At 39.5% G+C, this 144,179-nt stretch overlaps 6 protein-coding genes and 1 long non-coding RNA gene across 9 annotated transcripts in view; 4 read left to right on the forward strand and 3 right to left on the reverse strand.

The window, feature by feature from the left end:
• Positions 1 to 5,488, forward strand: part of LOC124255195 (CDC42 small effector protein 2-like) — a 30,382-nt gene extending 24,894 nt beyond the window's left edge. Inside the window, exons 4-5 of the mRNA XM_046689034.1 lie at positions 3,267 to 3,378; positions 4,192 to 5,488. Of these exons, the coding sequence (XP_046544990.1) occupies positions 3,267 to 3,377 (111 nt within the window). The 3' untranslated portion in view covers position 3,378; positions 4,192 to 5,488. The remainder of the gene's footprint in view (positions 1 to 3,266; positions 3,379 to 4,191) is intronic.
• Positions 5,489 to 14,676: 9,188 nt separating this feature from the next.
• On the forward strand, positions 14,677 to 20,030 carry LOC124255196. The gene is made up of 3 exons (XR_006892638.1): positions 14,677 to 15,616; positions 15,773 to 17,188; positions 17,416 to 20,030. It is a non-coding gene; the product is annotated as an uncharacterized LOC124255196 (long non-coding RNA).
• A 7,767-nt stretch (positions 20,031 to 27,797) lies between these two features.
• Positions 27,798 to 38,376, reverse strand: LOC124255199 (solute carrier family 25 member 44-like). 2 transcript variants are annotated; one of them, XM_046689037.1, is made up of 5 exons: positions 38,179 to 38,376; positions 37,359 to 37,408; positions 34,164 to 34,984; positions 30,234 to 30,361; positions 27,798 to 28,532 (listed from the first exon to the last, which is right to left on the reverse strand). In XM_046689037.1, exons 3-5 carry the CDS (start codon positions 34,834 to 34,836, stop codon positions 28,344 to 28,346), a joined length of 990 nt encoding a protein of 329 aa, XP_046544993.1. In that variant the 5' UTR covers positions 34,837 to 34,984; positions 37,359 to 37,408; positions 38,179 to 38,376; the 3' UTR covers positions 27,798 to 28,343. The 2 variants fall into 2 exon arrangements, with proteins under 2 accessions (XP_046544993.1, XP_046544994.1); XM_046689038.1 differs by lacking the exon at positions 38,179 to 38,376 and adding an exon at positions 38,039 to 38,172.
• Positions 38,377 to 41,126: 2,750 nt separating this feature from the next.
• Positions 41,127 to 97,057, forward strand: LOC124255180 (sodium-dependent dopamine transporter-like). Its single transcript, XM_046689022.1, has 15 exons — positions 41,127 to 41,620; positions 76,654 to 76,725; positions 81,423 to 81,536; positions 82,264 to 82,395; positions 83,727 to 84,018; positions 84,924 to 85,056; positions 85,629 to 85,763; positions 86,745 to 86,848; positions 87,112 to 87,236; positions 87,828 to 87,940; positions 88,605 to 88,733; positions 89,204 to 89,303; positions 89,726 to 89,826; positions 91,164 to 91,334; positions 94,817 to 97,057. The coding sequence occupies exons 2-15, from the start codon at positions 76,686 to 76,688 to the stop codon at positions 94,919 to 94,921; spliced, it is 1,794 nt and encodes a 597-aa protein (XP_046544978.1). The 5' UTR covers positions 41,127 to 41,620; positions 76,654 to 76,685; the 3' UTR covers positions 94,922 to 97,057.
• A 14,931-nt stretch (positions 97,058 to 111,988) lies between these two features.
• Positions 111,989 to 124,809, forward strand: LOC124255177 (keratin-associated protein 4-11-like). Of its 2 annotated transcripts, XM_046689018.1 has the most exons (6): positions 111,989 to 112,074; positions 112,869 to 112,970; positions 113,689 to 113,796; positions 118,798 to 118,872; positions 121,613 to 121,687; positions 124,643 to 124,809. In XM_046689018.1, the coding sequence occupies exons 1-6, from the start codon at positions 112,002 to 112,004 to the stop codon at positions 124,654 to 124,656; spliced, it is 447 nt and encodes a 148-aa protein (XP_046544974.1). In that variant the 5' UTR covers positions 111,989 to 112,001; the 3' UTR covers positions 124,657 to 124,809. The 2 variants fall into 2 exon arrangements, with proteins under 2 accessions (XP_046544974.1, XP_046544975.1); XM_046689019.1 differs by lacking the exon at positions 112,869 to 112,970.
• A 2,370-nt stretch (positions 124,810 to 127,179) lies between these two features.
• On the reverse strand, positions 127,180 to 130,359 carry LOC124255181 (sodium- and chloride-dependent glycine transporter 1-like). The gene is made up of 4 exons (XM_046689023.1): positions 130,245 to 130,359; positions 129,123 to 129,223; positions 127,788 to 127,958; positions 127,180 to 127,275 (listed from the first exon to the last, which is right to left on the reverse strand). The coding sequence occupies exons 1-4, from the start codon at positions 130,357 to 130,359 to the stop codon at positions 127,180 to 127,182; spliced, it is 483 nt and encodes a 160-aa protein (XP_046544979.1).
• Positions 130,360 to 132,916: 2,557 nt separating this feature from the next.
• On the reverse strand, positions 132,917 to 135,888 carry LOC124255183 (sodium- and chloride-dependent betaine transporter-like). Its single transcript, XM_046689024.1, has 4 exons — positions 135,767 to 135,888; positions 134,954 to 135,086; positions 133,765 to 133,899; positions 132,917 to 133,024 (listed from the first exon to the last, which is right to left on the reverse strand). Exons 1-4 carry the CDS (start codon positions 135,886 to 135,888, stop codon positions 132,917 to 132,919), a joined length of 498 nt encoding a protein of 165 aa, XP_046544980.1.
• Positions 135,889 to 144,179: the final 8,291 nt, after the last annotated feature.

Below are 144,179 nucleotides of genomic sequence, written 5' to 3' on the forward strand. Positions count from 1 at the left end.
ATGACATTCTATAGATGATCAACACAAAGCTCATGTTAATAGTGTCTCTATTTGTTCAAGGAGGAATAGGATTCTTTTAATGGTTAACAGTGCTTAGGTAAATAAGATCATTGGTCCAAAGTGGATTACTTGATCATTTTAGCATCTATTTATATACCCAATAGTATAATTTGCCTTAGTTAGCTGTACAGAGTTATGTCTCTTAGCTGTACCAGGATCAGCTGAAGAGAAATGGGTTCCAATCCCTTATTCACATTGTGATTGTTGGCTGGCTGGCTGGCTGGCTGGCTGGTTGGTTGGTTGGTTGGTTGGCTGGTTGGTTGGTTTAACGCCGCACTCAGCAATTTTCCAGCTATATGGCGTTGGTCTGTAAATAATTGAGTCTGGACTAGACAATCCAGTGATCAACATCATGAGTGAAAGTGAGTGAGTTTAGTTTTACGCCGCACTCAGCAATATTCCAGCTATATGGCGTTGGTCTGTAAATAATTGAGTCCGGACCAGACAATCCAGTGATCAACAGCTGTGATTCTTACTTTGTCAGCAAATGCCCATAGTTCTTGCATTAATTTCGTCTGTGGTCGAGTGGATAGAGTGTTGGTCTACACGGAGGAGGATTGGGTATCATGAAGCGTATGCAGGGTTTTACCTCGACTCACAAACATGGCGGTCCCCTAGGACCACTGTTTACAGTGTTATCAATTTTAAGGGTCCTTGCGAATAATACAAGCGTCCTGTGAAGTAGCGATGTAGAGAACTGTACGTTTTGATAATTTCTGTAGAGCCTGGAATGAATCATTGATCATCTGGACTGAGTTGTTGGCGATCAATAGCCCATTTTTATATTGTATTGTCCAATATAATTTCTACTTTTAAAGATATATGCTAACTAGTTTTACCTAAATTGTGATAACCTAGTAATTTTACTGTCCTTAGTTGACAAGGTTTCATATATTATATGTGTGCATTATGAATTTAGAATTAGTTTTAGTCACGATATGGCTGAAATATTGCCGATGTGACTTTAAATTTTAACTCACTCACTCACTCATCTGGACTGATGGATGAACTGATGCTCTGAAAGTGAGTGAGTGAGTTTAGTTTTACGCTGCACTCAGCAATATTTCAGCTATATGGCAGCGGCCTGTAAATAATGGAGTCTGGACCAGACAATCAAGTGATAAACAGCATGAGCATCGATGACATGTGTGAACCAAGTCAGCGAGCCTGACCACCCGATCCCGTTAGTTGTCTCTTACAACAAGCATAGGTTACTAGAGATCAATTCACAGGTTGCTCTGAAAGAAACAACCAAACACTTAACAATGTCAAAGATATGTCGTGGGTATAATGAGTGATATTGTGCATCAATCTGGATGTTTTCTGCGTCCATTCTCTACATTTGTGCGTACTGCATACAACCAAGGGATGATAAGTAACAGTGTTTGCCCTAGAGGGGCGGTTGGGTAGCCTAGTGGTTAAAGCGTTGGCTCGTCACGTCGAAGACCGGGTTCGAATCCCCACATGGGTACAATGTGTGAAGCCCATTTCTGGTGTCCCCCACCGTGCTGTTGCTGGAATATTGCTAAAAGCGGCGTAAAACCAAACTCAGTCAGTCAGTGTTTGCCCTCGGCATAAACATTTAGGAGTCATCATGACTCCCTGGTGTCATGAGAGGGAGTCATGGACATTTCGGGGGAGTCAACTTCAGTTTGGAACTTTCATCAACACACCAGCTGTGATTGTTTAATAACGACAGAAAAGAAGGTAAGGCAGGTCAGGTATTTAATCAGCACTGAGCAGTTAACTGGCAAACATTGAACTAAGTAGTTTTAACAACAAATTACAAGTTTAGATAATCTGAACTAAGGGCCCAGTAGCATTGCGTTAACAATGACGAAAGCTTCTAAATTCACTGCATATTTTAGATAGTTTGTGCGTCAAATACGTAGGTTTTCTGCATCAGGGCAAACACTGAAGTATAGATTTACATACTATGTTGTGAAACACAGCATATTAAAATTAACAACAGCATGTAATGTGATAACAAATGGCACATAATTGGATGAGACCAGTTGGGGACTAAGAATAACAAATAGGCGATGAAGCCAAGGGGGATTAAGCAGTAAAAACAATTCAGGGCTTGATTTAAGAGACATTAACCTACTTGCACCAGGTGCAACGTGAGATAAAAATCTAGTTGCACCTGCCAAATTCCAATTGCACTGCTTTTATTGCAATATGTAATGAAAGAAATATGCTATTGAATTATTCAAAGTTTAGAAGAAAAATGAGCTGACATTATTATGCCTGTAATGTGAGATTTATTGTTGATATATTTCTCAAAATTGACTTCCTGGTGCAAATAAGTTAGACAAATAACTAGGTTGAACTTTGTAATATTGGGTTGCACCAGTGCAAGTAACAAAGCACTAAATCGAGCCCTGCAAGCTGATAGGGTGCTAGTGATAGAATCTATCGTTTGAATAATTCTTCGTAGGCTGATCATGTGTAGTAAGTGGTTAGCTTCATTGTTGACTAAACAACTTCTATAGAATGTTGATCAAACAATTAGAGTATTGGTTTCAATAATAATAATAATAATAATAATGGGTACCCATTTTCCTGCTGGGTGAACAGAGACAATTTTGAACAAACTCACTTGCCTAAGGTGAGACCACATGTGTCACATGTGCTTTGTTGTGGGGCAGGACTGAAGTCCTAGAAACTCTCAGGAGTCAAGCTGCCAAGCACGGTCACCCATCCAAGGACTCTCCGAGCTCGACGCTGCTTAACTGCACCGATTTGTGACCTGAGCTTTGAGCACAGGACCACGCGCCGCCAATCCCCCACCTTGTCATACCAGAAGATAAGATCATGTTAGATGGCACTTTTTGTTACCCAGCCTGGCGTGGAGTCAGTATACTGAGGGGGCTATCTATGTGGGGTATAAAAGATCAACCTGTGTCCTGTGTTATCTGATATGGCTGACTCTGTATTACCTTAGTTCTGTATTAGTACCATCAGCCATGCAAGCATATTCTCCCATTTAGTGCAATAACCTGAATTTGAAATTAGACATGAAGGTCAAGAGGTCAGGGTCATAATCTTGTCTTAAGATTAAAGGGGCTGCTGGATGATTCTAAATTCAGATGCCATTGAAGACTATCCATTTTCATTTTAACTCCTTATGTGAATGAATAACCTAAATCTGTCCCCAAGACAAATTTAAACATATTTTCTACGACACATTTATTCATTTTCAGATTGATTCCATTCAAAACCAGATGTCATCAAAGGGAGGCGACTACGATGCTCTGTCTCCTGGCGAGCTGAAGCTGTCTGTTGTCGACCTACCTCCGCAGAACCCCACATAATGTACGTCCTGGTTATAGAGGCCATGTGTTAATTAAGGCTGTTACGATTCACTCGCATATTCGGTTAATCGAACCTTAGCCCTTCATGAATTCAATTCGTTATTCGTGGTCAGCAGAACCGAATATTAACGAATATTAACGAATATTTACGATTTTTTTAAGGAACCGTTATGGCCTTTTTCGTGAGATTTACTTGAATGGAATATGTACTAACCTTTATGGCCTTAGTTTCAAAGCCACAGGTACTGTACTATAAATGGAACCTACAGAATGTACTAGCCATATTGTTTAGCAGCGCCACCCTAACCCTAACCCTAACCCTAGTAAACTTGCTTTCAAAGAGGCGGAAGGTATGGTATTCTGTACTGTAACTATTACATACTAAATTTGAGTGTCAGGAGATCACTGGTTATTGCTGTGACAAATTAACACTGTCAACATGGAGCATCCATATTGTGCATCACTTAACTACAATATTGTATTCGTGAATAATTATTAATTATTACCCAATATTCGTGATACGTATCATAATTGCCACATAGTGTATTCGTTGCAGCCCTAGTGTTAATTATAATTAAATAAAATTAATTATAATCAAATCAAACTCAGAAGAATGTTAATTAAACCCTGGTCACATTCAGAATGAAAGTCTCCAATAGTCTGAATATTAAATAGTATCCGTCCTATAATTTTTATCTAAATTTCACCCTTGAATAATTTTCAATTAAAGTTCAGTCCCAAGATTTGTAGGACAAGGCCAAGCCATGGTCCACTTGTCATTTGATGTATATTTATTTTCAAATTTTTATTTCAGGGGAGGTAACTGGGAAGATTTGAGGATCTGCTGTCTATAGATATACCTTCACCTTGACCTGTGTCTGGGTTCAAGGTCATGTAAATAGTTCTAGGGTCAACTGCAATGTAAGGATGATGTCACAGCTGTATCGGTGCTACGTGTGCAGGCTCATTGTATCTTCGCCTGACGAGGTAACGCTTCACAGGCTGTCACAGAGGAGACAGGAGTGCTTGGATCCACATCTGATTATGTCGCCATGACAATTAGGAAGAAAAATTGGTTCCTTTCTTTGGAACCTTAAATTATTTTGGTATGAACCAGGAGTTGAACAAGATCCAAGAATTTCAATCAGTGCCATTTTTCTTATTATGGATGTGGTAGATGATGTTGGCATTTGGCACTGGCAACAATTGTTTGCTTTTAGAAGAAACGGTACCAGGATTTCATAAATTGTTCTGTATTTAAACAAACATTTTGTAAATAACAGAAATCGGAAACAGAAATGTTTCTCAGTTTGAGGTTCTTTTATTGAAGCAGTTTTAGGTGCTGGATCACCATTTTATTCCAAGACGTGACGTCACCAAAACCAGGAATGTATTGCCAGGAAACAATTGCAAGATCAGGACATCAACAAATGTGTGATTTCATTCTTGAAGAAGGAGTACCAAATTCAGTGGATCTGTGGTGGAAATTCTTCGTCTTGAACCAGTCAGCCATCTTTGTTGAACATCGTCGGTGATGGAAATACTGGCTGTTTTTCTACCATTGCTTGAAAATGTTTTTGATTATTTTAACATAAGTAGTAGGATGAATGAGGTTGCCAGGAATTAAAGGTTCAATGTCTCACCTTACTGTTAAACCCTCCGAGTCTGGACTCCATTTATCTGGGCACTATATGTCCAGACCCTTTTAATCCAGAAACCTGCTTTAATGATCATTATGGAAGTGGTCATCATTTTATCTCAATATTTTTATATTCAAAGGGACAATGGGCGCGGTTAGTTAATCCAGAAATAATATATTCAGGGTGCAGCCATACAGAAGAAGGGGGTTCCTTTGTGGACTCTTTCATTTAGCTTACCATACAGGGAGTGACCATTTGATAATAATGTGGAGTGGGCATTTTTCTGCAGAAAAGTATCCATGCCAACAAATGGATGTCTATTTTTCACTAGCATTTAATTGTGGACAAGGGTGTAGGTCTTCAGCAACCTTCGTTTGTCAGGAGCTGGGACTTAATGGATTGATTGAGTGAGCGACTGAGTTTAGCTTGATGCCGCTTTTAGCAATATTCCAGCAATATCGACACCAGAAATGGGCTTCACACAATGTGCCCATGGAGAGTCGAACCCGGTCTTCGCGTGATTTAGCCGAACGCCTTAACCACTAGGCTATCCCACGCCCCAATGGATTGAGAGAGCAGTGGGGTAGCCTTGTGGTTAAAGCGTTTGCTCGTCACATTGATGACCCGGTTCGATTCCCCACATGGGTACAATATGTGAAGCCCATTTCTGGTGTCCCCTGCTGTGATATATTGCTGGAATATTGCTAACAACTAAAACCATACTCACTCAAGCTCACAAGCGAAAAGAAATTCTGTGTATAGTGATGAAAGTAGTGGGAATGGGAATATCTCTTCAGAAACAAAGGTTGAAGGTGAAATGCTTCAGGGGATATATACTACTCACACTTTGCTAAGGATCACAAAATTCACAACTTTACTTAAACGTAGATTTAAAATTTGAAATTGTATCCATTTAAAACTGGATAAATAATGATATGGTAACACATCTTTAGGAAAACAGACACTTTAGGCTAACCGTATGCACTTGATACATGAGTAACCATAAAAATGGTTTTCATGGCACCAATCAACCATTTTGCAAATCATGGAACGGGTCGTTGATATGTACACAACACCTGTCAATAGCAGGTAGGGGATCCAAAAGATGAAATGACATACTGAAAACTTGGATCCATGCTTACAATAAGCTTAGATATTTAAGCCAAATTTAACCCCAAATCATAGTTTTCGGTTGAATCAATTATTTGATCCTTAGTTAAGTGTGAATAGTATATCAACAGAATAGAGATAAGAAATCCTGGATAATCAATTCTATGAGAAATTGCCCAAAAATGTCTTTGGCTGCACTTTTAATAACTTTTGATGTTAATACAGACAAACGCTGTTGTGTCAAAGTTGAAGGAACCTACATTAATACTTCGACTTATTCAGGGTTCAGCACATTGAATAATAATGAATGAAGAAAGCGTACAAAAGGACCAAGCTTTTACTTCAAAGTATCTGTACGCTTGACACATCATAGTTTGACACAACAGTGTTTGACTATATTTTGGCATTTATGGTTGGTTGGTTGGTTGGGTTTATGCCACACAATATTCCAGTCTGTAAATAATCGAGCCTGGGCAGGACAAACCAGTGATCAACAGCATGAGCATCAATCAGTGCATTTGGGATACGATGACATGTGTTGACCAAGTCCACGGGCCTGTCCACCAGATCCCATTAGTCGCCTTTTACGACAAGCATGGGTTGCTGAAAATCAATTCTAACCCGGATCTTCACAGGTTTTTGGCAATTATGAGCTGAGCTTATCAGACAGAAGGAAACTCAGCCGTAAACTAATGGCTATTCACGTGACTGATCTGTTTTTAAGGTTTCATTGTTTTTTCATGTCCTCGTTGACAAAGCTTTTTATGGCTAGATCATTATTTAGTGGAAGTATTCCTGCTTTTGAGTATAGCAGTCATTTGGCACAATAATTTTAAATCAAATGTTTGATACCTTTTTAAAAAATGTATCAATGTACAAGCATTATGTTACTGTCTTTTTTCAAAAAAAAATTCCCCCTCATAAGATTTGATGACAGCCGTTATTATGGGAATAACATTGTGGCTGTACCTTTGATCTGTAGGCATGTATGACAGCATTGAATTTACAGTTTGTACACTGTGATTTAAAAACAACTTTAAAAAATGTGTTCAGAACAGGAATGATTGCAGAGATGAAATGCACGCAATATTTGTATGTGCACAGAAATTCAGCATTCTTATATACCATATTATGTTGTCTTTACTCTGACAGGTTTAGTTGTTTTGTTTTAGTATGTATTATATAAAAGTTTATTTGTATTTCTTTTCATTTTGGCACAGATTTACTTCACTGCTTTATGCACAGTTATGTCCCTTGATTCATAGTTATCTTTCTTGATTTAGAGTTATCTCCCTTATGTGAACTCTGTTTGGCTGGATATAATGACTTAATATCACAGTTATGTCCCTTTGATTCATAGTTACCTTTCTTGATTTAGAGTTATCTCCCTTATGTGAACTCTGTTTGGCTGGATATAATGACTTAATATCACAGTTATGTCCCTTGATTCATAGTTACCTTTCTTGATTTAGAGTTATCTCCCTTATGTGAACTCTGTTTGGATATAATGACTTAATATCACAGTTATGTCCCTTGATTCATAGTTATCTTTCTTGATTTAGAGTTATCTCCCTTATGTGAACTCTGTTTGGCTGGATATAATGACTAGTTTGTCCTGAGAAAGGCTTTATCTTGTTTGTACTGCTGATTAAGATCCCGATATACTTGTGTGATTTAGAGGCCAGAGATTGAATCTCTTTTTATTTCTCAAGCTGCCATTACTTTTGTAAATAAAAATCATAATGTGCTAATTTCATATAAATATGTAAAAGCTATGTTTCATGTTTGCATTAAAAGCAGGCTGCAGGAGAATCAGACAAGTTTACAAATAGTGAAGTATGTATAAAAATCTTTTTGAACATCTCTCATAATGTCCTAAAAATCGAAACAAAATGAACTTCGGTGGTTGTTATTCGCCATGTGTTTGCGCAAATGTCAGTAAAAATTCCAAACTGGTAATCCTTATTTTCCCCGGAGTTTATGTTACCATAGTTACCGGTGTAACAATGTGATGGCTTGTGCATAACTAGTTGAGGAAGAGGCTTTCATGCTTAGTTACTCATTATGCCATCGGAGGGATTGTTAAGATACAATGTTAAACTTGTTTTCAATTACAGGGAAATAACTTTGAAAATATCTGAACAAAATATTTATAAGATCACAATTTATCTGCCAAAGGTACTTATTTTTTAAAGTCTTTTTGTTGACAGTCAGAACTTTTCTAGCCATAATGAGAACATATTTATCATCCAAGATCAGATGTCTGCAAGATTTCGTGATGTATTGACCAGACGGTAATTCTTAAAAAGGGATGTTTATTGAATGGAATAGAGCTGTGACGATATATCGTAGTATCGATAATTGTGATACTTTATCTGACGATAAATATATCGATACGTTTTTTCGTATCATGATATGTATCATTGACCTTAAAATTGTTAATTTTCATTAGATATTGACGGTTATGTCAAAATTTCTTGCTATTAAAATATGATTTTTTTAAAGAAAATAACTAAAGAAAGCATATCGTGATATGCATCGAATCGTATCGTTCCAAGATATCGCGATAAGTATCGTATCGTGAAATTTCTGTATCATCACACCTCTAGAATGGAACATAGCAAAGGGGTTCACTACGTGTTGATTACATTAAAAATGCTTTCATTATGATTATCTGTTTGGTGTTTTACATGTTTCAGAACCATGTCTTGCCACAAGTTTGTTCTTCCTGCGTTAAGTCAACTTCAACTTGACTTGTTTGACATTTCGTTGAGCACGTTGTGTCTCTTTCATTGAAACTGTTTTAGCACAAAAATATTGTTTATTTTATTGCATGTGATTTGTTATTTGGAATTTAGATACAAGGCAGTTATTATATGGAACCAAGATTCAAAATATGCCTTATCTAATTTTACTGTTAAGATGTTCAGTCTTGTGAATGCTTCGGGTTGCTGAACATATGTTAAATCAGTGTTACTGGGTTTGTTCAAACATTGGCTTAAGACGTATCCATAGAGAAACAGGTGCTTTATCAGTGTATGAAATAAGCCCAAAACCCAGCCAGACCAGGCAATCCAAAGAAGTAGATTTTAAGATATGGTGAATTTACTTTGATGTATGTAACATGTTATCTAAAACATTTACCAGACCATTGGGCTGGCCAGCTGTAAATTTAGACCAGAAATCTATCCCGTCTTGGGTGGTGTAGCAGGTCTTATTTCATACACTGGCTTTATCCTGTGTTTTCATGATTTCCTTAGTTCTGTACCATCCTCTATGATGCAGGGAATGTCATCGCAAGTAAAATACATTCTTCACATTTTACAAAACATTCTTACAATTTATCACAGATAATTTAAGATTTAAAAAAAATTGACTTGACAGCAGAGCTTCCATTTTTATGGTGTATCCATAGTGATTTTAAATGTATTTCTGTCAGGAGGGTTGAAAAGGAATTTTGAAAACTCTACATTTGGGACCGTTCATAATTTATGGCTAGGGGGGTGGATGATGACTTTTATGGAGAAGCATGTACAATGTGAATGGATGGAACCCCAATGGATAGTTTAACAGGCAAAAAGAAAATTGTTTAATCATTTGTGATCAAAATGAAAAAATCATTTCATTCCCCTACTCCTAATATCACATGGTTTGGTCCCTGAGAGTCTTTGTAATGAATTTCGGGGGGAGGTGGGGTAGCCTTGTGGTTAAAGTGTTCGCCCATCACGCCGAAGACCCGGGTTCGATTCCCCACATGGGTACAATGTGTTTAGCCCATTTCTGGTGTCCCCTGACGTGATATAGCTGGAATATTGCTAAAAGCAGCGTAAAACTAAAAACTCACTCACTCACGTAATGAATTTCTGGAGATATTTTTGTTTATTGTTTGTTTCATGACAAGATGGCTGTCAGATTGATACTGTGCCTTCATGTACCTTGTTATGTAAGATTTAAATTTCTAATTTCAATAAATTTTCTATATTTTTGGAAATGAGAACCTTTAAGCATGGCGCTTGTTCTTCCGGTCTTCTAATGTGAAGGTGCTGCTGAATCGGGTTTTAAATCTAATTTCTCATAAATGGTTGTACAATTCACATGGTTGATTTAAAAATATGTTTGCTTCTTGTGTCAGAATACCTGCAGGAGTTAATTGTGTTAATACCAGAGATCACTTATCTAAGTCTGGCATGATTTTGAAAAATGAAACTCAGAATTTTTCAAATTCTGCTTTTATTTTGGCCATGATAACTGCAACAGCATTTGTTACTCCTCATGGTTCTTTCAAATGTCCATTTTCACACATTCATAGGGCTGAGCATCCTCGATAATCTGCAGGATATACATTACAATCACTCTCCACTATACCCTGGATGCATCCACGGCTTGGCCCGATAATTATGTTACCTCCCTTTGCTGGCTCCGCATCCTCACAGTAGCCAATCAGCTAAGCCGCCGTTACATCTGAGCCTGCCAGTGTCAACAAAGATAGCGGTCGCAGTTGCGAAGGTTTGTTCGCAGTGCCACTCGATTTTTGGGGAAATCATACAGACAAATTGACAGATCTGAAACTTTAAATAAAATATATGAAAGAATTCCTTCTACGTCTTCAGAGTACCTCTGCATCAATTGTGTTGCCAAGTTTAACGGTTAGATAATTTAAGAAGCGAAAGTGAGTTGTGATTGGTTCGCTCAACTTCCCAGCGTAAACACCTGATTGGATAAAAGCCCGCAAAGGGAGGTAATAAAATCATCGCCCCAAGCCGTGGATGCATCCAGGGTATAGTGGAGAGTGATCGTAACGTATACCCTGGAGATTATCGAGGATGAGGGCTGAGGTTCTATGCAAAAACTTTACTCTATGCAAATCACTTGTTAACTTAACAGTAAAAACAGCTTGTACGTTCCTATTCTATTTTTTGTAACTAACTCCAGTATTTGACAGTGTTTCACTTTTTCACAAACATATTTTTATAAACCTAGATTGAATAAACAGATAAACCTGAACTGTTGAAATTTGAGGAAATCTCCACGCCGAAGACCCAGGTTCGATTCCCCACATGGGTACAATGTCTAGAGCCCATTTCTGGTGTCCCCTGCTGCGATATTGCTGGAAAAATTAAAAAAGTGGCGTAGAACTGAATTCACTCACTCACTTGGAAGAAATCTAACCTTTCATAGATGGAGTAGAACCAGTATTTGAAAACAGTCTTCCTCTGTGCGTACGATATTAATCAACCCAGTGATATAAAAATTGTGGAAATATATATTAATATATCAGAAATTTACAACTTGCTTCCTGTATTTCCCCTTGGAGTAGAGGTGTTCTGATTAATTGAAATAATCGAAGATTGGTCGCAGTGACCAAATGACCACGCAATCGATCACATTTTCTCATAATCGAACATAAACGATTTTGGAACTACTGTTTTAGTCTTTGAAATACTTGACAATGGAACATATCTTAGAAGTTGTCAGGGCCTGAAAACGTGTTTATTCTTAGAAAACTCACTTCACTAATTGAAAAGTCATGACTGAATAATTCTGTAAGACTCCAGGAGTTTATGTTCATGATATATTAGTCATTACTTTAAAGTAGCAAGTTGCATTATCTTATACCTATATGCAGTAACAACCTGGATAGAACAATCTGAAAAAATCAGTTCACCTGATGAATGGACCTGGAATGGTCTCAAATCGTGAGGGAAATTATAAAGAAGTTTAATCCATAAAAATATCTTCGAAATCTGAAAAATGACACTAACCAGTTTTTTTCGATGATTGTTCGTTGGTAATGAAGCAATCATCAGTTGTGAGATTTCAACCAATTCCCAACACTACCTTGGAGCCTTAAATGTAGTCCTGAAACTAAAAGATTAAGAGAGAAGGTCGACTGAACTGATGTTGATTTGATGGAAGGTACAGGTCAGGGGGTAATGGTGTTAAGTGAACAGGGTCTTCAGGAGAAATGAGTCGAATCTGTGACATTATAATTTTACCCATCATTGAAGGAATTGTGAAACTGTGCTCAGGTTGCGCGCACAAGGAATCTCTTAGTAACTTTTTACGTGTATATACAGCTTGTGCCATAAATTGTATTGCTATTGATAATTTTACCTCTCGAATTTTCAAGAAGATCCAAATTAAGATTACCATGACTAAAATGGAATTGATGACATGTCTAAACAAATTCATCATGGCAGTTTGAAGTTCAATAGAAATGATTCTTTTGTGACATATTTGGTGGAAAACTGTAACTTCTATGTTTCTGCTGAGGTTGACAAAATTTCAAATTGTGTAATGATTATATTGTATTTTTCACTCAAAACATGACACAGTGAAAATGGTTGTATTACTTTAGGAATGTATGACCTATAACAGGAACTATTGCCTTGATGTTTTTTTTTTTTTCGTTGACTCCAATGTATTGATAATGTGTTGATAATGTGTTGATAATGTGTTGATAATGTGTTGATAATGTGTTGATAATGTGTGTTGATCATTGCCAACATGCTGAAGTTCAATGAACTGTGCTGATCCATCGTCCCAGGGATGATCCTTGGATTGCCTCTAATTACACCCCTGGGTGGGGAGGATGAGTCTAAAAGTGTACATTATTATTTATCACTATGTATTCAGACTGGTGCCTTCTAGCTTTCCATAGAATATTTTTCTTTTCTGTCTTGTCTATTGAATTTTAAGATATTTACATATAGTTCATAGGATCTAGTTGATCTAGGTTTCCTAAAATGTATAGTTTTTGTACAGTATCAAAGTGCTTTTTCTAGAACTTTTTAACACAAATATCAAAAGTTGACTTGTATACTAGTATCTTTGTCTATTACAGGATTATGTTAAAGGGAGACAATATTTCACAGTCTGTTACCCATGTCGTTCTTGGTCTAGATATTGTAGAGTTTTATTCAGATTTTCGCAAATAAAATACCTCTGTTCATGAAGAACGGGGTATTCCTTCAGAAGAGGTGCCATCAAGTGATATATGCAGTCTAAGTAAACTTAGGCTCAGTATTATTCGTTACACTGCTATACTGAGTCTCGCGTTTGATTGGACTGTCATAGGTCACTCAAAGGTTAGCTGATGCGACCGTGTATGAGGTTTTGTAAAGCAGTGTAACGAATAATACTGAGCCTAGGTTTACTTAGACTGCATATATCACTTGATGGCACGGGGCATTCCTTCATAAGATGTGGCATCAAGTGATATATGTAATCAGCCAGTCAGAGTTACGACATTTAAATTCCCTTCACAGCTGAATCATTCAGACAAGAATGTCTCATAACCATGGCAACAACAGCATAACCTTCATAAAACTTTCATATTTTAGATATTATATTCTCTTTTATATTCAAGATACAAACATTGTATGTACACCATTCACTAAACATGATGCTTCTGCAATTTTCCTGTAACCATGGTAACAGGTCACCCAATATTATTTTATCCCCAGTTTATGTTCAAATATTCTGCCATGTCAGTACTTTACAGTGATTATTGATGATGAAATTATTACCATCCAGCATCCTTGGGTGCCGTCTGTGCCCTTTTGGTCTGTGGTAGGAGATGGCTTCATTCTGTGTACAGACAGCCATTGTGTGTCTGTGCACAGTAAGGGGAGATAACTCTAGCCACATTCAGATGGTGGGGAGATAACTCTAGCCACATTCATATGGTGGGGAGATAACTCTAGCCACATTCAGATGGTGGGGAGATAACTCTAGCCACATTCAGATGGTGGGGCAGCCTTATGGTTTAAAGTATTTTCTTGTCACCAAAGACATGGTTTCAATTCCACTTATGGCTACAACGTGTTGAGCCTGCTGAAGTGTGCCTGTCATGATGGTTTGGGAATATTGCTGAGACATATGTGAAAACATATTCTCTCTTGCCATTTCTTGACATGTCTTTTTTTAAATATTATTTTTCCACTAAACTGAATTTTTGGTAAAAATGTGAAAAAAACACAAACAAGAAAAAGCCTTTCAGAGATATTACTTGTGCTGTTAGTCGTTAAGGAAGTATTTTTAATGCAAATTAGCTAGTGCCTTTAAGATGCTTCTTGAGAGATATGAATCTATAAATACATCTGTTAAATAAATGTTCATTACATGATGCCAGTACTCACAGGTACGATTTATCCCCAGTGTTTATCATTCAGCATTTCTGTTACTTTATCCGTTGATAAATGGCAGTGTGTACAGGTGATTCCAGTTACTTCAGGGTCATATTTACTGAATAGATCGGACTGACATAGCCAGGACTCTGTCCCACAAAGTGATCTTAGCACTATGCAAGTCTCTGTTTAGGTTTGGGAGTTACGATCATCTTAATGTTAATTAAGGTATGAGACTTAGTTACTAGTATGTGACTGTCTTAAGTCTGTGTTAAAGTATGGGAGTTACGATCATCTTTAAGTGATACTTGTTAAGGTATGGGAGTTAAGATCATCTTTAAGTGATACTTGTTAAGGTATGGGAGTTACAATCATCTTTACGTGATACGTGTTAAGGTATGGGAGTTACAATCATCTTTAAGTGATACTTGTTAAGGTATGGGAGTTAAGATCATCTTTAAGTGATACTTGTTATGGTATGGGAGTTAAGATCATCTTTAAGTGATACGTGTTAAGGTATGGGAGTTACAATCATCTTTACGTGATACTTGTTAAGGTGTGGGAGATACGATCATCTCTAAGTGATACTTGTTAAGGTATGGGAGTTACGGTCATCTTTAAGTGATACTTGTTAAAGTATGGGAGTTAAGATCATCTTTAAGTGATACTTGTTAAGGTATGGGAGTTACGATCATCTTTAAGTGATACTTGTTAAGGTATGGGAGTTACGATCATATTTAAGCGATACTTGTTAAGGTATGGGAGTTACGATCATCTTTTAGTGATACTTGCTATGGTGTGGGTGTTAAATCTTCTTAGTCATACAACATTTTTTGAAGTTTTGGAGTTACGATCATGTCAGTGATACAACTCGTGTTATGGTATGGGTGTTATGACCATCTTAGTGATATGACATTCGTATGTCTGTGTTAAGGTATGGGAGTTATAATCATGTTAGTGATACAACTTTTGTTAAGGTAGGGGAGATATGTTCATCTTCGTGATATGACTCTTGTAGAGGTATAGGAGTGACTATCATCTTAGTGTTACTACTCTTGTATGTCTGTGTAAGGTATGGAAGTTACGATCATCTAAGTGATACTACTCTTGTTCAATTATGGGAGTTATGACCATCTTAGTGCTATTATTCTTGTGTGTCTGCGTTAAGGTGTGGGAGTTACGCTAATATTAGTAGTACTACTCTTGTTAAGGTATGGGAGTTACGACCATATTAGTGTTACTACTCTTGTGTGTATGTGTTAAAGTATGGGAGTTCTGGTCATCTTAGTGATACGACTCTTGTTAAGTCTGTGTGAAGGTGTGGGAGTTACGCTCATCTTAGTAGTACTACCTTGTTAAGGTATGGGAGCGGTGGGGACCCTAGTGGTTAGCCTTGTGTCTGTGATTAAAGTGTGGAGTCCCACATGATCACCGTAGTGTTACTGGTGTACTCTTGTGATATTGTGGAATGTGTTAAAAGTGTGGGAAAACCAAACTCAGTAGTCAGTCAGTTAAGGTATGGGAGTTCTGACCATTTTAGTGTTACTACTCTTGTGTGCATGTGTTAAGGTATGGGAGTTACTGTCACCTTAGTGATACAACTCTTGTTAAATCTGTGTTAAGGTATGGGAGTTACGATCATCTTACTGATGTGACCCTTTTAAGATATGGGAGTTAATATCATCTTAGCACTGTGACAGTCTTAAGTCTGTGTTAAGAATGGGAGTTATGATCATCTCTGGTAAATCACTCTTAGTCAGGTACAGGAGTTAATATCATCTTAGCACTGTGACTGTCTGAAGTTCATATTAAGTCCTGGAAGTTATAAATGTAGTAGTCCTACAACTATCCTAAATCTCTTAGTGTCTTAGCGCTAAGATCACTTAGTGGGAGAGCTCCAATTTTATTACAACCTGCATGTATCATGATGAATGTGTGATTTTATCACCTGCACATAAACTGGCAAAAGAAACCGAGATCATTCTCATTTATTCGTAAATATAAATTATTATAATTATACCATGTTAACTGTAGCCATGCAGAATGATCACTGTTCTGTGTACACAAGATACTTAGGAATTGGCAATGTAATATTTGGATTGTTATGAAAAGATTTACAAGTGTTTAGTTTTTGGTGAAGCTATTTCTTTTTGAAAACACATTTTTTAGGACATTCAACAAGTGCAGAAAACAATTTGTCAAATATTTTAGTAAATATATTATAAACAAACGGTTTTGTTTCACATTAATGTAAGTACACAAAAATAGCTTGGCAGAATGTGTAGTTAAATTTAGAAAATATTCAAATTTATTAATTTAATTCAATTTAATTTGAGTTTAGATGACGGTCAATATCTTATTATTAATTACATCTTGCCCTGCTGAAAAATGTATGATCACCGTTCAGGATTCTAGACTTTGTGTTATGAGGTCTAGAATCACACTACGATAAATAGCATGATCTTGGATCCTTTTGCTTCTGAATCTTCATTGTGTTGGTGGGGTGGCCTAGTGGTTAAAGCGTTCGCTCGTCACGCCGAAGACCCGGGTTCGATTCCCCACATGGGTACAATGTGTGAAGCCCATTTCTGGTGTCCCCCGCTGTGATATTGCTGGTATTACTAAAAGCGGCGTAAAACCAAACTCACTCACTCACTCATTGTGTTGGTGAAACTGAAGGGGTGACGATGATGACCAATATTCTGTAACACCGAGTATGTACATTCATACTCTCACAGCATTTCCACTCGTTCCATGATTTATTATACAAGTGTTATTTATTGTGACCCCAGTGCATTGTGTAGTACCTGTCTCGCTTGGGATGGGGGCGGGTTTTGGGGGCAAGGGTTCCATGTCATCTAATGCTCTACAGTTCTTCAGAGTTGTGTCCCTTTGATGTGACAGAATCCTATGATGTTTGGTTTGAGTTAAGGTCTGGCTGGGGGTGGGGCGGGTTTTGAGGGCAAGGGTTCCATGTCATCTAATGAGGGCAGAGTTGTGTCCCTTTGATGTCATCTAATGATGTTTGGTTTGAGTTAAGGTCTGGCTGGGGGTGGGGCGGGTTTTGAGGGCAAGGGTTCCATGTCATCTAATGCTCCACAGTCCTGAAGAGTTATCACTTTTGCGTGCCAGAATCCCATGATGTTTGGTTGAGTTGAGGTCTGGCCTGGTTTGTCTGCAGTGTAGCCATGGGTTTAAAAATAGTGGTAAATGTCAAAGATCTGCATCACCTTGGGGCTTCCTTCCAGATAAAACTTGACATGATATAAATGACGTAATATGTACAGCAGCCATTATGGTTCTGGGACAGTGGGGTAGCCTGGTGGTTAAAGCGTTTGTTTGTCATGCCAAGGAACTGGGTTTGATTGTTGTCATGGTTACAATGTGTGAAGGCCTTGTCTGGTGTCCCCTGCTGTGATATTGCAGAAATATTGCTGAAATGGGCGTAAACTAAACTCACTAAATAGGATCTGGCCAGTCATTGATAATATTCAGGACATACAGGTAACCCATGAACACATCGCCATAGAAACGCTGTTTAATATTGAGTTTCCCATTGAGAAGAGATTTACTCTGCGGATATTTTTCAATATTTTCATAAGGTATACATAGTTGACCCATGGATTTAAACTGTCAACTTCCTTCAATAAGCTATATCTAGGTAGAAAGCGTCGGTACCAACATTCACGGGTGGTGGAGTAGTTAAGTGGTCAAAGTGTTCACCTGTCACGCCAACAACCTGGGTTCACTTCTCCACATGGGTACAATGTAAAGCCGATTTGTGACTGTGGTATTGCTGGAATAGTGCTGAATGCACAGTGAAACCATATTCACTCGCCCAACAAAACTTTACAAAATTATAAAATAATGAAGTTTAAATTAACGGGTTAACTCTGTCTTCCTGGATAATACAGCTTCTATATGATATTAAAAAAAATATTTTTCTACTTGTTTACAATCAAGTAACTGTATAGACACTGTGTCCGGTTCATTCCAACTGGAGCCACCATGTGGCTGGGATGGATGGAAGAGTCCATTGTCTGCCTTACCCATGACTTTTATATGATCTATATTTTGTCTTGTCTGTTCATCAGCTTGAAGAGTCCATTGTTTGCCTGGCCCAAGAATTTTAAGATGCTATATTTTGTCTTGGCTGTTCATCAGACGGAAGAGTCCATTGTCTGCCTGGCCCATGACTTTTTAAGATGCCATATTTTGTCGTGTGTGCTGTTACCCATCTGTTGAGCGAGTTGTTGTATATTGATGTTGGGAGAGAGGTTTCTGAGTGCTTCACACAGTTTTATCATTGTCAGAATACAATCACTGCTTTTTTAATCTCTGGTCTATCAAGAGTTTTGGGAACCTGCTCCACAAAATAATCACTACATTCTGACTTCAGTTACCATGGTGACATGAAGTAACATCAACTGAAAACATGGCAGCAAGAGGTAAGACCTTGGCTGACCATGGTAACACTAAGTTAAGTCCTCTGTAACCATGGTAACACATGTTCATGCCAGCCATCAGCTGTATCGTTAAGAGTTGTGTTACCATGGTGACATTTAAGTTTCATTGTTAATCGTCATGTAAATGCAAATTTATGTGCCATGGTACAAGGTAAACTTGGTGTAACCTCGATAACATTAAGTTAGGTTGTCTGTAACCATGGTAACGGAAATTTACACTATAACACAAGGTTTTAAAAGTCGCTTTGTGGAGTAGATTCTTGAAATGCTCCTTTCTATGCAAGTTCTTGTTAACGTTTTTACATCATGGCATGCAATTCTGCGAAGAATTCAATTATTACTGAGTGTCATGTATCACCTGTACAAGATCGTCACTATATGGCTGAAATATTGCCGATGTGACGTTAAATATTAACTCACTCACTCACCTGTACAAGAACTGATAACTGATTTTTACTTGTCGTTTTACTCACAGGATCATTTGTTAAATGAAGTTAGGGGAATTGGTAATTCCTGGAAGGATTTCAAGACTTTTGGTTATCCTTTGCATTTCATGCTTTTACTCAGCGGCAGTTTAAATCGGAAGTATTTCGATTAGATGTTCATGAGGGCCTGACAGCTATGACCAGGAAATGTTCAACAAAGCGATTTTAGTACTAAGGCGATCGGGAGTTAAGATGGACTTAGTGCTGAGGTTGCTTTGTGGATAGATTGATTGTCTTTGCAGTGTTAGCATGAAGTTACCCTGAAGGTCAAGAGGTCATTTCCCTTTTGTTAAAGAGTAGGGTATTTAGGTGCTCCCGTATTCAAATCCTATTGCAGCAAACTGCGAACATGATCCCACTGAGTTTGCTTAAAATAAATTATATCGATATTTTCTTTTTATCAAATATTGTAATCAATGCTCATAACGTCGACCACTGATTTGTTTGTTGGTCCCGTAACCATTATAGTGCTGGGTGTATTTGTACTATTGTTGACTCGATCAACACATTCAGCGGTGCAGTGTTTGCTTGCAGCACAAGTGGTCTGAGTTTGAATCTCAAGGCGGGCTGATGGGGAAGCTGCTCATGGTTTTGCTCTGCCAATTTGTTCACTCACTGATTAACTAAACTCTTTTCATATGTGACAGATGTTGGTTTTTAATGGAGTATTTGCCTGTTGTGTTGCACTTGAGACGAGTGTTAGGCAATGTTTGTATCATAGTGTGTACAGGGTTTTCTCAACTGTTGCTTTGTTTCCATGGAAACCACAATTTTCATGTTCCTGTGATCTGAATCTGCCTTGACAATAAATGTGATCTTTTCACCTGAGTCTTAGTCTTGTTTCTGGTTCCCATTGTCTTGAAATGTTATATAAGATGGGGATACATTGAGGATAAGTTGATCAAAATGGCTCCAATATGCATGCTACCATGGTGACAAGGGCAGACAACTCCTGCGACCCTGCTGAACCTGGGGTGCTAACTTTCAGCCACTTACAATCACACCAATTGCTGACTGAAGTCAATTCGATCTCAAACCAACATGGTGGCTTAGGGAAATTTGATTTCGACAGCTGAACAAGAAAGTTTTCATCAGCTGGGAAACCGGGCAAACACAGCTGTCATCCCAGCATCCACAGTTTGTTCCACATCTTCAATGTATAGTCATCAGCGAGACTGTTCCGTTACATTCTTCATTTATACAAGACGAGCAAATGGTTATTGCTCTGCCATTTTTGATGAGTGGACAAGCACTTCAAGCAGTTGCAAGCCTGGGATAATCAAATTATTTGCTTACTCTAAGCGATTCACGGCATGCTATGCACCCGTTAAATTACGCATGACCCAATACTCTCACCATTGATCTCTGCTTGTTCTCGATCTACAAGGTTTAATCCACGAAGACTTCCTCCTGTGAATTTCCCGGATACATTGTTGGGCTCCAGCGTGGTCGTATATTCATCAGTTTGCCTGTCCAGCTTACACAAACACAGAACATTTAATAGGAGAAATAATTTATTCTGACAATCAATCACAGCCATACACACCAGACAGTCAGAAAAATCCGGTTATATATAATCATTCTCTATTTACACTGTGAAACAGTAGCAAAGTCAAACACTCAACATTGTGTCTAATGGCAACAAGTCGAAACTGAAATCTATATCACACATACAAGAATACCATTCCAGTTGTCTCAGGCATTTCAAGTTACAAGTTAGAGTGACAAGTTGACATATCGATTTTAATTTCTTTTTCTTTCGGTGCCATGTTACAGTTCAGATGCTAGTTCTTTGTTCAGGCGTACAAGCAACTATACAAAAACATCTTTTACTTGATGAGTGAGTGAGAGTATGGTTTTACGCCGCTTTTAGCAATATCACAGCAGGGGTACCAGAAATGGTTTTCAACATTGTACCCATGTGGGGAATTGAACCCGAGACTTCAGCGCGCCGAGCGGATGCTTTAACAATTAGGCTACCCACCACCCCTTTACTTGATGGAACGAGTCATTGACAAGTACACGACACCTGTCAGTAGCAGGTATGGGACCCACAAGATGAAATGACATACTGACACCCTAGGATCCATGCTTACAATAAGCTTACATATTTAAACCAAATTAGACCCCATATCATAGTGTTCTGCTGAATCAATGATTTGATCCTTAGCAAAGTGTGAATAGTATATTTGACTGTAATATGATTGCAGGTCATTGTTGAGAGAAACATTGTCAGCATGGTCACAACATGTCACAGCTGATTTGTTTTCGCACCAAAACATAATTTAATTGGTAATAGTACCCACTGAACCTGCTTTCCTTAAAACAAATCACATTGACAAAAACAAACAAACTTTCTGTCCAGATGTCAAGTTTGTCCTTAATAGTACATCTACTATAATTTTCACCTGAAGATATCAAAGGTTTCATCTACAGGTATGGAACATTGTAAAAAATCAAAAACTAAAAAAATACCAGAATTGTTATTGTTATTGTTAGACTGAATATAATGAAAACTACATCCACTGATGACTTGTTACCGTATCGCCGCTGAGTGAATTTGTCGCAGTCGTAACACTCAACTGTCTCTATTAAATGCTGTGTAAATTGTCAGAAACACTACCACTTAGACTTTTCTAATACTCTGAATACATTTTATACTCAGAGTTCATGTATGACTGCCTCCATATTTGATTGGATAAGTTCAGAGCTCCCTTGCATGAGGCTGCCATTTTTAGAATCCATGCTAAATGCCTAAAGAGAGGCATTTTGATTGGTTGTTGATTTGAAGCTCATGAGTGAGAGAAATTTTGTGCTGAGCTGATGATACATCTGAGACGGAGATGTCGCTTCCAAAACATCACTGTGGTGGGGAACAAGTCAGGGTCTATACTACTCAAAGGAAAATAAGCAACAGGTGAACGATGAAGGAGTAAGCTTATATATCACACTATGGTTATAACAGTGAGTGAGTGAGTTTAGTTTTATGCTGCTTTTAGCAATATTCTAGCAATATCACGGCGGCAGACACCAGAAATGGGCTTCACACATTTAACCACATGGGGTCACTGTATATTACCGTCTATAAGCCGACCCCATAGATAAGCCGACCCCCAAACTTGACCCTTAAAATCAGTGTCAAAATGGTATGTTTCATGCATAACAGACCCCTCGTGATGGGGTCCTAATCGCGGCAAACACAGACCACAGACAACTGGCGGTTACCAATAATTATAACTTTGGTCCACATTATTAAAAACATTTACAGTCATATTCTGTCTACTCACGCATCGAAATGAAGTGTAGTTGACAGAAAATGGATAATATATTTTGTTTCGCTAAATATCATACATATTGAAGTTAGACGATAACATGTCAACAAACTGGTAAGTCTTAACTTCAAAATGAGACCCAATAACACAACATTTGCTTCTTCTTCAATGTGACTTTCAATATTCCAGAGTTACGACCGGTCATATTATAAATGCTTTGGTGTACAATATAGATACTTAGGAATAATTTCCTTGATCTATTTACAACCGGTACATGACATACCATCACTTAATAACCTTAACTGAACAGTCAACCTCAGCTATATATTCCAGCCGTATGGTGGCGGCCTTTGAATCACCAAGCCTCGACCAGACAATCCCGTGATCAAAGAGCAAATATCCACACCTTCGAGGGTGATCACTTTATCCATTAAGTCGCCTCATACTAAATAACAATGGCTATTTATAAAATGCCTGTTTTCACACATAAGGTGCTAACACATTATTACCCCGGATAACCCAAGCTGCCTGTGAAGTGCTAGAAGGTTAACAGTCAATTGACCTATCCTACCGGGTACCCATTAACTGCTGGGGGAACAGAGGCAATTTATGAACAAACTCACTTGTCTTGGGTGAGGACACATGTATCACGGGCGCTTCATTAGTATTACTTTCTTTGATCAGGATTCATCACTGGTGATCTATTCCCCCAAGAGGACATTGAACAATAAGTCTGGACCAGATAATCGAGTGATTGATCAGCAAAGTTCATGTTCAAAACCAACTAGCCGATCACCTGATTCATTACATGTTGCCTCCAGTTGTTACTGCTAATAATCAGTGTACATCCCTGGTGATCTATACCAATATTCTAACCATTAAATCCTCCCTCCCCCCTCTCCCTACCAACACACACACACACCTCTCTTTCATGACATCAATTTTCGTGTTCAATGAAGTCTGGATGGTACCAAATCTGTTGTTCTAATCAGGGTTCAGATTTAAGTCACCACATCTTGACCAAAAAAGGATGTAACAATCCTCCATCACTGTGAAAGGAATGATAATCAATCCAGGGGTGGAATCATTTACTGGAACATATTAAAATATTACTCGACCCGTGAAGATCCAGGTCAGACCACAGCTATGACTTAGCATAACATCACTGCCACAGGCTAATTTGCATATCACGTGACCAGACTTTTCTCTTGTTTGTAAACAAACGCGATATTCATAATAAGAAGAGACGACTCAAGAAAGTTTTTCGGCGCTCTCTTCATAATGTTTTACATTGTTACATATATATTCTTCCACAACTGCGACAGTAAGGTCTATGACAGTACATATTAAGATATCAAACTGGCTGCATCGTTTGCTCTCCATCAGCTTCGATGACAGCACATGGAGCCGTACAACCTATGTAAACAGAGGATCGCTACGCAAATCGAAATAGTGTTACATGTTTTAGGATATTTTCTCAGTGAAACTAAGCCATTCTTTTAAAGATGTTTAGTTAGATGTGTAGACTTGTCAAAAATAAAAGAGTAAAAGAAATCTGTACATTATATTGAATGGACATTGCAAGATGTGACGAATCGTCACATTTTTCTGGCCTGTGGCAGAGGTACTATGCTGGCTTGCCGCATGGAACTCTGGGTAGGAGAGTGAGGTTAGACTAGAACTTCCGCAACCTAACAGGATCTGTTGGTCAGACTCGCTGACTTGGTTAACACGTCATCGGATCTCAGTTGCATAGATGCATACTCATGCTGTTGATCACTGGATTGTCTGGTCCAGACTCGATTATTTACAGACTGCCTCCATATAGCTGGAATATTGCTGAGTGCAGCATTTAGTAACAAACAAAACAAACATATAGTACTAGCACCACTGGGGCAATGGAAGTCAGGGAAGGTGGTAGTACGACTGGTAAGGCCTAAAAAAAATTTCGTGGTTCCGATTTCCTGACTGACCCTTGAATTCTGGTGCCGACCCTATTTTTTTTTTATCGGACTGAATAAAATAAGCTTTCAGATACCATTGTTTTTTCCCAGTACCGACAGATATCAGTCATTCTGATAGAGAAAGTTGACATGATGGCCGCAAACTTGATGAATAAACACTTACACATTGATACATGTGTTATTAGTTTGTACTTTCCTTCTAAAAAAATATGTAAAAAAGAAATTCCTACCCTAAATTTTAAAGAGGTGTAATCGGAACCACAACATATTTTTTATTTGTGCGTGATACAATATTTATCGGGCAACTGTGGAGAATTGTACATCATGCAAGTGACACCTTAAACTGGTCTTCACATATTTAACATTCATGGGGAATTAAAATCAGGTATTCAAGGGGATGAGTGAATATATTATATAATTAATAATACTTTTGTGCAAATCCTTCAACAAGATTTCCCTTAGTATCCTTAATGGAAAGTGAGGTTAAGAACCGTGACAAAATGTGCATACTAAACACCCTTGTCTCACTGGGACAGTCAAATCAAATATTTAATTTAACCTTTCGCCCAGAGCAAGAAAATATACTTATTCATGCTTTTCAGCTGATGTTGGTTAAAAAAAAAAATCAAAAAAAAAAAAATCATTTCATCATCAAACATCAAAACAGTTTTTCAACTATTCTCTAACATATCAGCTGTTGTCAATCATTCACCTGTAAAATGTAACAACTGTGTCAAAAAATGCACACAAACAATCCCCTTTTTTTACTTGGACAGTTACATAATAAAAAAATTTAACCTTCGTCAATCTTCGCTGACAAAAATCTCATCACAACTCGTCCTTTGAAAAACAATTGTTTAGTCTGTGAAACTGCAATGTGCAATGATACACCATATGATGGTGAAATACAAAAATCTGTGATTCCTGAGTTACCTCCCTTGGCTATGGTAACCGCCATCTCAAACTCACTTGGCGTTATATTGAACTGAAGCTGATGCAAATTTCTTGGCTACAAGATTTCTGAATTTCACATTCTGATGGAAAACCGCAAACCCAAATCAAAATCTGACTACTATTGAAAATAATTTGATTGTGTAACCGGGAGGAAACCAGTGTAAAAACAAACACGAAAGTCAAGGGGTCCTATCACAGACTGACCAATCCTTATGTTCAATTAGCATAGGACATAACCTCCGTAATTCCAACACTGGTAAACACATCCTCTATATCTCCAGTCTCCGGTTTCTCTAAACAAACTTAGGTCTGAATCCATACTTCAGTTTGTTTCGAGAAACCTGAGTCAGGGCTCGCATTTCGGTAAACCAGCACTAACCCCTGGATCTATTTCGGTGGACTTTGCTATCGCAAATTACCTGCCTTTGATTTTCATTGCCATTTTACGGACCAATCAAACGTCGACATCAGGGAAAGGGAAGAGTAATGGAGGAAAGTCATATTACACAGAAATCAGGCCACCGCAAGTATTAATGGTCAAGAAAATAATCTTTTCATCAAAAAGATTCTTAGGGCTTTCTTTTAGTATTCTTCAGCAGGGGTTTACCTCAACTCACAACAAGGGGCCACAAGGACCCTTAATTATTCATTTTAAGGGTCCTCTCAGACACTATAAGTGAGTGAATGGGTGAGAGTGAATTAGCTTTATACTGCTTTTAGCAATATTCCTGCAATATCACGGCAGGGGACACCAGAAAAGGGCTTCACACATTGTACCCATGTGGGGCATCGAACCCGGGTCATCGGCGTGACGAGCGAACACCATAACCACTAGGCTACCCCACCGCCCCGCGGGCAATATGAGAATCCTGTGAAGTAACAGTGTAGAGAACTGTATGTTTTGATAATTTCTTTAGAGCCGAGAATGAATCATTGATCATGTGGACTGATGGATGAAATGATGCACGTACATGCTGTGACAGAAACAACCAAACACTTAGACTGACTGACTGTTTGGTTTGACGCCGGTTTTAGCAATATTCCAGCAACATCACGGGGGGACACCAGAAAAATTGTACCCATGTGGGGAGATGTGTTGATCGAGGCTTTGACCACTAGGCTACCCCACCGCCCCAAACACTTAGAAAAGTCATAGATGTGTTGTGGGTACAATTAATAATACTGTGCGTCCCTGTGGACACAGTGAATGACTTTTTGTGTCTATTCTCTAATAGGCGCACATTTGCCCTGGGCATAAAACCTTGAATCAGTTTTTAAACATTGAGTTTATCGCACAGTCAATCGGTAAGACTGGCCACCATGTTCCTCATAGCCAGCCTAACGTGCTGGTTGGGATGTTTTTTCGAGTAACATAGAAAATCAATTTGGCGAATGAAAATATAGGGCGGTTAACAATGGTTATTCACATATTGTGAGAACCATGGATATTCAGCCTGGGGTTAGAGTTTACCAATCTGCAAGCCATGGAGATATATGATTATTAATCTATTTATTATGAAAATAATAACGATTATGATTCAACATACTGCCTCCTGTAAGACCATGATTCTTCAATGGCCGATGGTTTGTTGCAGATGTAGGGAAGTGAAAACATAGAAGCATCTGTTGTCTGTCCATGACAGACACACTCCTGCTACAATGGCATATTCAAATATACAATCAAGAAAACAACCGCATTGGTCAAACCATATAAATAGTTACTGAATATTCAACTGCTGTAATAAAACAAACCTTAAACGAAAACCGGTAGACTAAAAATAACCTTCAATCAAAATTTTAACAGAAATAAACAATTCCAGAGACCGTATTGAAAGTTGACCTGTAAAATGGAAGACAGATAATATAACTGGGACTGGCAGTTATGTGATGAAAGTGTGTGAGAAAGAATTGTGGCATGAGGTGAAAAATTAATGATTAAGGAGTTCCCAAGAACATCAAGAACCCCATCCTACCCCCTCCCAGCCATTTCCAACACTGTCCAAACTACCGTAACATAATGAACTACGTATATCATTATATATGTCAGGGATAGAAATACTGTTTTTTCTAAGTGTGCCTTAGGGTACCAGACAAATATTTTAGATGTGCCTTTCAGAAATTGAGTATGCCCACATGTTTTTAGAATAAATGACAATGATGATGATCATTTGAAATTTATTGTTAAATAAAGAAATGGGTTAATGAGCATTCAAATATGTATGGTGTTATTCAATTTGGAGAAAAATAATTGTTTTGGGGATTAAATGACTAAATGTGAGTTATGTCTCTGAAAAATCAGGCGTGTCAAAAGGGCACCGAGAACATTTTTTAGCCGTGCCATTTCAATATTTAACGTGCCATGGCACACTAATATATGGGGTATTTCGAACCCTGTATGTGTATGTATGAGTAAACCAGGAATTTACTGGATGCCAATTATCATGTTCAAAAAGCGAAAATACAACTGTTTGGTTTGTTGAAACTTGTAACACATGTTATATTCTTGTGCTGATATACTGTACAAACAGTGCAAAAGAAAAGAGATGGAAGAAATCCCTCAGAGTAATATTTAGAGGTGGATTTTTAACTGAGACTCCCTACCTGAGAATCTAACTCTATCCCTTCATGAATTCAATTTGTTATCTGCTATGTCTAGAATCAAATATTAATAAGCCAGGTTACACTCACTGCAGGTACTGAAAAAAACCCCTGAAATCACACTGATTAACGACCCAATATTCGTGATATGTATCATATTTGCCTCATACTGGATTTGTTGGAGCACTACATAGTATCATGTCAACACAGGCAGAACTTTCAACACAGTCTCAAAAACAACTCACATACAAACTGTTCCGTTATCACACATATCAACCAGTGATCTTCATAAAAAATATCCATTTTACAAATTTTCTAAAAGAGGTATTTGCCTACAGGAAGCTGTTGTCACCAGCGGACCTGCTGCTTGTATTCGTCCAGAAGGCTCCAGCGTTTGATGGTCTCGTAACCGAGAATGATGAAGAAGGAGAACATCACAGACTGCACCAGACGAGCCGTCAAACCCTTCGTGACGATCCAGAAACGTTCCTCTTGCCACAATATTTTCACAGTGTCCGAGAAACTGGTCCCATCAACCTGCGTGGATGATTGAAAAGCATGGATTGAGTTTGTTTGTTTGTTTGCCACACCAGGGGTTAAAAAATCCCATTGCCTGATGCCCGGGACAAGTCAGTTTTCATTTCGGGCAATCAAATAATGGTATCTTACTTGTCCGTGGGCTACCAGATCATTTCTGCTTACGGTTTCAAACTGCAAATAAACTTGGATATATCTGCTCAAAATGCTATTAAAATTTGACACGATACGAGAACGAAAAGAAGTAACTTTCGCAATGATAATAAACTAGAGTTATCTTTCTTTACCATTTATATCACTCCTCGATAACTAGTCCAGTAAACAATAACATCAAATACCATTTTGATTCATAATTAGATCATCATGATTATGTCATAAAAATCAGGGCAAGTGGAAAATTAGTCAGGACAAGTTACTTTCATAAAAGTGTCTTTTTCAGGGCTCCAGATAATTTTTCATGATCAGGAGTACGTACTACTTATTTTTCAATATAGGAGTACTGGAAAACAATAAGAGTACTGAATGGAATTTAATGGAGTATCAGTAATCTTGTGTTTCGTTTCATATATGCACCACAACATTGCTACTCTTGTGTAAACAGGTCAGTACGTAATAAAACAATACCTTTTTCAGATAAATCGTCTGTAACGATTCTAAGACCTGCACACCATTGCTGTGATCTAGAGTTATTTTCTAAATTATTTCCTACCGTAACTCGGCTTATTTTATATCCGTACATACCGCCAATTTGCCCTTATCTGGAGCCCTGCTTTTAACACATTTTTGAACCCCTGACACTGACAAATATTTCAGCTATTTGACAGTTGTAATCGAGTCTGTCTGTCACAATCCAGTGACTGACACAGTGAACAGATAATATAATTCTGTCTGGGAGCTATGTGATCAAAACAGCTTTGAGTTTGTTGCAGCACTTGGCAATATTCCAGCTATAAGGCAGCGATCTGTTAACAATCGAGTCTGGACCAGACACTCCAGTGATAAACAACATGAGCATCGATCTACGTACTTTGGATGCGATGACATGTGTCAACCAAGTCAGCGAGCCTGACCCCCCGATCCCGTTAGTTGCCTCTTACGACAAGCATGGGTTACTGAAGACCAATTCTAACCCAGATCTTCACAAACTGCATCAAAGAACACTTCTGTAAACCTTGAAAGAAATCAGCATCAATGACAACTCTTGTTGATCCTGCTTTTGTTTGAATGAGGATGAAGAAATGCTGACCTCTTTCTTAGGAGTCATTTTGGGGGTTGTTGATTTCAAGGTCATCCATGAAAATAATTCTGTGGTAAAAGTTGTGACAATCAATTTGAAGATTGGGAAATTGTTAGAAAAACAATGCAATGTGGGTTCACAGTGAATTTGTGCAATGTATTTATCAAACAGATGTAACACACCAGATGATCAAGATGCGGTCTTACCTGCACCTGTGTAGATCCGGGTTAGAATGAATCTTCAGTAACCCATGCTTGTCGTCACGAGGGTAACTAACGGATCGGGTGGTAAGGCTCGCTGGCTTGGTTGACACATGTCGTCGGTTCCCAATTGCGAAGATCAATGCTCATGCTGTTGATCACTGGATAGTCTGGTCCAGACTCAATTATTTACAGACAGCCACCATATAGCTGGAATTTGCTGAGAGTGTGGCGTAAACTAAACTTACTCACTCACGGTCTTACCTGCATCCGTGCTCTGATGAGGTCGAGGGGGTTGGTGATGACAGCGGCGGAGATGCCACTGAGAGGCCCGGACACCACCTGTAGCACCAACCTCGGGACAAAGGCAGGGGCAATACTGGCAAGCATATCTGAAGCATAACATCAGAGAATGTTGAACAGTAATAATAATAGTAATAATATAATAATAACAACACACTTCTAATGACCCTGCTTTCCAACTTCCAGCTAAACAAATCTAGGGTAGATAGACTCCAGAGAAAAGGAAGGTTGTTAAGTGAGTTCAAAAGGATGAGCAGTGAGTGAGTGAAGTTTTACGCCGCACCCTGCAATATTCCAGCTATATGGCGGCGGTCTGTAAATAATCGAATCTGGACCAGACAATCCACTGATCAACAACATGAGCATCGATCTAAATTATTTCCTACCGTATTGTGCATATTTTATATCCGTACATACGCCGATACGGCCCTTATCTGGAGCCCTGCTGAAGATCAATTCTAACCCGGATCTTCGGGTTTGAGGGGAATTGAGTTTTCATATGGAAAAATTATTAACAATATGAAAACTGCCGCTGTTATGGAAAATATTGAACAAAAATGTTTGTGCTAAAATAAAGATATAATTTACTCACACAATACACATAGTTCGGACTTTATTCATGGGTTGCTTTTATGTGTTAGAGACCCATGCATAAACATGTCATCACTCCATGGTGTGAAATATATTCATTTTAAAAATAAATAATGCATTTCTCTCAATAATACTAACTATAAGCCCTCTGGGAAGCTACCATATAATTTATTCCCAAAAAGAATTACACATTTAGATTACAACATTGAATTAAAAAGTTCGAATGAATAAATGCAATGTTGCATTAAATCAACTCTCGCACCCTCTCCCGACTGATGATGATTTCAAGTGAACCCCACAGAGTTATGTCTCTTGGAGCTCTCTTTACGAATATAATACTCACAACTTGTGATTGAAACCAGTTCGGAAAAACACTGACAATGTTTTCGATGTATGGAGCAATCATTTACTTTCCATATATGGCAAGTGTTCCCTGTTTGGAAGCTGTTGCTCCTCGATGTTTCAATTATAGATTTGAGGCAAGTCATCAACAGGAAGCTAAAGTGAGTGCATATGCGTTGATTTCGTTTATTGCTCACTTATCATCAATTTGCATTGGACTGTGGATCCGATTCAAATAGATGAGGTGAGGTGCTCAGTGCAACCTTACATATAAACCTGAAGGGTGCTTCTCACTATATATTGCTCATATGGCTTCGTTTTCGGAATAATAACATGCTTGAGGTTTTTGCTTGCTCTCAGGTTTCCTTTTTTTCAATAAGACCTATTTGCTGGTTTTACTTTTGTAAGTAAGACCTCTTTCCAGGTTTTACTTTTTCCTAATTCTATATTAACATCAACATTCAAATTCACACGATATGTTAGTGTTTTGAAATCAATTGAAAAATAGCATCAAAGATCAACTTTAATGTGCAAATACGTTTTTCCTAGCAGGATTGGAACCATTATATTTCAGATTCCTGGCGGACGCACTACACCTCACAGCCACCTGGCCCACAAAGAGCGAGTGTTGAATTATCTATTTATAGTTAGGCCTACTGTCATTCAATTGATTTTACTAAGCTTCAGTTACTGTTATGTAGCTTCATTACATTGTCATCTAATTATCCATCATTGACGGTTTATATGTATAATAAAGCACTCCCTCCTCGGTTATGGTTGGGAACGACCATCGGTGGAGAGAAGTAAGACCTCGAGCCTCTCAAATAGCTCGGTCTTACTTCTCCACACCCTCCGTCTCGGTCTTACTTTCCCAACCATAACCCTAGTGGAATCGTGCTTTATCCTACTTACATAATAACCTTGTTGAACCAGACAAACACACTTTGCGTATGCTGCTTGATATAAAATTATATAAAATGGCAGAGTTTCGGAACTGATTATTTCGATCATCATTGTGATAAAACTGGTCTGTGTGTATTAAGATCATTTCATGTTAGTTCATAAAATTTGATGACATCAGGGATCAACCTGGTCCTCGATTTGGGTGCCATGGCACAGTAAACATGGTAAATATAGAAATGGCACGGCTGAAATATCTTCCCAGTGCCCTGGCATCACACCTAAACTTGTACTAACAAATAATTTTCACCATGATTCATATAACGGAAAATGCAATAAATCGGATCAATTCAAATTATTGAAGACCAGTTTTTGCACCCCATGAACGTTGATGAAACTCTTGATTGATAGTATGATACACTCAATCTCACATCCTTATATGGGGGCAGTGGGGTAGCCTAGTGGTTAAAGCGTTGGCTCGTCACACCGAAGACCCGGGTTCGATTCCCCACATGGGCACGATGTGTGAAGCCCATTTCTGGTGTCCTCCACCGTAATATTGCTGGAATATTGCTAAAAGCGGCGTAAAACTTAACTCAGTCAGTCAGTCAGTCCTAATATGGGCATGGTCATTTTGAATTCCAGTGCCCATGACAGAAAATCCTGTTTTGGGTGATAACATGGATCAGTTTATGGGTCCAGGGCAAATGAAGCCATGACAGTGTTCAGGAAATCATGCTCTGAAGGTTATAGGTTTACATGATGCATACTGATTTACTAAAGAATAAATTGAAATAAAATAATTGTTGTAACAGTTCAAGCCTGGATCATCAGAAAGATGGGCACCCTAATTTTCACAAAGGCACACTTAAATTATCTGCCTTGTGCCCTATGGCACCCTTACTCCTAGTCCTATCCCAGGCAGGGGTGCAAATAACCCATTGCCCCACGTCAGAGTCAAGTGTTTTTTCTGTCGGGCAAGCAAATTTGTATTTCACACTGTACCGGTGTCCAGTTGACTTTCCAATGTTAATTAAGTTGTTTGTTTAAAAAATCAGCAAGAAAATGGCCGGTATAGTGGAAAAATTATCAGGGTAAGTGACTTTAGGGACCGTTCATAATTTATGGCTAGAGGGGGTGATGATGATGTTTATGGAGGAGCATGTACAATGTGGATGACCCCCCCTAAAATTTATGTACAAAATAAGTGATCCCCCCCCGCATTATGTACAAAATCAATGACACCCCCTCCCCTTCCCATAATTTCTAAGCATAATTTTAAACATATTTTTATGTAAAAAATTGCTGACCCCCTTGTATGCGTGTATACAAAATTGCTAAAGCCCCCTAGCTCTCGAGAACAAAATGGGTGACCCCCTTAGAATCATCATCACCCCCTAGCCATAAATTATGAACGATCCCTTACATGTGCCATTGTACCGGAGTACACTGGCAATTTTAAAGTTATTTCCACCCCTGCCTGGACATAAATAGTAATCGTCATTCAATCCTACCCCAAGCCAGTTCTTCATACATAATACGGTGAAATGAATGCAATCCTTGCGCACATTCTTCCATGATGTTGACCCCAAGAATTATTAGCAACACTCGCTTCCTGCTTAAGTTTTTAAAGAATAAAATTTGTGGTATGATTATTTCTGGAAAAATTAACAGAGCTGATATCATGAAAATATTAACAAGAACATGCACTGGGTGAGTGAGTGAGTGGGTGGGTGGGTGAGTGAGTTAGTGAGCTTTTTGACTCTGCGTGAGTGAGTGAGTTGAGTTTAACATGTTTTTTAGCAATATTCCAGCAATATCACACCAGAAATGGGCTTCATACATCATACCCATGTGGGGAATCGAACTCGGGGGTCTTTTGTGTGACGAGCGAATGCTTTAACCACTAGGCTACCCCACCGCCCCCAGGTACAATATAAGGGTGGATTAGGTAGTTTCAGGTTGCACCAGTGCAACTTCTAAATGTTTAACCTTGATGACGGAATGTCGAGGATACAAACCCATGAGGTAATGTCGCATATCGACTCAGTCTCCTACCTGAATAACTGTCATAGAAGAACCACCAGAGGGCGCTGTTTGGTGCAAACACAGTCAGTGACACAAAATAACCCTTGTAAAATCCAAGCAGCCCATTTCGCTTGTACACTTCTCGTATAACTGCACTTACTGCACCAAACCGTCTCTTCTTGACCTCGTCAGATATTTCTAATTTTTGTAAACTTGATAACTTCTTTTGGACTTTTTCACTGGAAATGTCGGAAGACCCTGTTTTTCGCCGTCCCATCAACATAAGGTGCTGGGTTATTATATCAAGAGGCACTGACAATGTCTGTCCTACAATGGAGGCACCTCCTCCAGCTATGAAAGACCTTGTTTTGCTATTTGTTACAGATGTGTTTTCCATGAGGTAGTGGCGAGTGCCCTCGTACGTTGAGATGTATGCCATCGACGGAAACAGCTGCAAACAGCTTACCCAGAAGCCTCGGTACAACCCGGACACGCCCTCATTTCGCGCTATTTTCACAAAGGCGTCAAAAGTCCCCTTGTAAATCGTATGACCCTTTTGAATCTGAAGCCTTGTTTTCACCAGCGTCACTGGGTATAAAAGCGTGCGTATCGTCATTCCACTTGCAAACGTCAAAGGATAATACTTCCTCTTATCCATCATATTTAATTCAATGACCTGAAGGTCATCAACCTCGAAATTCATCTTGCTGCCTTGTATGGTGAACTTTTATCCCATATATTGAAGTTTTTAAATCAAGTGTGGGTTGCTGATATTTCCATCCAGGGTGTCGGGGGTGACCATGGGTTCATTCTGTGTATTTTGGACCCGTTTCCTCTGCTGATGCCTTCAACTATAGAAATAAACATCCACATTAGCATATTAAAAAACCTAAACTCTCAAGAAAGAGAAGCAGGCCTTTCCTCTACCATGGTAACCATCAGAGAAGCAATGAGGTATTTGCACAGAAAATTGTCTAGCCAGTTTGATAATCAGAAATATTATCAATGGGAAAATTATGTTATCAACATGAAAATTGTGATTTGATAATATCTTACAGAACCTGTTGAAACAAAATAAAGATAAATTATCAACATTACAGTGAGCTTAGACTCAGAATTATTCCGCTATATGGGCCAATACATTTAGTCTTTACTTATGGGATGCTTCTAAATTATGTTCAGGAAGCTGTTTTATAATAATAATAATAAATAATAGGCAAGCCTTTCCATCACAGGGATATGCTCAAAGCGTTTCCTGAGCTTAAATTAAAACTATATACAGCTGGCAGGTGTGGATGATTGGAAGTTTGGTCTGTAAACAATCAATATATCCCCATTCACAGAGTGGGTTTAGTTTTAATCAATATTCCTGCAATATCATGGTGGGGGAAATGGGCTTCACACATTGATCTGAATAAAACCCGGTGAATGCTTTAACCACTAGGCTACCCCACCCCGTGCCCCCTATTCACTAGAGAAGGAAAGGGTATTAATTTCTTTTGGACAATTTGCTTAATTTTTGTTCAAAGTTACACTACTATACTTATCTAGTGGTTTGACGATTCATCGATACGCATCGATCCATGGGCTGCTGATACAGTGAATAGATACCAAGTTTTACATTGTCGTATATCCCGATACGATACTTCAAATGGGCCACGATACATCAATGTTTTACTTTGATTATTGCCAACTTGCGATTATCTGTCAAGAAAGACTTGCTTTTTTTTTGATGATTAAAATATATGCATACTTATTTTCCCTTCATTAGTTTCTCTGAAATTCGTGCGTCAGGAACTGTGTCAATCAAAGTGCTCGCATTATATTAACATTCACAAAGTCTGTGTATAAACTTAATTATCTCATTTTCCAAATGAACATAGAAAAACGCTGGCGGAATTTGACGAAATACTCTAAAATAGTTTTATTTTTATCTTAAGGTGTTTTATAGTTGGTGTTAGAAGATTTTAGTATCGTGATACATATCGTATCACCACCCTTGTATCGGGATTTGTATTGTATCGCAGCTTAAGTGCACGATACTTTGGCAATATATCGTTGTCACTAAAATTTTAGTATGGTGATGCATCGTATCGCAGGTTGTATGCCAATACCAGCACTATACTTATCTAGAATCTATCAGCATTAGATATTTTGCTAACACCATCAACAATATTTTTGTTATTTGCATCACTGCTCCAGGCCAGTTTCTCACCATTCTGCTTTCCAGCTTGAATATTAACATGTGCTGGGTGCATTATGCAGAACCAGTGCAAGTTCTCAAAGATAAAATCAGAACCTGTGCAAGAATACTTTTTGGGGAATTCAATATATTTTGCCCCTCTGGGTCCAGGGCCTTGTAAATTTTGCTACCAATGAATAGCCATTCTGCATGAAAGGGTGACTACCAAAATGTATTTGTTCATGTGCTGCCCTAAGCATGCTAAGTGTGTGACAAAAGTGGCATGTTGCAGTAACAGTCAGTCTAAGTAAACTTAGCCTCAGTATTATTCGTTACCCTACTATCCTGAGTACAGGAGTGTAACGAATAGTACTGAGACTAAGTTTACTTAGACTGCAGTAACAGTGATATTCATGTGTACTTGACAATAAGTAGGGCACATCTCTTACGCATTATTCACTGTAGTGGAGTTCATGTATGCATGACGCCTACACTGGACCATCATATATTATATCAATCTGTACTGATCTGAACTGACAGAAAATAAATTGCTGGAATGAAGAGTAGACATAATAACATGAATGTCGGAATATTTCTTAAACTTGTTAAAATGAGGATCAAGTTTTCAAGTTGTAATTACTTGACATGCTTAATTTATATTACATAAGAAAATGAAAAGAGATGAATTTTGATACAAGAACAGACATGATAGCGAGTGAGTTTAGTTTCATGCCGCACCCAGTTATATGGCGGTGGTCTGTAAATAATTGAGTCTGGACCAGACAATCCAGTGATCAACAGCATGAGCATCAATCTGCGCAATTGGGAACGATGACATGTGTCAACCAAGCCAGCGAACCTGACCACCCGATCCCGTTAGTAGCCTCTTACGACAAGCATGGGTTACTGAAGGCTCATTCTAACCCGGACCTTCACAGGTCACAGAAATGATACTCACAAATAAAAAACCATAATCATTTCAATCAAAATCTTGTTATTGGTTGTGAAGAAGTTTTATCAAGTTTATATGATGAAAACCTTACCATTTTTTCCGTTGTTTTAAACATCACTCAGCAAGTCATACCACGAAGTCCTGTTACATAAAGGAAAATAATTCATCAGTGATTAATATTAGGATCAACGTCCCACATTGTAAGGTTATCACAGCTTTAACAGTACCTGGACACAAAATCCAGTTAAAACACCTTTAGGACAATGATCAATATAGACAGAGAACATGTAATAATCACGTGATGTGATAATATCCTACCACATGGTATCTGATAAAGGATCCTAATGATGTCAAAATGATTCCCTGTGACATTCCCTGTCACTATATTGCCTGGTCAATAATTCGGCTAGAATGCACTTTACCGGGCGCAGCCCTCGCTGCTCCCTTTACGTGTCAGATTTCGGAATGTTTGATGTGCTGCTTGACAAGATTGCAAGCAGTAAATTATTGTTTCGTGTTAACAACAATGAGGTTGTAGTTTCCCTGGTCTTCCTATGGACTTGTTACACGTAAACACTGGTAAATGTTCGCAGTTTCGCTGAGTAATACAATTTTTGTCCCAAGAGAAATAACGAAATGCCAGTAGTTCATGTGAAACAATGATGTGATATTTGTAAAGCGAGGCTGGCACCATCTAGACGTGATCATGAAAAAAACACTGCAATTTGCGGTCACCTGATCAACTGAATACCATCACAGCTGAATACTGACCCGCTTTAGAAATGGTAATTCATTTGGCATTTCCCAACCCCAAAAGCGTCTGGGTCAGATATCCTTTTCTTTAAAACAAGTGCCCAAATACAACAACGCGTATTCAACTAAACACTCAAAAAATGAGTTCTGCTAATCACCGTTTGACTTTCTCCTCCAGATAATCAAACCGGAAGCTGAAATGCAACCAGAAACAACAGCTCCGAGGTAAATATTACTTTAAAAAAGGATTCCATTAGATAAAAGTTTTTATTAATCATAACACTTTTCCCCTTTCGAAGTAACTTTCTTGCCTTAAGAGTTCAATATCAAATCACCAAACGTTTGAAACACAGTTTCTTTTACCATTACGAAAGGTATCACACTTAGATGTTGTATTCGTTTGAAAATAGGTTTCCGAAAACAGTGTTCTCCGAATACAACATATTAGTGGCTGTGAGGAAAATCTTCCTTGAGTGAATTTGCTGCTACAAAATCGACGAGAAAGATTACGGAAGATGAAAATCGTTAGCCAATATATTTCTGTAAGTTTCATTACAAACAAGTGAAATGGCCGATCACGTGTAGCGTGTACACCCGTTGTATGGTCAGTGGAGCAGAAACGCCACTGGCGGAATAAGGCGAGCATAGCCGAGGAAGCTCGATGATTTTCTCTTGTGTTTACAAATATTGATTCATAACGATCAACTTTTACTGCCACAGTTAAGAGAATCATCTCACGTGTTTATTTCCCTAAAACATCAAACTAACAAACAAACAAAAAAACAACACAAGTTCACACACAGCAAAACAACAACAAAAACAATTGCTGAAAAATCGAAACTTTTTCTTCATAAACATTCTCATACCGAAATATAGAAAGTGAAATAAATGATTTGTACCTGCTCTATGTCGACAGTTTCTATCTTACTATACTGTCATTTGTTTTGTTTGCACGTCGTAGCCTATAATCCGAAAATTTATTTTAAGTCACCTTGTTCGTTCGAGGCTTTCGTGGACTCGGTTACAGCTGGATGTACCGTTCATAATTGATAGCTGGTGGGTGGGGTTTGGGGGGTTGGGTGTCACTCATTTTGTTCTGTGGAGGTAGGCGGGGGTAATAAATTTTGTACACATGCACAAGCTAGGGGGATCATCAATTTTGAACATAAACATGTTAAAATGTTATGGGAAGGGGAGGGGGTCATTGGTTTTGTACATGATATGCAGGGGGTGTCACATATTTTTTACCGTAAATTTTAGGGTGTGTGGGTCATTCACAATGTACATGCTTCTGCATAAAAATCATCATTGGGGGTGGGGTACCATAGTGGTTAAAGCGTTCGGTCGTCACGCCGACGACCCGGGTTCGATTCCTGATATCGGTACAATGTGTGAAGCCCATTTCTGGTGTCCCAGAAAAAGCGGCGTAAAACTAAACTCACCCATTATGGATGAATCATATCTGGTACTGTCAACTGCTGGGTTAATGGAGTGATTTGTATCCAAGTCACACCACGCGAAAGGACGATATTTCCCAAATGTATGCAGAGGTTAGCTGGTTTTCAGAATTTGTATGTACTGGTACTGTGGTGTCAGCAATTTTGCACATAAAAATATTAAAAAACTTTGCTTAAAAATTAAGGGAGTGGGTGAATTTAGTTTTACGCCGCACTCAGCAATATTCCAGCTATATGGGATGGCGGCGGCCTGTAAATAATCGAGTCTGGAACAGACAATCCAGTGATCAACAGCATGAGCATCGATCTGCGCAATTGGGAACCGATGACATGTGTCAGCCAAGTCAGCGAGCCTGACCACCCGATCTCGTTAGTCGCCTCTTACGACAAGCATGGGTTACTGAAGATCAATATTCTAGCCCGGACCTTCAGGGTTAAAAAATAAGGGAAGGGGGTGGGGGTATCATTGGTTTTGTACATGATATGGCGGGTGGGTGGGGGTGGGGGTGGGGGTGGGGTGGGTTACCCACTTACTTTGTACATGAACTTTAGGGGCGGTTTTTGTAACCTAGTTGTTTAAGCGTTGGCTCGTCACGCCGAAGTCCCGGGTTCGAATCCCCACATAGGTACAATGCGTGAAGCCCATTTCTGGTGTCCCCTGCCGTGATGTTGCTGGAATATTGCTAAAAGCGGCGTAAACCAAATTCAGTCAGTCAGTCCATGAATTTTAAGGTCATTCACATTGTACATGCTTCTCCCTAAAAATCATCATCCCCGCAATTTTATAGCCATAAGTTATGAACGGTCCCTAACACTTAGTCATATCCCAAACAGTATCTCTGGAACCGCCTCAACATGTACACCGGCCTCACGTGAGTGACAAAAGGGCGGCAAAATATCAGTCTCGGCTCTCACCAACACCAGCCACGACGACAGCTTGACAACGACGTCGCGTGGAAGCACTCAGGCATTGCACAACCAAACAAACGTATCGCTGTGAAATGTTCTGCCAATCATGCTGGATCTTGCCGCAACCTCTTCCATTCTCTTCTGGAACGTCCTGTGATTTTGTCTCGAAGCCTGTCATGCATGTCGTCTGCTTCGCCTGGATCAAGAGGGGCCATCTCCACAGCAGATTGTAAATTATATCGTGTTCACCAAACTGAATAATTCATATCATATCCTTCATGAGCATATACCTTGATTTATTTAATTAAAATATCAATGTAATTATAAACGCCCAAACGGTCTGTTTAAATTGAAGTTCCAAATAAACAACATCTCTGAGCTCATTTGATCATTTGTTCAATTGAAATTATTTCAGTTGAAAATATCTTAAGCTAGCAACATTACAAATTGAGCAACAGCGTAAAAGATAACAAACTCGGCCTACTGCCTTATTACCTCATAGTTTATTCAGCCATTATGGGAGCGGCCGTCTGCCTGAATTGTATTTGTGGATATGTCTTTATGTCGGTGTTTCGGCGTACATTCATCCCAGTAAAGCTAGTCAGGTAACAGGCATAAAATTCCATTGAAGCCGTAGGGCGTTACACTAAGGACGAACGATTTAAAATGTAATCGAAAATACACTATTGTCATATAGAAATCGTATGGCAATCCCCCGCTGTGATGTTGCTGGAATAGTGCTAAAAGCGGCGTAAAACCAAACTCAGTAGGGCAATCATTATGACAAAACCTTTTGAAAGGCAGAAGGCATTGAGTAACTTCATGTCGGGACGATGTCACAGCCATTATTTGCGGTAATAAAGAACAGCGCATTTAAACATGTGCCAATGGTCCCCTTTTGTTTAAGTGTGCTTTGACTACAAGCAAGTCAGACGTTGTAACGTAATATCCTGCATAGCAACATACCTCACTGGACGTCTAAGTTAGTGCATGCTGATACTTGTGTTAACTGACTACAATGGATTTTTTTCATGGTTATGATTGATTATGACGATACACTGGAATAACGGATACCGACTGAGCTGTCGTGATGTGCATGAATATGCGTGAGACTACATTGATGTTATAGCCCGACCCGCGTATTTCAGTATTTCAAAATATCGATCGAAGAATTCACCAAGAACACGTTGATTGAGTAATCATTGTAATCTTGCAAAGTGGATTTGTGTCAAAGGTAAGTGTATATTCTTATGGTTGTATTGTACAGACGGAATATATCCTGAAATGTAGTGCCCGTGTGAAAACAGCATATTTTTTTCAGCGGATTAGCAGAAAGTACGTTTATTTGACTGCTCATTATATGAAACTGAGCGGCGGACATAATGGATGTTGGTGTCGGGTGCCACTTGGTTGACCAGTGAGACGTGACACATCAGTGTGTCAAACAGCTGAAACTAACTTACGTGATCAGTTATAAGAATCCTGAAACAATGTATAAATATTTTAAATATTACATTGACACGTGCTCTCGGGGTAGTTTCTTTGTCCACCCCCCGTCATCCGTGTCGAAACCCCCATGCCCAAGTTTACCATTGTTACAGATGTGCAGTGAAGCTGTTAATAAATAACTCAATATTATGATAAAATATTTCATGAATCGTGCTTTCAGTTAAAATTCATGTGATAATTGCAAATATATTTTGAAATTGTATAATGGAGAATTATTTAACCCCGGCAGACTGGTGGAAGCGTGCGCAGCAGAATTCTACTTCCGGCTTAGTTATACAGAAAAAAATCTCACGGTAATTTTAATTCCTGCATGTGAAGCAAAGCTTAACAGTACAGAAAGTGCATGTTTCATATTTGCTTGACCAAGTTTCTTATTACTGTACACGATATGAAGCTGACCGATAGAATGACCCTTTGAAGACGCATGTACTGCAATCAATAACACAGGCAGGCACTTTACACTGAATGGGCCGTTGTCGGCACGGGTACAGATGAGTACCCACGGGGCGTTTCTGTGTATAGAAACGTACCCTAGCCAAACTCAGAATTCGGAAACGTGCTCTAGGACGAGTCCGTTCTACATTGTGTCGTTTTCTAGATCGGAGCTGTCATTCTATTGTATTAGATGCATTTGATTGCGTTATATGGAAAAAAATAAGACCAAACGAGCATGCCCTTTAACCAATGTTTCGCGATGCACAGCATCACTTGCAATCAGTTGAACGGCCTTACCGGATGCGTTTTGTATTTTGACTTTATTTAGAGTACATTGTGCAGAAATATACTTGGGGTGCATATCTGAAGCACCTTTATAAACAACGACTCTTTCAGCGTCCGTTTCTTTATTTTGTATTTGTTTAGAGTACATTTCTGTATATACAGAAATATACTTGGGGTACATATCTGAAGCACGTCAACAACGACCCTTTCAGGGTCCGTTTCTGTATTTTGAATTTGTTTAGGGTACATATCTGTGTACAGAAACTTACATGGGGTACATATCTGTAGTACCTGTACCGACCACGGTTTCAAATCCTTCGAAGTTTGAGTGCTGTTTCACTTTAAGTTGTTGTACAGTCACTTCTGGTAGTTGTCATGTACCGTTCGCTTATATTTTTTTTATTCACATATATTTGTGTGTGGAATTTGTGTTAATGAGGCGAAGATGTCAAGCCTGCATCAATGCATAAATGGACACCCAGACTGACCAGTTGACCTTGCGTCTAAACCCCCTCTGGTGTTGTGCCTGTACCCGGGTTCGATTCCCCACATGGGTACAATGTTGTGAAGCTCATCCCCCGCCGTGATATTGCTGGAATATTGCAAAAGCGGCGTAAATTTAAACTCACTCACTCACGCACGCTGTTGTGGCTCATTTGCATGTGCCATGTACTGTTCTTGTGAAGTCTTGATCTTTACCATACCTTGAAACTTTTATATATTTTTAACTTTAGAGTTGGGTATTACCAAAATTTTCGTATGGCGATATATTGTGGTATGTGTTGGCATATTGCAATATGTATTTGCAATATGTTGTGAAAGTGTAACACATGGGTTAAGGTAATGAATTATTGTTTCCTTTCTTTTGAAACCATGTTTCCAAATTGAAGACTTCGCTCCAAAGTTTTAGAACTCGAGAAAAAGCGTCTGCAGTGTCGTCCGCCATTTTGGTTTGTTTATCAACGGTACCCATCTATCTTCTTTATTCATATGGTTTAAAAGTCACGCAAATGCAATTATATGACCAATAAACATTCTCAAAACTAATGTATAATAATACAAAGGAAATACATCATCACGAAAATTACCGATCATGGTCACGGAAATTGCCGATCGTATCGGGTGAACCGGATCGCGAAAAGTGTACCGCAATATATCGTATTGTGAAGTTCGAATTGCAATATACCGGTTAACCGGTATTTTCGCCCACCCCTACTTAACTTAAGTGCCCATGTGAAAAGACCATATTTTGTTCAGTGGATTAGCAGAAAATACGTAGCCCAATATTATCAAACTGTACCGCGGACATAACTGTTAATATTTACGATACTTTGAAACATTTGTCATTTCATGTAATAACATTTCATTCGCGGAAGTAAAAGTGTCCAATTTTGTTGTGTGTCACAGTATATACTCTGAGTGTATTTAGATTTATTGTAGACAATATTTTCACCAGACACGTATGTCAAATTCAGTTTAGCGTTAAGATACAGAGTGCTTTGTTATACTCATTTCTGTATCCATGGCCGCTGTCAAATTGTCATGTAAAATGTGAAAGGAAGGAGCATATGACGTCATGTCACGTGATAGTGACAGTGATACCCGTTTCTGCTCATCAACTGTCGGGTGTTTTCGTAATAGGCGGAACAACGATTGCATTTTTTGTGTTTATTGCGATTTTTTTAGAAATTTTTGTTAAATTTTTATCATAGAAGGTGACTTTTAGAATCCTTTTTACCCATATGAAAACAACAACTTTTGTGTTAGTATTCTCTAGTGGTGTTTCGATTAATTAAAATTATCGAAGATTGGTCGAAGTGACCAAACGACCAAGCAATCGATCACATTTTCTCATAATCGAACATAAACGATTTTGGAACTGCTGTTTCAGTCTTTGAAACACTTGAAGATGGAACATATCTTCGAAGTTGTCAGGGCCTAAAAACTTGTTTAATTCTTAGAAAACTCACTTCACTAACTGAAAAGTCATGACTGAATATTTCTTGAAGACCCCAGAAGGTTTATGTTCATGATATATCAACATCACTTTAAAGTAGCAAGGTGCATCATGTTATACATATCTGCAATAACAACCTGGATAGGAAAATCTGAAAACTGACGCTAACCAATTTTTATCGATGATTGTTCGTTGGTAATGAGATTATGAGATTTCAACCAATTCCCAACACTAGTATTATCCTATAAGTATTGGAGGTGGTGAGGTGAGATTGGGTTTAACGTCGTGCTTGAGAATATTTCGCTCATATGACGACGTGCATGCGTGTGTATGTGTATGTGCGGCTGCTTGTACTAGCCCAGACTTAAGCTGGTTTTATAGTGCTAGCCCACTGAGATACCATGCCGCAGTGAAGCATGAATACCCCACTCAGACACATTATACTGACTCCGAGCCGACCAGTCCTTGCTGTACCCATTACTGCCGAGCGCCAGGCAGGGACCAACAAGTACCATATTTTAACGTCTTTTGGTATGACGCGGTCGGGGATCTATAAGTATTGGATGGTATTCAGCACGTAACATCACATCTTCGTCAATGTGGCACGATAGCGTGATCTGTTTTAGAATCTGGGGCATTGAATATGGGACTTGAATTATATGCGCGTATGGATGACATATCGAATCGTGTGTTGCGTGTTTATGTGGGACATGCTAATGGTCAAACCTTTGACACGATCCAGTGTCAGTGTCCCTTATTGTGCTGGTAAGATAGGGTAAGGTTAACACATGTAAGAATTTTACACCTGTATCTTCATCTACGTCCTTCGCCAATGAAGATCCGGGTTAGAATTGATCTTCAGCAAACCATGCTTGTCGTAGCCCGTGAAGATCCGGGTTAGAATTGGTCTTCAGTCACCAATGCTTGACGTACCCCATGAAGATCCGGGTTAGAATTGGTCTTCAGCAACCCATGCTTGACGTACCCCATGAAGATCCGGGTTAGAATTGGTCTTCAGCAACCCATGCTTGTCGTACCCCGTAAAGATCCGGGTTAGAATTGGTCTTCAGTCACCCATGCTAGTCGTACCCCGTGAAGATCCGCGATAGAATTGATCGTAAGAGGCGACTAACGTGTTCCAGTGGTCAGGTTCGCTGACGTTGTTTGCACATGTCATCGTATCCCACTTGAGTAGAACGATGCTGATATTGTTGATCACTGGCTTGTGTGGTTCAGCCTCCATTATTTACAGACTACTACCATGTAGCTGGAATATTGCTTGGTGCGGCGTTAAACAATAAACCAACCAACCAACCAACCATCAAATCATATGTATCACATATACAAACAACTAGTAAACTATTCTTCTTACAAACTCCACTACCTATAGGGGGGCGGTGGGGTAGCCTAGTCGTTAAAGCGTTAGCTCGTCACGCCGAAGACCCGGGTTCGAATTCCCACATGGGTACAATGTGTGAAGCCCATTTCTGGTGTCCCCCGCTGTGATGTTGCTGGAATATTGCTAAAAGCGGCGTAAAACCAAACTCAGTCAGTCAGTCAGTCACTACCTATAGGGCGGTGGGGTAGCCTAGTCGTTACGGCGTTCTTTCGTCACACTGAAGACCCGGGTTCGATTCCCAGCATGGGCGCAAGGTGTGAAACCCATTTCTTTTGTCCCCCGCCGTGATATTGCAGGAATATTCATAAAAGCGGCGTAAATCCCAACTCACTCACTCACTTCCTCAGTCACTCACTCACTATCTATATCATGAATATCATGGTCGAGAGAGTGTTTGTAAAGTTCAGTTGTTGCCGGGACTACAGTGCACGTAATGACAGCTAGTCACGCAGCACCAAGTGGTTGAAGTATAAGTGCACTCAGTGCTTGCATGTTGTGTAGTTTGGTTGTGTACGGTGATAGCTCTGTGAGATAATGCCCAGGCAGATAATCACTTGACTTAAGGTTGTCACAGGGTGCTAGGAAGCATCTTCCATGACTGACTGACTGACTGAGTTTGGTTTTACGCCGCTTTTAGAAATATTCCAGCAACATCACGGCGGGGGACACCAGAAATGGGCTTCACACATTGTACCCTTGTGGAGATTCGAACCCGGGTCTTCGGCGTGACGAGCCAACGCTTTAACCATTGGGCTACCCCACCGCCCCCATCTTCCATGAGAACGAGTTGGTTGGGAGAATCAAAACATGACAACGAGTTGGTAAGGAGAATCAAAACATGACAACCAGTTGGTTGGGAGAATCAAAACATGACAACGAGTTGGTTGGGAGAATCAAAACATGACAACATGTTGGTTGGGAGAATCAAAACATGACAACCAGTTGGTTGGGAGAATCAAAACATGACAACATGTTGGTTGGGAGAATCAAAACATGACAACCAGTTGGTTGGGAGAATCAAAACATGACACAGTTGGTTGGGAGAATCAAAACATGACAACGAGTTGGTTGGGAGAATCAAAACATGACAACGAGTTGGTAAGGAGAATCAAAACATGACAACCAGTTGGTTGGGAGAATCAAAACATGACAACCAGTTGGTTGGGAGAATCAAAACATGACAACCAGTTGGTGGGAGAATCAAAACATGACAACCAGTTGGTTGGGAGAATCAAAACATGACAACAAGTTGGTAAGGAGAATCAAAACATGACAACCAGTTGGTTGGGAGAATCAAAACATGACAACCAGTTGGTTGGGAGAATCAAAACATGACAACCAGTTGGTTGGGAGAATCAAAACATGACAACCAGTTGGTTGGGAGAATCAAAACATGACAACGAGTTGGTTGGGAGAATCAAAACATGACAACCAGTTGGTTGGGAGAATCAAAACATGACAACCAGTTGGTTGGGAGAATCAAAACATGACAAGTTGGTTGGGAGAATCAAAACATGACAACCAGTTGGTTGGGAGAATCAAAACATGACAACGAGTTGGTTGGGAGAATCAAAAATGACAAAACATGACAACATGACAGTTGGTTGGGAGAATCAAAACATGACAACAGTTGGTTGGGAGAATCAAAACATGACAACATGAGTTGGTTGGGAGAATCAAAACATGACAACCAGTTGGTTGGGAGAATCAAAACATGACAACCAGTTGGTTGGGAGAATCAAAACATGACAACAGAGTTGGTTGGGAGAATCAAAACATGACAACCAGTTGGTTGGGAGAATCAAAACATGACAACGAGTTGGTTGGGAGAATCAAAACATGACAACCAGTTGGTTGGGAGAATCAAAACATGACAACGACAAGTTGGTTGGTTGGGAGAATCAAAACATGACAACGAGTTGGTTGGGAGAATCAAAACATGACAACCAGTTGGTTGGGAGAATCAAAACATGACAACAGAGTTGGTTGGGAGAATAAGGAGAATCAAAACATGACAACCAGTTGGTTGGGAGAATCAAAACATGACAACCCGTTGGTTGGGAGAATCAAAACATGACAACGAGTTGGTTGGGAGAATCAAAACATGACAACAGGTTGGTTGGGAGAATCAAAACATGACAACAACAGGTTGGTTGGGAGAATCAAAACATGACAACAAGTTGGTTGGGAGAATCAAAACATGACAACGAGTTGGTTGGGAGAATCAACCCGTTGGTTGGGAGAACATGACAACGAGTTGGTTGGGAGAATCAAACATGACAACGAGTTGGTTGGACAACAGGTTGGTTGGGAGAATCAAAACATGACAACGAGTTGGTTGGGAGAATCAAAACATGACAACCAGTTGGTTGGGAGAATCAAAACATGACAACCAGTTGGTTGGGAGAATCATGTACAACGAGTTGGTAGGGAGCATGACCACATGACAACGTGTTGGTAGGGAGCATCATTACATGGCAACGTGTTCGTAGGGAGCATCACCAGATGACAACGTGTTGGTAGGGAGCATCACCAAACGACATGTTGGTAGGGAGCATCACCGCATGACAACGTGTTGGTAGGGAGCATCACCACATGACGATGTGTTGGTAGGGAGCATCACCATATGACATCGTGTTGATAGGGAGCATCACCACATGACAACATGTTGGTAGGGAGCATCACCACATAACATCGTGTTGATAGGGAGCATCAACGCATGACATCGTATTGGTAGGGAGCATCACTACATGGCAAAGTGTTGGTAGGGAGTATCACCATATGACAACGTGTTGGTAGGGAGCATCACCACATGACATCGTGTTGGTAGGGAGTACCACCACATGACATCGTGTTGGTAGGGAGCATCACCACATGAAAATGTGTTGGTAGGGAGCATCATTACTTGCCAACATGTTACTAGGGAGGATCACCACATGACAAATGTGTTTGTAGGGGAGCATCACCACATGACAATGTGTTGGTAGGGAGCATCACCACATGACAATGTGTTGGTAGGGAGGATCACACATGACACATAACATCACCACATGACATCGTGTTGATAGGGAGCATCACCACATGACAATGTGTTGGTAGGGAGCATCACCACATGACAATGTGTTGGTAGGGAGCATCACCACATGACAATGTGTTGGTAGGGAGCATCACCACATGACAATGTGTTGGTAGGGAGCATCACCACATGACAATGTGTTGGTAGGGAGCATCACCACATGACAAAGCGTTGGTAGGGAGCATCACCACACGACAATGTGTTGGTAGGGAGCATCACCACATGACAATGTGTTGGTAGGGAGCATCACCACATGACGATGTGTTGGTAGGGAGCATCACCACATGACGATGTGTTGGTAGGGAGCATCACCACATGACGATGTGTTGGTAGGGAGCATCACCACATGACAATGTGTTGGTAGGGAGCATCACCACATGACAATGTGTTTGTAGGGAGCATCACCACATGACAATGTGTTGGTAGGGAGCATCACCACATGACAATGTGTTGGTAGGGAGCATCACCACATGACAATGTGTTGGTAGGGAGCATCACCGCATGACAATGTGTTGGTAGGGAGCATCACCAGATGACAATGTGTTGGTAGGGAGCATCACCACATGACAATGTGTTGGTAGGGAGCATCACCACATGACAAAGCGTTGGTAGGGAGCATCACCACATGACAATGTGTTGGTAGGGAGCATCACCACATGACGATGTGTTGGTAGGGAGCATCACCACATGACAAAGCGTTGGTAGGGAGCATCACCACATGACAATGTGTTGGTAGGGAGCATCACCACATGACAATGTGTTGGTAGGGAACATCACCACATGACAATGTGTTGGTAGGGAGCATCACCACATGACATCGTGTTTGTAGGGAGCATCACCACATGACAATGTGTTGGAGGGAAGATCATAAGACAAAATGTGAGTAAGGAAGATCACCATATGACAAAATAATGGTAGAGAAGATAACCACATAACAAAATAATGGTAGAGAAGATCACCACATGACAAAATAATGGTAGAAAAGATAACCACATGACAGAGTGTTGGAGGGAAGATTAGCATAATATGATACCTGAGAATTTTTGCATGTCCTAACCGTTACGGTAGCTACCGCTGAAACCAATAAATTTTGTGCAGCCAAACAACGCCAAGTACCCTAGACAGGAGGGGAAATCATTTAAAACCATGTGCTCAGTAAACTTTGGGGACCAGTTATTGTTTTATAGCTGATATTGTTAGTGGCTGCCACTACGGTTACTGTCACTGCCGGTTTTGGTACGGTGAGGACAGATTTTATGACGGCAGTGACATATTTCTTTAATGGTGTTTGGATCTAAATGTTCAATTCAAAGAGATCAAATGTTTTTTTAATCCTATTTAACGTAAAAAAAAATGAAGCAAATGAATTAAATCAATAGGCATATAAGCGTGATGTTTATTGTTACCGTAAGGACAGGGCAGTGTAACGGCTGTGACAAAGAAGAAAACGGCTGTGATAGGGCCGTTACGGTAGAGACATTATATACCGTCTCAATGTCACTGCCGTAACATGCAGTCTTTACCTGTTTTTTCACATGACAGGTTCATCTAAGTAAATCTTTTGCCTATTACATATTCTTCAAACATTCTGAAATATTTGACTGACAAATTTCATTAAAACAGCTTTTAAAGTAACCGTACAAAACTGTCTGTTATTAAAAATGTCCCTGCCGTTATTGTGTCACTACCGTTATTGTGTCACTACCGTTATTGTGTCACTACTGTTATTGTGTCACTACCGTTATTGTGTCACTACCGTTATTGTGTCACTACTGTTATTGTGTCACTACCGTTATTGTGTCACTACCGTTATTGTGCCACTACCGTTATTGTGTCACTACCGTTATTGTGTCACTACCGTTATTGTGTCACTACCGTTATTGTGTCACTACTGTTATTGTGTCACTACCGTATCAATTAATGCCACTGTCCATGCCATAACATTATCATTTTCTTTATTTAACTCAAACTGATTTATTTGTTTATGTCTGGACTTTGCAGTGCAAGTATGTTTGGTAGTCGAGCTTCAAGTAAGCATAATGCAATTCATATTCTCAGTTGGAATTAATTTGCTACATATTACTTTATGTTTGCAAATCAGAAATGAAACGATTATTTTCCTTGTTGGCCACTTTTAAGCAAAAAATATAAAATTTCAAAACTCATTAGTCATGTTATATTGTAAAACTGCATATTCTAATATATATGTACATTAAATGATTTCAGCTTTGCTTTTTTCTTCTTGTCAAAATGACGTTATAATCGTAACGATAGTGACGTAATTTCATGAAATTTATAATAAAAAGGGTAAATATGATAGATGAAATGTCGTTAAGCTTGCATGATTTATGTTTTGTATATTCAGAATACTTCAAACGTAATCAACAACATTTCATGGTAAAAACAGCAAAGAAAGTTTACAATTTGTGCTTGCATGAAATATACACGAATTTTGAATGACTCATATAGATAGACAGACAGACAGACAGATAGATATGCAAAAACGCATATGTCACAAAATTCAAATTTGTATAAAGATATATGAATATATGCAGATATAACCTAGTCTAGTCTGATATCTGAGGTGACATGTTATAATACCAGGTGGAATACCTTTTCAAGTACGTGCGTGGAGAGTTTTAATTTGTATGTAGATGAAGTTTATTATATTCTCAGCCAGCATAAGGATAGTTCGTTATAATACCATCCACGTTCAGGTACACCCAAGCTAACTGCACAGTTAATTTCTGAATTCGAAAAAAGACGTTATATGAATATTAAGAAGGCTTCCCTCTGCTCAAATCCCTAAGTCGGTCACAGAGTTTGCCTGGTAAATATATGTGTGCTTACTGTCTGTATTGCACTTTCTGTATTTACAGTAAATTACGCTTGTAACGAATACGTTCACAGCAAACGATTGATATCACGAACCATTTGTTTGGTCCCTGTCACTTGCAGTATATTTCAGTCGGAGTGCGTATAACGAGCTCCTGTTATCCGGGTTTTACATGACGCATGATTCCTGCATATTTGACGCAACAATTTTGTAAACAACTCTCAAAATATTATCATACGAGTCAAACTTGACGCAAGTTTTATGGCTCACCCTCACAACTCAGTTCAATAAAATCGATTTGATAAGCAAAAAATGATATTGTCAGATTGTTCCAGAGAACTCAGAGGAGACAGTAATCCTGGCTTTTTGAATTGAACAATGCTGTAGTTTCATTTGGTGGTGTGACATACACAGTTACATACAGTTCATTACTCCCAAATATTGAAAATGACTCCCCCAAATAAATATTGTGAGTCACCTTGACTCCAATTTCTAAAGGTCTGTGTAAAACCCTGGGTTATAACACACTCCTGTTTAACGAACTACTGTTTTAAAGATTACCATTATAACGATTTCTGTTATAACGAACTACTGTTATATTGAAGTACTGTTGAAACAAACTGCTGATATAACGAGCTACTGTAATAACGAACTACTAGTGAATCAAACTGCTGCTATAACGAGCTACTGTTATAACGAACTACTGTTGAAACGAACTGCTGCTATAACGAGCTACTGTTATAAAGAACTACTGCTATAATGAAGTGCTGTTATAACAAACTACTATTATTTCTAACTACTGTTGAAACAAACTACTGTTATAACGAACTGCTGCTATAACGATTACTGTTATAACGAACTATTGTTGTAGTGAGTGCGTGAGTGGTTGAGTTTTACACCGCACTGAGCAATATTCCAGCTATATGGCGGCGGTCTGTAAATAATCGAGTCTGGACCAGACAATCCAGTGATCAACAGCATGAGCATCGATCTGCGCAACTGGGAACCGATGACATGTGTCAACCAAGTCAGCGAGCCTGACCACCCGATCCCGTTAGTCGCCTCTTACGACAAGCATGGGTTACTGAAGATCAAGATTCTAACCCGGACCTTCACGGGTACTATTGTTATAACGAGCTACTGTTATAACGAACTCAAATTAGTGGTCCCTTTGAGTTCGTTATAACCGTACTTAATTGTATAGTTATATATACTCATGCCAATAATGGTTGTCAACCCCTTCAAGTTTTTTGATTGGAGAGGGGGTGTGGGTGTGGGTGGTTAGGGTGGGGAGGGGGGTGACAACCATTATTGGCATGAGTATATTATTCAATTCGGCTTGAAATACTGTCGATGTAACTGTAATTGCAAACCAATAGTGAGTGTTTTTTCCTCAATCTGATTGGTTAATTCCCCTTGTCGAATACTGTTCGACATACCTGAAAATGATGGCCTAATAACCGCACATTAATACGTTGTCACTAATACAGTACTACTTTCGCTGCATGAATTTGCATAATGGAGGAAGATTACCACCTCAAATTCTTTCTCGGGGATTTTGATACAATCTTCGAAGACGACAAATCTTGGAAGAATTATTCAAAGATGACGGGGAGTACATTCCGATGACACATAATCATATGTGATGAGATAATCAGACGCCGTCGGTTTTAAACTAAATTTGCCTATGTTGAATTCCAATGAATCCCGGAAATTGAACAAACCAAACTATTTATCTTCTAAATCATAACCGGCTGAGAAATACTGCCGATGTGACTGTAAATCATAACTCACTCACTCACTAGACCTCCAAACTTTCTTTTGTGATACCCCTAGACCCAAAATAGAGACTCCGGTAAATCCCTGAATTTCATTCATCTATCCAGTGCGTACCTGTTTTCGACAGTAACATCGGCATTCACGCATGCGCAGTTCAGGTAGAACAGAAGTAGATATTTTAACAAAACAGTAACAGGTAGTTATTCCGAACTCGAAGAGACCTCTCAGTTCAATTCGTAATAACCGTAGTTCATGATACACATTTTCAGTAAAATATACAGCAAGTGTCCGTTACAACCGAACCCTCTCTGCTGCATACTAATTCTAATCTGTAAAAAATAAATACATAAATAAATAAATTACAAAGCACACAACAATATTTATCATCCAAAACTGTGTTCCACGGGAGACATTGCTTGTCAATCTCCTACCGAAGGTTCGAAGGTTTTTATTTTCTCAACTTCCACCAACGGTGGTACATGAGTGAACTGGAAAAACGTTATATACATATATACACCAAGATGGCATCGGAGAGATATAATTGAGGCAGGATAATGTACAATACAATATACATGTACATACATATTCATATATACAAGGGTGTCATTAGAGAATGATACAAACATTTAATTACATGTATTTATATCTAAACTTCTATTGATACATTTAACAACTTTGACAAGTCTTTAACATATTTAGCTTTCTTTGAACAAAGTAATCTTTTGAGTGTATAAAGGTTGGGCCAGGTATTGACATACTGAGGTATGTACAGCTGCCGCTGTTGGTGAAGAGTTTGGCACCTGAAAAGATAGTGAAACTCATCACCGACAGCGGGTGAGTTACATAATTTACATAAACGATCATTTCTTGGAGTATTTGTCCACCGGCCAGTTTCAACAGGTAGATAATGGTTACTAGTTCTAAATTTAAGAATAGGCATGTAAATTGATTTTGGCATATAAAGGTACGGTTCAAAAGATAAATCCTGTTTATAATATTTGTAATAAAATCCCTTGGAACTTTGTTCGACGGAACTTCTCCAATTTTGTAAATGTTGGTCCTTGAGTATCTGTTCTACTGTTGAGGCTAGCCACGTGGTGGTGCAAGTGGAAGGGTTATCACATATTTCGTTTAACCCGCAATCATTAAGAATTTTTTTAACAAATGAAAACCATCTCAGTCGATCTAACATATCTGGGACATTAACTTGGATATAATTGTACAGTTTACTGGAGATTTTCAAAGTACTGGTACAAGTAGCGATCTTGTGCCAAAAGGTTATTACTCGTTTGTATATTTTGATATATATTGGCTCTCTGCCAAATTCACCATAGAGAGCAAAGTTTGGAGTTGAGTTTCTTAAGGACGAAATTAGTTTAAGGAATTTAAGGTGTAGTCTTTCAATAGTCAGTAAGTTTTCAAATCCCCAAATTTCGGATCCATATATCATAATAGGTACGATCATAGTGTCAAAAGCTGATAAAATACAATCTAGTGGTAAATTTATATTCCGGGCTTTTTTCAATAAAGCATACATGGCTTTTGTTGCACTCTCAACTAGTGATTTGATTGTAATTATGTATCTACCATTCCTATGAAGTTTGATTCCAAGATAATTGTACACGTCGACTATTTCTATGTTTTGGTTTTGATACACGAATATATTTTTGGATTTGGTCGCAGGTCCGGTACCAAAAATGAGCACTTTTGTTTTTGCGAGATTTACTTGAAATTCCATGTGGAACAATATTGCTGAAATGTATGTAATGATTTTGCCAATTCAACTTGGTCTTCGCTAAAAAGGACAGCATCATCAGCGTATAATAATATTATCAGTTTTAGCAGAGACAATGTATCTATATCTTCATTACATTGGAGATCAACACCTTTGCAGTTGTTTGCATGTAGAAAACTTTCTACGTCGTTTATGAATATGGAGAACAATAATGACGATAAATTTTCTCCCTGTCTAACACCGGAGTAACACTGAAATGTATTTGATATATTATTGTCAAGCATAACGGCTGACTTGATGTCATGATACATGTTCTTTATTAGATTTAGAAATTTTCCAGAGGATGCTAAGTCATCGCTGCGCCGGAGTGTGATTGCTTGTGTGAGATTTGACAGTAGATTTTGTACAATGCCATGACAATACTATGACGTCATGAACTTGATGACGTCACAATGCTATGACATCGCTGCACTGCAATTCTAATGGCAATACCATGTTCAGAGATGCACATTTCTCATTGAAATCTAATGAAGAGTGATTTTTTATGATAAATAGAATCTCACCCTCGTGTCTTCTGATATCAAATATATCAACACTCTTTGATAAAAGTAAAAATATGTTACTTTATAATGTAACTTTATCAACTCGTGTTGATATAATAGATATCAGTAGACACTTGAGTGAGATTTTCTATCTATCCGTCGGTTCGTTTTGAGCGTGTTTGTCATAAACGTAGTAATCTCACGTTTCAAATAAACCTGAATGAAAAAGTAGGTTGGTCGTTATAACAGAGTGCACGGCCTCATATTAAGTATTTTTTTATAGTCGTCACCTACATAGACATATACGACTGGTCCAGACAACAGTATGTATACGTGCTCTGATGCATATAGATTACGTTAGTGTATCAGTTTCTGCTGGGATAGCGAGAATGTCACAATGTTAGCCTATGAGGTCTGACCGAGGTCAAACAACTGTGAACAACGGATATAACGAACTCAAACCGACCACTAAATTAAGTTCGTTATAACCGTACCGTTATATGCATTATGGCTAATCCGTATATATATACCGGTTATAGTGAGTGAATAGGTTTAGTTTTACGCCGCTTTTAGCAATATTCCAGCAATATCACCGCGAGGGACACCAGAAATGATCTTCACACATTGTACCCATGTGGGGAGTCGAACCCGGGTCTTCGGCGTGATGAGCGAACACCTTTACCAAACCTTCCCATATACCGGTTAAAACAAATACCACATTTGGCAATGATGTAAGATACTCGAATGTTTCTGTGTAGGTTTCTAGTGTATATTCCAACTCAACTTGAACTTGGCTGTGACAGACTCTGTATGCTTTACCAGCTATATGGCAGCGGTTTGTAAATAATCGAGTCTGGACCAGACACTCCAGTGACTGACATCATGAGCATCGATCTACGCAACTGTGATACGATGACATGTGTCAACCAAGTCAGCGAGCCTGACCACCCGATCCCGTCAGTCACCTCTTACGACAAGCATGGGTTGCTGAAGTCCAGATCTAACCCGGATTTTCACGGGTATTCTAACCTGTAAGAGCCAACATATGTGCGTGTATAACATAGCCTCGCTATAAATCGCAAAGAACATTGAAAACGAATTGACTATAAGGCAAAACTGCACCTATAAAACATGAGCCAATTGTAACAAATCAGTTCCGGTTACTTTCGTTATTTCAATCTTTTCAGAAATTCTGGAGAAGAAATAGTTCCCTCTTTGACAGGCTGTAGCTCCGTTGTCCTTGGGTCTACAGTCAAAACAATTAGTGTCCTGGAATCGTCAGGACCTCAGCTATCAGACACAAACGTTTCAATCCAAAATAACAGCCAAACGGTTCATTTTAGCGACTCGACCCGTCCAGGCGAAATTGTAGACATTTTGAATGCGCATCTGCTCAAGACATTTGGTAGTCATTGGATCATAAGTTTTGCAGATATTTGCTGCTGAAATTGAATTTTTTAAATTAATTTTGATTTATCTCCCCTTTGTTATAGGGCCTAGTAAGCTGGATTTTTTATATGCACTAGTTCATGTTGATGCACATCCACATGAATTTTTTCGACAGTTTCTGTCCAGCGGTGCTTTCTGTACGAGTGGAACAAAATCCGGCGGATTGTTGAGTACGGCGTTAAACAACGAAACAAACCAAAACCTAGCGATTCTCCCAGCAGTATTTGATTGTACGATAAAACAGCGACTTAGAGTAATGTCTTCAAAACTGGAAAATACGATATCACGTTTGGTAATGCTGAGTGTGTGAGTTACGATTTTGCCACATCGGCAGAATTTCTGCCATATCGTGACAAAACAATTTATACGGTCTTAATACATATAGTTAGATGATAAATTCCTGTCGGCAAAGGGCAGTAAAATAACTAGAATAACACAGATACATATTTATAACTAGTATATCACCCAAAATAATTATATTTATACAATACAATATGAAAATGAGATTTGTATCACCAGCACTAAAGGTAGATCACCATACTAATAGTGAAGCGGTTAAGGTTCAGTTTCCATTAAAAATGTGTATTTAATGATAAAAGCACAACATTTGGTCATAATATACAAGAACATTTCTCAAATAATTCCAGATACATGCATTTTTGTCCATGTGCGGTTGTGCAGTTGGCTGTTTTAATTGTTTCCTTTTTAAAATTCAGTATAGCTAATCATCAGTTAATGATTTACCGGAACATTAAAAGAGAAGAAATAGTCAATTTTACATTAATATAAACCATCCCAAAAATATAACTGCTCCCTCTGTCCAAAAAGACAGGTTGTAGACAGCTTTTGCAATATGGAGCTCCATGACAAAAGATAAGTATGTTATGTTGACTGACAATGCACATGATATGTGGCAAAACAACTTAGGACAATAATTCCTACGTTAAAGTTTTGGATTCTTTTAACAATACAAACTCCAGTTAATCCAGATTTGTCTTTCGCAAGGGAGCAGTCACCAAACCGCACTTTATTGTTTGATATTAAAAATACCCAACCCAACAATGAAAATTTTACAAATGTCAGATGTAGAGTATTTTCAATGAGTATTCCTTAGAAAATGCCATGGCAGCGTAATTAAGCTGTGACGGTTGCCAAAAGTTTGTATGCTTTATTATTGACCCAACAACTTCAAGAATGCCGATCAAGCAATTGATAATGAACTAAGTTTATTTAATACACCAATAAGTTTCTAAAATAGTACATATACAACTAAAATATCCCACTTTAGCACTGTTGTATACATCTTTATATAATATTTTCCATTCTTGTGATAAAGGTTAGCAGTTTGGGGCGATAAAAAAGAGGGTAATGAAGATCTGGAAACAACGCAGGGTGACAAAACTCTTACCCAGAAGTACATTTAATTATAAGTGCATTTATAATGCGCTGAACTCCGTTCACTAGGTGGGTGCTCATAGCGCTAACAATTTGATTATTATTACACCGGATAACCCAACCAGTCAGGCGCTTGGTTATTAGTCACATGACTTGTCCTACCGGGTACCCATTTTCTGCTGGGTAAACAGGCAATTTTAAACAACCTCATTTGCCTAACATAAGGCCACATGTATCACATGTGCTTCGTTGTGGGGCAGGACTGAAGTCATAGAAACTCTCAGGAGTCAAGCTGCCAAACACGGTCACCCATCCAAGGACTGTCCGCGCACAACGCTGCTTAACTTCAACTTATTTGTGACCTGAGCTCTATGCACAAGACTCTGTGCACATTTGGTGTAAGTGATGTGGGGATATTTAGATGATTGTTTTCAGCAGGAAACGCAGACACCATCAGAAAATGGATGCCTTCGCACTGGTACAAAACGTGACCTGTTGGCATACATATAGAATCAAGCGTTCCAGCAACATCAGAAGAGTCAGCTGTTACCAGCTGTTTGACGTAGCTGTCACTGTTCAATAGTTGAAACCTGGTACTGTACATACATTTGATGAGTATACTAATGGGGTTTTTATACTACAGATCCATGCACAGATAGGAAATGTGACACGTATGGGTCTGATATGGGATAAGGCTGTGGTGTGTGATATGGGATAAGGCGGTGGTGTGTGGTATGGGATAAGGCGGTGGTGTGTGATATGGGATAAGGCGGTGGTGTGTGATATGGGATAAGGCGGTGGTGTGTGATGTGGGATAAGGCGGTGGTGTGTGATATGGGATAAGGCGGTGGTGTGTGATATGGGATAAGGCGGTGGTGTGTGATATGGGATAAGGCGGTGGTGTGTGATATGGGATAAGGCGGTGTGTGTGATATGGGATATGGGTGTGATATGGGATAAGGCGGTGTGTGTGATATGGGATAAAGGCGGTGGTGTGTGATATGGGATAAGGCGGTGGTGGTGTGTGATATATGGGATAAGGCGGTGGTGTGTGATATGGGATAAGGCGGTGGTGTGTGATATGGGATAAGGCGGTGGTGTGTGATATGGGATAAGGCGGTGGTGTGTGATATGGGATAAGGCGGTGGTGTGTGATATGGGATAAGGCGGTGGTGTGTGATATGGGATAAGGCGGTGGTGTGTGATATGGGATAAGGTGGGTGGATATGGGATAAGGCGGTGGTGTGTGATATATGGGATAAGGCTTATAAATACCCAACCCAACAAGTGGAAATTTTACAAATGTCAGATGTAGAGTATTTTTCAATGAGTATTCTTTAGAAAATGCCATGGCAGCATAATTAAGCTGTGTAGGTTGCCAAAAGTTTGTATGCTTAATTCTTGACTCAATAACTCCAAGAATGCCGATCAAGCAATTGATAATGAACTAAGTTTATGTAATACGCAATAGGTTTCCTAAATTGACACATATACAACTTCAAAATTCTTGTTCAGCACTGGTGTATACATCTTTATGTAATGTTTTCCCATTCTTGTGATAGCTGGGTTGGGGCAGTTTGGGGCGATAAAAAATGGGTAAGAAGATCTGAAAACAACGCAGGGTGACAGAACTCTCAAATTCAGAAGCACATTAAATAATTAGTGCCTTTTATAATGCGCTGAACTCCGTCTTCACTAGGTGGGTGCTTATAGCGTTAACAATTTGATTATTATTATTACACCGGATAACCCAACCAGTCAGGCGCTTGGTTATTAGTCACATGACCTGTCCTACCGGGTACCCCATTTTCTGCTGGGTAAACAGGGGCAATTTTAAAACAACCTCATTTGCCTAAGATAAGGCCACATGTATCACATGTGCTTCGTTAATGAGGCAGAACTGAAGTCATAGAAACTCTCAGGAGTCAAGCTGCCAAACATGGTCACCCATCCAAGGATTCTCCGCTGCAGCGAGCTTAACTTCAACTGATTCGTGACCTGAGATCTATGCACAAGACTCTGTGCACATTTGGTGTAAGTGATGTGGGGATATTTAGATGATTGTTTTCAGCAGGAAACACCAGACACCATCAGAAAATGGATGCTTTCGCACTGGTACAAAACGTGACCTGTTGGCATACATATAGAATCAAGCGTTCCAGCAACATCAGAAGAGTCAGCTGTTACCAGCTGTTTGACGAAGCTGTCACTGTTCAATAGTTGAAACCTGGTACTGTACATACATTTGATGAGTATACTAATGGGGTTTTCATACCACAGATCCATGCACAGATATGAAATGTGACACGTATGTGTCCGGATAGGGATGAGGGCGGTGGTGTGTGGTATGGGATAAGGCGATGGTGTGATATGGGATAAGGCGGCGGTGTGGTATGGGATAAGGCGGTGGTGTGTGATATGGGATAAGGCGGTGGTGTGTGATATGGGATAAGGCTGTGGTATGTGATATGGGCTAAGGCGGTGGTGTGTGATATGGGATAAGGCGGTGGTGTGTGATATGGGATAAGGCGGTGGTGTGTGGTATGGGATAAGGCGGTGGTGTGGTATGGGATAAGGCGGTGGGTGTGATATGGAATAAGGCGGTGGGTGTGTGATATCGGATAAGGCGGTGGTGTGTGGTATGGGATGGGGTATGGGATAAGGCGGTGGTGTGTGATATGGGATAAGGCGGTGGTGTGTGATATGGGATAAGGCGGTGGTGTGTGATATGGGATAAGGCGGCGGTGTGTGGTATGGGATAAGGCGGTGGTGTGTGATATGGGATAAGGCGGTGGTGTGTGATATGGGATAAGGCGGGGGAGGGGATATGGGACAAGGCGGGTGCGTGTGATAGGATAAGGCGGTGGTGTGTTAAATCAGATTGCGGGTGTGTGTGATATGGGATACGTCCAGGGGGTTGGGGGGATATGGGATAAGGCGGGTGTGTGTGATATGGGATACGGCGGTGGTGTGTGGTCCTGTGCGTACAGCTCAAGTCACAAATCAGTTGAAGTTAAGCAACGTCCAGCGGGATGGGTGACCGTGTTTGGCAGCTTGACTCCTGACAGTTTCTAGGACTTTAGTCCTGCCCCACAACGAAGCACATGTGATACATGTGGTCTCACCTTATGCAAGTGAGTTTGTTCAAAATTGCCTCTGTTCACCCAGCAGAAAATGGGTACCCGGTGGGATACGTCATGTGACTATTAACCTTCTAGCGCCTCACAGGCAGCTTGGGTTATCCGGTGTTATATTATCAGATTTTGATTAACAGCGCCCTGTGAGCAACTAGTCAGATGGATACATGGCGCTATATTAGTGAATTATTATTATGTTTATTATTATTATGTTTTATTATTATTGAGGGAACCTTCCTATTATTCCCAAATGCTCATGTTCATTCTGTCCAGGAGCAGGACAGGGAAGCTATTGTTACAGTGAGTGAGTTTAGTTTTACGCCGGGCCTGCACGGGTCAGGTATTGTTACAGTGATGAGTTTAGTTTTACGCCGGGCCTTCACGGGTCAGGTATTGTTACAGTGAGTGAGTTTAGTTTTACGCCGGGCCTTCACGGGTCAGGTATTGTTACAGTGAGTGAGTTTAGTTTTACGCCGGGCCTTCACGGGTCAGGTATTGTTACAGTGAGTGAGTTTAGTTTTACGCCGGGCCTTCACGGGTCAGGTATTGTTACAGTGAGTGAGTTTAGTTTTACGCCGGGCCTGCACGGGTCAGGTATTGTTACAGTGAGTGAGTTTAGTTTTACGCCGGGCCTGCACGGGTCAGGTATTGTTACAGTGAGTGAGAGTTTAGTTTTACGCCGGGCCTGCACGGGTCAGGTATTGTTACAGTGAGTGAGTTTAGTTTTACGCCGGGCCTGCACGGGTCAGGTATTGTTACAGTGAGTGAGTTTAGTTTTACGCCGGGCCTGCACAGGTCAGGTATTGTTACAGTGAGTGAGTTTAGTTTTACGCCGGGCCTTCACGGGTCAGGTATTGTTACAGTGAGTGAGTTTAGTTTTACGCCGGGCCTTCACGGGTCAGGTATTGTTACAGTGAGTGAGTTTAGTTTTACGCCGGGCCTTCACGGGTCAGGTATTGTTACAGTGAGTGAGTTTAGTTTTACGCCGGGCCTGCACGGGTCAGGTATTGTTACAGTGAGTGAGTTTAGTTTTACGCCGGGCCTGCACGGGTCAGGTATTGTTACAGTGAGTGAGTTTAGTTTTACGCCGGGCCTGCACGGCTCAGGTATTGTTACAGTGAGTGAGTTTAGTTTTACGCCGGGCCTGCACGGCTCAGGTATTGTTACAGTGAGTGAGTTTAGTTTTACGCCGGGCCTGCACGGGTCAGGTATTGTTACAGTGAGTGAGTTTAGTTTTACGCCGGGCCTGCACGGCTCAGGTATTGTTACAGTGAGTGAGTTTAGTTTTACGCCGGGCCTGCACGGCTCAGGTATTGTTACAGATGGAGAACCCGATATGTGCATACCTCAACAACATGATCTGTCAACACTTGTCCCTTGCAGTCAACAAGAAGTCGATATTCAAATTATACTTGTTGCTTCGTGGCCATAAAAGGATTATGTTACAACCGTAGCTACAGATGTTGTAGTGCTTGCGGTAACGCTCAATACATGCCATCCCGCAAAAGCATGCAGCTCTTGTACAGCATGTAAAAACAGCTTACCAGGCAGGACATATATAGGGTCAGTCACTTCTTCCACAGCCTTAACTCCCATCTTCAACCGAGTGGAACTGGATACAGCAGGAAGGTGGTAAATATGTCCCCTAATTGTCTCCATCATGCATCAAAATCTGGCCAGGATCTGGTCTCTTGTTGCTGTAGAAAGTGGGTAAAAACATATGCAAGCGCAAATACAATACGCTTGATATGTTGGGTGTTACTTTCCACGGATGGCTTGCCAGGGGTATATGTGTCAAGGCTTGTTTGTTCGAGGGTGTGTGGGAAGCTGTTGTCGCATTGTAGACCCGTGAAGATCCGTGTTAGAATTGGTCTTCAGCAACCCATGCTTGTCGTAAGAGGAACCCGCGTAGATCCCGGTTAGAATTGGTCTTCAGCAACCCGTGCTTGTCGTAAGAGGAACCCGCGTAGATCCCGGTTAGAATTGGTCTTCAGCAACCCATGATTGTCGTAAGAGCAACCCGTGAAGATCCGGGTTAGAATTGGTCTTCAGCAACCCATGCTTGTCGTAAGAGGAATCCGTAGATCCGGGTTAGAATTGGTCTTCAGCAACCCATGCTTGTCGTAAGAGGAACCCGCGTAGACCTAGAATTATCTTCAGACCCAGATTGTCGTAAGAGCAACCCGTGAAGATCCGGGTTAGAATTGGTCTTCAACCCAGCAGGAAATCCGGGTTAGAAGTGGTCTTCAGCAACCCTTGCTTGTCGTAAGAGGAATCCGTGAAGATCCGGGTTAGAATTGGTCTTCAGGAACGAATGCTTGTTGTAAGGGGCAACCAACAGCATCGGGGGGTCAGGCTCATGCTGTTGATCACTGGATTGTCTGATCCAGACTCGATTGTTTACAGACCGCCACCATACAGCAGGAATATTGCTGAGTGCGTCGTTAAACAACAAACAAACAAAATGCTCTGTGCATGCGCAAAAAGAAATCATTTTGAGTCCCTTCTTATCCTAAAATGTTCACTATGGATCAGTAAATAAATGTGGAGTTTTATTCTTTTATAATAAAATGCACAATTGCTCTGCTTAGTTGCTCCCCAGAAAGGGGGACGGTGGGGTAGCCTAATGGTTAAAGCGTTGGCTCGTCACGCCGAAGACCCGGGTTCGAATCCCCACATGGGTACAATGTGTGAAGCCCATTTATGGTGTCCCCCGCCGTGATGTTGCTGGAATATTGCTAAAAGCGGCGTAAAACCAAACTCAGTCGGTCAGTCAGTCTACAGAAAGGACTATGGGGACAGTATTTCCGCTTCCTGTAGTGACCATGACTGGATTACAACTTCACTTCAGCGTTGGCGATTGTGCTAATGTCTTTTTATAATACATATGTATCAATTTGTTTCAAACAAATCTTTTTCATTAAAACATCAATAATTAAATGAAAACCGACATTGTAGAAAATATCCATGACTGCTTTCCTACTGAAATATTTATCTGTTGTGATGGAAGAATAAACACAGTCAAGCAGCACATGCTTGACCTTGATTCTTTCATCACAGTTGATCCAAAATTGAGCATCCTCACCTTTTAATAAGTATTCGTGTATATATCGTGAGAGGCAGATACCACATTGCGCATAATGACCTTAAAACCTGGACTGACAACCCAAGTAGGTGTAACCGATACATGTGTCCACCAAGTCAGCGAGCCTGACCCCCCCGGTCCCGTTAGTCGACTCTTACGACAAGCAAAGGTTACTGAAGAACAATTCTAACACGGATCTTCACGGGTACACCCTTACTGTTTGCACTGAAATCTTCATAAATGACCCGTGATATGAATGTACTGTGTAGATCTAAATTGTGCATGCATGACACTGCCAACTGTTCCAATCAAATATGTGCACTTTCACGTGACAAAACTGTGTATGAGCTTTTGATCCAGGGTATTAAACCAGTTTCACACTCAGCCATACTCGCTAGAAGGGCTTCGGAAGGTGTTGCTAGGTGGTAAGTAGATGACACCTGTCTAAGACAGTTGATGGCATGTGCCTTAGCAATGTTTATAGGTCAGTTAAAGCTGTATTATGTTATTATGCTTTAAGGGACGATGAAAAACTTTCTTTTATTGCGTCCAGCGTTAATATGAGGTATTTATCACCCTAAGCTGCTAACCTTTATCAGAAGAATGGAAAACATTACATAAAGACGTATACAACAGTGCTAAAGTGGGATATTTTAGTTGTATATGTATTATTTTAGAAACCTATTGGTCTATATAGTTTCTCAAAACCGTAATTGAGTGCCTCGTCACCCTGTTGATTGACTCAATACAGTATTGCATCTGTTGTACGAGGTTAGGATTAATACAGTATCTGCCTGACTGTCCTTCTACGTTCAGTATGATAAATCAATCTAAAAGTAAAAATAGCACTATATTAAAGATACTCTAGATTATGCTGTCAGATTATCAATACGTTTAAGTAATATGTAATCTGGTGCAATAAACTTGTATTTTAATATCTGATAACTTCCTCATTGCGGAATACGATGAAGTCTTGCGTGAATATAGGTCTCTTCTGTTTGCCTGTCAGCTGAAACTGACTGATGAGATTGTAGACGCATGGGACACATTAACATCCATTCTAATTCAACTTAGTGTGTAACACGAATTCTGATTGGGCAATGCTATAAATTTCCGACCGTATAATCAGCATATGCGGTCGCAATTTAAAAACCGATTCACCAAAACTTTTGAATGTATCCCTACACCCGTTGTTTACAAACAAAGATGGCGACCTGTCAATCAAGCGAGAACGCTAGCTTAGATTACGGTGATTTTGTTATCAATTACGATGAAACATTGGAAAGTGGTATAACCGATGTTCAGAAATACCAGTACTCTTCTATCATACACGGCAAGGGTGGCAACAATGTTCCTGTATCAAAACACTGACAATAAGAAACACTATCTGTGAGCTCTACCACTCTACCTTTCTTGAAGCAAACTGAAGTGAACAACACACACGTCAATGGGTACAATTACTTTAGTAGTGCTGCGCAATATAACCGGTTTACCGGTATTTACCGGTTCAGACATGAAAACGATACGTATTGCGATACGTTGATCAAAAACCGGTATTATGACTTGAATTCGGAAAACTTCGTAACACTCGGAAATCTTCGGATATTTCCGTTTTGTAAGTTGTTCCTTTCCCTTTTTTATTTGTGCCAAATATTATTTACATTTGTTTTTTGTCATGATTAAAAGTTTTTATTAAATCTTAATCAAGCAAAGTAATTTTGCTGTGTTTTTGCTTTATAAATCAAGCATTAACTCGATTATACGTATTTTGTTGTTGAAAAAAACCTTCTTGCAATATATTGCAATACATATCGCAATATACGCTTTTGCATCACAATATATCGCAATATGAAAATTCTCTGCAATACCCACCCCTAGTCAATGGGTACAATTACTTTAGTACCCTCGATACTAAGCATGTGGCCTAAATAACAATAGATTTAACCAAACGCTTCGACCCAGGCCACATTGTAAATATGTAGATCTAACACAGTTTAAACACGCCAATCGGAGCTTTTATGTTGTTCATGTTACCGTTGGAAATATGGAATGACGTAGCACTGATAACGTTATTTGGTATGTTTGAAACAAAAAGAAGTTTACTTTAATAAGCGTTGGCGATTGTGCTTTTTACAAGAGATATGCATCAATTTGTTTCAAACAAATCTTTTTCATTAAAACATCAATAATTAAATGAAAACCGACATTGTAGAAAATATCCATGACTGCTTTCCTACAGAAATATTTATCTCTTGTGATGGAAAAATAAACACAGTCAAGAAGCACATGCTTGACCTTGAATCTTTCATTACAGTTGATTCAAAATGGAGGATCCTCACCTTGTTATTAGTATTCGTGTATATATCGTGAGAGGCAGATACCACATTGCGCATAATGACCGTAAAACCTGAACTGACAACCCAAGTATAGTCCGTTTGGCTCAAAAGCGGACCGATGAAAAAAACTCGAAAACTAATAAACATATAATACTCAATGAAACGCTGATCATAATCAAAACATCAGACCAACTCTGTGATTTGTTTGCAGAGTTTATGTCTTACAATTTAAAAAGTTGTTTAACAAACTATCATTAAAATTTTGACACAGTTCTTTATTTGTTATGAGGGAGGAGTGCAGAGAAAGGGACAGCCAGGTGTTAGAGAAGCACGTACCGACAAAGCTATTGATTCATTAACCTGTGCTGTGCCGTCTCCATCTTTCCTCGCACACCTGGCTGTCCCTTTCTTTGCACTCCTCCCTCGTAACAAATAGAGAACTAAGTCCATATTTTAATGATAGCTTGTTAAACAACTTTTTTTATTTTTTGGACATAAATTCTGCAAACAAATCACAGACTTGGTCTGATGTTTTGATTATGATCAGGGTTTCATTGAGTATTATATGTCTATTAGTTTTCGAGTTAGATTGCAATTCATCGGTCCGCTTTTGAGCCAACGGACTATAAGGTGTGGCTCGATACATGCCCGTCACCAAGTCAGCGAGCCTGACCCCCGGTCCCGTTAGTCGACTCTTACAACAAGCATATAGGTTGCTGAAGAACAATTTTAACGCGGATACACCCTTACTGTTTAAACTGAAATCTTCATAAATGACCCGTGACATGAATGTACTGTGTAGATCTAAATTGTGCATGCATGACACTGCCAACTGTTCCAATGAAATACGTGCACTTTCACGTGACAAAACTTTGTATGAGCTTTTGATCCAGGGTATTAAACCAGTTTCACACTCAGCCATACTCGCTAGAAGGGCTTCGGAAGGTGTTGCTAGGTGGTAAGCAGATGACACCTGTCTAAGACAGTTGATGGCATGTACCTGAACTGACAACCCAAGTATAGTCCGTTTGGCTCAAAAGCGGACCGATGAAAAAAACTCGAAAACTAATAAACATATAATACTCAATGAAACGCTGATCATAATCAAAACATCAGACCAACTCTGTGATTTGTTTGCAGAGTTTATGTCTTACAATTTAAAAAGTTGTTTAACAAACTATCATTAAAATTTTGACACAGTTCTTTATTTGTTACGAGGGAGGAGTGCAGAGAAAGGGACAGCCAGGTGTTAGAGAAGCACGTACCGACAAAGCTATTGATTCATTAACCTGTGCTGTGCCGTCTCCATCTTTTCTCGCACACCTGGCTGTCCCTTTCTTTGCACTCCTCCCTCGTAACAAATAGAGAACTAAGTCCATATTTTAATGATAGCTTGTTAAACAACTTTTTTTAATTTTTGGACATAAATTCTGCAAACAAATCACAGACTTGGTCTGATGTTTTGATTATGATCAGGGTTTCATTGAGTATTATATGTCTATTAGTTTTCGAGTTAGATTGCAATTCATCGGTCCGCTTTTGAGCCAACGGACTATAGGTGTAACCGATACATGTGTCCACCAAGTCAGCGAGCCTGACCCCCCGGTCCCGTTAGTCGACTCTTACAACAAGCATAGGTTGCTGAAGAACAATTTTAACGCGGATACACCCTTACTGTTTAAACTGAAATCTTCATAAATGACCCGTGACATGAATGTACTGTGTAGATCTAAATTGTGCATGCATGACACTGCCAACTGTTCCAATGAAATACGTGCACTTTCACGTGACAAAACTTTGTATGAGCTTTTGATCCAGGGTATTAAACCAGTTTCACACTCAGCCATACTCGCTAGAAGGGCTTCGGAAGGTGTTGCTAGGTGGTAAGTAGATGACACCTGTCTAAGACAGTTGATGGCATGTGCCTTAGCAATGTTTATAGGTCAGTTAAAGCTGTATTATGTTATTATGCTTTAAGGGACGATGAAAAACTTTCTTTTATTGCGTCCAGCGTTAATATGAGGTATTTATCACCCTAAGCTGCTAACCTTTATCAGAAGAATGGAAAACATTACATAAAGATGTATACAACAGTGCTAAAGTGGGATATTTTAGTTGCATATGTATTATTTTAGAAACCTATTGGTGTATATAGTTTCTCAAAACCCTAAATGAGTGCCTCGTCACCCTGTTGATTGACTCAATACAGTATTGCATCTGTTGTACGAGGTTAGGATTAATACAGTATCTGTCTGACTGTCCTTCTACGTTCAGTATGATAAATCAATCTAAAAGTAAAAATAGCACAATATTAAAGATACTCTAGATTATGCTGTCAGATTATCAATACGTTTAAGTAATATGTAATCTGGTGCAATAAACTTGTATTTTAATATCTGATAACTTCCTCATTGCGGAATACGATGAAGTCTTGCGTGAATATAGGTCTCTTCTGTTTGCCCGTCAGCTGAAACTGACTGATGAGATTGTAGACGCATGGGACACATTAACATCCATTCTAATTCAACTTAGTGTGTAACACGAATTCTGATTGGGCAATGCTATAAATTTCCGACCGTATAATCAGCATATGCGGTCGCAATTTAAAAACCGATTCACCAAAACTTTTGAATGTATCCCTACACCCGTTGTTTACAAACAAAGATGGCGACCTGTCAATCAAGCGAGAACGCTAGCTTAGATTACGGTGATTTTGTTATCAATTACGATGAAACATTGGAAAGTGGTAATACCGATGTTCAGAAATACCAGTACTCTTCTATCCTACACGGCAAGGGTGGCAACAATGTTCCTGTATCAAAACACTGATACCAAGAAACACTATCTGTGAGCTCTACCACTCTACCTTTCTTGAAGCAAACTGAAGTGAACAACACACACGTCAATGGGTACAATTACTTTAGTAGTTCTGCGCAATATAACCGGTTTACCGATATTTACCGGTTCAGACATGAAAACGATACGTATTGCGATACGCTAATCGAAAACCGTTATTATGACTTGAATTCGGAAAACTTCGTAACACTCGGAAAACTTCGGATATTTCCGTTTTGTAAGTTGTTCCTTTCCCTTTTTTATTTGTGCCAAATTTTATTTACATTTGTTTTTGTCATGATTAAAAGTTTTTATTAAATCTTAATCAAGCAAAGTAATTTTGCTGTGTTTTTGCTTTATAAATCAAGCATTAACTCGATTATACGTATTTTGTTGTTGAAAAAAACCTTCTTGCAATATATTGCAATACATATCGCAATATACGCTTTTGCATCGCAATGTATCGCAATATGAAAATTCTCTGCAATACCCACCCCTAGTCAATGGGTACAATTACTTTAGTACCCTCGATACTAAGCATGTGGCCTAAATAACAAAAGATTTAACCAAACGCTTCGACCCAGCCCACATTGTAAACATGTAGATCTAACACAGTTTAAACACGCCAATCGGAGCTTTTATGTTGTTCATGTTGCTGTTTGAAATAAGGAATGACCTAACACTGATTACGTTATTTGGTATGTTTGAAACAAAAAGAAGTTTACTTTAATAAGCGTTGGCGATTGTGCTTTTTACAAGAGATATCCATCAATATGTTTCAAACAAATCTTTTTAATTAAAACATCAATAATTAAATGAAAACCGACATTGTAGAAAATATCTGTGACTGTTTTCCTACTGAAATATTTATCTCTTGTGATGGAAAAATAAACACAGTCAAGCAGCACATGCTTGGCCGTGATTCTTTCATCACAGTTGATTCAAAATGGAAGATCCTCACCTTTTTATAAGTATTCGTGTATATACCGTGAGAGGCAGATACCACATTGCGCATAATGACCTTAAAACCTGAACTGACAACCCAAGTAGGTGTAACCGATACATGTGTCCACGAAGTCAGCGAGACTGACCACCCGGTCCCGTTAGTCGGCTCTTAAGACAAGCATAGTTTACGGAAGATCAATTCTAACCCGGATCTTCACGGGGACACCCTTATTGTTTATACTGTAATCTTCATAAATGACCCGTGACATGAATGTACTGTGTAGATCTAAATTGTGCATGCATGACACTGTCAACTGTTCCAATCAAATATGTGCACTTTCACGTGACAAAACTGTGTATGAGCTTTTGCTCCAGGGTATTAAACCAGTGTCACCCTCAACCATACTCGCTAGAAGGGCTTTGGAAGGTGTTGCTAGGTGGTAAGTAGATGACACCTGTCTAAGACAGTTGATGGCATGTGCCTTAGCAATGTTTATAGGTCAGTTAAAGCTGTATTATGTTATAATGCTTTAAGGGACGATGAAAAACTTTCTTTTATTGCGTCCAGCGTTAAACTGAGGTATTTATCGCCCCAAACTGCTAACCTTTGTCAGAAGAATGGAAAACATTACGTACCGATGTATACAACAGTGCTAAAGTGGGATATTTTAGTTGTATATGTATTATTTTAGAAACCTATTGGTGTATATAGTTTTTCATAACCCTAAATGGGTGCCTCGTCACCCTGTTGATTGACTCAATACAGTATTGCATCTGTTGTACGAGGTTAGGCTTAATACAGTATCTGTCTGACTATCCTTCTACGTTCAGTATGATAAATCAATCTAAAAGTAAAATAGCATTATATTAAAGACACTCTAGATTATGCTGCCAGATAATCAATACGTTTAAGTAATATGTAATCTGGTGCAATAAACTTGTATTTTAATATCTGATAACTTCCTCATTGCGGAATACGATGAAGTCTTGTGTGAATATAGGTCTCTTCTGTTTGCCTGTCAGCTGAAACTGACTGATGAGATTGTAGACGCATGGGACACATTAACATCCATTCTAATTCAACTTAGTGTGTAACACGAATTCTGATTGGGCAATGCTATAAATTTCCGACCGTATAATCAGCATATGCGGTCGCAATTTAAAAACCGATTCACCAAAACTTTTGAATGTATCCCTACACCCGTTGCTTACAAACAAAGATGGCGACCTGTCAATCAAGCGAGAAGGCTAGCTTAGATTACGGTGATTTTGTTATCAATTACGATGAAACATTGGAAAGTGGTAATACCGATGTTCAGAAATACCAGTACTCTTCTATCCTACACGGCAAGGGTGGCAACAATGTTCCTGTATCAAAACACTGATACCAAGAAACACTATCTGTGAGCTCTACCACTCTACCTTTCTTGAAGCAAACTGAAGTGAACAACACACACGTCAATGGGTACAATTACTTTAGTAGTTCTGCGCAATATAACCGGTTTACCGATATTTACCGGTTCAGACAAGAAAACGATACGTATTGCGATACGCTAATCGAAAACCGTTATTATGACTTGAATTCGGAAAAACTTCGTAACACTCGGAAAACTTCGGATATTTCCGTTTTGTAAGTTGTTCCTTTCCCTTTTTTATTTGTGCCAAATTTTATTTACATTTGATTTTGTCATGATTAAAAGTTTTTATTAAATCTTAATCAAGCAAAGTAATTTTGCTGTGTTTTTGCTTTATAAATCAAGCATTAACTCGATTATACGTATTTTGTTGTTGAAAAAAACCTTCTTGCAATATATGGCAATACATATCGCAATATACGCTTTTGCATCGCAATGTATCGCAATATGAAAATTCTCTGCAATACCCACCCCTAGTCAATGGGTACAATTACTTTAGTACCCTCGATACTAAGCATGTGGCCTAAATAACAAAAGATTTAACCAAACGCTTCGACCCAGCCCACATTGTAAACATGTAGATCTAACACAGTTTAAACACGCCAATCGGAGCTTTTATGTTGTTCATGTTGCTGTTTGAAATAAGGAATGACCTAACACTGATTACGTTATTTGGTATGTTTGAAACAAAAAGAAGTTTACTTTAATAAGCGTTGGCGATTGTGCTTTTTTACAAGAGATATCCATCAATATGTTTCAAACAAATCTTTTTAATTAAAACATCAATAATTAAATGAAAACCGACATTGTAGAAAATATCTGTGACTGTTTTCCTACTGAAATATTTATCTCTTGTGATGGAAAAATAAACACAGTCAAGCAGCACATGCTTGGCCGTGATTCTTTCATCACAGTTGATTCAAAATGGAAGATCCTCACCTTTTTATAAGTATTCGTGTATATACCGTGAGAGGCAGATACCACATTGCGCATAATGACCTTAAAACCTGAACTGACAACCCAAGTAGGTGTAACCGATACATGTGTCCACGAAGTCAGCGAGACTGACCACCCGGTCCCGTTAGTCGGCTCTTAAGACAAGCATAGTTTACGGAAGATCAATTCTAACCCGGATCTTCACGGGGACACCCTTATTGTTTATACTGTAATCTTCATAAATGACCCGTGACCTGAATGTACTGTGTAGATCTAAATTGTGCATGCATGACACTGTCAACTGTTCCAATCAAATATGTGCACTTTCACGTGACAAAACTGTGTATGAGCTTTTGCTCCAGGGTATTAAACCAGTGTCACCCTCAACCATACTCGCTAGAAGGGCTTTGGAAGGTGTTGCTAGGTGGTAAGTAGATGACACCTGTCTAAGACAGTTGATGGCATGTGCCTTAGCAATGTTTATAGGTCAGTTAAAGCTGTATTATGTTATAATGCTTTAAGGGACGATGAAAAACTTTCTTTTATTGCGTCCAGCGTTAAACTGAGGTATTTATCGCCCCAAACTGCTAACCTTTGTCAGAAGAATGGAAAACATTACGTACCGATGTATACAACAGTGCTAAAGTGGGATATTTTAGTTGTATATGTATTATTTTAGAAACCTATTGGTGTATATAGTTTTTCATAACCCTAAATGGGTGCCTCGTCACCCTGTTGATTGACTCAATACAGTATTGCATCTGTTGTACGAGGTTAGGCTTAATACAGTATCTGTCTGACTATCCTTCTACGTTCAGTATGATAAATCAATCTAAAAGTAAAAATAGCATTATATTAAAGACACTCTAGATTATGCTGCCAGATAATCAATACGTTTAAGTAATATGTAATCTGGTGCAATAAACTTGTATTTTAATATCTGATAACTTCCTCATTGCGGAATACGATGAAGTCTTGTGTGAATATAGGTCTCTTCTGTTTGCCTGTCAGCTGAAACTGACTGATGAGATTGTAGACGCATGGGACACATTAACATCCATTCTAATTCAACTTAGTGTGTAACACGAATTCTGATTGGGCAATGCTATAAATTTCCGACCGTATAATCAGCATATGCGGTCGCAATTTAAAAACCGATTCACCAAAACTTTTGAATGTATCCCTACACCCGTTGCTTACAAACAAAGATGGCGACCTGTCAATCAAGCGAGAAGGCTAGCTTAGATTACGGTGATTTTGTTATCAATTACGATGAAACATTGGAAAGTGGTAATACCGATGTTCAGAAATACCAGTACTCTTCTATCCTACACGGCAAGGGTGGCAACAATGTTCCTGTATCAAAACACTGATACCAAGAAACACTATCTGTGAGCTCTACCACTCTACCTTTCTTGAAGCAAACTGAAGTGAACAACACACACGTCAATGGGTACAATTACGGTTTTAGTAGTGCTGCGCAATATAACCGGTTTACCGCCAAATTTTATTTAATAATAATAATATTTACCGGTTCAAACTTATGAAAACGATACGTATTGCGATACGTTGATCGAAAACCGTTATTATGACTTGAATTCGGAAAACTTCGTAACACTCTTGGAAAACTTCGGATATTTCCGATTTTTGTAAGTGAAGTGTTCCTTTCCCTGTTTTATTTGTAGTCTTCAAATTTTATTTACATTTGATATTTTTTGTCATGATTACAAAAAGATTTTTTATTAAATCTTAATCAAGCAAAGTAATTTTGCTGTGTTTTCGCTCTATAAATCAAGCATTAACTCGATTATACGTATTTTTTTGTTGAAAAAACCTTCTTGCAATATATTGCAATACATATCGCAATATACGCTTTTGCATCGCAATATATCGCAATATGAAAATTCTCTGCAATACCCACCCCTAGTCAATGGGTACAATTACTTTAGTACCCTTGATACTAAGCATGTGGCCTAAATAACAAAATATTTAACCAAACGCTTCGACCCAGCCCACATTGTAAACATGTAGATCTAACACAGTTTAAACACGCCAATCGGAGCTTTTATGTTGTTCATGTTACCGTTGGAAATAAGGAATGACCTAGCACTGATTACGTTATTTGGTATGTTTGAAACAAAAAGAAGTTAACTTTAATAATATCGCCGAGATGACACCCTAGTGAAATAACTTCATGATATCGTTTATCTACATCTCCACTGTTTTGCCTCGACGTCGAATAGCAGATTGCCACGTTGTGTGAAGGTCAAGGTTATCATGACGTCACAAATGTTTGCTATGATTTATTCATGATTGTCAGATTTTGTCAGTGTGCACATAATACACATGTTTTTATTGTGATTATTTGCCTTGTTATTCAGCTTGTTAAAGTTTAAAGCGGGAACTACCTTTTCTGTCGATGGTGTAAGTTCAATGAGTGATATCATTAACCTGGTTTAAATAATGAATTTCTTTCACGAAAAAAACAGCGTAAAACGAGTTGAAATAGAATGGGGATAACTGTACTGTGTTTGACAAATTGTGAACGTATACCGATGGTTATATAGCCACAAATGTAGTTATATCGGCGACCAATTCGTCCCCAATTCGTCAAACACAGTACAGTTATCCCTTAACTGTTGCACTACAATATGATTGGGCTGAAATCCAGTAAGTAGTTTGATGTTCTTCCTTTGAGTTTTAACGCCGCACACAGCAATATTCCAGCTATATGGCGGTCTGTACATAATCGAGCCTTGGCTAGACAATCCAGTGATCAACAGCATGAACATCGGTCTACGCAATTGAGATGCAATGGCATGTTTCAATCAAGTCAACGGCCTGACCACCCGATCCCAATAGTCGCCTCTTACGACAAGCATGAGTTACTACTCCTAACCCAGTTTAATGCCTCTGTTGATTTTCAAAGTATCAATCACAGGGTTGTCTGGTCCTGAATTCGCTCATGAGGAACAGACATATATAACGAACTCTTATTTTGGTCCCGACCACTGTATATTTTAGTCAAAATGCTTATAACGAACTACGGTTATAACGAATTACAATTAGTGTTCCATCTGAGTGTGTTACAGCTCTTTGAAATATCTGGAACTGTTTGTCCTCGTTCACATGACGTTAAACAAGATTGTGAAATATTACATTGTAACTCATTATTTTACAGGGAAAGGAAACGGGACCAACAACAATTCCAACATGTCCAACGAAGACCAAGAAAAGACGAGTGTTCCCTCAGGTAGGTCAGCAAACCTGGTTATTACGTCATATCTGATCTTTGTCAAACTTGGTATATGCGACTGTGCATTCCTACCGTGTTAAACACCGAGACACTTACTCAATTAGTTGTTATGCTCACGTTATGCATATATATGCGGTAGATCGAAATACAGAACAGTTTCCATAAATATTTCGAAACTGGAAATTTCACAAGCTCACATAGTGTGTTAGTTAAAGTGTAATTTCATTTGTAAACATACAAGATTTGATATTTGTATCTTCATCATATCCGGAATTATTATTATTATTATTGTTATCAGACCTAGGTCTGTGGCCTCTTCAGTACTGGAATAAAGAGAGTTCGATATATGGAAGTAGGTCATGTTTAAAGCTTGCATAGATCTCGCGAGACAAATTACTCTCAAACCCTTCTTCATAAGGGCCGAAATTAGAAAGAACACAAAGTAAAGAAAACACATTTTAATGAGATCAAAAACCTTATATATGGAATCAAATGCCAATTCACCAGTGAAGACAACGAAAGTCATCCGATGGAGCACACTCCTCTTCCTGTCCAGCTCAGCTCTGGTCCACCCACACGGCACTCAACTGCAGGCAAAAATCATAGCAATTATGACTTGGTTGAATCGGGTGATAACTTCATAACTGTAATGTAAAGAAGAAAATTATTATGGGTGTCAACTTCTTTACTATGAGGAACACAACTTTTCTTTATTGTGAGGAACACAACGTTTCTTTATTATGAGGAACACAACGTTTCATTATTATGGGGAACACAACGTTTCTTTATTATGGGGAACACAACGTTTCTTTATTATGAGGAACACAACGTTTCTTCATTATGAGGAACACAACTTTTCACTTTTCTTTATTGTGAGGAACACAACGTTTCTTTATTATGAGGAACACAACGTTTCTTTATTATGGGGGGTTTCTTCTTTATTATGGGGGAAACACAACGTTTCTTTATTATGGGGAACACAACGTTTCTTTATTATTATTATGAGGAACACAACGTTCTTTATTATTATGGGGACGTTTCTTTATTATGAGGAACGTTTCTTTATTATGAGGAACACAACGTTTATTTATTACGTTTCTTTATTATGAGGAACACAACGTTTCTTTATTATGGAGGAACAAGCGTTTCTTTATTATTACGTTTCTTTATTGAGGAACACAACGTTTCTTTATTATGAGGAACACAACGTTTCTTTATTATGAGGAACACAACGTTTCTTTATTATGAGGAACACAACGTTTCTTTATTATGAGGAACACAACGTTTCTTTATTATGAGGAACACAACGTTTCTTTATTATGAGGAACACAACGTTTCTTTATTATGGAGGAACACAACGTTTCTTATTATGAGGAACAGCGTTTCTTTATCATGAGGAACACAACGTTTCTTTCTTATTAGGAACACAGCGTTTCTTTATTATGAGGAACACAACGTTTCCATAAAAATTCGCTTCCTTATGTGTATCACTTCTAAATGCCATTCAAACACCTAACTGTAATGTGTTTTAAAATCTGTTAAGACTGACATAGATTCAATACAGCTCCTGGAATGAAACTAAATCTTAGCAATGCAACAGTTCTTAGTTATGGTCCTGTACTGATTATTCTCATGTTACAAGTGAGTGAGAACGTCCAAGACAGACTTCACAGTGACTGTAAAGGTATCAAAACCCTGTTGATTGCACAAGCCAACACCCACCTACTGTAAGTATTGTAAGCGCCTTGTGTGCCAGGTCACCATTGAGCAGCCGGTTCTGAATTTCCACTGTTGATTTCACAAGGGGGTCTGGCTTCCAGCTGCAAAAAGGCTTCATTTGGAAAATGAGTCCCGTTGCAAAAATATTCTTTGAAAACGGGCTCAGTATCAGGTTGCATTGAGCAAAGATGATTGGATTGAACACCCAATCGCTCGAGTCGTTGAAGTGGCGAGGCTCCTAGTCCGCATGAACGTTGTCTTTCCCCAGCACAGAAAGACTGCTGTTAAGAACAGATGGTGTTGGAGGCAGAAACCCCAAATCTGCTTTGTGACCTTGGGCAGGCTGGCTGACTTTGACTGGGTTGGTGACAGAACTGACTTCCTCCACTTTATGACAAAGCCTAGAGACTGGAGAAGAAAGAGGAGGGTGTCCCTGTATTGAATCAGCAGGGGCAGCGATTCCGCTATACACAAGATATCGCCCAGGTATATAATCAGGCTGGTGCCTGCTCGATGAGCCAATTGTACTACTGGATGAAGAAGTTTTATGAATGATCTTGGACCTGGGCAAGTTCAAATGGTATGCACTGTAATTAAAACAAAACGCCCTTCCAAGAGAAGTGGAGAAGCTTTTTCATGTGGGAACGCTGAAGTAAGCATCCCTTACAGCCAACACGCAAAGGTCGTCACCCATGTGGGACAAGTCATTCCAACTTGAAGTGTGTGTAAGGAATGTAAGTATTCATGGCCTTGAGATTTATAATTGGCCTCTGCCACCCCCACCCCCCTCCCACTTGATAACTATGACCATATGACCTTTGAACCTGACCTGGGTCCATGGAAACAGACTGGGGAACAGCCTCTATCACATGTTCCTGGATCTCCTGGCTCAAAGCTATCCGTCTTCTGAGCTTTAGTTTTGGTCGTTACACATGATTCTGAATTGGTTTCGACAACAGAGAAAACTCGAAACCTGAAAGTGTCAGAATTATCCATGGATCTGAAGTGGTCTTTTGCCAGTTATTTATCAAGGGTCCCAGATGACCCCCTATAAGGGATTCCTTGAGGACCATAAGATCCAAGTTTAGCTTTCGATTAGCTGGGCTAACCTGTTGAAAATTCTCTATGTTCATCAAAAATCATCTTCTAAAATGCCAATCAAACATCTAATTCAGATTGGTCTTTAGCATCGGCCAATGAAAATGGGACGCAATCATCAACCGTTTCATAATTTAGAAGGAACTATCCCTTTATTCACCTGTTCATTTAGAGCGGGCTCAAAGTAAGATCCTTCGTCTGTGGAATCGCCATTTGACGAGTAAGATTTGGGATAGGATTCGAAATCGGAGGTGGGGGCAACACATGTGTACATTCGAGCACATTTGTGTTGTCTTGAGTGACTTCCCATCCCGACTCCTGTTTGTTATTCGACACCTATGGTTGCGGTTGATCGAGCATGTCCAAACCATCCACGCGGTTATTCGGCATGTGCTGAACTGCAGATGTATGCGCCTCTGCGGACCCTGTGATTGGACAATTGTGATTCATTTTGTATAAAAAGCAAATAATAGTTCGAAACTTAAGGACACGCCAGCTGATAGAGGCCATGATGAAAAAGGGTATGTGGGTGATTTGACTTGGGATATCTCGCATGACGAGACTTCTCAAGCTTTAAATATGACTTTAAATATATCATGATAAAGATGCTATTATCCCATCTACTATGATAGGTTAATAATGTGAAATCATCAACTGTAAACACATCAACTGGCGCTCCACAAGGTTGCGTCATTTCACCAATTTTGTTTATATTGTACACCAATGACTGTGTATCCAACACAATAACATGTTTTACAGTCAAATTCGCGGATGCTGCTGCGTTGGTAGGCCTTATTAGGGAATCAGAACTTAGTTACAGAGCTGAAATTTTGTGAATGACTTGTCTTTTAATTGTCAAAATTCTATTCAATGTTTATGTTTGTGTACTAAATTGATGTATTTATATCCTGATTATTTCATGATTACCAATTGCAATGTTATGTATGGCTGCTTTATGAATGAAAAACTGGAGAACGTATGATGCAAAACAAATTTCTCTTGGGACAATAAAGAATTATCTTATCTTATCTATCTTATCTTATGTTTATAACATGAAATTGATCTCTGATTTTCCTTTGGGGCCATCGCATCGACTTGTGATAACGACATGGCTTGGTAACGTAAAATAAGATTTCATTCGTGAAATGGATGAATGTCAGTGGAAAGGGAATATGACACTTCATAAATAATAAATGATATCAGATCATTGATGTATGCACATATGGAAGAGTATCACAACGCCACAGTTTTGTCATACTATCACCTTTAACCATAGCAAAGGAACTTATCCAAACCTCAATTTCAATTATATCTGGATACATTGACCCTCAAGGAATATTTCAATGACAAATCTCAACCCCCAAAGAACGTAAAACCTGTAGTTTATTCAGGGAAGCAAAAAATGGCAAAAACGTGTCTCATTGATCAAAAAATAAACATTGGTTATGTTTTGGGTCGCTTTCAATGGAATTATCTGTGACATTCAAAACGTGTTAATGAATGCCAAGTCTTGACCATCTTCAGTTATAGATTCCATTTAGCGTAAAGGTCACATTCTATTCAGAGTTATGAAACTGAACTCTCTCCAACCACATGATACAAAGAAATGTTATTTAAAGAACTGGTATCATCACTGTGTGATAGTGATTCTTGTTCTGTGTATCTCGCAATGTCAGTCACTGGATTGTCTGGTCTGACTTCGATTATTTACAGACTGCTGCCAAGCTGTAATATTGCTGAGTGTGGCGTTAAACAGAAACAAACAAACACATATTCATGGTATAGTCGGACTCGTACAACTGACTGATTTAAGAAGAGATTTCTTATGGATATGGAAACAATTTTGTCGCTTTTATATGTACATTTGACACTTACAGAAAAAAGAGAGACATGGGGACATCGAGTGGATGGCATCGTCACCTTGTTGGGCTACAGTGTTGGGGAGGGAACACTTCTCAAGTTTCCTTACCTGTGCGCAAGAAACGGCGGAGGTACGTGTACCTGATCATTAGGTGTCACCCGTGAAGATCCGGGTTAGAATTGATCTTCACCAAGCCATGCTTGTCGTAAGAGGCGACTAGCGGTGGTCAGGCTCGCTGACTTGGTTAACATATGTCATCGTTGATCGATGCTCATAATGTTGATCACTGGATTGTCTGGTCCAGACTCGATTACTTACACACTGTCGTCATATAGCTGGAATATTGCTGAACAACAAACACACAAAACAAACAATCAGGCTGAATGCCCAAAACCAACGTTTAATTTGAATAAAGTCGTAAACGAAATAACCAAAAGCATATATTCTTATTGATGTTTACCAGTATTCTTTAGAGACAGATATCATCCGAGTGTTGGAAGTGTAATCCATTTTTTGAATTTCCAAGACGATTTTTAAAACATGAGGAATATAATCATACTTTTGAATAGCAACTTCAGTGACGTATATTCTTTTCAAAATCAATAAACTCCTTATGATTCAATCGGCAAGGTGTGTAGGTTTGCATTGAAACTTGCATATTTCTGTTTTGAAAATTGTCCATATCTGAACGCACGAAAATTCATTTAATTCTCAAATTGGACTCAATAGAATAGTGTCAATTCCCCCGAAAATGTGGTCTTTGAAGCCGATTCCCCATGTCTCCGCTTTACTAGACTTCAGTATTCGTGGGAACACCTCACTCACTCACGCAATGATACAATTTGTCCTCCTTTCAGGCGCCTTCCTGATTCCCTATCTGCTTTTTGTGGGTCTCTGTTCACTTCCGTTGTACTTCCAAGAGGTTGTCATCGGGCAGTACTACCAGAGAGGTCCAGTTGAGGTGTGGAAATTTTGCCCCGCAATGAAAGGTATTGACGTTTTGAGATTATTTATTAGATGTTGTTTATTGTTAATTGTGATAAGATGTATAATTTTACATTTACCGATTTACATTTAGTGGTTGCCATTGTTTTTAAGCTGCTGAATTCTTTGCCTCGGTGAATAAACTGAGTGGTATTAAACATGTTCAAACTTATTTTTGAGGTAAAATGAGCATTACCAGTCCGGATACAAACTTGCCTGTCCGGTTTTCAACAATGAAAAACAAACCAAAGAAATTAGGTTTCTGAATACTTTACTGTCTGTATGCATCGTAATGAACAACATAGCACTAACAGGCAATGCACCAAGTTTAGGTAAACTGAAGGTACATGTGTTGTGATTGGTTATTGTAAAATGAATTGTCCAATCGTAGGTAGTTTAACATAATTATCAAAATACCGTAAACACCTAAAAAATGAAGACAAGAACCTGTTTGATATCATGAAATATATACTGTTAGGAGGAAAAACATCTACCAGACCACCGGACAGGCTACTTTTGAAATTTGACCGTCCGAGATGAAAATAGACCGTTCCGGACGGTCGGGCAGGCGGGAATTTTAAACGCTGTCTTAAATGGTTTGTCAGGTGGGTTTTTACTTCAGTTTCAGCAGACTGGATTCTGGGTGTTTAGTCCTATGTGTGTTTTACGCTATCAACATTTCAATTTCGATCTGACAAGGAGGCGGCATATACTAATTACCAGGGCCTAGATTTTCGAAGCTGTCTTAGCGCTTAGATAGTTGTAAGTTGATGTTTATGTATGACACTTACGACTATCTTAGCGCTAAGAGATCTTCGAAAATTTAGGCCCCGATCTGTTGAGCTGGTCTCATTACTGCACGGTCTTGTTTTAAATCTGTGTCTGCAGTCTGAGATCCATGGTAACATCGTATTCTAGATATAGATGGTAAGAGCCACACCAATACAATCGGGTCTAAAGAACATGTTCCAAAGGGTAATTTCTGAAAGTGTGTGGTCTTGAATATGGCAAATTTGGGGTCGAAAGGTCCTCAAGGCTTGTCACAAATGGCTATACACCGTTTGGGCAGATGTTAAGGTGCTTTTGTAATTGATACATTTAGATACATGACACGTTTTTAACTTCTTTTTTATTATTTATTCGAACACAAAATAAAAAAGAAGTTCTTATCTATAAAACCGTGCCATGCATTCATGTTCGTCCAACATCTAAATGCCTTTCATGAACTGTATATTGCTATTTTTGTTTTGTTTAGGAGGATTTACTGCGAATGTATTCTGTTGAAATTCTCACTTAACGTTAAATATCTCACCAATGATCTGCATCATTCGACCAGGTCTGGGTTTTGGGTCGGCGTTGGTGTCGTGGGTGTACGCCATGTACACGTCCATGTACTTCTCCTGGTACCTCTACTTCTTCTTCAACTCCTTCTTCAACCCCTTACCATGGTCCACGTGTGGCAACTCCTGGAACACGCCCAGCTGTGTGGAGTCGACGCTGCGGCATGCTGGGATGAACACCACGGTGAATGGCACTGAGTATCTGCAAGGTGACATAAACACTACGAAGTTGGATCTCCTGAATATGTCCACTGATGGTGTTGCCAGCGCCACTGAAGAATTCTGGAGGCAGGTTACGCACAATGCAGACAAAAACGTTTGTGTCGAAGTTTGATGTGTCGAACGTACAGTTGTGTCAAAGAAAAGACTGTGTCCCTGAGCATTATTTATTTATTTATTTATTTATTTATTCATTCATTCATTCATTCTTTCATTTGTTTATTCATTTATTCTTTAAGACTGTGTCCCTTTATTTATTTATTAATATTTTTTTATTCATTCATTCATTTATTCATTTGTTTATTCACTTATAATTTAAGACTGTATCCCTTTATATATTTATTTATTTTTATTCATTCATTCATTCATTCACTCATTCATTTATTCATTTGTTTCTTCATTTATTTTTTAAGACTGTGTCCCTTTATTTATTTATTTATTTGTATCTATTTACCGAGATTCTTTGAACTTCGACATAACGGTGTTTGTCTGTAGATACATAAGACATTACAATGCCATTAAGTTAATGTAAAATGTGCTAGATATAGCAATATTCTTTTTATTTTGGATACGAAGACAGATTGTGTGGGTGAGGGAATACTATATTTTGATCAGACAGCAAGTTTTGTTCAGGCATATTTAGTTTCGCTTTGTGTATAAAAACGGTCCATTCTTTCGCCATGTTCAGATGCTACGGAAAAACAGTTTTGTTGTGTGCAACAACTGTTGCGAATTGTTTTATAGCCGTGAATGACCTGGTTAGAACTGGTCTTCAGCAACCCATGCTTGTCGTAAGAGACGACTAACGGGATTGGATGGTCATGCTGTCAATCACTGGATTGTCTGGCCCAAACTCGATTATTTTGCAGACCGACGTCATGCAGCTGGAATATTGCTGAGGCATTAAACAACAAACAAACAAATAATCGTTTTTAGTTGCAATATAGTTTGTTAACTGAACATAACTGTTTCAGGTTTAATGCACTGGATATCTCAAGCGGTCTCGCCCATTTAGGTTCCATTCGGTGGCCATTGTTCGGCTGCCTGGCTTTGACCTATGTTGCAATGTATATCATGTTGGTCAAGGGCATCCGGGTTGCGGGAAAGGTAATGTTTAAATATTGGACGAAAACTAAAACGAAAATGCACAATCACCCCTTTCTTCACCTTCTTCTGTTGTCGTGTTTTATATTTTTAATAAAAGTAAATTAGAATTTAGTTTATTGTTGAAGTGATCAGAGGACGAAACTGATCAACACAGTTGTGTCGAATGCGATTTTGAAAGAAAAAGCTTGGTGTCTGCGGGTTCATGATTTCTGGTTGTGCCGGATATCGAAACATCAATGTAGGTCCCTCTCACTTCGACGCGGGGGCAGTGGGGTAGCCTTGTGGTTAAAGCGTTCGCTCGTCACGCTGAAGACCCAGGTTCGATTCATGGGTACATTGTGTCCCCCGCCGTGATGTTGCTGGAACATTGCTAAAAGCGGCGTAAAATCCAACTCTCTCACTCACTCACTCCAACTTCGACACAACGGTGTTTGAGTGCACAGATTTGTTTAGATTTTAAATGAGAACGACTGAAGATGTTGTATCCAGTGAGACAGAAGAGTGTAAGTGATCAGGTGAAGTTTGTACAGAAATGTAAAAAATAAATTCATTTTGAATGGATTTCATTCCAGATTGTGTACGTGACTTTTATGCTCCCGCTCCTTCTGTGCACCATCATACTCATCCGGGGATCCATGCTGCCTGGGGCAATAGACGGACTTCTTTACATGTTGAAACCGGACTTTACAAAGCTGGCAAGCCCCACAGTAGGTTCAGAGTTTCAGTGTCTGCAAGTTACAAGTGTGTGGTCTTTGTACATGTGTGACTGTTTATAGAGGTTTCTTTTCTAACATAGGGCCTGTAAGTCTTGCGAGGCGCTACTTCCGGTACTAAGCTGGTTTTCGACTCCCTTTGCGAGCGCCAACTTGCGATATGCGAGACGGTGCCCAGCTTACTTCCGGTATCAGATTTCCGGTGACTATATCGAAGAAGCAGTTCTAGTTCCAGATTGCGCGACCGCCAAATATGATTTTACAAGTCCGGATCAAGTGTACGCAAGTCGTGATAGTTGGCTAATTTGGGGATGGTTGGATTGGAAATTTGTTATTCCTGGAAGGATTATGGATTCCTTACTGTCAACTGACAGCCATGACACCATTCGAAAAGGTTTGTCACCGGAAGTACAAAGGTCTCGCGTGATCTACTGACGGGCCCAATTGTCAGCATCTTGTTTAACCACGGAGTAAGCCTATCATGCATCTGTATTTGGTATGAGTGAGTGTGTTTTTACGCCGCTGTTAGCAATATTCCAGCAATACCACGGCAGGGAAGACCAGACATGGGCTTCACACACTGCACCCACGTGGGCAATCGAACCAATGTTTCGGCTTGACCAGCGAACGCTTTAAACACTAGGCTACCGCCCCAGCTATATCTGGACACGTTGTATGTACACGTTTGAGTGAGTGAGTTTAGTTTTACGCCACACTCAGCAATATTCCAGCTGTAAATATCGAGTCTGGACCAGACAATCCATTGATCAACAGCATGAGCATGTAGCTACGCAATTGGGATACGATGACATGTGTCAACCAAGTCAGCGAGCCTGACCACCCGATCCCGTTAGTCGTTTGTTACGACAAGCATGGGTTGCTGAAGATGAATTCTACCCCGGATCTTCACGTGTCTGTATTTATTTTGAAAGGAGTTGGTGTTCTATTTGAGGTATATTCATGTTCCCATTACAGATATGGATAGAGGCTTGTGGCTACGCTCTTCATTCAATGGGGACAAGCAAGGGGATTGCAAACACAGTGTCCAGTCACAACCAGCCAAACAGCAACTGCTACAGGTATGTGTGTGAGTGAATGAGTGAGTATGGTTTTACGCCGCTTTTACCACTACTCCAGCAATATCAGGCTGGCGGAGAAATTGACTTCAACCATGACCCACTTGGGGAATCGAACCCAGGTCATCGGGTGACGAGCAGACGCTCTAATCACTAGGCCACCCTACCGCCTTGGCAATCTGTATTGCAGAACATCGTTAAACAGCAAACAAACACACATTCTATTTGATCCGATTCATAATTTTATATTGCCATCGTATCACCAGACTGGCGCTGATTGCTTGTATCGTTGACCCTCTGATAACCATCTACTGTGGACTGTCCATCTTCACGGTGTTGGGGCACATGGCGTACGTGACCGGAGCCAGCATGAACGACTTCCAGTCCTCAGGTTTGTCAGTATATTTATTTGTTTGTTTGTTTGTGTTAATTGTGGCACACTTAACACTTTATCTAAGTAAAGTCTGTAAATATCAACTCTGAACTAAACAACCCAGTGATTGCCATCATTAGCATCTGTACACGCATTGGGGAATACAACATGATCCCTTTACTCGCCTCTTACGATAACCATGGATTGCTGACGATTTTAATACGGATCGATTTAGCCAACTGGAATACGATGACGTGTCAACCAAGTCAGCGAGCCTGACCACCAGATCCCCTTACTAGCCTCTTACGATATGCATGGGTTTTTTGAAGATTCTAATATGGATCATTTTGCCATTTTGGATACGACGACACGTGTCAACCAAGTCAGCTAGCCTGACCACCCAAACCCTAGTCGCTTCTTACGAAAAGCACGGGTTGCCAGAGACCAATTCTAAAATCCAGCATCACCTTAAGCGTACACACAGTTATCCTTTGACCAATTGTAACCCATAACAGCACATTATACGTTAACGTCTTTACACAGGGTATCTAATTTCACTGTAAGAGGCATACACATTTGCAAATGCAACCATCTTTCTCGCACCTTCAGGCCTCAATCTGGCGTTCTCGGTGTTACCGGAAGCAGTGACTTATCTCCCCTTACCCCAGCTGTGGTCTGTGCTTGTCTTCGTGATGATGATGACTTTAGGACTTGATACAACGGTTTGTAAAACTGCTTTATATCATATTGTTTTCAGTCCTGATTTAAACGGATATATCTCGATAAAACAATATTTTAGAATGATACTATATCCAGAAAAAGACCGGTTATGTCTGATGTGAATGAATGACTGACTGAATTCAGGGTGCGATTTCGCTATTTACAACTGGTGCAGGTTACCTTCAGTAACAGGTTGCACCCGAGGCAGGTAACAATAAATCCTCCAACATCTTATATCTGTCATTGTGTGTTTTAATGGGGAAGTAAGTGGCTGGAAGAGTTACGTGTCAACTTGTTACAAGCAGAAACATTTGTGTTAATCAGTTACGTAGCTGTAATCATATAATTGAGATTTATAAATAACGGTAATGCAAACTGAAACATAATAATTAATAATTTATCATTACGGGATTACGTTCTGTTGAATGTATCTGATACTGAGTAATTGTTCTGAAAATTGCTAAACATGTATTTACGTCACTTAATAGAACCAGTGACATTAGGTTATGGTGCAACCAAAAGTTTGATGATGCAGGGAAACCTGTAAGCCAGGTTGCACTCGGTGCAGGTACTGAAAAAAACCCCGAAATTGCACCCTGCAATAACACATATATACCTGTATATTTGTTGTGTATGTTAATTTTTGAAAGTCGTTATGTTTCCCAGATGCCGAGTTTGGAGATACTGTCGGAGGCAATCGGTGACCGGTTCCCTAAGCTGACTAAACGCCGTTGGCTACTTCTCCTTCTCGTCTTCCTTCCTTCCTTCATTCTTACCCTCCCGTATACTACACAGGTATTGATTTCATCATATATCACATGGTCGTATCAATACACATCAACAGTGTCAGCCCGTCCCTTTAAGGGAGATCACCTACTGGGCTTGGTATGTGAAGCAGCATAAAATGGGAAACGAATTTGAACAAACCAACAGATGATTTGAATAATTCAGGCATATTGTAAGACCTAAAAACGTATTATTTCGACGTTTGTGATGATTCAGATAATGCAGGCATTTTGTAATAAATGTCTATAAGTAACATGCTTCTAAAGTCTAAATGCTATTAACTTGGCCAATATACTTTTGACCAAAAGTGGCATGAAATTCCACCATTGTCTATAACAAAAGAAATGTGAGTCTGTTATCCCTTAACTCATTTATAGCCATGTATATGTGTGGAATATTTGCAGCGTATTCTCACATTCAACTGAAAGGTATCTTGTGTTCACATGGCCCCCTGTGACTGTAACATATTCTCTTAACAGGGTGGTATCTACATGCTGACCCTCGTTGACTGGTACTCCGCTGTGCCCCCTGTGATGCTCTTTGGGGTGGTGGAGTGTGTTGTCCTGGCCTGGGTGGTTGGTAAGGCCTTCATGATATCAATCACTGCATATGGTTTCAGCCAGATATATTAACTGAAATCAGATTCGTATCAATAATATAATTCTAAACCAAACATATATTTCAAAGCTTCAAGAATGGTGTTTAACGGTAACGCCTGGATAGAATGCCTAATATAATACTTAGCATTAAAAACGTAGCAATGGAAGATGCATTCAGCAGTGTTAACTTACAAAAATAGCAATTCTCGAAATTGAAAACAATACAAACAATTGAAATAGCGAGAAATTTGTTAAGAAACAGATTTGTTGTTCCAATGTTTCAGTGTTACGCTTTTGCTCTGAAACAGAAGACAAACATAATTTACAACAATCCAGTGACGTCATCAGACACCTGCGTGCCCCTGTAAACCGTGTGCACATTATCTATGATTTTTGTTACAGGTGTGATCAGAATTAACATGTGCACAGTCGAGATGTATGGCCAAACCATTCCCAGATGGTTGACGTTCCTCACAAAATACATCACTCCGGGGCTGCTGATGGTGGGGTACTTTTTTCAAGACCTAGTCTTACGACTTACCACTCAAAACCCGTTATGGGTTTTCTTAATTCTGAGTGGTCAGCTGAAGCGATGTGACGTCACGTTTTTCCACTGCGGCAAGTGTTCCTTGCTCCTCAAAGTGAAACATTGAACCACCAAACCATTTGCTTGACAACCGTTATATCTTCATATCTGTCAAGTGTTGAAACTCTCCGATAACGAGCCAGTTTAGTGCTCCCCAATGCCAGTTGAAGCAATGTGACGTCACGTTGCGTCATGACGACATTTTTGCATTGTTTATGACGTCATAAAATGAAAACATATATTCTTTCACAGTGACAGAACAGTTGCTGGACAACAATGGTGGCATTCAAATGTAACGTCGGCGGTATCTCGCATGTCGCCTCGTTATGTTTTCAGAGAACCTTGTACAGATGTCATTTGTACGTTTTTCTTTCTCATTCCATACAGTGATTACAAGCCTGTTGTTAGATGTTACGTCAAAGATCTAATGCAAAGGAAGCAGGACACCCACGTAGATATTTATGCACTTCATGAAATTAAGCCAACTATTCTTGGGTTCATGGGTTGTCAGTCCAGAAATGAAGATGTCTTTCTGCGACGATGTCATATTGGCTATTCTCGTTATACACATGAATAGTTGTTGAAAGGTGAGGATCATCCGTTGTCTTGCCCTTGTGACACAATTCATGCAATTCATGTTATGCTTGACCCTGTTGCTTTTTTCACAAGGGATAAAATACCATTACAACAACGCATTGTAACCTCTGAAACATGGGTACCATTGATATATGATTGATGTTAAAGCAGTTTGAATGAGAGTGTAAATTACTTTTCTCTCGTTGTACACAATTCATACATGTTACGCTTGAACCTTGATCGAAAGGGGTTGAAGTATCCCTAACTGACTTGTATGCATGTTGTACTTCATTTTAAGTAAGTTTTTGTTCACCTGTAATCATTGTGAATTTGGCTTTGTTAATTTATTGCCACAAATCTCCAGCGTCTTGAGGAATTGATTGACCAGGTATCAGGGGAAAAGCCTTTCGGTTCCCATTGTAATAGCTTAACGTATGTTGCTGGCGTTTTATAGACCTTTGTTTGTATTTTATATTATCTAATAACACATATTTTCATTGCTCGTTAACAGGTTAATACATACAAGAATTTTGCGAGGGGCTCACACCTTTATGAACTAATCTCAAATTCATCTTGTTCTCTAAATAACCTATCTTTTCCGATGTTTAAGTTATTGGATGTTCTTTGTGATGAGTTGTGCTTGTGTGAATATTAAAACAATCTTATAAATGTTTCCAGACTATACTCGTGTACGCCTTCTACGTGTACCGCCCTCCAAAATATGGCGACTATTTCTATCCGGAATGGGCAACTGTGCTTGGCTGGCTTATATCGGTAGCCATTGTTCTGCCGACGCCATGTTGGATGGTGTACTCTGTTTATAAGTCGGATGGAACATCATTTAAGCAGGTAACATATTGACGTAATGTCAAAATATATTTCACTAAAGACTAAATCCCCCCAAAAAATTGGTTAGGAAATGGAAAAGAGCAACGTAGTCTTTCATGTTTCATGTACTTCACCGATGGACCCTTGAGGGTCCGGGTTGAATGAACCTTCAGCAACCCATGCTTGTCGTAAGACTAACGGGATCGGGTGGTCAGGCTCGCTGGCTTGGTTGACACATGTCAACGGTTCCCAAGTGCGCAGATCGATGCTCATGCTGTTTATCACTGGATTGTCTGGCTCAGACTCGAATATTTAAAGAACCAATAAACTTTGTTTTTTGTTACTCTTTTAATCATTACATATGAAAGATTTGTGGTTAGTCTTATGCGGAACACCAAATTTATTCTTTAAAAACTTGTGGTTAATTAATACCGAGCGATTAAAAGTGGCCAAAAAGTCGCCTGCTTCCCTCTCGCCCGCCAACGAAACCACAGACAGGTTACGTAACTCTGTCGCCAGAGCACTGCAGTGACGTCATATGAGGAACGATTTTCAGTTAGTTGTATAGAAAATGTGTAGCACGCTCATCATTTTGATGATTTCTCGACATCAACGACGACATGCCGAATCGTTGCTTTGTCGTCAATTGCTCCTAGGGGTCGGGCGATGGTGTCCCCATGCACAGATTTCCACAGGACCCCGCAGTTCGTGCTAAATGGGTTATGTTTGTGAGTGCGAAGCGAGCGTTGTGGAAGCCTGAAACGATATCTTACTTGTGTTCAGATCGCTTCACGGAAGTTAAAGAATCAAAACTACTTACTAGTTGTTGTAAAATATGCATATGATTGATGATCATAAAGATTTTCTATGACACAACTTGTAACATAACGATTTCTTCCTCGGAAGTGAGGTTGTGGTCGAAGTAACAATAATATTGTAAGTAGTATTATATTGACACCCACCTCGCTGCCACGAGAGAAATTGTTATGATATACGCTATGTCATGCAAAATCTTATTGGCCATCAATAAAATACATATTTTACTACCAGTAGAAAGTAGTTTTGATTTTGTAACTCGGTGAAAACAAACCTAAATACCATTTATCCTCAGACTGGCGGATGTTCCCGACAGGGCGCCGCCATTTTAAAAATATAAAATCTGTTAGAATTAATGAGATTATAGTTTGTTTTCATCAAGTTAGAAAATCAAGACTACTTTCTACTCGTAGTTAAATATGTATTGGAATCATAACCAAACGGATTTTGCATGACACAACTTATAACATAACGATTTCTTTCACGGAAGCGAGGTGGGTTCGAAGTCACAATACTGCGCGATAAATTTCTTGCTACATTCCCATGGTTAATGTCCACTCACCAGTATGTAGATACTAGTCAATGTGCATCTTTATATTTGGTCTTATAATCCTAATTAGTTTATTATCACACTTGTATGCATTTTGAAACTAAATAAAAAGCAGACGATCTGCTGATACTTATAGTGAATTTATAACAGAACTGTAATATCTAGACATTTTATAGTTTGCCAATGTGAATCATAATTCGCACACACACCCTAGTGTATGTTGTCTGTCTCATTACACTTCACGGCGAAAACAATGATTCTGTTGAATGCTACGACAAATGAATAAAAACAAAATGCAAATATTAAAATTAAAACAGATTAAAGTTATAGGAACAATATCAGGCCATTACCTTGTTCGAGGAATGTATCCATCAATATCCACAAAACTGTTCCAAATGATGTGTCTTTTAACAGTTTAATATACGAAAAAGTGATAAATCTTTTCAGGTATTGGTGTATAGTCTCATTTGTCACCCAAGATAGCACACCTGGCAACTAATTGCATAATGTCCGCCTTTCTTTAAAAACAGTACTTTAGTTAGCCAATAATGGGCAATCAATAAATGTATTGCCGGTTAATCCTTTGAAAGAAGGACGTTGTTTTTACGCAGACACCGGCACGACAGAGTGTATTCAGTATAGATTAGTAAATCTACATACATAAACACTACCTTTTGACAATTCCGCTGTGTAAGATAAAAGTAATTAATCAATCAGCGTGTTATCGGTTAATCCTTTGATCGATGTTTATAATGTTGAATATTTACTCCAGACCACAAGAAATGCCAATTGGGGACCTTTGTCGGGTAATCCAGTGTGTTACCACTAATTATACCTGTTATACATTCATTAACTGACCATCAAGTGAATGATGACAAATAACATGTGTAGGTTTATACCACCTAACACGGGTTACAACAAGGGAGTGTTAATTGCTGTATTGCATGTGAAAACTTATGGGCCGACACTGTTTTGAGAATACAAACAGATTTTTACATGACATGATTAAATATCGAGGTTAAAAAAACACAGAAATGGGATCAATTTGGATCAGTCATTATACAAATAGGGCCCAACGACACAAATCGATTTTGATAGAATCGTCTATGAAAACAAGTTGTAACTCGGAAACTAGGCAAAGCAGGAGACAAAATTAAATGACAGCAGATTGTGAGAACATATAGCTTTCATTTTCCACAACAATTGTCACGATTTCAGGTTTATACAAGCCTGTAAACAAGATAATTTACCCCCTAAAATGTAGATGAATTCTGCATCGGCCCTCAAAGCTATTCCTCATATGACGTCACAGAGTCGCGCCGCTATGATTGGTTGAAATTTCGTTCGCGGGTGAGAATTGTGCACTGTTGTCAAAAAGGTCGATTTAAGTCAATTAAAGGTCGAAATGAGTAGTTTTAATGACGGGGTTTCATTTATAACGATGCCAGTTAGTGATTTATGTATTTGTACCCCCTAGGGTTTATGTGACCTTTAATATAGCTGGAATATTGCTGAGTGCGGCGTAAAACTAAACTCACTCACTCACTCACTTCACCTGTGAGACACTTGAAGGATCTTTTCTTCATTTCGACTATCAACTATGTAACATTGGAGGGAAATGACTCCTGTGGAGATCTGAGAATACAACATTGTCTCGACTCAATATCTTTGTTGTTTTGTAGCATTTGTGTCTGAATACTGATTTTGTGACTTTGAAATGTCTTCCAACAAAGGTAGACAAACGGTAAAGTTGAATGCCAGAAAGTCTATACTTGCACGATTTGCTATCATATGATGCACGCATATTTACTCCCCATCAAAAGTTTAGACTCACTAGTGTTAATATAGCCACGTACTTCAGTCAACTGATCTAAACTAGATTTTGCAAAAATATTCAGTACAGTTTAAGGGTACTGTTTACACATGAACTTATGTATTGTGAAACAAATTCGTAACGTTGAAAAGTTTATTGTCACGTGTTCAATAAATGATGAAACTCATTGAAAATTGGCGAATTAGTGGAGAAATTCATCTTCGATGTAACCACACGTATATACATAACATATAGTGAGTTTGGTTTTTAGTGAGTCTAAACTTTTGATGGGTTGTATATGATCATTTTTGAACTTGTTTCCAGAAACTGACAAGAGCATTCATCCCACAAGAGAACAAGGAAGAGGTGCCGATGGACGCCGCAGAGCAAGAAAGCCTCACTCATGCTGCAAAGACGATGCAGATGTAACAAACATGTCTTACGACTTTTGGTCGAATTGTTTTTGAACCCGGTTTACAACATGCAAAGCCTCAGAAAAGGTTTCGCAATCTAATATGGTGGATATGTGGAGGGAGATTGTGTTCCGATGGACACTTGACTTGCCCTTGCATGTGTTTGTGCAGTGCTCTCGGTGGACAGCAAGCGCGAAGCTTTTCCCTTTTACTTTACCATCAGTATTTGATAGTTTCATTAAGACTTTTTCTGTCATTGTCTGAATTGTTTAATGGACCTTGCTTTTAGTAGAGATTTCTTATTAATATGGACCAGATTTGCGTGGATTTTGGAAAGGATTTGTGTGGATTTTGGTGGATTTTGGAGAGGATATGAGTGGATTTTGGAAAGGAGGGTAGCTATTATTAGCTTACCGAAGTATATAGATTGTTCTTTAAAGAAAGTATTGGATTCTGATTCCGAATAGAAACAAAAAACGAAGTTCAAGAGAACGAACTGTTGAAATATAGTTTTTAAATTGTGTGCTGATACTGCTAAAGTATCATGTACGAGGCCTTAATACTGCTGAGATCATAAAACTGTCATATTTGAAATTGAATATTCTTGACATGATAAAGATATGATAATTACTTACACTTTGGAGCTGAAATACTATGAATATGATCAAGAAGTAATATTGGTGAAATGATAAAGCGTTGATATTTTTGACTCGATATAGCCGCAATGTTGGTGAAATGATAAGGCTGTAATATTGGTGAAATGATGGAGCTATAATGTTGCTGGTATATTGAAGTTGTAATATTGCTGACCCGATAAGGTTGTAATATTGGTGAAATGATAAAGCGTTGATATTCTTGACATGATATAGCTGAAACATTTTTGACACAAAAAAGACGCAATATTGCTGAAATGATAAGGCTGTAATATTGCTGAAATGATGGAGCTATAATGTTGCTGCTATATTGAAGTTGTAATATTGCTGACCCGATAAGGTTGTCATATTGCTGAAATGATAAAGCCATAAAATTGCTGAAATGATAAAGCCATAATATTGCTGAAATGATAATGACATAATATTGCTGAAATGATAAAGCCATAAAATTGCTGAAATGATAAAGCCATAATATTGCTGACATGATAAAGCCATAATATTGCTGACATGATAAGTTTGTAATATTGCTGAAATGAAAAGGCGGTAAGTTTGCCGAAATGATAAATCCGTAATATTACTGAGACGATAAGGCTGTAATGTTGCTGAGACGTAGTCTGTAATATTACTGAAATGATAAAGCTGTAACATTTTGACACGATAAGGCTGTAAGATTGCTGAGACGATGAGGCTGTAATACTGCTGAAATGATAAGGCTGTAATATTGCTGATACCTAAATGCTGTAATATTGCTGAAATGATAAAGCTATAACATTTTGACACGATAAGGCTGTAAGATTGCTGAGACGATGAGGCTGTAATACTGCTGAAATGATAAGGCTGTAATATTGCTGATACCTAAATGCTGTAATATTGCTGAAATGATAAAGCTATAACATTTTGACACGATAAGGCTGTAAGATTGCTGAGACGATGAAGCTGTAATATTGCTGCTACGATAAAGCTGTAATATTGCTGATTGTGGCATGTGGTCACTCGTTTGCTCCTTTGCTACGGGGATTGCACACTGTTGGTCCCGATCTACCCACTCTCGTAATAAGAAGTGATGGACCAAATACGCTCGTAAGGGTCGTGACTTCCTTGCTTGAATTTGGCAGCGTCTCCAGCTGAAGGGGGTGTCGTTATTCACGATGTCGCTCACTGGTGTGGTCTGTACAGACAACTTCACATACAGGAATATGTCTGTTACACAATACACAAATACACACCCACTGATATAATACCCTTTTCAAAAGGGTGATGGCTCACTTTCTCATTTATCTTTACAACTTTTATCCCTTTTTGTGGCTGTATCCTTTAATTTTATACCCTTTGGGGTAAAACATACAAATTTAAATGCAGTACTCAGGTTGTTCATTAGTAGAATTTTCGCAGTTTAGGGTACGTTCAAATATGCCTGTTTTAATCAATTTTATATGCTAAGAAATGTACTCTTAATAGCGTTTTATGAAAAATAAAACAGGTTAACAGTCTCAAAGGAATTATACCAAATGCGTGTGCTTTGTTGGAAGGAGAAGTAGCAGTTGAACAAAACAATGAGTTACGTTTCAAATGACATCGACAATATCCAGCAATGTAACGATGGGAGATCCGGGTGAGATTTGGTCTTGTCGTAAGAGGCGATAAACGGGGTCGGGTGTTCAGGCTTGCTTACTTGGTCGACGCATGTCATCGAATCCCAATTACGCGCATCGACGCTGACGTTACTGATCACTGGATTATCTGGTCTTGTGATTACAGACGACCGTCATGTAGCTGGAAAATTGCTGAGGGCGTCGATAAACAAACGAACGAACGAACGAACGAACGAACGAACGAACGAACGAACGAACGAACGAGCGAGCGAGCAAGCAAGCAAGCAAACACATTATTGTAGAAATAGAAACAGGTCAAGAATTTCAACAGTAAAATATTTCTGTTTTCCTTCTATTTTGGGCATATATATCAGTGTGTCTGACGGAGAGTCAATATTGTCGAAAAGACTATGACAAGGCATAAGGTTAAATATAATCAGACACAATACTTCATAATATACATGTATTTTGCCCATTCCCTCATTCATCTGAACAGTTTGACCTCACATATCTGTAGATATCTACAAAGCAATAGATAGCCTACATACTGTACTACGTACTTTAATATGTACGCTTTAATGTCAACATTCTGAAGAGCACATAATGAAAATAATCATCAACCTTTCATAAAATGCCCCGACCACCTCTATAATCATGAGTGTTGTCTATTATTAAACATTGTCGCTGCTTTGTGTTCATAGTGACTAAAAATCTGGCAGCATTTTATAAATGAAGACAAGATCTTATTGAAAAGACAACAATGATCATGATACATAAGCAAAATGAATGATTTTACAATATCTTCCCCAAATATAATACACTCCACACATGAAACTAATTTTCCACGTAACATATGCACTATATTGTTCGCGGCATGTACATTCTGAAGCACATCTTGCAGACCTGAAACTGATATTAGGGTGCGAAAGCAAAACTCATTAGAAATGAGGAATCCAGCAAGTCTTAAAACAAGGACTTTCTGATCACTGCTGGTTTACTTGCAACTACTATTGTCTCTGTCAACCGCAGAGGTTGATCAAGGGTGACAATGTGATTGACCTTATAACATTTTGACTATCCGATCCTTGGACCAACAATGGCACTGATAATTGCCACAGAAAATCCAAATCATATCACTGACGTTCATGTCTTTCATTGACATGAATGCAGTAGATGACATGCCAAAGTGACTGTACAAACATTCTTCAATGCGGACCATCCAACCCTTGGCCCAACAATGGAATGATACTTTCCACAAAATATCTAAATAATATCACTGGCATTCATGCCTATCATTACCCGTGAAGGTCCGGGTTAGAATGAACCTTCGGTAACCCATGCTTGTCGTAAGAGGCGTCTATCGGGATCAGGTGGTCAGGCTCGCTGGCTTGGTTGACACATGTCATCGGTTCCCAATTGCGCAGATCGAGGCTCATGCTGCTGATCACTGGATTGTCTGGTCCAGACTCGATTATTTACAGAACGCCGCTATAAAGCTGGAATATTGTTTGAGTGCGGCGTAAAACTAAACTCACTCACTCATGCCTATCATTGACAAGAATGCTATAGATGACGTGCATGTGTGAATAACTGTACAAACAGCGTTCATGTCGGACCATCCAATCCCTGGACCAACAATGGACATGATACTATCATTGGCAAGAACGCAATAGATGATGTGGTGCCCTAATACACAGCCATCATGCTGTACCATAGAATCCTTGGACCAACAATGGCAGTGATACTTTCCAAAAAGCATCTAAATTCCACGATGGATCTTCATAAGCATCATCATTGATTGCATCAAAGACAATAATAGCCAGAAAGAAGTGAATACCAGTTTTCCCAACCGAACATCTCCTAAGGTTGCTGAACATCTGAGTGTAGGTGTTTGTCGCGATGGTTACAATGGAGGGTGTTAAATCCATCTTGGGTACAAGTGTTATGACCTCCATTATCTGCCACATACTGAATAAAGTACCCATCGATAATAATGTCCGTACATCGAGTAAATGCAAAATGGTGGAACATTTGCAAAGCTGATCCAAATTGAAGAATAGCAGTGATATACCTTGGTTTGACAATTTGGACAATGGCCCGGGATGCCATGAACAAGATACAAGTTTCGCTTCCGCATTCTTCTCCAAAAATATGGATTGTAGACGCCGAGATTCTAGAACAAAATCGAAGTACTTTCCAGAGAAACTATTTCGTCAGTGGCTGGGTATTCTGTCAGGGTAGCAATCATAGCTTTGATGGCAGTCTTGATGAGGTTTGCTGCTGTTTGAAAAAGTGTGAGTTTCTCTGCATCCGCGTCAATAAGCCTTGTACTTTCATGTAGAGTAGGGGGTACGTGAAGCGGAGGTGATGAATGTTACACCGTTTCTTCCTTTCACGTTGATAATGAAAAATTGTCGAAGTCTACTCGCAGGGTTTCCTTCATTTAGTTGCAGGTGCTTGGTATTCTTCGGTTGAACCAAAATCCTTCAATTGTGGCATACGATCATTGTCGGTAACTCAGTTTTACCACAAGATCACTGTCGGTAACTCAGATGTACCACAAGATCACTGACAGTAACTCAGTTGTACCACAAGATCACTGACAGTAACTCGGTTGTACCACAAGATCACTGACAGTAACTCAGTTGTACCACAAGATCACTGACAGTAACTCAGTTGTACCACAAGATCACTGACAGTAACTCAGTTGTACCACAAGATCACTGACAGTAACTCAGTTGTATCACAAGACCAATGAAGGTAAGTCGGTTGTACCACAAGATTGTAACTCCACAAGATCAAGTCAGTCAATGAAGGTAACTCAGTTGTATCACAAGATCAATGACAGTAACTCAGTTGTATCACAATGAAGTAATCACTGACAGTAACTCAGTTGTACCACAATATCACTGACTAACGTCAGTTGTATCACAAGATTGTAACCACAAGATCACTGACAGTAACTCAGTTGTACCACAAGATCACTGACAGTAACTCAGTTGTATCACAAGATCAACTGAAGGTAAGATCACTGACAGGTTCACAAGTGACTCGGTTGTACCACAAGATCACTGTCAGTAACTCGGTTGTACCACAAGATCACTGACAGTAACTCAGTTGTACCACAAGATCACTGACAGTATCTCAGTTGTACCACAAGATCACTGACAGTAACTCAGTTGTATCACAAGACCAATGAAGGTAAGTCGGTTGTACCACAAGATCAATGAAGGTAACTCAGTTGTACTACAAGATCACTGACAGTAACTCAGTTGTACCACAAGATCACTGACAGTAACTCAGTTGTACCACAAGATCACTGACAGTAACTCGGTTGTACCACAAGATCACTGACAGTAACTCAGTTGTACCACAAGATCAATGAAGGTAACTCGGTTGTATCACAAGATCACTGACACTAACTCAGTTGTACCACAAGATCACTGACAGTAACTCGGTTGTACCACAAGATCACTGACAGTAACTCAGTTGTATCACAAGACCAAATGAAGGTAAGTCGGTTGTATCACAAGATCACTGACAGTAACTCAGTTGTACCACAAGATCACTGACAGTAACTCAGTTGTACCACAAGATCACTGACAGTAACTCAGTTGTACCACAAGATCACTGACAGTAACTCAGTTGTACCACAAGATCACTGACAGTAACTCAGTTGTACCACAAGATCACTGACAGTAACTCAGTTGTATCACAAGACCAATGAAGGTAAGTCGGTTGTATCACAAGACCAATGAAGGTAACTCAGTTGTACCACAAGATCAATGACAGTAACTCATTTGTACCACAAGATCAATGACAGTAATAGTCTCCCAATTACGCCCAATCAAATAATCAAGGACTTTTAGAAATTTCACTGTGAATATCAGTGTGCCGGTCAGCCAGATGTACCTTAGCTACTTTGGTAGACCTTTGTGCAAGTGGAACATTTTTGCCTGTTTTTAAATTATGTTAGTGATACATAGTTTTATAGTGATTCATAAACACATGCTCTGTCATCGTATCGCATGGTGACAATCACTTGATTGTCTGGTCCAGACTCGAATTGTTTACAAACGAACATCAAGCATTTAGGATTTTGTCATGTCTATTTACATACTTGATAATAAATGGCTTCAATAGCTTGAAGGTCATGTGCAAGGTATTCTGCTCTTTATTCACTGAGCCCAGTCATCATTTATGTTCAAACACATTTATCAGTGTTGACAAGCATGAGTTGCTGAAGACCAATTTTAACCCGGACCTTCGCGGGTAAACAAGTAGTCATAACAGCAGGCGTTCAGAAAAAAAGTAACGTACTCTGATACCGTTTGAAGCCAGTGATAACATTTTGTAATTGTTCTCGTACTCAAAAGGATATTTCATTCCTTAAAATCAGGCCTTTCTATATACTTCACATGGTTGTGCCGAATCCCTCAACCCTAGGCCAAATAAAAGATTACCTAATTTAGGGTAGGTAGGTAAGATTGTTTTGGTACTGTACGAACTAATAACACATTTATCAATGTGTAATTGTTCATTCAATCAAGCTTGCAGCCATCATGTTGGCTTTCTCTATCAGAATGACCGATGTCCGTCAGTGCCGGGGAAATACAATGATATCTGAAAGCTTATTATATTCATACCACTTAAAAAATAGTGTCAGCTCCAGAATTCAAGGGTCGGTCGGGCAATCGGAACCACAGCATCTTTTAGGCCCTATGAGCAGGTAAACTTGAGATGGCAAGACGTAGACTGTCAGAAAATACATGGGCCTAGATTTTCGAAGCTCTCTTAGCGCTAAGATAGTCGTAAGTTAATGTTAATGTATGGCCATCGTGTTCAAGAGGTTATATTTTTATACCGCTTGCATGAATGTGTAATATCGACAAAAATAGTAGTTTCTCAATGAACATACAAAATGGCGAATTGCAATACAATGAAGGGGGAACATCAATATCCCAAAATACCTATGACTTGTAAAAGGTAGCCATGGCGACGTGCATGAAAGGACTAACTGTCCCTATCTTGCTAAATCAGTATGTGTAATTTCTCGACTTAGGGAGAAGTACGGTGTCGCAATTGGACTGGCGCATGGAAGGGTTAGACGTGATAGTCTCATTACCTTAATTGCACTTCGCAAAAGTGATAGCCGTACTTGCAATATGAAGAGAAAACCGTACGAAAACACGAAGGCGAATTTCAACATCTGCCGCTAAAACAGGTACTAAGCAGCCCATCTGACATCAAGGCATCCTATGATGGTTGTGACTGTTACGGTTATATCATGTGTGGTAAAGAAATCTAGGCCCTGGACTCAAGGTATGGGCATGCATTGATTGATGTTAACTTGAACATTAACCACATGGCTATAAGTCGACTTTATACCACCATCGGTGTTCATTGTAGTTAATTTGTTTGCTTGTTTGTCGTTTAACACAGCAATATTCCAGCTGTATGACCGCGGTCTGTAAATAATCGAGTCTGAACCAGACAATCTAGTGATCAACAGCATAGCATCCATCTACGCAATTGCGATACGATGACATGTGTCATATAAGTCAGCGACCCTGATCTACGACACGCAAGGTTTGCTGAAGACCAATTCTAACCCTGATGTTCACGGTATCCAAGCATAACAATTGGTTTTAATAGTCTGGTGTGGTTGACAACAGTCTGCTATGATCTCTGAAGCTTACCATAAATACAGGATTGTACTCACACGAAGTGTATTTAACTCTAAACCGATCCACAACAGCTGTTACATAACCATAATATATGGTCATAGTCTTCGAAAATACAGCAATAAAACTGATATAAAATTTGTAATTGTTATACTAATGTATTCGTGTTCAGGGTGAGGTGAAATGGGGTGTAACGTCGCACTTAAGAATATTACGCTCCTATGACGACGTGCATGCGTGTATGTGTGGCTGCTTGTACTAGCCCAGACTGAAGCTGGTTTTATAGTGCTTGCGTTATTGGCTTGGTCTCTGCATCCGATTTTCTGGTCACATCATGGGTGCCGGGGGCCGTGTCACTGGGGTTGGCGGCAGTGGCAATGGCACTGGTAGTTGACTTGGTGGCAATTGTGTTGCTTCGTTTCCGCTGAACAATAGAATCCACTGTAGCGGCCAATTCTGTCGATGTCCTCTAGTAAAGAAAATGAATGAAAACATGTATGTCAAAGTGACAATGATATTAATTTTTTCAGTAGGGAAAGGGTAGGGCAAAGAGAAAAACTTAAGAATGTTTAGTTACAAAATTGTTGAGGTTAAGAATGATAAATCAAATTAAGGCACTATTGTACGCCTATTGATAGCATTTTGGAAGCATTAGTACGTACACACAAACACGTTTAAGCTTCCCTTTAATATAATTATTGGAGTCTTTATTATTCGTTAGCAACTTCCTCTGATACAGAGAGTATACGCGTAGGATTCGCTAATCGTAATATAATGTAATGTTGCTTGCGTCATATTTATTACCGTAATTGAATTCGTAGATGTCGCAGGTCATTTTCGCAATTAGTTGCTCGTCAACCCCCTTGTCATATAGCTGGGTAGCTGTGGTTTGTGTAGAATGCGGGGAACCAAGCTGTTTTACAGAGACGACTTTTGGTGGATCGTAACAGGTGAATACCAACAGGGGCGTCAGCGTACCACACGTTGTCGACAGGGTAGCGTAGCGGTCTCAGATAGAAGGCACTGCACTTACCATTTGGTGGTCTGAAAATACAACAAATCATAAATTGGTGGTCATTTCACAAATATATATTTGAGATTTTAAGCGGTTTTTGAACAGAGCATGAATAAACCGTATCAAATTCAAATCTCTTTATTCCATTACTGAAGAGGCCACAGGCCTATAGTACAAAATATAAAAACAATAATGGCATACAATCACAATGTTTGCAAACGTTATTTTCTTTGTTCAAAAGTATGGTGGATATACATACCAAGTTTACGAATATATGTTGAATTTTTAGAGTTCATTATCAAATTAAATTTAAACATGCTAGGATGTGAATAGTATATTGTGGTAGATATTTTGTCCTTAAATCAGCATAGTAAGGACATACCAGCAAAAAGTGGAACTCATCTTCAATTACATTTAGTGCACAAAATTTGCACAATCTGTTTTCTCTTGGAATATTATAATATCTGCCCTTCTCGATCATAAGATCATGTGAAGAGCATCTAAATCTGGATAATGAAACGTGGAATTTTCTAAGATTAATATCGTGTAGGTATTGCTATGTATGGAAAAAAGATTTAAAAGTACTGTAAAAAGTGGATTTGGGCGACTGTATTAAAGATGAGTTCCAGGTCTGAATGTGCATATCTTTTAATCTTTGCGATAATGACTTTGGGCAGGTAATCTTTTGTGACAAAAATACATCACTAAAACCACAATGATTTAGTAAATTTCTAACATTTGTTACCCAATTTGATTTTCCGTTGGTGTCAAACAAATACATCATGTTATAACATTTCTTAGGAAATCTTGATGCAGGCATATTCAAGAGCTTTACCCAGTATTTGATAACTTTTATCTGTGCTTCTAGATAAAGTGGGAAGCGACCGCATTCACCTTAGATCATCACATTTAGGGTATTTAATTTAACTCCTAAGACTTTTTTACACGCGTACAATTGAACCTTTTCCAATGCTTCCAACCGAGAAAACCCCTAAACTTCTGCCCCATATAGCAAAATTGGTTAATTTTTGTATCAAATATTTTGAAATATGTTTTGAAATTGACATTGCCCAATTTCTTTAAATTACTGTAAATGCCCATAAAAACCTTCCGTCCCTGTAAAGCAGCACTATTACAATGATGATACCATGATAACGTATTGGCAAAATGGACCCCTAGATATTTTTATCCTTTAACAACTTCTAAGTAGTCTCCGTTATAAAGCCATTTTTCTGATTTGGACATTTTAACGCCATTCTTAAAGACAACAACCTTTGTTTTATTTAAGCTTTGTTTACATTAAGCTTAAATTCACGGCAATGGCTTTCCAGCAAGGTAATTCGTTTTTGTAGACCCTTCACTGTACTTGAGAACATGATGACATCATCAGCAAACAATAGCAACAATATCTTTATAATGTCCGGGTGCAACTGAATACCATCTGTACAATTTTGTTCACAACTGACGCTAATTCCTTTATAAAGAAAATGAACAGAAATGGGCTTAGTATACAGCCTTGGCGTACACCAACATTGCAATCAAATGTTGATGACATAACACCATTGTTACGCACACATGCTTTCACATTGTTATATATATTACATAATAGTTTTCCCAATTTGCTACTCAAGCCGTTCTGGGTGAGTAGTTTCCATAATTTGTTCCTATCAACCGAGTCGAATGCCTTGGCAAAATCTACAAATAAAACATAAAATTTACCACCTTTACGTGAGATATAACGCTGTACAAGACTTTGGAGAATAAACCGTATCAATACCTGTGAAATACTCTTAAGTGTCGTTTAACAAGTCCAAAAGTTGCAACTGCATGCCCAAACAAAGTGACCATATAAATTTGCACACCCTTTAAAAGATGAGAAGAAAGAAACGCATAATTACCTTAGTGACAAATACTTTTGGTATAGCCTTACAAGGCATCGTTTCGGGTTTTCGTCATTGCTTGATATGGTGACTACTTTCTTGTCGACTTCCTGCGTGTAAGCCCTCCCCTGTTTGTTTTGGACACATCTTCTGTATATCTGAGTGGGTTGGGTCCTGAATCTTTGGGGAATATCAATGTAAGTTGTGAGTTCGCAACACAGCGCAATACCTGTGCTCGTCTCCAGCCCGGAGTGCGAAGTTCAACCCTATGAGATACAGTAGAGTGTCCAGCAACTGCTGAGGGGTGTCTTCCCCCAATAGTCCTCTTCTCCACAACTCATCCTCCTGTGCCTCCGTGATGATGCTTGCCTGCCGACGCTCAATCCCAATGCCCTGACGAGCCAGGATTTTAATTTTCGCATCTAAGACTTCCCTCATATCTCTCAAGTATGGTGAATAAAACAAGTTGATATATATAAAAATATAATGATATATAATATCTTGATGTTGGAGTGGGACATCTAGGTTTCGTTTTTGTCTATCTATGACCCAGTACCTGAAAATATTTACTGCCCATTTACTTTTATTCTGAGCTAGGAATACTTTATTTACAAAACTGAAGAGAAACAGTAGCACAACATGTTGACAACAAAGTACAACCCCTCTTCGGTCGAACTAGGGGCTACATTGTGCAGGATCGCAAGCCTGACACTGAGAAGAATGAACATAGGTTTGAAGCTTACTACAATAGGAGGTTCATGCGCTACATCCCGATATCAAATTTTCCAGATTAGACTCATAGTGACGAAAAACATTATTTACCAAAGCCTGTTCGTTCCCCTTCGCCGCCATCTTTGACGACTTTTATGCCGTTTCGGATGCTATGACTGCCGTTTTATACGCTCGGCGACCTTCTCGGGTGCTTTTGTACCTGATACGCGAGTTTTGTTTCCATTCTAAACGATTAGTTTTCCATGACAGGAGCGTTTGGTTCAGGTTAGGAGGATATTGTTGCAGTTTTGGAAGTTTATTTTCCTACTTTGGCGATTTTTTTTCTGTTTTGGTGTATATGAGTTCAGTTTTGAGGATTTGTTTGCCGTGTGTATGGTAGGCCTGAGTCTACATGACTGATACAATGACAATGCAACGTTTCAGGTATTCACTATTGTGATGTCATGACATTGTCATTTTAGACTACAAAAATCTTTGTTAAATGTCTTTGTTGTTTGGTGTTTTAACGCTGAATACTTTTTCAGACCTATTAACGTTTTGTGTAACTTGGAAATCAACTCTTAACAATATGTATATATTTGTTCTGAAATAGTCAGTATGACTGAAATAATGACGGGGCAACTTTACAGGTATTCACAATTGTGATACCGTGACGCAGCATGGTCCTGAAATCATTCCAGTTAACAGATAATGTATTTAGAAAAATAAGTATATTGAATTTTGTTTATGCAGAAAGTATTCGAATATCAATGTTATTGCAACTCTTTGGGAATATTCTTCCAGACATATTATCAATTCATGATTACACATCTATTATTCACGGCTTCTCGTGTGTGTGTGTGTGTGTGTGTGTGTGTGTGTGTGTGTGTGTGTGTGTGTGTGTGTGTGTGTGTGTGTGTGTGTGTGTGTGTGTCTAACAAGGGAGATATTATTCGATATGCTTGACATTGTGTGCCTGCAGGGTTTTACGAGAGCTGTTATCGCACCAATGAAGCAGAAAGTATTTATTGAGAAAAAGATGCCTCAACATATATTCATAGTTACTTTATGACATAAACGGTAAACGATAATTGACTGCAATCGAAGTCGTTTTAATGAGCACATGATTTCATCATACCTTTGCTTTTTACCCATACATGGCACACAGCTCAGGCAAAATAACAAATTGCAACAGAAGATATTTCACAACAATGCATTTACACAAGGTCACAAGAACATAGTGAACCTCCTAAGTTGCTTAATCCAGTAAAACCAATATTTCTTTTTATCAATATTTCTTTTTAAGGTAAGATAAGGTTCAATATATTGATGAAAAAAGCATGTGTCTTATTGCAAACTAGCCATGCTGTGTTTCTATAGAAATATTAACGATAGTTACTGTACATGTTTAACTATTTATCTAAAAACAATACACGATAGGCCCAATTTCAAGATGGCCGCCACGTTTCCTGAGTGTGTGTTCAGACTGTGTAGTCCTGATGAACACTTTTAGATACGGTATCCTGTCACATGGAATATCAATACATTGTTGGTCTCTGATGAGGAAGTGAGTGATTTAATAAGTTAACGTCACATATCAAATCCATATAGTGACGAGAAGCGTTATGTTAAATACAAACGAAAATTCTTAGCCTCACAGAAAGTTAGCTTGAAATATTCAAACCATTTAGTGACGAGAAGATTTATGCAAATTGAAAAACAAAATTGTCGCAAAAGAAATAAAACATTAGCAAATGATCACAATTGGAGTCGAAAAACTAACCATTCCAAATATTAATATATATCTATTCAACACAAATATCAATATTACTTTGAATACCATTAAAATAGGAGCTATAGTAATTCGGCTTCCTGCATGAACCCACTCACTGTTGTAGATAAGGCTAGCCATAATTAAGACATGTCCAAATATGAAAGTATAACATTCCGGTTTTCTGCAATGTACTCGGATACTATTTGGAAAATAACATGCCACTATCAGAGGACAATCTGTTTACAATACAGCCCAATTTAATAGCGCTGCCGTAATATTTTTGTAATCAATTACATCAACCTTAATTAAAACACTCTTAAAAATCATAGAATTAAATGGGAATTTATTTTGGTAAAAAGATCCTTCATAATTTAAACTTTGTCATAAGGTTCCCTTGTGAGAGAAATCTCTTCACACTAAAGCAAAACGTGCTTGATTGTGACTCTATCATCACAACGGATAGACAATGGAGGAGTCTCTCTTTTCAACAATTATTCATAAGTAAAACGCGAATGGCCTTTGACATCCTAAGTAGGTATAACCTAAAGTTTGTTTAATTTCACGAAGTTTGTTTATATCTCATTGGACGTTTCACTTTGTTTGCCTTTTCTGTCAGATTTCCTCTCAGATATAAGGTTTAAAATGAGAGGGTGGGAGGGAGTTACGATTTTAAGTCACATCGGCAATATATCAGCCATATCGTGACTATATCAAGTTATGGATTCATGGTAATTGAAAGCAATTTATATAAAGCTGTACCAGTTTATCAGATATATATTTAAAACTAATTGATTAACCATTTTAATTATAGATGACAAGTGTTAATCAACATGGCCGTAAGTGCCTGCGCATTTGTTCATTCAGCTTATCTAGTGTTGTAAACATAGTACGATATGGGCACGAATATAATATTCTGTTTATTACCGAAGTCGTCAAATTGAGGAAAATAACCCAAATCTACTTTCAGACATAGGCTGTCTACCCGTAGAACGCAACGTCACAGAAGAAACGTGACGTCATAGCATTGTTCATGACGTCATGTCGCCATGACAAAATATCACTTTCTGAAAAAGCACAGTGCATTAAGACCTACGATGTTTTCAAATTTGGGGACGCTAACTCAATTCCAGTATTGCTTTAGCCGCTTTCAGTTACATGAATGTACAGGCATCAGATGACGCGATAAACCCAGTGTGTAGATTGAATACCCGTAAATTTAATTCGAAACAAATTTCTTTTCTGACACAATTTCAAAACGCGAACACATCGGTTGTTATGGAATGAGTAAATGAATGAGTTTAGATTTTGCCGCACTCATCAATATTCCAGCTATATGGCGGCGGTTCGAATTGGTCCTTCCGCGGGTGTGTTATTCGTGATCTAGATTATGCCCAGCTCCTTCATATCAGGACAAGTCGAATGTCGTCTCCAGCGCCCATCGGGGCGATTTATTAACTTTGTTCCGTACTCGCCTAAAGAAGAAAAACTGAATGTTATACCACTGAATGGGATCCTTATGTCGGTGAGCGTTATGCGTCGAGTGGTGGCGGTAAGGGTCGAGGTGGAACGGAAAGGGTCGAGTGGTGAAGAATTCCAGTCAGGAGCTGCATGGTTCATCTCATATCAATGCTTCTGTTGCTACAGTTAAAATATTGTATTGGCACGGACTGGTTACCCTTGCTAACTTGTCTATTAGAGGCTGTACTGACGCTTTTATGAATTGCGAAATCGAGTTTTAATTCAAATGTGTAATTACCTTTTAAAATCTTTTTTCTAAATTGTTGTGAAGAAATTGTGCTGAGTGAGTGGTATGCGTTTTTCAATAAATCACTGTGACTATACAAATGGCCTCCGAGGTATTATGTAGATAACGAACTAGGACGAGGTGACCCGAATGACGCTGCACTTGACAAAGTGAGTGAGTGAGTGAGTGAGTGAGTGAGTTTAGTTTTACGCCGCATATGTCATCGGTTCCCATTTGCGAAGATCGATGCTCATGCTGTTGATCACTGGATTGTCTGGTTCAGACTCGATTATTTACAAACCCCCGCCATATAGCTGGAATATTGCTGAATGCAGTGTTAAACAACAGACAAAACCCAAACTGTGTTACGATGACAGAAAATATGCAAAGTAATACTATTCGTGGGAGAAAGTGCGAATGTTGTACATTTTGTATGTTCAAAGGGCAGCCACAATGGAGATAGCACGCCGAGTCTTTACCGGCTATATTCCATTAATTGTTTACACAGATACTACCGATTGACTGACCACGATAGTAAACGATAAGGTGAAGAATAAAAGAAAATAGATGCATGTTACATATTCGGGGTTGTTTAAAGCATTGTTTACGATAGAACATAACCAATCGGTGGGCTTGAGACGAGTAACATGTCTGCATTCGAGTGAAGCACAAGCAGCTGATCAATGAGTTACAATTGGGGAAGTTGTCCGTCATGTCACCTCAGGTCCTCATAACAATCTCGGACCTGGGACGATCTCACCCACATGCGTGACACCAGTTATCTCTCATGAGTTTCTCACCCACCGGCGTGTAAGAAATTCACAATGTCCCACAATAAGGAGTCATGCAGGTAACGTCCTGGGGCGAGTTGACCCGACTGCCGCTGTAACTGTCCGCGACGTATTTCAATATGAAACGAGTCTGTGTTTGTGTCGTTCTCACGTAAAGAAAGGAGTGTCAATTGCATGGGTACAGAACAACCAGTCTATTATGACGCCTCTCTCCAGTTGTGCGCAATAAAGCTGTGTAAGGTGTGCATTTATTTATGGTGTTGTTGTCAGTGCTGAAGGCGAGTGTACTCGACGCCCATGTATCTCGGGCTTGTCACTTCTCGGAAAGGGCAATCAGAATTCCCGGACGTCTCAGCAATACTGCGAAATATTACGAACTGACAATTTCTCGCTCATATGCGAAATGATTAACTTAGAATATGCGTTTGCATATTTTTTAAAACAATAATTGACCACAATCACTAATGAATGGCCCTCTTTTTGTGATACGAACAAACACTCTTTGTGTGGATATGAAAACTCTGTGCCCAATTACTATGTCCCATTTACTTGTTTATTCATTACATTGTATGTCCAGCTTATGAAAGCTTAAGATCTAAATACCTACCGTTTGTCTGTACATCTTATAATATAGAAAAATTATTTTCATCAACTTAATGGCATCTAATGATACAAATGCTATTATTAAGCTACAACTTTATGCTCATCATCTGAGACGTCAAATTTTGTAAACTGAAAGTTCCAACACGCTGCTTGTATCATCTGTATATGAACTGGAGGCCACACATTCTGAATAAACAAGATGAATTGATTTGAAAATTATATTAACCGATTGCTACTTTTGTTTGATAAACTGTCTCCTAAATCATATATTTCTTTTCTTATAGTTGCATCGCCACTGTCCACACTGTCCACTGCCTATATTCATTCAACCCGCAATACTCATTCATTACCGTTATAAACCTAACAGTAACAGGTTGCTAATGCACCTTCATATCCACAACCCCTGCCGGGCAGCGCGACAGTGAGTCTCTTGAATATTCATAGACAAACGCCGAGTTGTTTATCTACATGTTTCCTTCAGGTGTTTCAGTATCCGGGTTGTAAGATGTCAATATCAGTACACTGACAAATCCTATATGAAATATCATTGGTGGATTCTCAGCCAATCAGCTTTCACATTCAGATGTTAAGATGTACATAAGCCGATGACACGCGTGGTTTATAAAGTTACTTGATCTTAGACAGAAACATGGACCGCTTTTCAGTCTGTCTGTTGTTTGGCCTGACTCTTATCGTGTGTTCTGCAGTGGCACTCGTACAAGGTAGGTCAACACTAGTGAGTGAGTGAGTGAGGGAAGGAGGGAGTTAAAAGATGGGTAGGTGGGTGATTGGCTGGGTTGGTGGGTTGGTGGGACGAGTTAGTGTGCGTGTGAGTTCGAAGTTTAGTTACTTTAACGCTACTACAAATGAGTGTCAAATTTATAGAGAAAAAAACCCTCCATAATGATACGTGTCCTGGAACTTGGTAAGGTACAGGCCAGTCTAAAGGGATTCCAACCCATGATCATAAATTAGTTTTGGGATAAAATATCGAGGCGTTTGAGAAACACTATCCATGCCCCTCCACTTTCCTCGAAAATCACATGAGAATATCTTCCGTAATACTTTTACATAAATTTATAGCTTTTATATTACGGTAAAAAGAACAAACTATTTTTTTCGAATAGCATATATAAATACATGTTACTTCATTTTAATGACTTGATTATCTATCCACCTAACTACACATGCACCCACCCACTACTACCTACTTAGATATCTACAAAATATATATAATTTGTCAACGGTTACGCCAACACTTCTCGTTGCATTGGCGGCGGGGTAACCTATTGGTTAAAGCGTTCGCTCGTCCCGCTTTAGACCCGGGTTCGATTCCCCACATGGGTACAATATGTGAAGCCCAATTCTGGTGTCCCCCGCCGTGATATTGCTGGAATATTGCTTAACGCGGCGTAAAACTAAACTCTCTCAGTCACTCACTCACTCACTTCACTACAGTGTAGAATATAGATATGTAAATTAACTTTCCCTATCTCACTGTAACCTTCTTTCACAGATTTGCCAACTCCTTGCCCGGAAATTCAATGTCCGCAAGAAAAGAAATGTATCTTCGGTTACAAAAAGATTAACGGGTGTCCTACATGTGAATGTAACAGACGTAAGTAAATACTTATTGCTCTTTTTCATCATCTTCACCCTCCTCCTTCTCATCATCATCGTCATCATCAGCGTCATCAGTGGTGACATGAACAAATCTGCACTCCATGTTATGGTTAAGAAGTTGTTGTAAAAGTAATTGAAATTGTGTATGTTGTGTATTTCATTCACTCAGTCACACAAAGGAAACGCTAGTCCTTCGCAATGTGATTGGACGGTGGGGTAGACTAGTGGTTAAAGCGTCCAATCCTCACGCAGAAGACCCTGGTTCGATTTCCCACATGGGTACAATGTGTGAAGCCCATTTCTGGCGTCCCACGCCGTAATATTGCTGGAATATTGCTAAAAGCGGCTTAAAATCATACTCTCTCTAATTATGCACGGGATGACATGTATTCAGCCTAGACGAGGCTGGGGAGGGGTGTGTTTATCTACATTCATGTTCTCTTATCAAGTGCCTGCTAGCAGGTGCCCGTGTTTGGCTTGCAGAAGCGATGTTGGTTCTAAATAACATTTCTAAATGTCATCAAATACTCAGTAACCAAAAGGAAAATGTGGAAACACCGACTATTTGTTATTTGTGTCTTAAATACGTACACAATGGTTTGTAAGTAAATCAAAACACGGTTCAAAATGTTTTGGGGAAAATAATCCCAAAACACAAGTGTGTACTTTCTTTTGTACGTCAGATTATGACGCGTTATCATTTCCTGTTCCAGCCTACAACTGCCCCTACTACCGTCCTTGTCAGCAGTGGTTGAAATGTCCCGCAGGAGTCGTGAGGATCAACGGATGCCCAACCTGCATGTGCAAACCAACACCGAAACGTAAGCACAGTTACTTAATTAAGAAATGAAACGCAGCATCAAGAAAACCATTCAGGGCGACCCCCAAATGGCTCACACATTGGGACAGTTGCCGTTCTGATTTGATTTGATTGGAAGTTATCAATGGGAATCAGTGATGACACTCACACAAGTCTTTGTTCCACTCAGGAAAGGTTACAGCTTTATGATAGGTTGGTTGCTTTGTTGTTTAACACCCTTGATGCCGAGTTTTTTTTCAGGCGCACATTTTCATACAGTTTGAAAAGTGAACGTTGTGCGAGAATTGCGCTCGCGTGGTCCTGGATCTACGTACGGCTATAAAATTACACAGAAATGTAGAATATTAAATTTCCTATCCGTTGGTATAAATATAAGTGCAACTACCTCGGCGGTTTGAGAAATAGACATTGCTAAATGTTGTCCAAAGGTTGTTATGCGTTAAAAAACAGTAAATTTATCCGCTTTTTATCGCGCACCGATAAAAGCGCTGTGCTACGAATTTTTTAATGTGGCATCTTTACGGAAAGTGTGAGCGAATAAAATACAGCCTGATATCTGAACGACATAAGTGTATATGAATTGGGATTATGTGCTTGTACATAACGTTATACGCTCAACATTAAAAATGACTCGCAATAAATGTCAAAAATGGATTTTCTTCTATGACGTCAAACGACGACAGAGAGGTTTTACACGTATAATGATAAGGGGGCATAACTCCCTTATGCCCAACACTAGGTCAATGTTACTCAGTTCACTTGGAGAGAATTTGTTGTGGATACGGACGCTATATTTTCGTTATTTTATGTTCATGGTGAACCAAACTATTCCAATTCAAATTTCCCAATGTGAGCGGATGCAGTTTGGTAGTTTCACAATTTACAAGAAAAATGACAACGTATTACATGTGAAAGCACGTTATAGCGATTTGGATGGCCCTATCCGATATATAAGTTAGTTCTTAGATTCCCTTATTCTCCTGTTTGTGTAGATGTAATTTGACTAATTTTGCATCGTTATTACCAGAATACTAGCCATATCTTCAAATGTAATGAAATTGCTGAAAATAATACAACATTTTAGTTGACGTCATTGCTTGTTTTATGCATTTTGCGACGTCAGAAAAAGACGAAATTGGTATGTTGATTAGTATATATCTCACCTAATTTCCATTAATTGTATAAAAGGTCTCAGCTTTTACGTCAGAATTTAACACTCTTTAGACAAAATATAAAATGACTGATTTTTCCATTTAAATAGTGTCCTGAATATATCAACAATTAGACGGTTTGATAGCGTATCTTATTGTGAACAACACGCGCACCTGTTTGGCATCAACTTATCGTAAATAAAAATAATATTTCACAACACCCGAATATTTTGTTTGGGATAAGAATTTTCTTTCTTTATGATTATGTAGCTATTTCTCTTCATACGTATGCAATGAAAGATGCAAAAAGATAGCTTTTTATATATGGAACTACATATTAGAATATGGATGTAAGATTTGTTCGATTTAACACATGAGATGGTATATATATTTTTCAACAAGTTTCCTATAAATGTAGTTAGAGTTTGATATCCTGTCATCACAATATTATTTAATCGAATATGAATTGATTATATTATCGAAAACAATGATAGAGAATCATAAAACGTTTCCAACAATATGCACCTAGCCGATCAATATGCGTCATTCTTTTGTCTATAAAACGACACAAAATTATGCAATGAACAAGGCAATTCCTTTAAATATGTGTGCATATATACATTTCATACCATATATAAATCATTTTCATTAATATTATCAGTTTTACATATAAGGTTGAATTAAATCACCGTTCATTAACCTGTTCATATGAAATTGCAATATTAGTCCAAATGCATTGAATATTGTACATCATAGGAACTAAAGTAGTTGCAGTTATGGCTACGTTTGATCTTCTAACACTTGTGTAAAGGTTTAGAATATGGTGTATTGCACTAAATATGTCAATTTCTTATGTAAATATGATTCAAACAATCAAAAACTTTCAAAGAATAAAACACCGTAAACCCTATATGCACGTATGATATGATATTGGACAAGGCTAAATGTAGATACTGAAGTCAGTTTCATGAAAAAGTATCTGAACTATACGCAAAATATACACCATAATACTGACAGTGTAATCGGAAGGATTGGGCGATTGTGTTTACTCTTGTTCAACGACCTTCACCTCAAAGAAATTGCCTAATATGTACAACAATGTTGACGTATGACATCACTACCGCTGACCGATTTCTTACAAAATGGCGGCTTTGCTGACAAGGGTACACAGGATTTTGCGAGGACCCTTCCATTGATTCAGGGATCGTTTGTACATAAATATGACATGTAAGTAATCAGAATGATTCTGACTATCTGTGTATTGTTATGTTTTTATCGTTTTCACTAAGAGAAAGTAAGAGAAGAAGTCAGAAATGCAGATAATTACCGTTGTCGTTCTGCGTGAATTATCAAATCATTGCATTGTATCTATTTATAATTTCCTATTGCTTGCTACGATACTCTTTCCATGCATATTCCAAAGGTATTGAGCCATTGCAAGCAATTAATAGACGGATGAATGTTGACAAATTTCAGAACATGCTACGCAGTGTAAAATTGGAATTTGTCTTTGTTTACATTTCAGACAAGCGCAGTCTTTCAGGCACAGCGTTCGTTTTCACACCCAATATGTTTCGTCTCATTTTATCTAGACAGTTGGTATTGGTAACACAGACCAGTTGCAATTTGGTTCTAAAATGTATGGGGAATTCAGTGATGCATTTTTCGAAGCTGAATATGAAATATACGTGATGTAATAGGCGTCTCAATACCGGCTTTCGCGAAACGTGATTTTGTAAACACTATCCAATATGGCGGAAAGCGCTCTACGGCGTTCGTGTAAGTGCATTTTCGAAAACATCCCAACCGATTCTAGATTCATCGGTAACGTTTCAGAATTATAATTAGCGATTTCATGTAAAACTGATATCAGTGATCATGAATATGTTATTTTTGAAATTCAATGCACCCAGTAATTATCCGATTTTCACATTTCAAAACATACAGCAAATAACGCTGTGAATAGCGATTTCGTACTGTGTCAAAAATGGCGACATTTTCGATGAAGCCTATTTTGAAAGGTCATTTTCAGCACTTGAGCTTTGTCTAAAATAATAGTGGATGGTATCAAGAAACAGGAAATTTCCCGCAGAATTCGAAACTGTGAAGTGTATTTGTGTGCGTGGGATATTTTGATTTTTATTGGACTTGAAATTGAGGGTTGAAGGGGAAGGACTTATATGTCCCTGTGGCATCCAGGGGGTTAACGCCGCACTCAGCAATATTGCAGATCTGTACATAATCGAGTCTGGACCGGGTAATCCAGTGATAAACAGCTTGAGCATCGATCTACGCAACTGGGATACGATGACATGTGGGAACCAAGTCAGCAAACCTGAGCACCCGATCCCGTTAGTCGCCTCTTACGACAAGCATGGGTTACTGAAGATCAATTCTAACCCTGATCTTAACGAGAGTAGCCTTCGGTACAGAACCATTTATTGGTAATTCCGCTTGCGAGCGTCTACGATGATTTTCCATAATGTGTCCAAATATTGCTGCTCGCTTTTTATGCTGTATGAAGCTCAAAGTCGAACTAGCGATGTTATACTAACTTATCACTGCGAGATTGTGCGTAGTTCGCTTATGTATATCAGTCCCCATTGTCTCTTTTGTTTCAAAAATAATTCAGCATTATCAATATATTGTTGGTATGACGTCACATAAAATGGACTGTGATGTCAACGGATGACGTCATATTTAATGTTTTGTGACATCGCGTGGGAATATTGCTGGAATAATGCTAAAAGCGGCTTTAAAACGAAATTCACTCACTCACTCGACATCACGCGTAGCCGTACAACCAATGAGCACAAAGGACAGCAAATACAAACCTTTTTTTTGCGCTTAAGATATTTTCTCAGTGAAAGTTAACGATACTAAAATGTCAGATATATACAATATATTGAATGGACAGTGTATGATGTCACGAATTGTCGGGGATCACAGTGTATGGTGTCACGAATTGTCGGGGAACACAGTGTATGATGTCACGAATTGTCGGGGAACACAGTGTATGATGTCACGAATTGTCGGGGAACACAGTGTATGATGTCACGAATTGTCGGGGAACACAGTGTATGGTGTCACGAATTGTCGGGGAACAGTGTATGCTGTCACGAATTGTCGGGGAACACAGTGTATGGTGTCACGAATTGTCGGGGAACACAGTGTATGGTGTCACGAATTGTCGGGGAACACAGTGTATGATGTCACGAATTGTCGGGGAACACAGTGTATGGTGTCACGAATTGTCGGGGAACACAGTGTATGGTGTCACGAATTGTCGGGGAACACAGTGTATGGTGTCACGAATTGTCGGGGAACACAGTGTATGGTGTCACGAATTGTCGGGGAACAACGTGTATGATGTCACGAATTGTCGGGGAACACAGTGTATGATGTCACGAATTGTCGGGGAACACAGTGTATGGTGTCACGAATTGTCGGGGAACACAGTGTATGATGTCACGAATTGTCGGGGAACACAGTGTATGGTGTCACGAATTGTCGGGGAACACAGTGTATGATGTCACGAATTGTCGGGGAACACAGTGTATGGTGTCACGAATTGTCGGGGAACACAGTGTATGCATGTTTACGTCTTTGTTTGTTGTTTAACGCCGCAATGTTCCGGTCTGTAAATAATCAGACGTCATACGTCTACGCATTTTGGATACGATGACATGTGTCAACCAAGTCAACGAGCCTGACCACCCGATCCCTCTTACGACAAGGGTGGGTTGGTGAAGATGAATTCTAACCCGGATCTTCATGCGTATCACTCACTGTTCCCAAGGGGGGACACGTACTCCGTGCCCTTGATAACAGACATTTTCTCATCCTTGCAGCTACCCCCAGACCCCACTTGTGCCTCACGTGTTGCGGTCCGCCCCCATGCTGTAACTACTGCGGACTAGAGAAATGTGAGTACATTACATATTTATTAATTACGTGCAATATGCTAAGCATGCTTATAACGAACTCAAGGACATGCTGGTTCATCCCGGGCGCTTGCCGAATATGTCAGGTGTTATAAAGGCACCAGATTTCCTATAATTGCTGTCCAAATCCTGACATGTCAATATCACTCAGTACTTTTACGTTATAATGCCATTTGTAATGTATGATGAAACCATATGATATCAATCAGTTACTTTAACGAATTGTCGGGGAACACATGTGCCATAATTTGCTCTTTGTATCTTGAACGAATCGGGGGATTTCCCTTGACAGATTTATTAAGTATGGTGTCATACGAATCTGTCCGGGAACACAGTGTAGATGCCACCTGTAATGGAATGTTTAGCTGTCTTCTAGGTTTGTCCTTGTTTAACGCCGCAACTGTTCCTTGGGTCTGTATAAATAATGGAACAGCCCAGTTGACCAAATTGCTGTGTGAAATCTCCAGTGCCAGGAACCCAAACTCTGAATTAAATACCATAAGTATATCGTCTACGCATTTTGGATCAGAATCTTGATGACATGCCTTGTCAACCGAAGTCAACGAGCCTGTAAAACCTAGCTGTAACCGATCCCTGAAACTTCCACACGACGACAGCAAGGCTTACTGTCCGGGAACCATTTTACAGCTCTTCCGTGAAAAGGCATTCAAAGTTAATTCAACAGAATTATAAGCCTGTTCCGAGATCTTACATGCGTATGACCTGGGTGCAACATATATCACTCGCATCAGAAAAACAGCAATCATGGGGGACTACGTACCCAAAAGTTCGTACCCATTCTGATAACAGACATTTTCTCATCCTTGCAGACGACAAATATCGCCCCAGATCTTCCTGTCAAACCCACTTCGCTGTAAATCTAGGTGAAACCTTCAAAACACTCATCCTCGTGTTGCGGAACACCGCCCCATGCTGTAACTACTGCGGACTAGAGAAATGTGAGTACATTACATATTTATTAATTACGTGCAATATGCTCAGAATGTATAGCATACTTATAACGAACTCAAGGTACATGCTGGTTCATCCAGGCGCTTGCTGAATATACGGGCAGACGTCAGGTGTTATAACTACGGTTATAACGATTAGGTGAAATACCCCAGAAAGGTCCCTTTGGGTTCGTTATAACCGTACTGAGTTTAGAAATTTGAACATGTAACCGGAGACAAAATCAGTGCGGTTTTACGAATTATACGAACGAGTGTCCTTCCTATGGTATCTGACCGAGCGAAAGCGAGGTCAGATAACTATCAGGAAGGTCACGAGTTTCATATAATTCGTATGTAATGAGACCGAGTGTGGTATGGACTTTATTTATTATTACAAACGTCTTACATGCATTAAATTGACAAAATAGCGTATTTTTGTTAATATTTTGGTTTCAAACCGAAACCGGTTTCATAAAGAGGTTGCGGAAGAGTTTTGTACTGTATTATAATATTTGCATGACGTCACATGTAATGACGTCACTGCCTTGGTAACCGACGTCACGATGCATGTCAGTTGTCATCGCCTCGTACAGCCTCCTACAGTAAACTACCGCCGTAGCACCCCGTTGGTTTGGTTTGCAGGCTGCTTCATATCGGCTAACATCACTGGTGGAAACATTGCGTTTACGTTTTTCGACGGGCTTTATCAAAATGTGAACCTCAGTTCGACTCCAACTGATACAACAAACAGCGACACGGCAACGTTCGCGATGTTTGCAGGGATTCCCACAATGTGTTTTTAAGTTGTAGATGTGTCTATGAATGGATTCACGTGTTTGAATCGGAATGAATGAAAAATAAGTTAATGCAGTCAGAATGTGACCTAATTGACGTTGAGGTCATCGGTTATCCAATCAAATCGTTAGAATCTCAGGTCAAGCCGTTACGACACAGGTCAACGCGATATTGACACTCGTGTGACGTACCGACTTTCATTAGTATAGCCAAACCTGTAACTACCCATACGGTTATAACGTGGACGGTCCCTTTGAGTTCGTTATAACCATATTATATTGTACCTTCATGAGAACCTACCATGTTTTATGGATCCAAGAAACTGACATTGACCCAGAGCAGGTTCACTGTGTCACGGTGACATCACACAGAAGCCATGACAGGCTGGTGTTACTGGTACATACCAGCGACGTGTTGAGGCAAAATATGTTCTTAATACAAAGATAATACACGTGTGTTATTATAATTCAAAATGTGGATAAAGGCACCAGATTTCCTATAATTGCTGTCCAAACCTGACATGTCAATATCACTCAGTACTTTACGTTATAATGCCATTTGTAATGTATGATGAAACCATATGATATCAATCAGTTATTTAACGAATTGTCGGGGAACACAGTGTATGGTATCACGAATTGTCGGGGAACACAGTGTATGGTGTCACGAATTGTCCGGGAACACAGTGTATGCATGTTTACGTCTTTGTTTGTTGTTTAACGCCGCAATGTTCCGGTCTGTAAATAATCAGACCAAACAATCCAGTGATCAATACCATAAGTATACGTCTACGCATTTTGGATACGATGACATGTGTCAACCAAGTCAACGAGCCTGACCACCCGATCCCTCTTACGACAAGGGTGGGTTGGTGAAGACGAATTATAACCCGGATCTTCATGCGTATCACATCACTGTTCCCAAGGGGGGACACGTACTCCGTGCCCTTGATAACAGACATTTTCTCATCCTTGCAGCTACCCCCAGACCCCACTTGTGCCTCACGTGTTGCGGTCCGCCCCCATGCTGTAACTACTGCGGACTAGAGAAATGTGAGTACATTACATATTTATTAATTACGTGCAATATGCTAAGCATGCTTATAACGAACTCAAGGACATGCTGGTTCATCCCGGGCGCTTGCTGAATATGTCAGGTGTTATAACTACGGTTATAACGAGGTGAAATATAAGGTCCCTTTGGGTTCGTTATAACCGTATATAGAAATTCTACACGAGGTCTCATTACATACGAATTATACGAAACGAGTGTCCTTCCTATGGTATCTGACCGAGCGAAAGCGAGGTCAGATAACACAGGAAGGTCACGAGTTTCATATAATTCGTATGTAATGAGACCGAGTGTGGTATTTTATTTATTACCCACGTCTTACATGCATTAAATTGACAAAATAGCGTATTTTTGTTAATATTTTGGTTTCAAACCGAAACCGGTTTCATAAAGAGGTTGCGGAAGAGTTTTGTACTGTATTACAATATTTGCATGACGTCACTGTAATGACGTCACTGCCTTGGTAACCGACGTCACGATGCATGTCAGTTGTCATCGCCTCGTACAGCCTCCTACAGTAAACTACTCCGTAGCACCCCGTTTCTTGGTTTGCAGTTGCTTCATTCGGCTAACATCACTGGTGGAAACATTGCGTTTACGTTTTTCGACGGGTATAATGTCTCAGTTCGACTAACAATTAAACAGCGACACGGCAACGTTCGCGATGTTTACATTCCCACAATGCATTTAAGTTGTAGAATGAATGGATTCACGTGTTTGTAATGAATGAAAAAATAGTTACGTCAGAATGTGACCTAATTGAGAGGTCATCGGTTATCCAATCAAATCGTTAGAATCTCAGGTCAAGTCGTTACGACACAGGTCAACGCGATACGACACTCGTGTGACGTACGAGATTAGTATACAACTACCCATACGTTGACCACGTGGGTAATAATATATTGTACCTTCATGAGAACCTGCCATGTTTTATGGATCCAAGAAACTGACATTGACCGAGAGCAGGTTCACTGTGTCCCGGTGACATCACACAGAAGCCATGACAGGCTGGTGTTACTGGGCCCTTATTCTCGAAACGTTCGTAGTCCTAAGAATTCTTAACTTTGATCGTAGCGAGTGTGTAAAAGAATGGGGTTAAGAAGTTCGTAGGGCTACGAACGTTTCGAGAATAGCTAGCCTGGTGCATACCAGCGACGTGTTGAGGCAAAATATGTTCTTAATACAAAGATAATACACGTGTGTTATTATAATCAAAAATGTGGATAAAGGCACCAGATTTCCTATAATTGCTGTCCAAACCTGACATGTCAATATCACTCAGTACTTTACGTTATAATGCCATTTGTAAGGTATGATGAAACCATATGATATCAATCAGTTATTTAACGGCACAAGGTCACACATTTTCGGCAATATTTTGGCCTATATTTTATATATTGAGAGCATATGCACTTAATTTACCTTCCTATTGATGCAATAAAAGACTTATTATCCCTAACGACTTGCCTGAAATCGATCATTGAAACTAGACGAACAGCTTACAAACAGAGAACACTTGCCATATATGGAATGTAAACGATAGCTCCGTACATCGGAAACTGTCGCACGCGGTGTTGTCGGTGTTTACCGAACTGGTTTCAATAAAAAACTGTACGTGGGATATTCACAAAGAGCGCTCCAAGGGACATAACTCAATGGGGTTCGCTTGAAATAATGTTAGGCCAGTAGAGGGCGCGAGAGTCGATTTAATGCAACGTTGCATTAATTCATTCGAACTTTTTAATTTATAGTGTAATCTGTATACGCAATTTTTGGGAATAAATTATATAGTAGATACCCTGAGGGCTGATTGTTAGTATTATTGGGAAAAATGCATTATTTATTTTTAGAGAAGTGTTGCGTGACAAAATATTTCTGAAATTGTTAAATGTTACCAAATGTTCCACTGAGGTATTATTCTGTGTCATGTGTTTTCAAAATCCTTCAAGTATATGACGTTGAGAGTTTAATGGGCTTCTACTGGACATAAAAGAGACACAGTTTGTCTGTTGGTTTGGTCTATATCATTAACATGTGTTTGTGAGACATCAACACCTGATAGTGATGCAACTGGCCTTCGCTAAATGGCGAGTGTATCCTCCTGTATCTGTAGTCCATGTGACCCGCCCAAGGTATACATGGTGAGCGTATCCTCCTGTATCTGTAGTCCATGTCACCCGCCCAAGGTATACATGGTGAGCGTATCCTCCTGTATCTGTAGTCCATGTCACCCGCCCAAGGTATACATGGTGAGCGTACCCTTGGTGAGCGTATCCTCCTGTATCTGTAGTCCCTGTCACCTGTATACACATGGTGAGCGTATCCTCCTGTATCTGTAGTCCATGTCACCCGCCCAAGGTATACATGGTGAGCGTACCCTCCTGTCATCTACATGGTGAGCGTATCCTCCTGTATCTGTAGTCCATGTCACCCGCCCAAGGTATACATGGTGAGCGTACCCTCCTGTATCTGTAGTCCATGTCACCCGCCCAAGGTATACATGGTGAGCATGGTAGTCCAGCAAGGTATGGTCCTCCTGTATCTGTGTCCATGTCCCGCCCAAGGTATACATGGTGAGCGTATCCTCCTGCATCTGTAGTCCCAGTCACCCGCCCAGGGTATACATGGTGAGCGTACCCTCCTGTATCTGTAGTCCATGTCACCCGCCCAAGGTATACATGGTGAGCGTATCCTCCTGTATCTGTAGTCCATGTCACCCGCCCAGGGCATACATACTGTTGTTGGCGGTAAGGGTAGGGCCAACAATAAATAGCAGATTTCAATGTCATGATGTGTCAAAGTTTAGTTGTCGTCTTCAGAACCCAGTTGGTTTGATTTGTCATCTTGAAGACTTATCGCAAGTGAGGGTGCAACTCTGCCCACCTAACTGAAGGTGTTGCATGAAATATTTAGATGGTGTTTCTTTCTGTTTGCAGTGCTTGCCAAGTAGGTCACCCAGGTCCCTTAACAACACTGGTTCCATGACGACCATCTGTGACTGCCTGAACACTCATATTGTTATTCAGTTGTTATCATTGCTTAGTTCCGTTCCATATTTGAATAAATACATGAAATAACCTGTTTAGTTAGAATGGAAAACGACTGCTGGCTTTCTTTTATGTTTTTTCGGTTGCCAAGTTTCTTTTGGACGTTAGTGTACAACACGACACACAGAAGGTCATACACGTGTTTAACGTAACGATCGGTTCTTACCTCGCAAACCATACACAGGTCATACACGTGTTTAACGTAACGATCGGTTCTTACCTCGCAAACCATACACAGGCCATACACGTGTTTAACGTAACGATCGGTTCTTACCTCGCAAACCATACACAGGTCATACACGTGTTTAACGTAACGATCGGTTCTTACCTCGCAAACCATACACAGGTCATACACGTGTTTAACGTAACGATCGGTTCTTACCTCGCAAACCATACACAGGTCATACACGTGGTTAACGTAACGATCGGTTCTTACCTCGCAAACCATACACAGGTCATACACGTGTTTAACGTAACGATCGGTTCTTACCTCGCAAACCATACACAGGTCATACACGTGGTTAACGTAACGATCGGTTCTTACCTGCAAACCATACACAGGTCATACACGTGTTTAACGTAACGATCGGTTCTTACCTGCAAACCATACACAGGTCATACACGTGTTTAACGTAACGATCGGTTCTTACCTGCAAACCATACACAGGTCATACACGTGTTTAACGTAACGATCGGTTCTTACCTGCAAACCATACACAGGTCATACACGTGTTTAACGTAACGATCGGTTCTTACCTGCAAACCATATTTGGATTCCTGGTGAGAATAGGTCAACAACTGGTTTGACTCCAGTATAGTCTTTACACACGTCGCCGTCATATTCAGTCTCGATCAACTCATATTTCTTCATTCGTAAATTGACCAATGAGAGCCTTTTCTGTTTCCGGTCATTCAGAGATTTACGGAAACTGTCGATGTTCACGGAAGGGAGGCCAAACGTTTGTTCGAAGTAGAAGGTAGTGCTAATGCGAGAGTCAGTGGTCAAATATAAACTGCACTTAGACAAACTGAATGCTATGAGCAGAAAGGTAAAAAGAATGACCTACAAGCTCACCACAATTGTTTTGTGAAAAACGTAAGGTTTGATTGAACCGCACGTCAAAATAGTCGTTCTGCCCGGTTTTCGATCAAAATTTTAAGCATCGGAAGTGTCACCCCTTTTTGATTCTATATAATAGTGAAGCGGTACAATTTCCTAAAATCTTTATTTCGTCACCGATTTCGTTCTAATTTGAAAGATGTGTTCATCATTACATACATAAACAATATATGATGGCAAAAGTCTACATTTGTATTCATAAATTTATTGTCCAGACGGTGATTCGAATACCTGATCAGGTATTCATCTTCTATATTCATCTTCCCAATTTTTACATGCATATTTTATATGAAGCATAACCTTTTACGAATAATATTGACTCAAAGGTTGTGGCGTAATGCACGTAGGCGACTCTAAACTGTGGACATTAATATCTCTTAGGCGTCTTCTAAATACAGACAAAACATGTTCTTATCCCCAACATCTTGGTGTACCCACCCTTAAGCAAAACCGCTTTTAAATAACACTTGTCTCACTAACGTCGTTAGAGATTGAGATGAGATTGTGCGTCGTGGCCAGCGACGTGACCTTCCGACGCCGATAATGAAAGCATGTTCTGTCTGTTCAGAGTTGATGGGAAGCATCGTGCTTACCACCCAAGAGCAGAAATAATGTTTGCTTGTTCCGTTCAGGAGACTGTGACGCATGGTGGAAGGGCAGTAATGTTTGGCAGTGTATGAAATAAGGCCTGTCCGACCGCCCGAGACGGGCTGGATTTCTTACGGATAACATCTCTAAACTGTCTCAAGAAGCATAATATATACGAGCCCAACACAGTATTTAAAACTGTTGTTTTCAGTGAAAAAAGTCTCCGTGGAAGGCAAGGTATTTTGAGTTAAAAAATGGTAGAATGTGCATCAGTGGATGTGAAAATGTATCTAATAGCGAATTGTGAGTAGCAAGATACTTGGTGTTCTTATGGAAATTTCAAATGTTAAATAAAATAAAAAATGTAGTGTGCATTATTACACCTGGATGACAAGTGGTATGTAGAACTTATGGCCGTTTCCAGGTTTGCGAGGGAGTTGGCCTATGTTGTGTTTCACACCTCATCATACCTCAGTGACTTCAATAATGATGCTGAAGTCCTCAACCCATTCGCCAATAGACTTCGCATTGTGTCTGATGAATACATACAAAAATTGCTGTCCAATGAAATTACACCAATGAGCGAAACACATTATGAGCTTTGCTGATGAAAGATAAGGTTTTGTAACTTTCTGAACCAAACTTTCAAGATATTGATCAAAACGGGATGTTAATTATCACGCTGGGAAATAGAAGATGGGTGACATGTAACAGGAGATTACATGACAACGTTGAGGGTTTCTTGTTCTTCACATCTGTCGTCTAGTGATACATCCAACGATATATCTTGCGGAATGAATGCGTTCACCAGTTTCTGGAATGAACAATTCAATGTAATTTGTTTCCTTTTTTCACTTAAGCACAAATTTAAATGTTGTACACGTATTTACGTTTTATGGTAGGCAAAGGTCATACTCCAACTATCTAACTACACACAGTTACCAACACGCAGGGGCTCATTAACATACAAACATACAGACATGTACCCATACTCATTCTCTCACTCTTGGGGCGGTGGGTAGCTTAGTGGTTAACGCGTGCGCTCGTCACGCCCAAGACCCGGGTTCGATAATTATAAGCTACATGGGTACAATTTGTGAAGCGCTGGTGTCCACCGCCGTGATATTGCAGGAATATTACTCACTCACTCACAATCATACAAACCAAACTCACTCACTCACTCACAATCATACCAACACGTACTCACTCACTTACTCCCAAACATACAAATACGTAGACAAACTCACTCACTCACTCCCAAACATACAAACACGAAGACACACTCCCTCACACTCACTAACTCAATCAGTAGCAAAATAAGCATACCTCTTTGAATGTGTCCCCGCTGGACTTCCATACACAGTAAACCATCCAACAAGGCGTCGGCACAATCATGAAGACAGATATAAGCCAGCCAATCACTGTTGCCCACTCAGGATAGAAGTAAGTGCCGTATTTTGGAGGCCGGTATTCGTAGAAGGCGTACACAAATATAATCTGGAAATAGTGAATAGAATACATACGTGCAACTGTAGCCTATCAACATGTATTGACATGCATCGTACTTTATAGTAAAAACATTCGCATTTTGATGAACAAGGTTACCTAAAGCAAACGCCCCGCAAACTAATGGTTAATTAATATTCATTCTCCTGAGTTCATAGGAGTTTGATATATATTTGCCACTACACAGATGTGCGGGAGGTACAATAGTGTTTTGCAAACAGATTCCCTGTGAGCTTTGGGCAGTACTCCATCATCCTCGCATGGCGAGGAAAATCAAAAATAAGCTTCACACATTTCATCCATGTGGGGGATCGAACCCAGTTATTCTGCGTGACGATCCAACGCATTAACCACCGGCTGCAGATTTGGACCAGAGATCTATGACATAGAAAACACTATAGGGCTGCTCCGTACAGAACTCTGTGACAAAAGGTTCGAATTTGTACATTCGTCCTAAAAGTGATTCTTCCTTTGTCAAAATTATACCCGAGCTCGTGGGGTTCAAAGTGACTCCAGTATAAGTATGCTCAAAGGTAAAAGTTATTGTCACACAAAATTTACTTTTATGATTATTACAAGGAAAGACAAATGTTTCAAGGTATGGTAATGATCAACCGTCCATAAGAACAGCGCACAAGACGTGGATCACAAGCACATCAACACGTTTAAAAGCGAGTGTCAACCCTGTGCATTGATGCAGGCCTCAGTGAGGTCACAAAACTTCGCTAATAATCCTGGGGAGTTCCTGCAGTGATGTTAAAGAATTCGGATAGCGCTGTAAACGCCGTTTACTGAAGACCAATTCTAACCCGGATCTTCACGGGTATAATCTGCATTGAATGGAAATGTTAATAGCCTGGCCCCATTAAGAGGACATTGCTGCCCATTATCCCGAACATGTCATGCTTCCTTTAGATATCGTGCAGTTCGGACAACTGTTTGGCTCCTTTTCAGCAACCATTTTAAGAATCCCCTTTACTGGTTCAAATCCCGGAATGCATTCACTATGTTACCACTGAAAAATAGTCCATGTCACAATAACGTTTTCCTCTGAGTATATACAACACCTGATCACTACAGGCTTTCCTACCACAGCACTGCCATACTGCCCACTCACTCACTCACTCTCACTAAAAGTAGCGATAATGGCCTTACCATGAGAAGTCCAGGTGTGATGTACTTCATGAGGAAGGTCAGCCATCTTGGAATGGTCTGTCCGTACATCTCCACCGTACACTTGTCCAGTCTCCATACACCTGCAACGTACATGTCTCGTTATACACGTATGCATTCACAGAACATCAATCGTTTTCTGGTTGTTCTATTTTTCGTCACCAAATTGCCCCTATTGATTTTCTGGGTAAATAAGGCCCCAAAGAAAGCAGCAGGAATCAGTGATTAGATTTGTGACATGAATAATCTGATACGATTTTGTGACAGTGTTGATTGTGCCACATCCACTCATGTTTATAATCCATCATTGCTTTGCATGATCCAGGTTCGATTTATTTTTCAATATATGTATGTATGTCCTTTGTAATCAAAGCCGTTGGCCCAAATACAATGGTACATAATTTACGTCATGGTTAAAGCCAATAAAGACACCTATCTTTTTTGTTTCTTACTTAACGGCGCACTTTAAAATATACCAGCTATATGGTGGCAGTCTGTAAATGATCGAGTCTGTGCCAGACAGTTCAGTGACTGACATCATGAGCATCGATATTCGCAACTGGGACACGATGACATCGGCGAACGAGGCCACCGGATCACATTAGTCACCTCTTACCACAAGGATGGGTTGCTGAAGATCAATTCCTACCCGGATCAATCAATTAAATGTTGAAATGAGTGATTTGCTAGTTTGCAAGACGTAGTTGGCGTAACTACTCAACAAAATAACAATAGAGTTTGTTACAGATGGTTCAGTGATTGACACCATGAGCGTACATAAATGCGAACAGGACAGGTGACATTCATTCCACCATGCCTGAGCATGTCCATCCGATCCTGTGAGTCGTTCCGAGTGAGTGAGTGAGTATGGTTTTACGCCGCCGCTTTTAGCCATATTCCACCAATATGATGGCGGGGGACACCAGAAATGGGCTTCACACATTGTACCCATGTGGGGAATCGAACCCGGGTCTTCAGCGTGACGAGCGGACGCTTTAACCACTAGGCTACCCCCGGCTACCCCACCACCCCGTACCCTACGAGTGGAGTGATTGGGATTTACATTCTCGCTAGGAATAAGCATGCACTGAAGCATATACTTACCAAACACCCAGGCCAGCACCAGACACTCCACCACCCCGAACAGCATCACAGGGGGCACCGACGCATACCAGTCTACGAGGGTCAGGACGTAGATACCAGCCTGGAGGTAGAACATGTGACGGGATGTTTAACCAAAATAAATATTTGAGATAACAGTAGGGAGTGAACATAGTTTATTTGTTTCTTTGGTGTAATGAGGCACATCCATGGTTTTGACGGCCTTCTGTAAACAGTCGCGACTGGACCTGGCAATGTACGGACATCATAAGTAGCTGCACAATTTGTATGCGATGACCAAGTCATCGAGTCTGATCACCCGATCCTGATGACCGCCTCTTACGACAAGCGTGTGATATTGCTGGAATATTGCTAAAAGCTGCATAAAACCATATTCACTCTCTTACACACTTATTCCTACCTGTGTAGTGTAAGGAAGAGCCAGGAGGAAGCAAGGAAGAAACACGATCAGGAGAAGAAGCCACCGACGCTTGGCCAGTGACGGGAACTGGTCAGCTAGTGTCTCCTGGGTGATCTCTAAACTCGGTACCTGCAACGAAAGGTAGGTTTTGTTTCATAAAAAGGAAATGTTGTGCAATGAAAATAGAACGCAGGATAACTTGTGAAGTACAGAATACATGGAACATGTTAAGATTGTGCAATGCATCCTTCATAGTTAGGCTCAGAGCTTTCCTATCATCCTTCGTATTATTAATAATAGATTCTTAACCGCTCAATCCTGTGCGGTGACAAGGCATGAGTAATGCAAGTAATTGTTTTTGGGACGACCTGTAGACTTACGGGAACTCGGCAACGCTCTTACTGAAGAGTACAATAATCTCCAATCCAGACTCTTATTGGGAGCATACGATGATTTCAGGCTGTGATTGCTTCATGTGGATTACAAATGCTCATAGATATGTTTTCGTGGTTTGTTTAATATCTTTTAGATGTGGTCAGATGCTCTTCGTTTGACGGATTGTGTCATTGTCTGTTGGTGATATGTTTTGTGTTGGTATTGTGAAATATACAAAGGACATATTTATTGTGTTTGACTATTTCAATGGATGCATATGATTTAACCTATAACATTTATAGGTTGTGACCAGTAGCAAAGTAGGCCTCTATCGTCTTGTGTATAATTTGCTATAAACAGCTTTACCGTTGTATCAAGGCCCAACGTCATCATCATCAGGAAAACCAGCACGGACCATAACTGGGACAAGGGGAGATAAGTCACTGCTTCCGGTAACACTGAGAATGCCAGATTAAGACCTGAAGTCGAAAGTGAGTTGGTTGATTACCTTACCTATTTGTGTATCAGACCAGATCTATACGTGATACATCAACAGGCATTTATCTTCACATGATATCGCCTGGGTATATTCGACACTGCTCGTTACTGTTCACAAACGGACAAACAAGAACATGAATAAATCTCACCCACGGGTACTCTGGACACAGAATGTGTTTCTGTTTCGTGTTCATATATTTGATATACTGACTCTCAGTGAGATAAAGCGGTACCTCAGTGTCAAAGAAACCAAACTTGGATATAGTGAATTGCGTCTTTGACAGACACTTCATGACGAACTGCGGAATATAGCGAAACGCTTGATCACGAACTTCGGCTACAACGAACTAAAATTTATGTTCACCATGAACTCGTTACAACCGACGTTCCCTGGAGGTATTGGTAAACATCATGACTTGCATATGTAGTGCACTGAGATGCACGTTACTGTTACAATTACCACGTAACTCTACCTGAAGACTGAAAGTCATCCATGTTGGACCCGGTCACGTGCGCCATGTGCCCCAACACCGTGAACATGGACAGTCCACAGAAGATGGTGATCAAGGGGTCCACAATACACAGAACCATCGCAACTCTAGGAAATATATATAATAGAAATCAGTGATGACCTCAAGCAACACCGTGAACATGGACAGTCCACAGAAGATGGTGATCAGGGGGTCCACGATACACAGAACCATCGCCTCTTTAGTGATGACAAGCAACACCATTATATATATTATTAGACAGTGACACCATTATATATATTATTAGACAGTGAGCTTTATGAAAGAGTAACCAAACAATAGAAAAAAGGTTTTCTCCACTATTATGCTTTTTAGGTTTGATATGGTGCTTGTTACTTTACTTCATGAGTTTAAGGGCGCTTCTTTCGATATTTGTTTAATGTTCAGTGACAACCTCTGATCATCTTATGATTCAAGTGAGCATTGCCATTATAGATATAATTCAAAAGTGAGCGTTATGAAAGAGAACCAAACAATGTGAAAACAAGATTACTCTCATTGTGTTTTCTCTGACTGATGTTGTACCTGTTTCAAGGAAGTACTTTATGAGTTTAAGAACGCTTCTTCCGATATATTTGTGAATTTATTGATCTGTTGTAGCAATTCATAAGACATCAAAGCCATTTGTGTGAGCTTTTTCTGAGAATAACAAAACGTTGCGAAATACAAATTTCAGCAATGGGCTACACATGTTAAGGACATCAAGGCTATCAAGCGAATTTGCATTTTTCTACATCTAACGCTGTTCACGAAATTGAGCTTCATAGAAGTGGCCAATAAACACCAAGTGATCATAATATAAAACATGAGGGTAAACTAAATTATCCTTGAAGTTAAATAACCTGTTCCATCTACCTGTAGCAGTTACTGTTTCGCTGATTGTGACTGGAAATGGTGTTGGCGATGCCAGTGCTGGTGCCCATGGAGTGAAGGGCGTAGCCACACGCTTCGATCCATATCTACAGCACATGAAAGTAACAGTTTTAACGGACATGCTAGCGGAGAGCCTGGCTACCCTATTCTGTCAGTCGCCTCTTACGACAAGCAGGTGTTGCTGAAGACAAATTCTCCTCTAACGATAAGGGAATATAACGGGAACTCATCAATAACACGCCTGTTCATGAATACAAACGATTTCAAATCTTAGGTTAAACTATGGGCATTCCAGGTAAGAATACAGGTACCCCCAAAACAAGTCTTGCCATCTTGGATCCTATCGTACCTGTATCCGAATCGTGTTGATAGATGCTCATGTGAAAATCTCTGAAATTCATCTTGTGTGTTGCGTGTGCTTACGCTTCCGTCAACAGTTTTCAAATAATATCATTGTAGCAAATACCCAATTTGAGTCTGATCCGACAAACCAGTGATTGACATTATGAGCGTTTAGACCAACAACTGTACCCTCCACGTAACATCTTTACTAAAACTCATGTTTGTTTGTTTGTTTTGTTTGTTTTTGTTCATTGTGATCCTGTCTTTCTGTCTTGCGGACAATTTCACAATCATAACACCACTAGAGTGATCGTGTGAGTGAGAGAGTGGGTGAGTTACACTTTAACGTTGCCCAGGCAATGTTTCAGCCATGCAACGACAACAATCTTAAGAAGCCGTTTGGGAGAAATAACATTTTACCCTCATATGATAATGAAAGATTTATGATGTAACAACTGATTTGTCAACCTGTACTGACACTCACGTTGGGGCTTTTCAACTTCTCAAAGTCTGGTCTTATCAGATAAAACAGTCCATCTGTCGCCCCTGGCAACAAGGAGCCCCGTATGAGGAAGACCGCACACACCAGCACCGGGCACATGAAGGTGACGTACACGATCTGGAAATGGTGTCATATTGTTTGTTAGGTTTTCCTTTCCTTTCGTTTTTCGGAGATTCTCCCACGGGATACTGGAAACTCTTATTTTTCCGTTAATCTTATTTGTTTGTTTGTGACCACATTCGACAGTAATCCAACTGTCTGACGGCAATCTGTAATTATGCAAATCTGGACGAGACAATCCAGTGAATTACATCACTTACATAAAAATAATATAATTGTTGATAAAAGCTGTTTCATATTTTTCCTTCTGTTCATTAACGGGATATTTACTCCCAATACCAATCTTTGCAGGGACGTCATACCATGAAAACGACTAACAAATTGTAAATAACCATATAAGACAGGTCATAGTCTGTGGGATCCCTTTAAAACCTGACTTGTGTGGAACCGAATGTTGAAACCGGCTCCTGGACACCATATCAAAAGATTGAAAAAACGTCTCGAAATGGCTAAAATAAGATGAAAACTTAACGTTGTGAATAAAGAAGTGTATCTATTGACTGGTATTGAAAATGCTTAATCACGGCCATGGTTTGCAATATTCCTTTGTGTCACAGGACGTCGACAGCCATTCTCATAAAGCTGGCACGGTACGACATATGTGAAATATTGTTCAAACCAGTGCCCACTTGCACAGAGCAAACTTAGCTACAATTAATCTTTACAAACACTATACAATGGCCCTAATCCACTTGCACAAAGATGGCATCGATTTAATATAGCGATCGAACTCTTCAACGATGGAGGTACGAATTTCTTGAACTCGACTTCCTGTCTACAGTTGTCTGCCAGCGCGCATAGGATGCTGCGCAACTAAAACGTGGAACTGACCACGGCACATAAGTATACGCACCTTGCAGAATTTACATGCAAAAAACGCCCAACAAATATTTGCAGGATGATTGCATATATTGTTCTACGTTCAAACTGTTTTGATTTAGGAACTGAGAATGTGATATTCCAACCAGAAATACCTACCCATGTTTTATGAAAAAATGAAATACGAATAATCTGGTTATATTCTCTGACGTAATACTAAATTTGTCATTACCTTGCCCGTGACTCGGATGCCTTTAAACAGCATGACGTACATGGTGACGTAGGTGAAGGTCAGACATCCAAACAATGGCCACCGAATGGATCCAGTATCATCCAGGCCATTCGAGATGTCCAGTGCATTATATCTGAAACAGTTGCTTTGTGAACAAATTCTTGGTCAGATCAAAGATGGTATTCTCCCCAAAATTTATTTCGGCCTCCACTACCTTTCTGTGCGCAACAATACCTAAGGCTGTGTGTTTGAAAATTTAATGTTTTGCAATACTAAGGCTAAAATGTATGACAGTCATTGAACCTGACAGGTTCTATTTCCCACAAACAGAAAAGGAGCTGTCTATTCGCCGCCATTTTGTATTAATGGACACACCAGACAACAACTTCCACCATTTGGTCAATCAATTTCAAACATTTGTGAACGATTCTCTGGCTTGATCGTAGTTTAACAGAGACACATAAAATCGAAACCTGTTACAGTATAAGGTGTTTCCCTCAATATACTGAAACACAGAAACAATATTGCTATGCATACTGGTTAAAAAAGCGTATTGCAATATACCGGCATACTCTCGTCGAAATACCGAAGTCCACCCTGAATATTACCTACCTTCATTGTCTCTAATGTTTGATGAAATACATATCGATATCATATCGGTTTAATATCTTAAATACTTTCAGGTAAAACTGGATACTCCTTACGACATGAACTTGATGCATTATTATTGACAAAAACATCTTAAAATGCGATCGCAAAATCAGTAATACATATTTTTTCAGAGAATATGAAGGTCATAATTCTAATACTTGCCTCCAGAATTCTTCTGAAGCACTAGCAACATTCACAGTGGACACATTCAGGTGATCCCAATGTGTAGCGTTGATGAAGCCCTGCAGTGGAACAGTGCCCGTGCCATTCACTGTGGTGTTCATCCAAGCATGTTCATAAAGTGTCGACTCCACACAGCTGGGCGTGTTCCAGGAGTTGCCACACGTGGACCATGGCAGGGGGTTGAAGAAGGAGTTGAAGAAGTAGAAGAGGTACCAGGAGAAGTACATGGACGTGTACATGGCGTATACCCATGAAACCAACGCCGTACCTAGTCCAAGACCTGGTCACAGTAGACAAACGTATCACATATATAATTCACCTAAAGGTATTCATTTACAGTGAGTTACATTGCCCCAGGAACCATTTTACTCTGTACAAACGGAAATACATGCACATGCTCAGATGTCAAAATCCAGCCCGAAATCAGTTTAGTAATTACACTGCTTTGTAGATGTCCCTTGCGGTGATAAAACAGGACCAACAACTAAATGAATCAATACATATTGCATTAAAATTAAGTTTATGTTATTGTTGACAATATTTTTGCAACAATTTGTTTTGAATTCTTGATAAACCCTTGACAAAGAGGTATATTGTACCTTTCATGGCAGGACAAAACTTCCACACCTCTACAGGGCCCTTCTGGTAGTATTGGCCAATGACCACTTCCAGGAAGTACAGCGGTACAGCACAGAGGCCCACAAACACCAGGTAGGGGATCAGGAATGCACCTGCAAACAGTAAAAACCATACAGTACAAATCATACAGCTGGTACGATCTGAGACGAAAAGGTTTTGCCACTGTGTTATTTCGTAAGAACCAAAAATATCTGGGATGTTAATTTGTTTGTTTATTTCAGTTGAATGTCCTCTCAAGTATCTCAAGTTCAAAATATACATTATAATATTGAATTGTTTTAAAAGCATTTAAAAGTTCGTGAGAATTTGTGAAAATGAGTCAATTTGCAGTTTCGCATTTCTTTGATAGTGAAGACATAAAACAATGAATTTACTGTAAATCTATTCAGAGACTGCGTATGTCAAAATGCATGTCACAAAAGAAGACTACATGATATACATGCATGGATCCATGCATACACACACACACGCACGCACGCACGCACGCACGCACGCACGCACGCACACACACTCATACATACATACATACATACATACATACATACATACATACATACATACATACATAAATACATACATACTTATCTTACCTCACACATAAATGTTGCTTTCTGATTGGCTGAGCGCTCTTCTATTATTTTCAATGTACCCCGCTTACAAGCGAGTAACATTTCAATGTACCCCGCTGTCAATGGCAACTCATTCTGTACTTCGTGGTAGTAATTCTTTATCTCGAATGACATTGAATCACGTATGATGTACGGAAATTACCGATGTTTTGCGAATGCCAATCGATGGAAGGGAGATAACTCTAAATCTGTTTTTCTTGTCAGCAAACTCTAGCGATGGCTATAAAATGATTTGTACCCGTGCTTCAAACAATTCAAAATTAACATTAAGGTGTTCGGTAAGATAAATACGTTGTTCACTGGTCCCTCGGGGCCCATGGGTTGATGTACCCTCGATGATTGTTTATGTTCCCCTCGCCCTTCGGGCTCAGGGCTCAGGGAACATAAACAAACATGCCCCCTCGTGACCAGTGAACAACTTATAATACATACAGACATACAGACAGACAGACAGACAGACAGACAGACACAGACACAGACACAGACACAGACACACACACACACACACACACACACACACACACACACACACACATACACATACATACATACATACTGACGTTCTTTTTGGACTGATTTCCACTTCAGCTATTGTTTTAATCTGAGTACGTACCTCCACCGTTTCTTGCGCACAGGTAAGGGAACTTGAGCAAAGTTCCTTCCCCAACACTGTAGCCCAACAGGGTGACGATGCCATCCACTCGATGGCCCCATGTTTCTCTTGTTTCTGAAAATAATAGTGAGTGAGTATGATTTTACGCCACTTTTAGCAATATTCCAGCAATATCAGGGCGGGGGAACACCAGAAATTGTTTTTTTAAGCATTGTGGCCATGTGGGGAATCGAACCCGGACCTTTGGCGTGACGAGCGAATGCTTTAACCACTAGGCTACCCCACCGCCCCTATGGAAATAATACACCAGTATATTTCATAGCACTCTCGTTAGACGATATTGCAGGTAAAGCATCAGACAGTAAAGCCAGTGCAAAGTTAGGCTATGTAAAATGAAGTGTATTTCATGTAAAATGTGAACACTGTAACCCCGTCCGCTAACCCAAACTACAAAGGAAGGATCTGTGTGTGTGTGTGTGCATGTATGTTTGTTGTTTAATCCATTAACCACATCAAAATTTTCAGAGTTATCCTTAAAAAATATTTTTACAAATCCTTTTGGACATTTATTGCTGAGCTGCTAGACAGATACTGGTATGCAAGGATGGAGTAGTTGTTTGGGAGTTATCCCACCCGAGTCGGTCTCAGGAGATTCGGATATGAGTGAAAAAACAAAATGGCGATCTTAAATTTTCAAAACTATCTACCTTAAATGCCTGTTTTCCATATAAATATTCTCTTCTGTGTAATTTACTTGAACAATAATTTATTTGTGCAAGAAAAATTAAAATGTATGACATCACACTATGCAGTAACTGGCATCAGGCAACAGGGACGAATCTTGTCACCAAGCCCGATCAGCTTATGCATTGTATCGCCTTTTACAACAAACACCGGGTGCCAGGGACAATTCTAACGGGGATCTTGTTTGGGAGATTTGATGTACCGTTTTCATCAGCGTCCTGTTTTCCTTGCTTTTCCATGGTGAAATCCAGAAGCTTCAGGTCAGACGTTCCACTGAGAAGTATGTCTTAACCAGCATTCACCTGAAAAAGGAGCAGACATCATCAAGCCCTTTTTGCAATGATATTGGCATACAAGACCTTTCATCTATATCATGGCAATTTAGACAAAGGAGGATCTGTCAGTTTTCGTGAGGGAGGAGCTATTGACCCTCTCTTGGAAGGTCAATGACAGACACCCGTGAAGATCCTGGTTAGAACTGGTCTTCAGCAACCCATGCTTGTCATACCCTGAAAAGATCCTGGTTAGAATTGATCTTCAGCAACCCATGCTTGTCATACCCCATGAAGATCCGGGTTAGAATTGGTCTTCAGCAACCCATACTTGTAGTACTCTGTGAAGATCCTGGTTAGAACTGGTCTTCAGTAAACCATACATGTTGTACCCCGCGAAGATCCTGGTTAGAACTGGTCTTCAGTAAACCATACTTGTCGTACCCCGCGAAGATCCTGGTTAGAACTGGTCTTCAGTAAACCATACTTGTCGTACCCCGCGAAGATCCTGGTTAGAACGGGTCTTCAGTAAACCATACTTGTCGTAGCCCGTGAAGATCCTGGTTAGAACTGGTCTTCAGTAAACCATACATGTCGTACCCCGCGAAGATACTGGTTAGAACTGGTCTTCAGTAAACCATACTTGTCGTAGCCCGTGAAGATCCGCGTTAGAACAGGTCTTCAGTAAACCATACATGTCGTACCCCGCGAAGATCCGGGTTAGAACTGGTCTTCAGTAAACCATACTTGTCGTAGCCCGTGAAGATCCTGGTTAGAACTGGTCTTCAGTAAACCATACATGTCGTACCCCGTGAAGATCCTGGTTAGAACTGGTCTTCAGTAAACCATACTTGTCGTACCCCGCGAAGATCCTGGTTAGAACTGGTCTTCAGTAAACCATACTTGTCGTACCCCGCGAAGATCCTGGTTAGAACTGGTCTTCAGTAAACCATACCCTAAAGGGTAATGTAAATCATTTCAGTCATAGATGCATTAATGCTGTGCATGCCTGCTAATATTTGATACAAATGACACAGGCAGTTTGTATCAGCCAAATTTGCCCCAAACACTTCAAGCACCATATAATAGCACATTCAAAGACCCAACACCTCTTGATGTCTCTCATTCAAAACGTGAACGACATATACGCAGAAGCCAGTCGCGGGTTTATCTATAATGTATGATCAGTCTTAAAAGTCATTAAAAAGCTTTATGTACGGTAATGCCAAGCAACATGTAACACCTTCTCAAACTGCTCGTTTCGTTTAACCTGCATGTGTTTTTTTGGTTTCAGGACAGGACAATACTCCCAAATTCATACAGGAGTAAATTCAGGGTGGCTTTGAATTCCATGTCAAGCGGGTCTTCACATGTCACTAATTTCCTTCATTAAACTTTGAAAGAAGCATATTACAGAGTACCACACCGATATGTTTGATGACAAGTCCAGACAGACCAGTGAATGAGTGCATGATCAAAGATATCAAACAGACAATGATGCTCTGAAGGCTGTTTCAGTCGGATTTTGATACAGAGGACATACCTGGATCCCTCGAGGACGAGCAGTTTATAGACAACGCAATAAGATGGACCTATCACCAGCCAGCTTCCGTAACAGACTGCAAGGCACTGTTGCCATCACGCACATTTGTCATCTCGTTTCCAACAGATCTAATACCGTTATGTTAATTACGCAACGCACGTAACTAATCTCGATATTGCATGTTATAGAGTAGCCATAATGATGATCTATCCTTGAATCCCTGTCCCTGTTGCAAGTGACATGAATAGAAAGGTGTCCGTGTAGGGCTTATAGACAGAATAACTAATACTACGTACACGAAACGGAATATGGTACAATGCAAATTTTTAAGTATATTGCATTTATCAGATAAAATGCATAATATACTATTCACACTTTGCTAAGGATCACAAAAAATTGCAACTTTACGTAAACGTAGACTTATAATTTGAAATTGTATCCATTTAAAACTGGATAAATAATGATATGGTAACCCTTCTTTAGGAAAATAAACACTTAAAGCTAACCGTATGCACTTGATACATGAGTAACCATAAAAATGGTTTTCATGGCGCCAATGAACCATGTACATCCCTCTGTACAGGCCGGCTGTTATGTAGAGGGTAATGTCCGAGTAACTCTCCATTCCTTAAAAAAAATGGAGCCGAGGCCCTTTATTTTTAAGGAATGGAGAGTTACTCGGACATTACCCTACTTAAATTACATTAAAAGTACTGGGAATCCTTCTGTTATCGAAATTAAATGCCAAAATGACTAAATTAAGTCTTTAATTTGAAACAGGTACACATCGCTCCATTCCTGAAAAGTAACGGAGTAAGCAGACAATGAAATGACGTCACAAATGTAATTTAATAAGTATGCATGTATGCGTGGGTGTGGTGTGTGTATGTTATAAAGTTGGAAATGCCAGCACATCTGGGTTAGATTTCATGAAATTATAAATGCTGCCCACGACATTTTTGATAAATCCGGGAAATTAATAACTTTGTGTAAATCGGGGAAGATTATGTATTCCTTATTATAAATACCTGTCCTTAAAGTTACCAATAAATCCGGAACATTCAATTTCATCTTTAACATTTACAGTGTTTCAGCGTTTAAAATTATCCTACTTACAGTTTACACTGAAACATGCCACCTGTGAAGATCCGGGTTAGAATTGATCTTCAGTAACCCATGCTTGTCATAAGAGGCGACTAACGGGATCGGGTGGTCAGTATCGCTGACTTGGTTGACACATATTATCGTATCCCAATTGCGCAGATCTATGTTCATGATGCTGATCACTGGATAGTCTGATTTAGACTCGATTATCTACAGACCGCCGCTTGGAATTGAAGCTTGAATTAACTTGCAATCTGGGAGGTATACACAAAACGTGAATATCATCAATGCCGGTAATTAGGGCCAGTATGACTACGCCATTTGATTGCCAAGCAGTTGTCAAACATGTTATTCACAGATGCATTAATGTTGTGTATTGCTGCTGAAGATTAATAGAACTGACACTGACAATTTGTATCAGCCAAATTTTGCATCAAACACTACAAGAAAGCCACAACATGTATGTTAAACTAATACAAGACAAATCTTATGGATAACAACTTCTTTATTTGTTTCTGGGCTAGTTCTTCAGGTGGATAATAAAACTAGTGAACTGTAAAGTAGATATATAAACGAATCAAGAAGTTTTTATCCATAAGATTTATCTTACTACACCAACTTCTAAATGCCTTTGAAGAATTTCGGATGTGAAATTGTTTTGTACACAACTAGAGCATCACCTGAATAGTTTTAGCTTTTAAAACAAACTTTGTGAAAAAACACACCTGTTAGCTAACACTATATCAGTGAACCATATTCATATTGTAGGTAGATGGGGATATATCGTTATTTCTAGCATGGAGACAGAAAAGGTAAGGTTTACATGTGAATGACAAATCCAGATTGACCAGTGAATGAGTGCATGATCGAAAAACTCAAACAGATCATAAATCTTCGATCTGTGTAGACTGTTTCAGTTGGATCATGGTGCTGAGGACAAACCTGAATCCCTCAAGGATGAACCTTTACAGGAGAAGATCTACTTTACAGGCAACGTGACAAGATGGAACTATCAAACGTCAGCTCCCGTAACAGCGAGGCACTGCCGTCATCATGTACACTTGTCATTCTAGCTGATCTATTAAGTCTTGCAGCACACGTAGATGATCTTGACATTCCCAGAAAAAATACAGCTGTCATACTTATGACACGGTTGGGACGCCCTGATCGGAAGTGACAGGAATAGAAAGGTGTCCGTGTGGGCAGAAACAGACACGGAAACGAAAACGACGCAAACGAACGTGAATGTCGTAAAATGTAAATTTTAAACCATTTGCGGTTATACATTATCGGTTAAAGCTAGTTATATCATATGTAATCCCAATCTGAGATAGTTTTCATCTTCAGTCTTTAATGTTTTGGCGTGAAAATATACTCTCCCAAAAAGAAACGCATCATGAAAATAGCAATTTCATGTAGCAATGAATTAAAGGTTACAAAAGGTTTTGCTCTGTTTATGAGTCCTATGGTGTTTATGTTTTGAAACATCACAACAAAACGCACCATCCGTAAAATACCCGTATTTAACAGCATGATTTTCAATTTCGGCGTGTAGTGTCACAGAATACACAATTCACATGCAATGCACGTGAAAGTTTGGGATCAGATAGTCTCAATGATGGGTATAAAAGGTTGATCGCTGTCTGTCGATTATTCACTGTATTTGGAATATTGTTGGCGAACGCAAAATGCCACGTCTAAGTGAAGCCAACCGTCATATCGCCATTGGTTTGCTTGAAGCTGGCCAGTCTCAACATGCAGTTGCCCGACGCATGAATGTTCACCAAAGCACCATTTCACGGCTCTGGGAGAGATATCGTCGGCAGAATTCGGTAGCAGATTCCCCTCGTAGTGGGCGACCTCGAGCGACCACTGCGGCGCAGGATCGCTACATCCGGGTACATCACCTGCGTCATCGAACAGCTACGGCGACCAGTACCGCTCGACAAATACCCGGATTGAGGAGATTTTCTGCACAGACCGTCAGGAACAGGTTGAGAGAGGCTGGTTTACGTGCCAGAAGACCTCATTTTGGCCCTGTGCTTCGACAACAACATCGTCGACATCGAGTTCAATGGTGCACCAACGTTCAGGCCTGGAACCTACCGAATTGACGTAGAATCTGGTTCAGTGATGAATCACGATTTCTATTGGAACGACGCGATGGAAGAATGCGTGTGTACAGACGTCGACGTGAACGTTTCGCCGACGCTTGCGTTCCCGAGGTGGACAGATTCGGCCGGGACAGTCTTGTGATGTGGCGAGCAATCACCTGCCGTAGGAGAAGTGATTTGGTGATGATCCAGGGCAACCTGACAGCTCATCGGTACTGTGACGAAATCCTACGCCCACACCTCCTTCCAATCATTGATCGCCAGAGGGAGTTGTTTCAACAGGACAATGCCAGGCCCCACACAGCACGTCACACTAGAGACTTCCTCCAGAACCACAACATCAATGTGCTCCCCTGGCCCTCAAGATCACCGGACTTAAACCCGATCGAACATCTGTGGGATGCCCTGGACAGACGGGTGCGACGCCGTAACCCTCAGCCCCAGACGCTTCAGCAACTCGCACAGGCACTACAGGCAGAGTGGGCTGCGATTGGGCAACACGAGATTCTGAGACTTATTCGTTCGATGCCGTGCAGTTCTGGATGCCCACGGTGGTCACACGAAGTATTGACTTCAGCGCCACCACACGTCTCCATGTGACACTCAAACTGACTTTCCTCGAGTTGGTGCCAAAGACGGATAAGTCTGCATTGCCAGTGTGCAATTTCGCTATACTTCATTGACTCATTAAGCCTACAAGATGTTTCAAAATAAACATAAAAATACAGTTGAAA

Source organism: Haliotis rubra, unplaced genomic scaffold (assembly GCF_003918875.1).
Source record: "Haliotis rubra isolate DU_JTF1 unplaced genomic scaffold, ASM391887v1 Scf597, whole genome shotgun sequence".
NCBI lineage: Eukaryota > Metazoa > Mollusca > Gastropoda > Lepetellida > Haliotidae > Haliotis > Haliotis rubra.

Excerpts from the sequence above, each read along its gene's own strand:
- LOC124255199 (XM_046689037.1), bottom strand. The coding sequence starts at position 34,836 with ATGAATTTCGAGGTTGATGACCTTCAGGTCATTGAATTAAATATGATG. Across the intron at positions 30,362-34,163 it reads CTTCTATGACAGTTATTCAG|ATATGCTTGCCAGTATTGCC; the intron begins GTAGGAGACTGA and ends GTTATGCTTCAG. Across the intron at positions 28,533-30,233 it reads TCATCAGAGCACGGATGCAG|GTTGATGGGACCAGTTTCTC; the intron begins GTAAGACCGTGA and ends TCATCCACGCAG.
- LOC124255180 (XM_046689022.1), top strand. The coding sequence starts at position 76,686 with ATGTCCAACGAAGACCAAGAAAAGACGAGTGTTCCCTCAG. Across the intron at positions 82,396-83,726 it reads ATTTTGCCCCGCAATGAAAG|GTCTGGGTTTTGGGTCGGCG; the intron begins GTATTGACGTTT and ends TCATTCGACCAG. Across the intron at positions 86,849-87,111 it reads CCAAACAGCAACTGCTACAG|ACTGGCGCTGATTGCTTGTA; the intron begins GTATGTGTGTGA and ends TCGTATCACCAG.
- LOC124255177 (XM_046689018.1), top strand. The coding sequence starts at position 112,002 with ATGGACCGCTTTTCAGTCTGTCTGTTGTTTGGCCTGACTCTTATCGTG. Across the intron at positions 112,971-113,688 it reads TACATGTGAATGTAACAGAC|CCTACAACTGCCCCTACTAC; the intron begins GTAAGTAAATAC and ends TTCCTGTTCCAG. Across the intron at positions 113,797-118,797 it reads GTGCAAACCAACACCGAAAC|CTACCCCCAGACCCCACTTG; the intron begins GTAAGCACAGTT and ends TCATCCTTGCAG.
- LOC124255181 (XM_046689023.1), bottom strand. The coding sequence starts at position 130,359 with ATGTTCTACCTCCAGGCTGGTATCTACGTCCTGACCCTCGTAGACTGG. Across the intron at positions 127,959-129,122 it reads TCACACCTGGACTTCTCATG|ATTATATTTGTGTACGCCTT; the intron begins GTAAGGCCATTA and ends CACTATTTCCAG. Across the intron at positions 127,276-127,787 it reads GCGGGGACACATTCAAAGAG|AAACTGGTGAACGCATTCAT; the intron begins GTATGCTTATTT and ends TGTTCATTCCAG.
- LOC124255183 (XM_046689024.1), bottom strand. The coding sequence starts at position 135,888 with ATGAACACCACAGTGAATGGCACGGGCACTGTTCCACTGCAGGGCTTC. Across the intron at positions 135,087-135,766 it reads GCTTCAGAAGAATTCTGGAG|ATATAATGCACTGGACATCT; the intron begins GCAAGTATTAGA and ends CAACTGTTTCAG. Across the intron at positions 133,900-134,953 it reads GCATCCGAGTCACGGGCAAG|ATCGTGTACGTCACCTTCAT; the intron begins GTAATGACAAAT and ends CACCATTTCCAG.